The following is a 135,635-nucleotide window of genomic DNA, read 5'->3' as shown; positions in this document are numbered from 1 at the left end:
AGGTGTGGGTGTCATGTAGTGTGTGTGTGTGTAGGGGGGGAGATCAGTTCCTGGTGCTCACGTCCCATAAGCCAACCCGATGAGGCCCAGCAGGGGCAGCGCCCGTGACCCCAGGATGGGTGGTTAGGGGGGCCAAGGATCCCATTTTAGCCTAGACTCAGGGCAACAGTTAGAGGGTGCGGCCGGGGGGCAGGTCCCCAGTTCTCACCCAGGTCCCCGGCAGGGCTCAGGGTCCCACGGAGCTGTCAGCACTCACCCAGCCCACGGCCCGGCTGCTCTGGCCAGGAAGAGGAGACTGCGCGTCCTGGCTTGAGAAACCGAAGTGGGCAGAGAGGTTGGAGAGGAGCTGGGTGCTGGGAGAACCTGCTCCACTCCCAGAGTTGGGGCGAGAACCCAGGAGTCCTGGCGCCCAGCCCCCACCCCAGTGCTGTGTGGCCCTTGGCTGTGCCATGCTGGGCTGGCACCATCCCTGCTGGGGACCATGCAGCAAGAGGGGCAGGTGGGCAACGCTGGGCACAGCAGGGCCAGGTGCTGATAACACCCATAGGAGGGGCCCGAGGCCTCCGCCCAGCCCCAGCAGCTTCACTGACAGCCCCATGCCCCTGCACCAGGTGCCCTCTGCCCTTTGACTGAGGGAACCCTCCGGGTGCTGTGCCACCCCAGTGTGGAGCCCCGAGACCAGCAGTGCCCTGCGGGCCAGGGCATCTCTGGGGACACTGGCCCTGGGACTTCCTCGCTTGCTGCCAGGAGGGTGCAGTGCATGGATCTCAGCCCTCTGCACTGCCCTCCTGATGCCCCCCAGCCCTGCTCCCCTCTGCACCCCTCCCCTCTTCCTCCTCTGTGTCCCCCTCTGATTATTCCCAACTCTTGCTCCCTTCTGCACCCCCTCCCCTCCCCTCCTCCTCTGTGCCCCCTCCTATTGCCCCCTAGCCCTGCTCCCCTCGGCACCCCCCAGCCCTCTCCTGTGCCCCCCTCTTAGCACCCCCAGCCCTGCTCCCCTTTGCACCCCTCTCCTCCTCCTCTGTGCCCCCCATCACCCCCAGCTCTGCACCCCTCTGCACCACACAGCACTGCTCCCTTCTGCACCACGCAGCCCTGCTCATCTGAGCTAGCCGGAGAGCTGGCAGTTCTATCCCACCGGGGTGTCACCCACTAGCTGGCACCCAGGGGACCAGTATTTGGCCAGAAAACACCGAGGACACAAACTTGACCCATGTCCATCACCTCAGGCCAACGTTGGGCTGGAGGGGTCTCACCAGGCCCCCGCGTCCAGCTTCCCCTCACCCCTGGGAACGTTTAGATTGTGTCCCGCAAACCCTCCAATGGCAGCGGCTCACCCCAGGGCGGGAGGGGACCACAGCTGGGAGTTCCCCTGAAGAGCAAAGGCCCAGGGGTCGAGCAGGGCTAACGAACAGCATTGGGGGGAGAATGGCCCTCCCAAATCCTGGCCTACCATGCTAGGCACGCGGCCAAACGAGCTGAAGCAGCGGGAGGAAGGCGACACGGAGGCGAGTCCAAGAACCGCACACGCCCTCGGATTTACCATGTCAGCAGTCTGGGGCCAGAAGCGTCGGCTCTGGTGTTTGTACAGCCCCTAGCGCCATGGGGGGGGCTTCTCCACACCCGGCACTCCAAGGCACTAACATAATGCGCCTCCTCATGCCAAGCAGGCTGTGCCCGCCTCCGGGCCACTCTGAGGCAGCGAGCGCATCTCGCCCCCGCCCAGCCAGGCCTGCGGTACTATAAAGCAAAGCCACTTGCCTGGGGAGGTTGGTGTCCGGCTGGCTCCTAACTACGGAGAGGGGGCCTGAGTCGGCCTTGCTCCCCCCGCCCTGCTCCTTGTGGATCCCCATCACATACACACACGCCTGGGCGAGTCTCAGCAGACGTTCTCCGTGCAGTAACAAAGCCAGGCCCTTGCACCCAGCGACGCTGCCCAACGGGTGCAGATCCAGCCGGGGTGGGGCCAGGTGGTTCAGTGCTGGACATGGGGGACACTCTGGCTACAGCCTTGGGAGTGGCCCAGCCCAGGAGGATACATGCAGATTTAGGGCCACAGGCTCCAGGGCCAGCCCCTCCCATCACCTTCCCCACATGAAACCCCCCCACCCCCAACCAGCTCAACAAACAGGGTGAGGCACAGGGCAGCATGGCCTGGGTGACAGAGCTGGGGGGGGCGGGGGCAGAGGAGAGAAGATTGGTGATGTGGGACCAAGGTGTGATGGTGCAGCCACAGCCGGGGGAGCAAGAGGCCAGGCCTCTCGGTGCCACTCAAGCTGGGGGGCTAATGGCCAGGGTGTGCTGGCACCAAACAAGACGGAGGCCATGGGATACGGGGAGGGGTTGCTGAGGGACGAGGCCTACTGGTGCCGCTCAACATGGAAACAACACCCAGCTGGGAGGTTGAGTGAGGAGGTCATGCGTGGCAGTGGAAGGGGACCCAAGGGGGCAGCTGCTGCCAGTTTCCCTGGCACCCACCACCCCTGCCCGCCATGCTCCCAAACCCAGGCAGCAGCAGGCCGTGTTATATAGAATATAGATATATTTATGGATATACAAATTTCATACAGTACCAGGATGGATGGATGGATGGACAAACAGACAGACACGCAGAGAACTACGTTAAAAAAAACCCAACAATAATAATGTACAGGGACGACGACGACAGAAGCTTCTTTAAAAAAAAGAATCTCGGGTAGAAATGATTGTTCCTCACCAAAAAAAAAAAATTGTAGCAAAATGGTGAAAATAATAATAGTGAGATGCACTAGTACCTGGTGAGAAGAGCTGGGGGGAGGGTGGGACAGAAGGCAGCGCCCCAAGATTCAAGTGTCCAGTCTGGGTCCCTCCGCACATAACCATGCTGCACAGGTGGAGGGGGAAGGAGAGGAACCACTGGTGCCACCCCTCTGGCTTGCCGGACAGAGCTGACTGCTCTCGGTTTGTTCGTCTTCGACAGCCAGAGAAATCCAGAAGGCTCATGGGAGGCCAGGGTGCAGGAGGAGCCCATGGGCACCACAGTGAGGACAACTTTGAGGAGTCACAATGGAAGCTCTGGATTTTGAGGATGAAGAACAGGGGAAGAGGAGAGGACGACAGGGGAGCCGGTCCCAGAAGATGACGAAGACTGAAAAAACCACAAAGAGCAGCTTGTTCCGAGGTGGGTCCAAGAGAAGCCAGCTGCTCCAAGGCGTGGGAACCCATCCCAGTGTGGATCTAGAACCTGGAAGCTCCATGAAGCTGGGATCCATTCAGATGATGATCTAGAACCCTGGAAGCTCCATGGGGTGGGAAGCCATTATGATGTGGTTCCAGCTGCACCGTGGAGGATCCAGTTCCAGTGTGGCTCTAGAACCTGGTGGTTTCCTTGTGGGGGCGGGATCCCATATTGCCATGGATCAAGAAACTGGCTACTCCACGAGGCAGAGTTCCCATCAAGACATGGATCTAGAATCCAGTAGCTCCATGGCAAGGGAAAGCTTCTATCCCAATGTTGGTCTAGAAACTGGGCACTCCATGGGGCAGGGATCCCATTCTGATGTGTATCTAGAACCCAACAGCTTCATGGTGGCAGACAGATCCCACTCCAGTGTGGATCCAGAACCCAGTTACTCCACGGAGCAGCAATCCCAGTCTGGTACAGATCTAGAACCTGATTACTCCATCAAGCTGGGATCTGATCTGGTGTGCATCTGGGACACAAGGGTCCCATTCTGCTGTGGATCTAGAACCTGGTTGTTCCACAGGGGGAGGGATCCTGTCCTGCGGTAGATCTGGAACCCAGGCATCCTGTGTGGAGAGGACCCCGTACCAACGTGGCTCTCCAGTCGCTCTGTAGTGTGATTTCAGGGAGTCCAAAGCCTTCAACTAGTCCAACGTACCTCCTCTAACTCACCCCACCAGGCTGGCGGGAAACGTGGCCTCGGCTGGCCAACGCAGGAGTGGCCACTGCTCCGACGTAGTGAAGGTTTACAAAAGTTAAATGCACTTTATTTTTTAATATAAAAGGTTCAGCTTGTGGGGTGTTTATCCTCCTGCTGGAAGAGCGATTCAAAAAACAGTGAGACCATTAAATACAGGTGGGGCGAGGCGCCCCGGGGTGACGGTCCCAGGCACGCTGGAATCACGCAGCAGGATTTGCTCCTTCTAAAAATATATAATTTTTATATATAGATAAAAATTCTTTCACGTAAAAAATAAGAAGTCAGGTCAGCTGGTTTGTAGTGTCTAGGAGTGGAAGGGGGGAACCATGAAATTCAGGGCGAGTAATTAGGGATGACTTTGGATTTCGTTCTTCACATTCACACGCAGGCCCACTGGCGTCACTCCGGCAGCCTAAGCAGGACAAAAGTGACCCCGATACTTCCTGCCTCGTACACATGGGGAGCTGGCATAGAGGGCAGATTGGGGGTGTGGCTATTCGCTGCCCCCCAGGGCCCACAAGAAGTGTGGCTGGGAAGGACGATGGGGAACCCCAGGGCAGGACAGAGGAGCAGGGACCCAGGCCCCAGAATTTTCCTCCACCAGAAAACAAAGTCAGTGGTTCCCGCAGCGCCCAACAAGACCTGGGGTCCGATCAGCAGCTGCCCCAGAAACCCTGCTCCCTTAGCACCAAGACCCCCTCTGCACCGTGCGGCTCCCAAACCCTGCTCTGGGAAGATGCTTAGTGTTTCTAGGGAAGAGAGGGCAGTAGCAGGGGGAGATCCTGCAGCCCATTAATGCCTGCTTTTCTCCTGCCCGCTCTAAGCCACAACAGCTGACACCCCCTTCCTGGGGGCTCGGCGCTTGCCTGGCCAGAGCCACATTCCTCCCCCAAGTTTGGAATTGTAGTGTTTGGTCATGGCACCCCCCAGATGCAGCCACAGATCTGGCACTGCCCAGCTTCCCAGAGCCTTTCAGGCGCCCGCAGCGCCAGGGCCCCCTGGCAGCAGGATCCGGGGCGAGGGCTCTACACATGTCTGAGAGTTTGGATCTGAGGCACCGGGGGCAGCAAAGGCACGGAGGAGCCAAGACCACCCCCCTGGAGGCGGCACCCCGGTCCCATCTCATGCCCCACCGTTGAGCCTCTTACAAGTCAAGGGGCTCCTCCACGGGCACCGACTGAAGCTGAGTCAGCACCTTCTCGTCCGAGTCGAGGCCCTCGGGATCCAGGGGGTCGCTGGCTGAGCTGCCCAGCAGCAGCCCCTCGCCCTCGGGCAGCAAGAGGCCGCTCGGCTCCGTGCCATCCAGCACCTCCACTGCCCCCTTCTCCATCTCGAAGAGCCCCTCGGTGCCAGCCGCTTGCATCACCATGCCCGCCGAGCCAGGCCACGCTGCTGGTTGAGGCAGCGGGGACAGCACCAGGCCCTCCTGGGAGAAGTTCGAGAGGACGCCAGGCTGACGGCCGGCCACACCGTCCGCCCCGAAAGCCAAGGCCGGTTGGCCCGCCCCGGCACCCTCGGAGTTCACAGGCCCTGGGATGGGGGCGCTGGTGCCGGTTAGAGGTGCCGTTTCTTGCTTGATGGGCAGGGCCTGGCTGCTGGCGGGGGCGGAGAGCACCGGGGACATGAGCATGGTGGCCGGGAAGGTGGCAGTCAGGATGAGCTTGCCCTGCTGGAGTGTCATGCCCGTGAGGATGGTGCCGCCGCCCGGCACTGGGTTTGTCAGGAGGAAGTTCCCTGCAGAGGGGAGAAGAGGGGTGGGGGGAAAACCCACAGGCCTCAGATGGGCGGGTGTCATCATCCCCATTGTACAGCTGTGGAGACTGAGGAGAACGGAGAGGAAAGGACTAGCCCATGGTCACCCGCTGACCCCCCCCACAGCCAATCCTGAACCCGGACCCTGGGAGCGACATGAGGTCTCGGTGGGAAGACTCGGGGACTCCCTCAACCCTCTGGGACCTTGTCCCAGGGTTCTGCGCCCTCTCCTTCCCCCCGCCTCCACCTCAACACCGACAGTCCGAGGCCTCCCTCTGCTTCGTGGGTGCTCCAAAATAATCTCCCCAGGGGCCCGGGGTCCACAACCCCACCCCCCCTTCTCTAGGATACATGGAACAGTCCCCACCCCCTCTCCCCAGCCCTCAGGTCCTTCCTCTAGTCTTCTCTGCCCCACCCCCCACCCCCAGTGCATACAGCCCCTGAATCCACCCGGCCAGGGCACAGGCCCCGATCCTCCTCCAGTCATTTCGACTGTGCTCCCCCGGCCAGGGCGAATGCAGCAAGCCCCTCCCTCCCGCCCCCAGTGCAGCACCCGCGAGAGTACCTGGCGCGCCGGCGGGCAGCTGCAGCGTGGTCACGCCCATGTTGGCGTTGATGAGGTGCACGTTGCTCTGCCCCACGGTCCCGCCGGCCGCCGGCGCAGCCCCCACCTTGAGTGGGGCGGCGCTGGCCAGGATCTGGATCGGCCCCACCCCCTGCTGCAGCGTCACCACCTGCGACGTGGGCACCACTTGCGGGAGCGAGATGAGCTGAGACCCCTGGGGCACCGACACCAGCTGTGGGGCGGGGGCCCCCTGGGGCACCGAGTACACCTGGGTGGGTGAGAGCGGCACCATCTGGGGAGGTGACAGCACCGGGGTGCCTGCAGCCGGTTGGGACAGGGGCACTACTTGGGAGGGAGGAGAGACCTGGGAGATGGGGATCAGGGGCGGGGCAGGGACGTGGACTACAGTGGGCACCGGGGTGCCCTGAGCTGGCCCCGGGATGGGCGAGGTGAGGGCGGGGAAGGACAGCAGAGGAGAGCCCTGGAGGAGTGGGGTGGCAGCCGGGGGAGGCGACGTCACGGGCAGGGCCTGGCCGGGCTGAGAACTAGGCACCACTTGGGAGAGGGGGACAATCTGGGAGCCAGAGGCCACCGGCTGGGGGAGCGCTGGGGCCGGGCAGGGGGCTTCCTCGCCCGATGGCACCACCTGCGGCACTGAGCCGGCCGGCGCGGGAAGCAGCGCCCCCTTTGGGTCGGATGCGGCCGGGGGCAGGGGAAGGAGCGTGGGCACCTCGGACAGGGCCCTGACGGCCTGGCTCTCCTCCGTCTTCACCTCCACGGTGCCCGGGCCGAGCACCAGGGAGGGCAGCGCCTCCCCGGCTTCCGCCTTGATGTCAGGCCTGGCTGAGGAGGCCGTTGGCGACTCCAGGCCGGCGCCGGGTGGGGTCTTGGCCCCCCCCAGGGCGGCGCCGTTGAGGAGCACGGGCGGGGTGGACGCCACAGGGCTCAGGGTGATGGTTTGGCTGTCGCCCAGCGCCAGCCCGTTGATGAGCACCCCGCCCGGTGCCTGGAGCACGGAGCCGCCGTTCAGCAGCATGGCCTGCGGGCCGGACGTGGTGATGAAGTTGCCGTTGAGCAGGATAGACGAGGCCCCGGAGCAGGCCCCAGCGGGCGCTGGCAAGAAGAGGTTCCCAGAGGCGATGGCCCCGTCCGGCACGGCGGGCGTCCCCACGGCCAGCTCCGTCTCCTCCGGCCCCCGGCTCAACTCGTCCTCCGTGCTGGGGTTCCCGTCCGACTCGCTGCGGGGAGAGAGGGACCGTCAGGGGCGTGGGGTTCACCAGAACTGTCACACACACACCCAGCTACTGCCTCTGTCCCCACCATAAAGAGGGCTGATATCCAGTGAACAATGAGAGAGAGCATGGTCCAATGGGTATAGCAGCCAACTGGGCCTTCAGAGACCAGCTCCAGCTTGCTAGGCGAGTCCCTTCCTCGCCCCGTGCCTCAGTTTCCCCTTTGTATGGTCAGACTGCCAGCTCCTGGGGGCAGGGCCTGCCTCTCACTCAAGGGCCAGTGAGTTTAACAGCACTGAAAGCTCCTGACCCTCCCGACTGCTCAGTTACCTCGTTGCGCAAACTTTCCCGGGGTCCCCAGGCTGCACCACATGTAGGAAAGTTCCCCAGGGAACCAAGAGTTCCACATCCCCCCTGGCAGAGTCCCAGCAGGACTGATTTCAGCCAGAGGGGGGCCCTCCAAGCCCACATGGCCAGAGCCCGAGACCCCGCACGTCCGGTGGTGCTGTATAACACAGGCTATGAACCAGATCCTCAGCTGGGGTCAATCAGTGTCGCTCCATTGGAGTCTCTGAGGCTGTGCTGATCTCCCCCAGCCGAGGCTCTGGCCCCACAGACCTAGGGAAGGCAGCAGAGACCCAGTGCTAAATTCGTTGCAGGGTCTCAGAGTCACCCCCTCCTGGTCAGGCATCGGCCTCCCCGCCACGCGGCAGGGTACAAGGAGCTGCGACACAGAGATCCGGCAGTCCCAGGCCATGTCTCCAGCCCCGGGGGTTTGCACCAAGCCCCAGCCTCGTGGGACCCAGCTGCCCCAGGCCCCCGGCCGCACTTGCTGGCCCCCTGGCGGGACACCAGCACCGGCTGGAAGGTGAAATCACTGGGATGCCAGAGAGCTGGGGGTGGAGGAAGGGGGGGGTCTCACATTTCACAACAAAAGGAGAGAGTTGGGAACAGCCTCCCCTCCCCTCCCCTCATGGGGTGAGGCAGAAGGTCACCAAGACACCCCCCCCCTTCTTGTATTGAGGGTGTATCTGGGAGGGGCTGCAATCCCTGTCCCCCACCACCACTCTTCCCTCAGGAGCTGTGTGAGGTGGGCCCGGGTCCAAGCATTGTGGGGCATGGGTTGGGGCATATGATTTTGGGGTGCACCAAGCTCTCCTTGGGGTGCCCCAGCACTGTGGAGGGGTGGGTTAAGGTGCATATGATTTGGGGTACACCTTGCTCTCATGGGGGGGGTCACAGCATTGTGGAGGGATGGTTTGGGGTGCACAGGATTTTGGGGTGCATCTAGCTTTCTCTAGGGGCTCCCAGCACTGGCTTCTGACCCTGTAGGAGGATAAGTTGGGGGGGTCTATGAATATGGGGCAGGCTTCTGGCCTGTCCATGGGGAGAGATGGGAGGGGCACATGGGGTTTTGAGGTGCACCCTCCCAGCTCCTCTCCTGCCCATGGGTGAGATTTGGGGAGGGAGTGGTCTCTTGCTGAGTGGTCTCAGTCCAGTGCACCCCACAATGGGGGATCTGCTTGGGTGATTTGGAGGTGCTGTTACAGAGCGATTCCTGTGTCTATTACTGGGTGCCCTCCCACTGGAGGGGTTGTGTTATTTTGGAGGGTCGCTCCAGAATCCTGGGGCTCCCCATCCCCTCTCACCAAAAGGGATTCTTCCTTTCCCTGGGAGGACAGCTTCGGAGTTCCTATAGGTTCTTGGGGTCCCCTTTTCCCTGTAGCCAGATGAGATATTGAGGTATGCGGGGACCTGGGATGCATGCAAAGGGGTTTCCTCTTGCTGGGGTCCCCTTCACCCTATAAGGGGAAGCCTGCAAGAGGTCAGGGTCCCCCCTCCAACCTTCTGTGGGGAGTGCCTACGGGATCTAAAGGAGGGATGAATAGGATTGAAGGGGGATCCTTCCAGGGGTAGCTGGATAGGATCTTTGGGGGATGTAGCATCAAGCGGAGGTGCCTACAGAAGAGGGCTGCACAGGATGGGGTGCCTGCAGAGGAGAATCAGGAGGGGGAGGATGTGTAATTTCTAGAGGGGGATCCCTGCAGGGTAGATTGTGAACAATCTGAGGGGTGCAGATAACCTGGGCTGTAGAGGAGCGGGGGGGGGGGGGCATGCAGGGGCAGACTGTATAGAATCTGGAGACCCCCCAGAGGGGAGATGGAAAGGATCTAGGAGTTGTAGGCTGGGGGGGGGGGGGCGGGTTCTGCCATGGGGAAGAGGGTGCTGCATGGGAAGTGTTTCCTGCAAAATTTTCCAGTACTGGGCTCTCAAGGGAGGAGGTGTCACCCACCCACAGAGGGACAAGGTTCCTGTGGGGGGTCTCGGGGGAGGGGAGCTCTGTCCAGCCTCTCAGGGGATCCCTGCAAGGGGGCGGGGGTTGTCCACGCTCTTGCGGGGCAGAGGGGTCTCCACAGGGATGGTTGTCCGGGCTCTCGGGAGGAGGGTTCCCTGCAGGGGTGGCTGTCCAGCCTCGGGGGGGTGTTCCCTACAGAGGGTGGGGAGCTATCTGGGCACTTGGGGGGGTCCCCGGGGGGGCTGTCCAGGCTCTCATGGGGAGGGTTCCCTGCAGAGGATGGGGGGGGGGGGTATCTAGGCTCCCAGGGCTATCCAGGCTCTTGGGTGATTTCCGACACTGTCCTGGCTGTCATGGGGAGGGTTCCCTGCGGAGGATGGGGGCGCTGTCCAGGCTCTCGGGAGGTGGGTTCCCCACAGAGGGGCGGTCTGTCCAGTCTCGAGGGGAGGTGGGTTCCCCACAGGGCGGGGGCTGTCCAGTCTCGAGGGGAGGTGGGTTCCCCACAGGGGGGAGGGGCTGTCCGGGCTCTCAGGGGTGGGTGTGTGAGTTCCCTGGGGGGGGAGGGGCTGTCCGGGCTCTCGGGGGTGTGTGTGTGAGTTCCCTGGGGGGGGAGGGGCTGTCCAGGCTCTCGGGGGGGGGGGGGGGGGGTTCCACACAGGGGGGGAGAGGCTGTCCGGGCTCTCGGGGGGGGGGGTGGGTTCCACACAGGGGGGGAGAGGCTGTCCGGGCTCTCGGGGGGGGGGTGGGTTCCACACAGGGGGGGAGAGGCTGTCCGGGCTCTCGGGGGGGGGTTCTCCAGGGGAGAGGGGCTGTGTTCCCCATGGGGGGGAGGGGCTGTCCGGGCTCTCGGGGGGGGGGGTCCCCGTGGGGGGGAGAGGCTGTCCGGGCTCTCGGGGGGAAGGGGTTCCCTGCGGGGGGGAAGGGGCTGTCCAGGCTCGGGGGGGGGTTCCCCGCGGGGGGGAAGGGGCTGTCCAGGCTCTCGGGGGGGGGTGGGCTCCCCGCAGGGGGGGAGAGGCTGTCCAGGCTCTCGGGGGGGGGGTGGGCTCCCCGCAGGGGGGGAGAGGCTGTCCAGGCTCTCGGGGGGGGGAAGTTCCCCGCAGGGGGGAGGGGCTGTCCGGGCTCTCGGAGGGGGGGGTTCCCCGCAGGGGGGAGGGGCTGTCCGGGCTCTCGGAGGGGGGGTTCCCCACCGGGGGGATAAATCTGTCCGGTCTCGGGGGGGTCCCCGCGGGGGAGGAGAGGCTGTCCGGGCTCTCGGGGGGTGGGTTCCCCGCAGGGGGGGGATAAATCTGTCCGGTCTCGGGGGGGGGTCCCCCCTTACCTCTTGCTGGGGGTGCCGGCGCCTCCCCCGCTGCGGTCCCGCTGCCGCCGGTTCTTGAACCAGTTGCTGACCTGGGTGAGCGAGAGGCCGGTGTCGCGGGCCAGGCGCCGCTTCTGCTCGGGGCTGGGGTAGCGGCTGCGGCCGTAGGAGTCGCGCAGGGCGGCCCGCGAGCGCCGCTTGAAGCAATACACCGTCTCCTCGCCGTCCCAGATGGTGCTGGGCAGCGGGAACTTCTTGCGCAGCCGGTACTTGTCCACCGCGCCGAGCGCCCGGCCCCGGGCCGCCTCGGCCTCGCGGTAGCGGGCGCGCAGGTAGAGGTCCTGCAGGAAGGGGTGGTGCGGGGCGGCGAAGGGGCGGCTCTGCACCAGCCGGTACAGCTCCCCGAAGTCCCCGCGCTGGAAGGCCAGCAGCGCCCGCGCCTTGGCCAGGCTCTCCCCGCCCGCCGCCGCCGCCTGCTCCTGCTCCTGCTCGGCCGGCAGCGAGCCCAGGAAGCGGCCCAGCCGGCCCGGGTCGCCGGCCTGCAGCAGCGCCTCGCACACGCACGACACTTGCTCGGGGGAGAAGCGCGGCGGCGGCGGCGGCGGGGGGGAGCCCGCGGGGGCAGGGGACGGGGGGGCGGCCGCTAAAGTTGGCAGAAGTTGGCGGGACTCGGCCGGCGGCGGCTGGGGGGGCCCCCCCGGGCCGCGGCCGGGCGCGGCGGGATCCGCAGGGAAGGAAGCCATGTTCGGGGCTCGGGTGCCTCCTTCCCCGCCCTGCCCCCCGCGTCCCCTCCCCCTCTGCTCGCCGCCCCCCTCCCTGCGTCGCCTCCCCCCTATCCTCGACAGCCCCCTTTGTCCCCCCTTCTCACTTTCCCCCTCCCGCCTGCTCCCCCTTTTCCCCCTCCCGGCCCTTCCCCCCCGCACTCCCGGGGCTCCGCCCCCTGCCCCTCGGCCCCGCCCCCTCTTCCTCCACTTCCAAAGCGCCAGCCTGGCTTGTCCCGTTCACACACAAAGGGAACGTCGCCAAAAAGCAGCTTCCTTCCTCCTCCCCCCCTCCCTGCCAGCCCTGCCCCGCCCCCTTCCTCCCGGCGCCACCCCCACCCGCTCTGCCCCCTTCCTCCCGGCGCCGCCCCACTCGCCGCCACTTTGCAAAAGTTTCCAAACACGTTGCCACGTGGGGAGGGGGCGGATCCCGGGGCTCTCGCGCCGCTTGGCCAAAGTTGGCGAGTGTTTGCGAGCCGCTGCCGGGGCGGGAGCTGGTGGGATGCGGCTCCCCCCGTCCCCGGGTCTAGCGAGCCGCACCCCCCCCCGCCTCCGCCGGGCGCAGGGAGACGCGGCTGCTCTGTGGGAGGCCGAGTCCAGGCCGGCGACTGGCCGCAGCGAGCGGGGGAGGGGCAGGGCCGTTGTTGTCCGGCCCCGGGATGGGCAGCACCCTGGGCTTCCTGGGCCGGGGGGAGCTGGGAACAGAGCTCGGGGCTGGGAACAGCAGAGCTGGGGGTGGTGGAGGCTGAGAGCAGAGCTCCGGGGTGGGAGCCGGGAGCAGCAGAGGTGGGCTGGGTGCGGGGGGGCAGTTGGGGGAGGGAGCTGGGAACAGCAGAGCCGGGGCTGGGTGTGGGGTGGGAGCTGAGAGTAGTGGGGCTGGGAGCAGCAGAGCCGGGGCTGGGTGTGGGGTGGGAGCTGGGAGTAGTGGGGCTGGGAGCAGCAGAGCCTGGGGGGTCTGGGAACAGAACCGGGGGCTGGGTGCGAACCCACCCTCAGGACTGTTCTGAACCTGGTGACTGCTCAGGTCACAATGTGGGGGGCCCAGTCAGGGCTGAAACTGTCTCCCCAGCAAAAGATGGCTTTGAATTTCCCCCCTTATAATCACCCCCTTCATACGCCCTTCCCCTGCTCCCCCTGCATGTCTTGCCATTTTGGTAGGGCCATGGCAAAGCAGCTGGAGCTGCGCTGGGATAATTGCTCCCTGCGGGGCCCGAGCCGGTTGCGGGGATGTGGCTGCCGCAGGCCAGGCTGGGTTACTTCAGTCGGGGCCAGTGGAAAGAGGGGAACAGCCCAGGGCAGTGAGCGCAGCACGGTTGGTATGGACCATGGAAGAGCCATTGAATCGCTTCAGCGTAGCTGGGGGTTCCCCCCACAGCCAGCCTCCTGCCCCGCTCCCCACAGCACCCCCTGCTGGGCCAGCCTGGGGCTGGAGTAGCTGGGAGCTCATAAGAACGGCCAGACTGGATCAGACAAAAGGTCCGTCTAGCCCAGTGTCCTGTCTTCCGACAGTGGCCAATGCCAGGTGCCCCAGTGGGAGTGAACAGAACAGGGAATCATCACGTGATCCATCCCCTGTCGCTCATTCCCAGCTTCTGGCAAACTGAGGCTGGGGACACCATCCCTGCCCATCCTGGCTAATAGCCATTGATGGACCTGTCCTCCATGAATTTATCTAGTTCTTTTTTGAACCCTTTTATAGTCTTGGCCTTCACAACATCCCCTGGCAAGGAGTTCCATGGGTTAACTCTGTGTCATGTGAAGAAATACTTCCTTTTGTTTGTTTTAAACCTGCTGCCTATTCATTTCATTTAGTGGCTCCCCACGCAGCCAACGCCTCCGACCCGCTTCCTGCAGTGTGGTTGATGTGTGTGGGTTGTGGTTGTCAGAGTCTGGGTGGGCGTGTCGTCGTGTGGGTGGCTGTCCATGCCGGGGGTGTATCTGTTTGTGAGTGCGGCTGTTTCGGTGCTTGTGCGGGGTGGTCAGTGTGTTCGGGTGTCGCTGTGGGTGGTCGGTATGTGTCAGCTGTGCTTGTCACTTGTATCGGGCTGTGACTAGGGGTTTGTGTGTGTCACTGTGGTGGGTGGTTGTGGGTTTGTGTCTCTCTGCCGCCCGCATCCCCAGGCTATGACTGCCTCAGGGCTGGGTCCCCCAAGCATTGGTCACCCTTGGGTGCGGATTGGGGTCCCAGGGTGGGTTTCAGGGTGGATAGGGTTTTAAACAGCTGGGTTGGGAGAGGTCCGGGTTGGGAGCCCAGAGGAACAGAGATGGGCAGACTTGGCTGTCATGGGGAGCTCCTGGCTGCATCTCTAGGAGACAGGACCGTCTGACCCCGGCTGCTTGTGGCCAGTCCTGGGGACAGATGGGAGCAGCTGCCTGGCACACACAGGGTGGGGAGCAGCCGCCATGGCTTAATACCCGTGCCCGGGGTCAGGTTACCAGTCATGCCCCTCCCTTGGCTCGCTGGATGGTCCCAGCCCATGGGGGCAGGCTGGGACAGCTGGGGGTTCATGGCAAAGGCAACCCTTGCAAAGCCCTCAGCTCCTGGGGAGCATCTGAGCCTAGGGGCTGTCTCAGCCCACCCCAGAGCCAGGGCCATGCAGAGGGACCAGGGCTCCGAGGCTGGGGCTGCTGGGCCAGTGGTGGGGGATTCCTCCAAACTGCAGATACCAGCCTGCTTGGATTCAGGGCTGGGGGCCTGTGGGTCAGGAGTGAGGGGCAGAGCTGGGGGGGGGGAGCCCAGGGCTGGGCTAGCAGGGGGCTGCAAGTCGGGAGTGAGGAGCACCGGCAGAGCTAACCCCTGTCCTGCTCCCCCAGCCCCTTTGCTCTGCGCAGCCCAGCCGGGTTCTGGCTGGAGGGAGCCCAGCGGCTGCTGCCCTGGCCCTGGGGGTGTCAGATACACAGTCCCAGCGGTGGAGGGTGCCCAGGAGAGGAGGCAGCAGCCACAGGGTGGGGAGCTCTAATCTGCTGCCCTCTGCTGGGCAGGATCAGAATTGCCCGTCAGCATGTCAAAGACCCTCCCTGCAGCTGGGATTCTCTGGCTGGGGGTGCCGGGGAGGAGGGTCTGGGGGTGCTCTCCACACTATCGCCTACAGGGGCCAGAAGTAAATCGGGCCCAGATCCACCAAAGCTTCAGAGTCTTCACTCCCATCCCCCCAAAAAAATATTGGGAGCCCCCCCAGGGGTCATTGATCATCCCCTCCAGAAATACTCGCAGCGCCATGTGGGCCTGGGCGAGCACCAGGGCCTGGATCCAAGCGCCCAGCCTTCGTCCGGGTAAGTGAGAGACAGGCAGAAAGTGGGACTCAGCTGGGGGCTCCCCCCACAGCCAGCTCCTGCCCTGCTCCCCACAGCGCCCCCTTCTGGGAGAAGCCGGGGCTGGGGTAGCTGGGAGCTCCCCCCTCCATAGCCATCTCCTGCCCTGCTCCCCACAGCGCCTCCTGCTGGGAGAGGCCAGGACTGGAGTAACTGGGAGCTCCCCCCACAGCCGGCTCCTTCCCTGCTCCCCACAGCGCCTCCCGCTGGGAGAGGCCAGGGCTGGAGTAACTGGGAGCTCCCCCCACAGCCGGCTCCTGCCCTGCTCCCCACAGCGCCCCCTTCTGGGAGAGGCCAGGGCTGGGGTAGCTGGGAGCTCCCCCCTCCATAGCCATCTCCTGCCCTGCTCCCCACAGCGCCTCCTGCTGGGAGAGGCCAGGGCTGGAGTAACTGGGAGCTCCCCCCACAGCCGGCTCCTGCCCTGCTCCCCACAGCGCCCCCTGCTGGGAGCTCTGGAGAACACGGCACACTGAAGTGTTTTTGTCCATCCTGGCGATGTAGCCAGAGAACGTGGAATGCGGCTTTTGAATCTAATGGCGACTGGAGGATGGCCAGGCCTTTGTGGGCTTGTGACATTTCACACACTCTCAGACCACGTTATGCCCGGGATTTGGCACTGACGGCACGTATGGAAAGCCTCCAGCCGCTCCAGGTCTGCCTGGGGCAGGGACCAGGTTTCTGACCTTACAGCAGTCCAGGAAGAACATGGGACAGATCCTGACCTTGGTCTCAGCACAAGGAGGGTTTTTACATCCACAGTGAGACCTGAACTCGTGCAGGAGGTGGCGAGACCTCTCCGTGGGGGAGCATCCCATTCGCCGCGACCGGTCGAACTCTGCCAGCAGTCTAGGTAGATGAACTCATCTCCACTCCTCATGGCGCTTGGCCCCACCTGCACCCGGGGTTCTGCTGGCCCAGCTCCCAGGTCTGGATTTTGGTCTTCTGCCAGGAGACGTTCAACCCCACAGTGTGGCGGGTGAGGCTGAGTTTCTCTGCCTTCCCCACAAGCCAGGCAACACTTAGTCAGTGACCAGGTCTTGACAAACCTTGATTCTGACGGGTGGCCCAGCAAGTCCCACTAGCCAGTCAGTAGCTATTTGCCCCATAAAGCAGGCGGTTAAGTTCTCAGTGCGGCTGCATCCCACCAGGCAGACCGTGAGCAAAGCCCCTTCCAGGGACCTAGAACCAGGAGATCGGCTTGTAGCTGCCCCACTTGGTGCGAGATCCTCTGCCCGCTGTGATGCCATCTGTTTGTTCTGCTGGCGCTTTGCCTGGTGGCCACAGGCCCATGGTCGCTAGGTACCAGCAGCATGGCCAGTCCCACCTCCTCGAGCATTGGTTTGCTGGGTCCTGTGGCATCAGGTGGGCACCAGCAGGCACGTGGCTCAGTAGAAGCCACCTGGCCTTGTGATGGAGGTGTCAGATGGCTGTGCCTGGCTCTGGATGCAGGTGCAGGATGTTGTGTGCTCTGCTGCCGTTGGCACCAGGATGGGCACATCCACCCCCGGATGCTGTGCTGTCAAATGCCCTGATGCTGGGGGCTGCCCCGAGATCCCTGGGATTGAGCCGGAGCTGGGAATCTGCAATGCCAGGTGTGACGCCATCAGCCATGGGCATGAAAGGCTGCAGTAAGTGATGATGCTCTCCATAACCCACCCGTGCCAGGGATTTCCCGGGCACCTACTGGGAGCCATTTCCACTGCCGCTGGGACTCAGGGTTCACCACTTCCATCCCACCTGCTGCTGCCCTGGTCAGCCTGGTGTTGGGCACGGTGTGGGGGAGCAGCTGGTGCCTCTGAGCGGGACAGCTCAGTGCAAGGGAAGGCGAGTGCTGATGGGACAAGGGAGGGCCCAGGTTGGGCACCGAGGGAGCAGATATCCCAGGTGTGACGGGGGGGTCTGGCCTGGGGGGGGGAATCACAGGAGCAGACAAAGACTTGGGTGAGATGGTGGCAGTTGGGCTTAGAGACCTGCCCGCCTGGCACAGGCTCCCAGGCCCAGCCATTTGTAGGGTCAGTGTCTGGCCTGTGCTTGTAACCAGCAAAGGTGGGAACTTCCAAGGCTGTGAGCTTCCTCGGAGTAGTGCCGGCCCCTCAGGACAACTGAGAGCCTGGGGTCCCAGTGCAGCACTAGGCCCCAGCACCAGGATTCACACCCAGCCCCTCAGGCTGCACCAGGCCCCAGAACCAGAATTCACACCCAGCCCCTTGGGCAGCGCCTGGGCTCCACTGCCAGGATTCGCACCCAGCCCCTCGGCCTCGCCTTATGCACCTGGGCCCCAGCGCCAGGATTCGCACCCAGCCCCTCGGCCTCGCCTTATGCACCTGGGCCCCAGCGCCAGGATTCGCACCCAGCCCCTCGGCCTCGACTTATGCACCTGGGCCCCAGCGCCAGGATTCACACCCAGCCCCTCAGGCAGCGCCTGGGCCCTGGCGCCAGGATTCGCACCCAGCCCCTCGGGCAGCGCCCAGTGCCAAGCAGAGGAGCTGTGAAAGCTGCCAGGGGGTCAGGCGAGGGAAATCAGCTCCTTATCCCATCCCCTTGAGGCCCACCTTGCTTTGCCTAATCCCCTGCCCCACCCCGCACCAGGGACAAGAATGAGCTAGGTGCGCCACCTTGTGGTTGATTGTAGAACTGCAGAAATGCGAGACGCCCAAGCGAGGTATGCAGGGACGTGCACTGCCTAGTGGTTATAGCGAGGAGGGAGGGGGGTTGGGAGCCAGGACTCCTGGGTTCTATCCCCAGCTCTGTGAGGGGAGTGGGGTCCAGTGGTTAGAGCAGGGGGGCCGAGAGCCAGGACTCACCTTGCTCTTCCACAGTCTCCTTGCCTGCCTGTCCCGTTTTCATGCCTCCTTGCGGCGGGGGTGGGGTGTCGCTCACTCAGCCGGGAGGGTAGATCCTGCAGCAGGTGCAAGGCCGGAGGAGTCTTCTCTGGTGGCCAGGGCTTTAAGGGAACTGGGGAGCCTGCAATTCCCGCGAAGGGCACAGGGGGGCACTGTTGCTGCAGGGGAAGGTGGGGGGGCCGGAACTGCCTGTAGCAGGCCGCGGGGGCGGGACGTAGCCTACGGCGTGAACCTTCAGCCCCCTGGGTTCCATCCTCAGCTTTGGCAAGGGAGTGGGGTCAAGTGGTTAGAGCAGGGGGCTGGGCGCCAGGACTCCTGGGTTCCATCCCCAGCATATGTCCACAAGATAAGCATGAGATTATTTAGCTGTGCATCCTCCTCTCCCTGCCTCCAAAGCCCAGCAGTTCCCCCCCCCCCCAGGCTTCAGCATCCAGAGCTGCCTCTCAGGGACACCAGCCCTCCTGGGCCTCCCCACCTGCTCCTGGCCCTGCTTAGCTTGAGGAACCCACCTGAGCAGCAGCACCTCCCCGCCTGCTGCATTGCATGTCCCTGGAGGCTTGCTGCTCAGAGCAGCTTGGGGGGGCTACTTTTACTCTGGTCCTGCCCTTTCACAGCCCCCCTGCACCTGCCGGGATCCCATCAGGCGTGGGCATCGCTCTGCCCAGGGGGTGCAGCTGGGTATGTGCATTCTGGCCTGCCAGCCCCACCCTGGCTGCAAGGGCCAGCCCAGACTGACCTCTGCCAGCTCCACCCCCAGTCTAGCCATCCGGCCTGGATTCAGGCAGCTCCCAGCTCCCGGAGGCCTGTGTTCATCTACCACCCCACTTCCTCCGGAAGGCAGCCAGTCTTGACACGAACCCCAGGCAAAATTGTCCCATGTTCTGCAAACCAAGGAGGCAGCCCTGGCTCGAGGCCCTGGGCTGTGTGGGTCACCTCATGTCCCATGGCCCAGGGCAGGTTCAGAGCTGACCAAGGGCAAATTGGAGCATGTCTCAAAGGCAGTGATCGGCCTCTTAGCCCAGGGACAAAGAAGAGGGCACAGGAGAGGTCGTGCCTGGGGGCTTCTGCTTCCCCCGTTCCAGAGCACAAGAATGAGGGAACCGTCAGTGAAATCAAAAGATGGCCAATTCCAAAGCAATGAAAGGAAAGACGCGATTAGCCTGTGGAACTCCAGGCCCCATGAAATCGCTGAGGCCAAGTGCTTCGCAAGATTCCAAGCGGGAAGATGGATCCCGACTGTGTTGCCAGTTCTAACAACGACTGCTAACACTTTTTGGAAGGGAGGTAAAAGCCTCATGCTTCAGGCTCAGGTAAGCTCTGGCTACCCGGGTCGAAGAGGCTGTTTTGCGTCTCCATCTGGAGCTAGCCGCTGTTGGAGGCAGGTTCCCAGGGTAGAGGGAGCTGGGATCAGATCCAGTCCGGCACGGCCCATGGGTCTGTGGCTGTTTAAGGCAGAGGTGGGTAAGAGGGGAGGGCAGGAGATGGAGTAAGGTGTGGGGCAGAGAAAGGTGCTGCGATATGAGCCACAACACAAGGATGAGGGGCAAGTGGCAACGTTGAAGTGAAATGATACAAGGAAAAGACTTGGTTACCAATGGGCCTGTGGAACTCACAGCCACTGGATATCAGGGAGCCCCCCTGAGCTGATCAGGATCCAAACCAAGGAGCGGCTGTTTACGTGACATGCAGAGCGACACTCCAGTGGGTTAATAAGAGAAGGGCCCATCACTGAGCTGGGGGCGGGGTTGCAGGTAACGTCCCCTGGGCCAGTTCTCCAAGCACTGCCCACTAGAGCTGGTTTTTCACCTTCCTCTGAAGTGGCTGGTGCTGGGCACTGCCAGCGGTGACAGACCTGCCTAACTCCCCAAACCGCCTCCCTCCGGGCTTCTATCGCCACTTTTGGGAGGGGATGGAGCCTAGTGGTTAGAACAGGGGGGCTGGGAGCCAGGATTCCAGGGTTCTATTCCTAGCTCTGGGAGGGGAGTGATGTCTAGTGGTTAGAGCAGGGGGTCTGGGAGCCAGGACTCCTGGGTTCTATTCCCAGCCCTGGGAGGGGGAGGGAGGTCTAGTGGTTAGAGCAGGGGGTGGGTGGGAGCCAGGATTCCTGGGTTCTATTCCCAGCTCTGTGAGGGGAGTGATGTCTAGTGGTTAGAGCGGGGGGGGGCTGGGAGCCAGGTCTCCTGGGTTCTATTCCATAACGCAGTATCATTTCTCCTTCCCTCCACCCCATCCCTATTCAGTTGTGTACAGCCGGGGGGAGTTAACACTGCCCGACCACACAGAGGGACCCGGGCACTGCCCTCTTAATGCCACCCGCCTGCCCACTCTGCCCTCGCTCCACTGAGGGGTCACCACCATGCGGGGGTGGCAGGGGGGAATGGAGCCCTGAAGGGTTAATGGAGAGCAGGTGAAGGGTTAACCAGCTGGATAAAAGCATGAGGGTGGGGTGGGGATAGATAGATAGATAGTTGGGGTGTATGTGGATAGATAGATTAGACAGAGGTGATGGATAGATGGATAGATTAAATAGATTGGTGTATGGGGATAGAAAGAGAGAGCAGGGGGTGTATGGGATAGATAGATAGATGTATTAGGTAGGTAGATAGATGGGCTGTCTGGGGATGGATGGAATAGATGAGTGTATATGGGGATGGACAGACGGATGGGCGGTGTTTGGGGATGGATGGATGGATAGGTGTGTGCAGGTGGATAGATGGGTCTATATGAGGATGGACGGATGGATAGATAGATCGATACACGGGTGGACAGACAGATGGGTGGATAGGTGTATGGGGGCGGGGGCGGATGGACAGCTGTGTCTGGGGTGGGTGAATAGATGCGGACGGACGGACGGGAGGATGGGTGTGTAGGGAGGCGGACAGACAGCTCTGTCCAGGGTTGGATGGGGGGATGGATGGACAGATGCGGAAGGACAGACAGACAGGTGGATGGTTATGGGGGGAACGGGGAGAGGTGGACTGGAGGACGGGTGAGTAGGCAGGCAGAGAGCTGTGCCCGGGAATGGGTGGATAGATGCGGACGGACGGACGGATGGGAGGATGGGTGCATAGAGAGGCGGACAGAGCGCCGTGTCCGGGGATGGGTGGATAGATGCGGACGGACGGATGAGTGAACAGGGGGGCAGGCAGAGAGCTGTGCCGGTGGATGAGTGAATGGATAGATGCGGATGGACGGACGGGTGTATAGGCGGGCAGAGAGCTGTGGCCGGGGATGGATGGATGGCTGGATGGGTGGATGGACAGATGCGGACGGACGGACGGGTGTATAGGCGGGCGGGCGGGCAGAGAGCTGTGGCCGGGGATGGATGGATGGGTGGATGGATAGATGCGGACGGACGGACGGGTGTATAGGCGGGCGGGCAGAGAGCTGTGCCCGGGGATGGGTGGATGGATGGATAGATGCGGACGGACGGGTGTATAGGCGGGCGGGCAGAGAGCTGTGGCCGGGGATGGATGGATGGCTGGATGGGTGGATGGATAGATGCGGACGGACGGACGGGTGTATAGACGGGCGGGCAGAGAGCTGTGCCCGGGGATGGGTGGATGGATGGATAGATGCGGACGGACGGACGGGTGTATAGGCGGGCAGGCGGGCAGAGAGCTGTGGCCAGGGATGGCTGGATGGCTGGATGGATAGATGCGGACGGACGGACGGGTGTATAGGCGGGCGGGCGGGCAGAGAGCTGTGCACGGGGATGGGTGGATGGGTGGATAGATGCGGGTGGATGGACGGGAGGACGGGTGAATAGGGGGGCAGAGAGCTGTGCCCGGGGATGGGTGGATGGGTGGATAGATGCGGACGGATGGACGGACGGATGAGTGAACAGGGGGGCAGGCAGAGAGCTGTGCCGGTGGATGAGTGAATGGATAGATGCGGACGGACGGACGGGTGTATAGGCGGGCAGGCGGGCAGAGAGCTGTGGCCGGGGATGGCTGGATGGGTGGATGGATAGATGCGGACGGACGGACGGGTGTATAGGCGGGCAGGCGGGCAGAGAGCTGTGGCCAGGGATGGCTGGATGGCTGGATGGATAGATGCGGACGGACGGACGGGTGTATAGGCGGGAGGGCGGGCAGAGAGCTGTGGCCGGGCATGGCTGGACGGACACAGACGGGCTGGCTCCGTGGCGCGGGGGGACGGCTGGCTCCGCTCCGGGAGCGGGCGCGGCGGCAGGGAAGGGGTTAAGCGCCCGCCCCCCGCCCCGGGAGCTGTACATGGACAGTGGGTGCGGCCCCGCCAGCCCCCGCCCCCTGCCCCGGGCGGCTCCGTCCGCTGCGCTGCCAGCCCGGGGCAGGGCGCAGGGAGCCGCAGGCCAGGCCGGGGAGGTTCGGGGAGCCGCGCGGGGCCCGGGGCCGGCCGGGGACTGCGATGAGCCCGATCCGGGCCAGGGGGCGCTGAGCCGGGCGCCCATCCCCGTGGCTTCGGCGAGCGTGGCTGGATGTGAGGGAGGGGGAGAGGGCTCTGCCGACCCACGCGCGGGGGGACCCGCCGGGCTCGCGTCCGTGTCCCCGCCCTGCCCCCCACCCCACTAGGGCCCGCGATGTCCGCCGAGGTGCGACTGAAGCAGCTGGAGGCTCTGGCGCTGGACCGGAGCTTCCTGGGGCTGGACACGCTGCTGGACCTGCTGCTCTGCGTCTCCCACGAGCTGGGCGCCTCGCCCCTGGCCCACGAGAAATACATCGCGGAGTTCCTGCGCTGGGGTGAGCCCGCCGGACGCCGAGGTCCCTCCCCGGACGCGCCCTCCCACGCCCCGGACACCCAGGTCCCTCCCCGGCCGTGCCCCACGCCCCGGACACTTGGGTCCCTCCCCGGCAGCGCCCCACGCCCCGGACACCTGGGTCCCTCCCTGGCCGCCCCCCCTCACGCTCTGGACACCTGGGTCCCTCCCTGGTCACCCTCCTTCACGCCCCGGACACCTGGGACCCTCCCCGGCCGCCCCACCTCACTCCTCGGACACCCGGGTCCCTCCCCGGCCGCCCCCCGTCACGCCCCAGACACTCGAGTCCCTCCCTGGCCGCCCCCCTCACGCCCCGGACACCTGGGTCCCTCCCTGGCCAGGGTGGCATATCAGGGGGCATGCAGCTTGGTGGGGTGATGATGCAGGGGGGCGTGGTGCTGTGATGAGTTGGGGGTGCCTGGAAGCCCATGGGGAGCTGGGGCTGGTGGCCGGGCAGTATCATGAGTTTGGGAGGGCAGGAGGGGTCTCACGTTCTTGGCAACATTTTCCTTGGCATCTCCTCTAAGCCCCCTAACGGCCTGGGCCAGGGTGGGCCAGGAACAAAGATAAACCTGCCCTGCCCCCCAGAGCAGCCCACTTACGGAGGAGAGCCGATGAGTCACTCGTGCAGGCCCAGGGCACTGGGCAATTCACTGAGGTGGGGGGAACCGGGGCATGACCCCGCTGTCCCTGCCCCCTCACCTCCTGAGCACAGTGGGCCCCTCAGTGAAGAGCAAATTTCTCGGGTGCTGGGGAGAAGGCTTCCAGGTGTGGGGTGAGTCCCTCGGGGGCAGGGGGTCTGTATCGAGATCCCCCCCAGTGAAATCAGCGACGGGTGCCCAGTGACGAGGGGTCCAAGCTGGGGTGGGTCTGGTAGGGAGACACCTGGGTGTTGCAGATCCGAGCTCTCTTGGGAGTCTGGGTTGGGGGTGTGTGGAAGTTCTGGTTAGCCTGAAGCCTATATCGTGGGCCGGAGCCCCAAGCCCCACAGATGATTCCGCCTTATGAGTGGGATGGGGCTCAGGGCAGGGCAGGAAGCCTGTGGGATCCATGCTGCGGGGTGAGGGGGGGGTATCACCAGATTGGACAGGCGGCTGCTGGGTGTCAGGGGAGGGGTCCCCCCGGCAGTTCCAATCTGGCCTCCATTAACCAAAACCTGCCCCTTGCCGATCCCCCCCATCCCCCACACGTGAAGTGAGTTTGTTGGACTCAGCCCAGTTCAGAGTCGGCCTGTGAGCTTCCAGCCCCCGCCCGGCCCATGGAGATGGAGCCTCACGGAGTGCGGTTCCCTTGGCCGGGGGGGACAGCACCTGCTCGAGGGGAGCTTCAAATCCAGGCCTCTCTCGAGCCTGCTGCCCAGTCAGTGTCCAACGCTCCCTGGGGGTGAAGAAGGGGCTGCCAGGCCAAGACCACTGGCTGGCGCTGAGGGCTCTGGGAGGAGAGTGGGGTCTAGTGGTTAGAGGAGGGGACTGGGAGCCAGGACTCTGCTCTGCCACAGCCCATAGTCAAGTCCCTTCCCCTTTCTGTGACTTACTTTCCCTCCAGTGGCAATGAATAGAGAGGGCAAGGAAGGTTCATTACTGACCTCAGGGGAGGTCGCCACCTCGGGGAGGGGGGGCGGTGGGAGGGGTAAGGACCCCAGGGTTCTGTTCCTGGGCAGGGTGGAGTTTTGGGGGGAGGAGCTTGCCTAAGGCAGGGAGTGCCCATAATTCTCTAGACCTCCCCCTCCCTGCCCCTCCTTGGCTCTGTCTCTGGCGGGCAGGGAACAGGCTGGTTCAAAGTTGCTGCCTGCAGCAGGTACCAGGCAGGTCCCTGACCAAGTGCTCCGCCAACAGGAACATGCTGTGAGCAGAAGGGATGGCCCCGCCCACCTGGCAGCAGCTATGCTCCCCCCATCCCCCCCCCCGGGGCAGACCCAGGGGTTAGGCCAGGAGAGGAGCTGGGAGCCAGGACTCCTGGGTTCCCTGCCCAGTTCTGGGAAGGGAATGGTGCATAGTGGTTAGAGCAGGGGGAGTGGGAGCCAGGAGGGGAGCAGGGCAGCGTGCTTCCAGCTGGGAAAGTTTAGCATCCCGCTCCTGTGTCCCTGGGTAAGGGCTGGGCTCTGGCTCCGGCGCTTGCTCCAATAAGGAGAATTGTCTGATGTGTTCTCCTAGCCCCTTGCAGAGCTGGGTGGGCGGGGGGCCCTGGCTTCGAAATGCGGATGAGGAGGCCCAGAGAGGCCACGTGACAACCAGAGAACCCAGGAGTCCTGGACATGTGCCGTGCAATCCATGGGCTGGGAATCCTCACCCCCCAACCACAAGGCAGGATGTAGGCCAAGGAGCTCGGGTGGAGGGCTGGAATAGCGGGGCTGGGGTGGGGGCTGGACTGGGGGGTAACAGGGGTGTTGTCTTCTGAAGTGGAGGAGTCTTGCAGCTGTCAGGTGATGTCTTGGAAAGGAAAAGACTCATAGTCTGAGGGCCAGCCCCCTGCTGTCCCCATCCTGTGCTCCCCCCACCCCCAGCTCTGCCGGTGCCCCTCACTCCCGACCCGCAGCCCCCTGCTAGCCCAGCCCTGGGGTTCCCCCAAAACACTAGCTTGCAGATCTCCACCCAAATTGACCCCCAATGTTTTCTGAAGTTTCAAGGCCAGCTGCCCCCCCCAACTCTCTCTTGTGCCCCTTGTTTTGCTCTCTCTGCCTTGCTCCCTCCTCCCCAGCCCCTGGCCTTCCCCCACCCCCCTCCCAGCCAGGCCTGGTGCATTCCAGACCCCCATTAGCATCACACAGCTGCTATTGTTCAGCCTGGATGGAGCCTCATGGCACAGGCATGCCAGCTGTCCCAGGGAGGGGGGGAGTCTGGGCAGAGCCAAGCCCATGTCCCCGGGGATTGGCATCCTGGCCAGGCAGTGATGGAGTCCCTGGAGGCAGCTAAGAGAGCCAGGAGAAGGGGCACAGGTTGTACCCACAGGCTGCTGGCATTGCTCCGTTCTCCATTGAATCTCTCCGGCGTGGAGACTTCAAAGCACCCAAGACATTATCCCTGCTCTCAGGATTATGGGACAGGACTGGCACTCAGGCAGAAGGTGTTCAAGGAATGAAAATTGCAGCCACCTCTGGGGTGGGGCACAGCAGCTGTGTAACAGCCACTCAGCACTGCAGTGTGGAAGTGAGAGGCGGTGGAATGGGGTTACCGGGGAGCTTTCATGAGCACTTGCCACTGGTTCCCCGGAGAGGCCAATGCCGAAACAGGCCACAGGCTGAGCTTCCCTCTCCCTGCTCTAGGGGGAGCCCTTGTGGGGCTGAGGTGGGGCTTGTTGGCAGGGTGGGGACCCACCAAACCCCTCCCTCCAGCCTCATCCCCAGCTGGGAAATGGCTAGTCTTTGGGCCTCTGGCCATCTGTGCCCCAGGGCGGTGGGTTCCCTTCCGAACCCAACTGGCCAGGGGTGATTCACCCCATGTGCTGTTGATGGGGCACTGCTGTGGCGAAGCTCGCAGCGCTGGAGCCCCCCAGCTCTGTGCTGATGGGGCACTGCTATGGGGAAGCCCGCAGCACCAGGGGTCCCAGTTGGCCAGTGCCAGGGGGAAGACTGCGCGCTAGGGATCCCAGTTGGCCAGTGCTGGGGGAAGCCCGCAGCACCTGGGGCTCAGTAGGGCACTGCTGCCTGGAAGTTCACAGCACCAGAGCCGGAAGGCCCCACCTTCATTCGCTTCTGCCAGCCTCGTCCCCGAGCGGGATCCCGGAGGGAAAACACTGGGTTTGGCAGTGGCTGCCGGCCGCTCCGCCAGGCCCACTGGATCCGCTCCTTATGTGGACAAGCTGGCAGAGCCGCCCCTGCCCCTGGGCCTGGCCTGCGCCACGTGCTGTCGCAGGGGGATTTGTTGTCTGCGTGCTGGGAGTTTGTGCAATGCCATAAAAGGCCGGCTGCTCTCACCACTGCCTCCCCCACCCCCCTTGCTCTGCGCTGGGAGCTCAGTGCCAGGCTAAACACAGGTCCAGGCACTGCTGCTTATGAGGAGCCAGCAAAGCCCAGCTCAGGGGAGCGGGCTCCAGCAGCCTTAATATCAGAGCAATGCCCTGCCCCACACAGCGCCCCCTGCTGGGAGAGGCTGGGGCTGGAGTAGACAGGAGTTCCCCCCATAGCCAGCTCCTGCCCCGCTCCCCACAGCACCCCCTGCTGGGAGAGGCCGGGAGTGGAGTAGCTGGGAGCTCCCGCCACAGGGAGCTCCTGCCCTGCTCCCCACAGCACCCCCTGCTGGGAGAGGCCGGGGCTGGAGTAGCCAGGAGCTCCTCCCACAGCCAGCTCCTGCCCCGCTCCCCACAGCGCCCCCTGCTGGGAGAGGCTGGGGCTGTTTTGTCTCCACAGTGAAGGGAGGACAGGCCATGAATTTTACCAAGCTGCAGTAGGGCTCAGTGGTTAGAGCAGGGGGGGAGCTGGGATCCAGGACTCCTGGATTGTACCCCTGGTTCTGGGAAGGGTGTGGTGTCTAGTGGCTAGAGCGGGGGGCTGGGAGCCAGGACTCCTGGGTTCTGTCTCAGTGCCGGAAGGGGAGCATGATCTAACTAGCGCTCTGGTCAGGCCCTGACTAGATCTCTTGCTGTAGAATCAGTTCTCCCCCCTACTTCCCAGTTCTCCAGGCTCCGGTCACCAGGCCCAGGGCTGACTCCACTGCCTGGGGGCCAGCGTGTGGTTAGAATAGTCAGTGGCTCCATCATCTCTTGGGGGATCCTGGAGAACTTCTGGAGCAGCACAGCTGGGGACAGGGAAAGGAAGCAGGAAGTGGAGAGGGAGCTGGGGGGCGCTGTGATGCACTGGTGGGGTGCATGGGGGCTGGTGAGGCGTAGTGCACTGGTGGAGGCAGGGAGCTGGGGGGGCGCTGTGATGCACTGGTGGGGGTGGAGGGGGAGCTGGGGGGCGCTGTGGTGCACTGGTAGGGGTGGAGGGGGAGCTGGGGGGTGCTGTGGTACATTGATGGGGGCAAGGAGCAGGGGGTGGAGGGGGAGCTGGGGGGACGCTGTAGTGCACTGGTGGGGAGCTGGGGGGGCACTGTGGTGCACTGGTGGGGGTGGAGGGGGAGTTGGGGGGGCGCTGTGGTGTACTGGTGGGGGTGGAGGGGGAGATGGAAGGTGCTGTGGTGCACTGGCGGGGAGTTGGGGGGGTGCTGTGGTGCACTAGTGGGGGTGGAGGGGGAGTTGGGGGGGCGCTGTGGTGTACTGGTGGGGGTGGAGGGGGAGATGGAAGGTGCTGTGGTGCACTAGTGGGGGTGGAGGGGGAGTTGGGGGGGCGCTGTGGTGTACTGGTGGGGGTGGAGGGGGAGATGGAAGGTGCTGTGGTGCACTGGCGGGGAGTTGGGGGGGTGCTGTGGTGCACTAGTGGGGGTGGAGGGGGAGTTGGGGGGCGCTGTGGTGTACTGGTGGGGGTGGAGGGGGAGATGGAGGGCGCTGTGGTGCACTGGCGGGGAGTTGGGGGGGCACTGTGGTGCACTGGTGGGGAGCTCGGGGGGCACTGTGGTGCACTGGCGGGGAGCGGGGGGGTGCTGTGGTGCACTGGTGGGGGTGGAGGGGGAGATGGAGGGCGCTGTGGTGCACTGGCGGGGAGCTGGGGGGGTGCTGTGGTGCACTGGTGGGGGTGGAGGGGGAGATGGAGGATGCTGTGGTGCACTAGTGGGGGTGGAGGGGGAGTTGGGGGAGCACTGTGGTGTACTGGTGGGGGTGGAGGGGGAGATGGAGGGCGCTGTGGTGCACTGGCGGGGAGTTGGGGGGGCGCTGTGGTGTACTGGTGGGGGTGGAGGGGGAGATGGAGGATGCTGTGGTGCACTAGTGGGGGTGGAGGGGGAGTTGGGGGGGCGCTGTGGTGTACTGGTGGGGGTGGAGGGGGAGATGGAAGGTGCTGTGGTGCACTGGCGGGGAGTTGGGGGGGTGCTGTGGTGCACTAGTGGGGGTGGAGGGGGAGTTGGGGGGGCGCTGTGGTGTACTGGTGGGGGTGGAGGGGGAGATGGAAGGTGCTGTGGTGCACTGGCGGGGAGTTGGGGGGGTGCTGTGGTGCACTAGTGGGGGTGGAGGGGGAGTTGGGGGGCGCTGTGGTGTACTGGTGGGGGTGGAGGGGGAGATGGAGGGCGCTGTGGTGCACTGGCGGGGAGTTGGGGGGGCACTGTGGTGCACTGGTGGGGAGCTCGGGGGGCACTGTGGTGCACTGGTGGGGGTGGAGGGGGAGATGGAGGGCGCTGTGGTACACTGGCAGGGAGCGGGGGGGGTGCTGTGGTGCACTGGTGGGGAGCTGGGTGGGCGCTGTGGTGCACTGGCAGGGAGCGGGGGGGTGCTGTGGTGCACTGGCGGGGAGTTGGGGGGGCACTGTGGTGCACTCGTGGGGAGCTGGGGGGCGCTGTGGTGCACTGGTGGGGGTGGAGGGGGAGCTGGGGGGTGCTGTGGTACATTGATGGGGGCAAGGAGCAGGGGGTGGAGGGGGAGCTGGGGGGACGCTGTAGTGCACTGGTGGGGAGCTGGGGGGGCACTGTGGTGCACTGGTGGGGGTGGAGGGGGAGATGGAGGGCACTGTGGTGCACTGGCAGGGAGCTGGGGGGTCACGGTGGTGCACTGGCGGGGAGCTGGGTGGGCGCTGTGGTGTACTGGTGGGGGTGGAGGGGGAGATGGAGGATGCTGTGGTGCACTAGTGGGGGTGGAGGGGGAGTTGGGGGGGCGCTGTGGTGTACTGGTGGGGGTGGAGGGGGAGATGGAAGGTGCTGTGGTGCACTGGCGGGGAGTTGGGGGGGTGCTGTGGTGCACTAGTGGGGGTGGAGGGGGAGTTGGGGGGCGCTGTGGTGTACTGGTGGGGGTGGAGGGGGAGATGGAGGGCGCTGTGGTGCACTGGCGGGGAGTTGGGGGGGCACTGTGGTGCACTGGTGGGGAGCTCGGGGGGCACTGTGGTGCACTGGCGGGGAGCGGGGGGGTGCTGTGGTGCACTGGTGGGGGTGGAGGGGGAGATGGAGGGCGCTGTGGTGCACTGGCGGGGAGCTGGGGGGGTGCTGTGGTGCACTGGTGGGGGTGGAGGGGGAGATGGAGGATGCTGTGGTGCACTAGTGGGGGTGGAGGGGGAGTTGGGGGAGCACTGTGGTGTACTGGTGGGGGTGGAGGGGGAGATGGAGGGCGCTGTGGTGCACTGGCGGGGAGTTGGGGGGGCGCTGTGGTGCACTAGTGGGGGTGGAGGGGGAGTTGGGGGAGCACTGTGGTGTACTGGTGGGGGTGGAGGGGGAGATGGAGGATGCTGTGGTGCACTAGTGGGGGTGGAGGGGGAGCTGGGGGGGCACTGTGGTGCACTGGTGGGGTGGAGGGGGAGATGGAGGGCGCTATGGTGCACTGGCAGGGAGCGGGGGGGTGCTGTGGTGCACTGGTGGGGAGCTGGGTGGGCGCTGTGGTGCACTGGTGGGGGTGGAGGGGGAGATGGAGGGCGCTGTGGTGCACTGGCAGGGAGCGGGGGGGGTGCTGTGGTGCACTGGTAGGGAGCTGGGTGGGCGCTGTGGTGCACTGGTGGGGGTGGAGGGGGAGATGGAGGGCGCTGTGGTACACTGGCAGGGAGCGGGGGGGGGTGCTGTGGTGCACTGGTGGGGAGCTGGGTGGGCGCTGTGGTGCACTGGCAGGGAGCGGGGGGGTGCTGTGGTGCACTGGCGGGGAGTTGGGGGGGCACTGTGGTGCACTCGTGGGGAGCTGGGGGGCGCTGTGGTGCACTGGTGGGGGTGGAGGGGGAGATGGAGGGTGCTGTGGTGCACTCGTGGGGAGCTGGGGGGGGCGCTGTGGTGTACTGGTGGGGGTGGAGGGGGAGATGGAGGGCGCTGTGGTGCACTGGCGGGGAGTTGGGGGGGCACTGTGGTGCACTGGTGGGGAGCTGGGTGGGCGCTGTGGTGCACTGGCAGGGAGCTGGGGGGGCGCTGTGGTGTACTGGTGGGGGTGGAGGGGGAGATGGAGGGTGCTGTGGTGCACTCGTGGGGAGCTGGGGGGGGCGCTGTGGTGTACTGGTGGGGGTGGAGGGGGAGCTGGGGGGGTGCTGTGGTGCACTGATGGGGGTGGAGGGGGAGATGGAGGGCGCTGTGGTGCACTGGCAGGGAGCTGGGGGGGTGCTGTGGTGCACTCGTGGGAGCTGCGGGGGGCACCGTAGTGCACTGGTGGGGAGCTGGGTGGGCGCTGTGGTGTACTGATGGGGGTGGAGGGGGAGATGGAGGGCGCTGTGGTGCACTGGTGGGGAGCTGGGTGGGCGCTGTGGTGTACTGGTGGGGGTGGAGGGGGAGCTGGGGGGGGTGCTGTGGTGCACTGATGGGGGTGGAGGGGGAGATGGAGGGCGCTGTGGTGTACTGGTGGGGGTGGAGGGGGAGATGGAGGGCGCTGTGGTGCACTGGTGGGGAGCTGGGTGGGCGCTGTGGTGCACTGGTGGGGGTGAAGGGGGAGCTGGGGGGTTGCTGTGGTGCACTCGTGGGAGCTGCGGGGGGCACCGTAGTGCACTGGCAGGGGCAGGGAGCAGGGCGGGGTGTAGCCCCTCCAGGCCGTAGTTTGTGTATGGAAAGTTTCAGGCGCAGGAATTTCCGTTCCAGGCACAAGCCCCGCCACGGCCCGGCTGGAATCTGAGAATCGCGACGAGCCCAGATTCCCAACCCCGCCACAACCCGAAATAGGAGCTGGAGGAAGGGGCGGGGGGGATCCTGTCAGTGCTCCAAGGCCTCCTGCGAAGCTGCCTCCTCCCCCACAGAGGGGGCGGGGTGGGGGGGTCTGGTGTCCAAAAATAGACCCACGTCTTCACTAAAGTGTTGCTAGCCACTGCTCTCCTCCCAGCGCCAGGCCTTGGTGCGGGGCAGCACTCAGCGCGCAGGGCAGGCCTCTGCCCTTCCCGGTTCTGTGCAGCACCTGGCGCGCTGGGACCCTGATCCCCGCCAGGGCTCAGGGGTGATATTCATAATTCCTCTTCCTGCCCTCCCCGTTCATTGCCATCAGCGGGAGAGTGGGGCACAGGGAGGGGCTGTCACAGAGCAGAGAACAGAACCCAGGAGTCCTGGCTCCCAGCCCCCCTGCTCTAACCACTAGACCCCACTCCCCTCCCAGAGCTGGGGAGAGAACCCAGGAGTCCTGGCTCCCAGTCCCCTCTTCTAACCACTGGATTTGTTAGGTGTCTCTAAAGCGAGCGGGTCGGACCCAGCCCCCTCCTGGCTCTGCTCCATTTTTCCATGAGGTTTTTTTTCATCATCTCGCTAGGAAGCCGTGGCCTGTGGAGCATTTGGGGCGTGGCAGGGACAGGGGCATTTGGGGCACTGTGAGGACGGAGGGGCGTGTGGGGCATGACAGGGACACGGGTGTTCAGGGCATTGTGGGGGTGCAGGGGCCTTCAGGGTGCTGCGGTGGTGGAGGGGTGTTTGGGGCATGGCAAGGATAGGGGCCTTTGGGGTGCTGCGGGGGTGGAGGGGCGTGCGGGGCGTGGCAGGCGCGTTCTGGGCACTACCAGGGTGGAGGGGCCTGCGGGGCACGGCAGACACAGGGGCCTTTGGGGCACTGCGGTGGTGGAGGGGTGTGTGGGGCATGGCCAGGGGCGGCTCCAGGCCCCAGCACGCCAAGCGCGTGCTTGGGGCGGCAAGCCGCGGGGGGTGCTCTGCCGGTTGCCGGAAGGGCGGCAGGTGGCTCCGGTGGACCTCCCGCAGGCGTGCTTGTGGAGGGTCCGCTGGTCCCGCAGCTTTGGTCACGCCTGCGGGAGGTCCACCGGAGCTACCTGCCGCCCTCCCGGCGACCAGCAGAGCACCCCCTGTGACGTGCCGCCCTGCTTGGGGCAGCAAAATGTCTAGAGCCGCCCCTGGGCGTGGCAGAGGCATTCGGGGCACTACTGGGGTGGATGGGCATGCGGGACGTGGCAGGGACAGGGGCCTTCGGGGCGCTGTGGGGGTGGAGGGGCATGTGGGATGTGGCAGGGGCCATCGAGGTGCTGCGGGGGTGGAGGGGCGTGCGGGGTGTGGCAGGGACAGGGGCCTTTGGGGCACTGCAGGGGTGGAGGGGTGTGTGGGGCATGACAGGGGCCATCGGGATGCTGTGGGGGTGGAGGGGCGTGCAGGGTGTGGCAGGGGCTTTGGGGCGCTGTGGGGGTGGAGGGGCCTGTAGGGCGTGGCAGGGGCTTTGGGGCGCTGCGGTGGTGGAGGGGCGTTTGGGGCATGGCAGGGATAGGGGCCTTTGGGGTACTATGGGGGTGGAGGGACGTGCGGGGCATGGCAGACGCGTTCTGGGCACTACCAGGGTGGAGGGGTGTGCGGGGCATGGCAGACACAGGGGCCTTCGGGGCGATACAGGGGTGGAGGGGCATGCGGGACGTGGCAGGGACAGGGGCCCTCCGGGGCGCTGTGGGGGTGGAGGGGCGTGTGGGATGTGGCAGGGGCCATCGGGGTGCTGCGGGGCTGGAGGGGCGTGCGGGGCGTGGCAGGGCCTTTGGAGCGCTGTGGGGGTGGAGGGGCCTGTAGGGCGTGGCAGGGGCTTTGGGGCGCTGCAGTGGTGGAGAGGTGTTTGGTGCATGGCAGGGATAGGGCCTTCGGGGCGCTGTGGGGGTGGAGGGGCGTGTGGGATGTGGCAGGGGCCATCGGGGTGCTGCGGGGGTGGAGGGGCATGCGGGGTGTGGCAGGGACAGGGGCCTTCGGGGCACTGCAGGGGTGGAGGGGTGTGTGGGGCATGACAGGGGCCATCGGGGTGCTGTGGGGGTGGAGGGGCGTGCGGGGCATGGCAGGACCTTTGGAGCGCTATGAGGGTGGAGGGGCCTGTAAGGTGTGGCAGGGGCTTTGGGGCGCTGCGGTGGTGGAGGGGCATTTGGGGCATGGCAGGGATAGGGGCCTTTGGGGTACTATGGGGGTGGAGGGACGTGTGGGGCGTGGCAGACGCGTTCTGGGCACTACCAGGGTGGAGGGGTGTGCGGGGCATGGCAGACACAGGGGCCTTCAGGGCGATGCGGGGGTGGAGGGGCATGTGGGGCATGGCAGGGACCTTTGGGTCGCCGCGGTGGTGGAGGGGCGTGCGGGGCGTGGCAGGGGCCTTCGGGGCGCTGTGATGGTGGAGGGGTATGCAGGGCATGGCTGGGGCCTTCGGGGCGCTGCGGGGGTGGAGGGCGTGAGTGGTGTGGCAGGGACAGGGCCCTTCAGGGCGCTGCGGGGGTGGAGGGGCGTGTGGGGCATGGCAGGGGCCTTCGGGGTGCTGCGGGGGTGGAGGGATGTGCGGGGCGTGGCAGGGGCTTTGGGACGCTGTAGGGGTGGAGGGGTGTGTGGGGCGTGGCAGGGCCTTTGGGGTACTGTGGGGGTGGAGGGGTGTGTGGGGCGTGGCAGGGACAGGGGCATTCAGGGTGCTGCGGGGGTGGAGGGGCGTGTGGGGCATGGCAGAGGCCTTCGGGGTGCTGCGGGGGTGGAGGGGCGTGCGGGGCATGGCAGGGGCTTTGGGACGCTGTGGGGGTGGAGGGGCGTGCAGGGCGTGGCAGGGCCTTTGGGGCTCTGTGAGGGTGGAGGGGTGTGTGGGGCATGGCAGGGACAGGGGCGTTCGGGGCGCTGCGGGGTTGGAGGGCGTGCGGGATGTGGCAGGGCCTTTGGGGCGCTGTGGGGGTGGAGGGACGTGTGGGCGTGGCAGGGGCTTTGGGGCGTTGTGGGAGTGAATGGGCGTGCAGGGTGTGGCAGGGGCCTTCGGGGTGATGCAGGGGTGGAGGGGCGTGGCAGGGACCTTCGGGGCGCTTCAGGGGTGGAAGGGCATTTGGGGCATGGCAGGGAGAGGGGCCTTCGAGGCGCTGCGGGAGTGGAGGGCGTGCGGGGCGTGGCAGGGATGGGCATTCGGGGCGCTGCGGGGGTGGAGGGTGTGCGGGGCATGGCAGGGATGGGCATTCGGGGCGCTGCGGGGTTGGAGGGCATGCAGGGCTTGGCGGGGCCTTCGGGGCCCTTTGGGGGTGAAGGGGCATTTGAGGCGTGGCAGTGACAGGGGTCTTCGGGGCGCTGTGGGGGTGGAGGGTGTGCGGGGCATGGCAAGGACGGGCATTCTAGGTGCTGCAGGGGTGGAGGGTGTGCGGGGCGTGGCAGGGACAGGCATTCACGGTGCTGCGGGAGAGGAGGGCGTGCGGGGTGTGGCAGGGCCTTTGAGGCGCTGTGGGGGTGGAGGGATGTGTGGGGCGTGGCAGGGGCCTTCGGGGCGCTGCAGGGGTGGAGGACGTGCGGGACGTGGCAGGGACAGGGGCCTTCGGGGTGCTGCGGGGGTGGAGGAGCATGCGGGGCGTGGCAGGGACAGGGGCCTTCGGGGTGCTGCGGGGGTGGACGGCGTGTGGGGCATGGCAGGGCCTTTGGAGCGCTGTGGGGGTGGAGGGGCATGTAGGGTGTGGCAGGGCCTTCGGGGTGCTGCGGGGGTGGAGAGGCATTTGGGGCATGGCAGGGACAGGGGCCTTCGGGGTGCTGCGGGGGTGGACGGCGTGCAGGGCGTGGCAGGGATGGGCATTCGGGGCTCTGCGGGGGTGGAGGGTGTGCGGGGCATGGCAGGGACGGGCATTGGGGCGCTGCGGAGGTGGAGGTCGTGCGGGGCATGGCAGGGACAGGAGCCTTCGGGGTGCTGCGGGGGTGGAGGGCATGCGGGGTGTGCCAGGGAGGGGTTATTTGGGGCACCCAGGGTGTGGCTGCTGCATTGCCATCAGCCAGGAGGGGCATATGGGCTTGGGGGACGCGGAGGGGGTGGCCGGAGGAGTGGGCGCTGGCTGTCAGCCTGAGCTACGGGGTTTTTAGTGGGGCTCTGAGCTCGCTGGGTTCTGCTCCGGCCCGGATTCCTGCCCACGCAGGGCAGTGCCCCAAATGGAGACGGCTCCTGGCTCATCTGTCCCGTGGTGCCAGGCGTGGCCAGGCTGCCAGACCCTCCCCATTCCACTTCCCCAAACAACGCCCCCCCCGCCCGCCGTGGTGTTTACACTCCCTGATATTAATAGACTGCCACGACCTGCCCCCGCTTGCTGCCCAGCCAACAGGGGATGGATTTAGCTCTGGATCTCGCCCGGCTGCATCTCCCCTCCCGGTCCCTGCCCCAGGTCAGACCTCGGGCTATTTTGTCCAAAGAATGGTCTGGCGGCGAAGGCGGGTGCCGAGTGCTGGCTTGAGGGCACCTTGGCCCCCTGACCTTGCTTCCTGCGTGGCAGGAGGAGGGGACTGGGGCTCAGGATGTCTAGCGGTTAGAGCATGGGGAAGTGGGGGAGTCCGGACTCCTGGGTTCTCGTCCCAGCTGCGGACAGGGAGCACGGGCGAGTGTTAGCAGCGAGTGATTGTTACCACCCCCAAAGCTTGTTCGGAGCGCGCTGTGCCCCGCCCCGGTTGAGAGCCTCCGTAAGCATGGCACCCACCATCCCCTGCCCCGCCAAGCCCAGGCCTGAGGTGATTTGAACTAGCAGCATAGGGGCCTGCACCTTCCCAGGGGCGTATGGCCCCCAACATCCAGCCAGTCACCCCCCCAGCACCCTCTGACCCTCCCCGCACTCAGCCCAGGCTGGCCCCTTTGCTCGCACACATGATGGGAGTAAGGGGTCACGGCCCCTCCCTGCCCAGCACAGGATTGTGGGCGGAGACATGGGTGATATGCCCTGTCCATGCACGGGACCCTGCTCCTTTGCCGTGGTCTCTTCCCTCCCCCTCTCTATTTCCCCCTCCACACACCCCCCCATCATTAAGCTTCATCCATCACCTGTTGGCCCCTGATAAATCTCTCCCCCTGCTGGCTCCGGGGGGGGGGGAGGGCTCCGATGGGGGGCTGGGACACAGCTCCTGTCCTTGCCTTTCAGTGCTTGCCCTGCCCGCATCTTTCCCCATCTAGGGTTAAAGGAGCCAACATGCCCCAGGCTGCGGGCCACAGCTAAGGTCTGGGTGTGGGGGGCTCGGCCTCGAGCAATGGGTAGTTATTTGGCATAGTCCTGGCCAAGGGAGCAGGACCCAGGCTGGTTCCTGCCCCCCGATTGCTTGCAGAGAGGTGGGGTAGGGGGGAGACCCTGCTAACTCCTGTAAGACACTGGCCTGCATCGCTTGCCTGGTGACAGTTCTCCATGCAGGAGTTTGTGGTCCCATGCGGGAGCTGGGGCAACACTCCCGTACTCTTCCCCCTCCAGCAGGATCCGCAGGATGCGAGCCTGCCCACCCTCGAGCTAAAGGAGCAACCTCAGCAGCCAGCAGCAGTAGTTGGCCGTTATCGTCTTAGTAAAGCAGCCGCCCCAGGGGCTACTGGCTGCACAGGGGCGTTAGTGCCTCACCCGTGTTTCGATGCTGCAGCGACAGGCGCCCCGAGAGACTGGTGGAGACGGGGGAGCTCCCAGCAGCTCGGGAGGAAGGGGACCGGTCCCGGACACAGAGCATTTTACCGTGGCTAAACGTCTGGGAACGGGGGCCGTGCTCCCAGGATGGGGGGAACGATCGGCAGAACACGGGCGCCCAGTGCGGCCCTGGGGCCAAACAGGCTAACACACCCGCAGGGGCGTCTTGCGGAGGAGCAAAGAGGTGATTTTCCCTCTGGACTGGGCCCTGGTGCGACTGCTGTGGCACTCCTGGGTCCATCTCCGGCGCCCACAATTCAAGGATGTTGATAAATTGCCGAAGGGTCAGAGAAGAGCCACCCGAATGATCAAAGCATGAGAAAACCTGCCTCACAGTGAGAGACCCCAGGAGCTAAAGCCCATGACGATGAGCCAGGGGGTGGGAGGTCTGGTCCCAGCTCCCCCTGATGGTGGGCAAGGGACTTTGTGTGCCTGGCGGCTGCTTGGCTTTCTCTCCAGGCCTGGTGCCCTCCCCTTGTACTGACAGAGCGTAACGCACTGTCCCCTCTTCAAAGAGCAGACAGATCCGACCCCTCTGCTTACAGGCTCTTTTGAGAATAGGGGCCAAAAGCTGGTGCTTCCTAATAATCTTTTCTCACCTCGATTCCCTTCGCCCCACCACCAACAGGCAGCCACCTCTGGGGTGGGACGCAGCAGCTGTTAAAAGAGCTGCCTGTCAGTGATGCAGCACAGAAGTGGAGGAGGCAGAGCTAACAAACAGCAGAAGTTCAAGGAGACGATAGGCTTTGGCCAGGACTATCGTTATCCTGTTGGAAATGTCAAGGGCTCAGTTTTCCATCCAGAAGATGACGAGCCAAGCCACACGCTGGGCTGTTGGATCAGTGCTGCGAGGTCCCACTGCAGTTGGCATCCTCCTGGATGTCTCCTGCCCCAATCGCACCCTGCGGGGCCACAGGTGAGACACGACGGGACAACACAGAGGTCCTACGTCCTGGGCTGGCAGGGACAGGCCCCTGCGTGGACTTGGGAAGCAGAGGTCTGGAGAGCCGGGGTGGCTGGTGTAAGCCTCGGTCGGGATCTCCCGGGACCCCCTTGCAGCCCGGCTCTGGGGCAACAGGGTTGAGGCCAGCAGCAGGTGCGGGTAGACTGACTCCAGTGGCTCGGCTGGGATAAAAGCACCGGGGCTCCCCATCCTCATGCTTCAGCTGGGAGCTGCTCACCAGCAGGGTCAGGAAGGCCACTGCCCCCATCGCATAGCACCGCGCAGCCGGCAGGGGAATGCATGTGTGAGACCTTCGCTTGGCCGCTGCTGGAGATGGGATGGAGCCCTGTGTGGCCGGAGACAGGATGTTGGCCAAGACAGAACTCCGGGTTGATTTGTGTGTGTTTGGAGGCAGGATACCGGAATCGATGGAGTCCCAGGTAGATCTGATGTGGCTGGAAGAGGGATATGGGCCGAGATGGAGCCCTGGGAAGATCCGGTGTGGCTGGAGGCTGGATACTGGAGTGAATGGAGCCCCAGGCAGATCCGGTGTGGCTGGAGGCAGGATACTGGAGTCCATGGAGCCCTGGGCAGATCCGGTGTGGCCAGAGGTGGGATACTGGAGTCCATGGAGCCTCAGGCAGATCCGGTGTGGCCGGAGATGGGATACTGGAGTGAATGGAGCCTCAGGCAGATCCAGTGTGGCGGGAGGTGGGATACTGGAGTGAATGGAGCCTCAGGCAGATCCAGTGTGGCCAGAGGTGCGATACTGGAGTCCATGGAGCCCCAGGCAGATCCGGTGTGGCCGGAGGCAAGATACTGGAGTCCACGTAGCCCCAGGCAGATCCAGTGTGGCCGGAGGCAAGATACTGGAGTCCATGGAGCCCCGGGCAGATCTGGTGTGGCCGGAGGCGGGATACTGGAATGAATGGAGCCCTGGGCAGATCCGATGTGGCTGGAGGCAAGATACTGGAGTCCATGGAACCCTGGGCAGATCCGGTGTGGCCGAAGGCAGGATACTGGAGTGAATGGAGCCTCGGGCAGATCCAGTGTGGCCGGAGGTGGGATACTGGAGTGAATGGAGACCTGGGCAGATCCGGTGTGGCTGGAGGCAGGATACTGGAGTCCATGGAGCCCTGGGTAGATCCGGTGTGGCCGGAGGTGGGATATTGTCCGAGAAGGAGCCTCAGGTAAATCTGGTGTGGCTGGAGGCAGGATACTGGAGTCCATGGAACCCCGGGCAGATCCGATGTGGCTGGAGGCAGGATACTGGAGTGAATGAAGCCTTGGGCAGATCTGTTGTGGCCGGACGCAGGATACTGGAGTAAATGGAGCCTTGGGCACATCTGTTGTGGCCGGAGGCAGGATATTGGAGTCCATGGAGCCCCAGGCAGATCCGGTGTGGCCAGAGGTGGGATATCATCCGAGAAGGAGTCTCAGGTAGATCTGGTGTGGCTGGAGGCAGGACACTGGAGTGAATGGAGCCCTGGGTAGATCCAGTGTTATTACTGCTCCCAGTTCAGCGCCATGTCCAGCCCTGCTTCCACACTAGGGACAAAGGGGCTTTTTTGAACATGCGGTAAAAATCTTTGCATGGACAAGGGCAGCTTGTAATTTTCCCACATGTTAGCTGCTCCAGGCTCCCCTCCCAGGATAGGCACACACTGCCCCGTGAGTCCAGGATTCAAACTCAGGGTCCAAACTAAACCACCTTCCATCTATACACAAACGGTGCTAACCCAGGACCCGGATCCAGCCTCCCAGGACCCTCCAGGGCAGAGTGTCCAAGCCTGAGTCAAGCCAGGATCCAGGGTTCAAATCCTGTTGCACTGGACTTGTGCGCTGGGAGTCCACCAAAAATATCCTACAATCCCACAGGCAGACTGTCTCTTGGGCAGTCAAGTTTTCCTACCCTGCACCACAGAGAGCTAGAGCGGCCCCATTTTGGGAGGACGCTAGGAAGTCTGGGATATCGGTGGTGGGGCTCGGGCCCGTCTACTGCAGTGTAGATGATGCAGCCCCAGGTTGGGCCGTGGGTTCAACACTTCCTAACCAGGGGTTACCAACGGGTGTCGACGCTCAAGCCCTAGGGTAGCAAACCCGGCATCTGCTGACTCCAGTTCCGCTAGCCCAGGGCTGCCACTGCCATGTAGACAGACCCCGCCGTGTTTCCCACTGCTGGCTAATGTGTGTGAACCAAACTGCCTTGTCCGCACTAGGGTGTTAGTGAACGTGGGGCAAAACCGCCTGTTGTCTCTGGCTGCCTGGGCCCCAGGCCCCTGGTGGTGTCACTGACCCTGGTGAAAAATGACTGGGAACCCCTCCTGCAGCAGAACGGCCGGGGAATGGTGTGTGGATAGGAATTGCCGGCTAGGGCCTTGGACCAGCAGCCGATGCACTTTGGAGTCCCGCTGCCCTGGGCCTGGGGGCTGTCTGCATCGCGCCTAGATGGCACCGCGGCCCATGGTGCTACCCCTGCCCCGGCAGCCCGGATTTCACCCCCAAGTGCGCACGCAGAGCCCTAGTGGCGTGTCCAGCTCGTGCTGGGATAGACCCGTGCTGTGGCTTTTCCCTGGAGGCAGCCAGCAGAGGCCGTACTGGATGGAAGGGACAGGGCTGCTTTCCAGGTAAAAACTACCTTTGCTTTGCCTCCCCTAGGATTTCACGTGGCGCTAGCTAGTCGGGCTAAGAAACCCACTTTTTTTTTTGTTGCTGAGACTTGACACATTCTCAGGGTTGTGCCGGCTTCTCCGTCACGCCTTGTGCTAAACTGCTGCACAGCGTCGCAGTGTGAGCGTTTAACACAGCTGCTGCGCCCCGCCCCAGAGGTGGCTGCATGGCGGTTGAATTTGTCCGGAGCGCGTGGGGCTCTGGCAGGGCAGGAGACCCCGGAGAAAGGAAAGCACTCAATGCAGGCGGGTATTGAGAAGGCTGGGGCTGGCGCTGAGAGAGGAGCATGCGAAAGACTTTACCCCACAGCACCCAAGCCCGGCCTGCGTTCAGTACCAAGCAATCAGCCGCCGGAGACTGAGGGGCCTGAGAGGGGAACCTCGGGGGGGACCAGCCCCAGAAGGGGTGCGCATGGGTGGGGGATTCCTGGGACTGCCAGGGCCCCATTCTACCCTCCCCCACTGGGCTGGCAGTGGGGGGGGGGATGAGGGCTGTGTGGGGAATGGGGAGGTGCAGAACCGATGGCTGTGGGGGGTGGGTGAGGGGGAAGCACAGGGCTGGGGGTGGGGGGATGGGGAGGTGCAGGACCGTGGGTTGTTGGGGGCGGGTGAGGGGGAACAGGGCTGTGGGTGGGGGTGTGCAGGACTGATGGCTGTGGGGGGCGGGTGAGGGGGATGCACAGGCTTGGCTGTGGGGGGGGTGGGGAGGTGCAGGCCCAAAGGCCGTGGGGGGGCAGGTGAGGGGGCTGCACGGGGTTGGCTGTGGGGGGGATGAGGGTGTGGAGAACCGAGGGCTGTGGGGGGCGGGTGACGGGAGTGCACGGGGCTGGCTGTGGGGGGGATGGCGGTGTGGAGAAACAATGACTGTGGGGGGCGAGTGAGGGGGTGCACAGGGCTGGCAGTGGGGGGGATTGGGTGTGGAGAAACGATGTCTGTGGGGGGCGGGTGAGGGGGTGCACAGGGCTGGCAGTGGGGGAGATGGGAGTGTAGAGAAACGATGTCTGTGGGGGGCGGGTGAGGGGGTGCACAGGGCTGGCAGTGGGGGAGATGGGAGTGTAGAGAAACGATGTCTGTGGGGGGCGGGTGAGGGGGTGCAAAGGGCTGGCAGTGGGGGAGATGGGAGTGTGGAGAAACGATGTCTGTGGGGGGGCGGATGAGGGGGTGCACAGGGCTGGCAGTGGGGGAGATTGGGTGTGGAGAAACGATTTCTGTGGGGGGCGAGTGAGGGAGTGCACAGGGCTGGCAGTGGGGGGGATTGGGTGTGGAGAAACGATGTTTGTGGGGGGCAGGTGAGGGGGTGCACAGGGCTGGCAGTGGGGGGGATTGGGTGTGGAGAAACGATGTCTGTGGGGGGCGGGTGAGAGGGTGCACAGGGCTGGCAGTGGGGGGGATTGGGTGTGGAGAAATGATGCATGTGGGGGGCGGGTGAGGGGGTGCACAGGGCTGGCAGTGGGGGGGATTGGGTGTGGAGAAACGATGTCTGTGGGGGGCGGGTGAGGGGGTGCACAGGGCTGGCAGTGGGGGAGATGGGAGTGTGGAGAAACGATGTCTGTAGGGGGCGGGTGAGGGGGTGCACAGGGCTGGCTGTGGGGGGGATGAGGGTGTGGAGAACTGATGCCTGTGGGGGGTGGGTGAGGGAGTGCATGGGGCTGGCTGTGGGGGGATGGGGGTGTGGAGAACCGAGGGCTGTGGGAGGCGGGTGAGGGGGGGTGCAGGGGGGCCAATGGCTTCCTGGCGGTGTGACCCCCGAGCCGCAGTAGTGGAGGGGCGGGTTGACCTGGGAGTGTCATTTGGTTTTACTGGCACTGTCTGCATGGGGGATGTGAGAGCAGGGGGTGACTTTGGGTGAGGGATGGTACCAGAGCCTGTCACCTGAGCCGGGGGGCGGGGGGGGGGCGAGGTGACGCCTTTGCTGGGGAAACTGGACAAAGGGAGGGGGGAGAGAAGGGGGGTGAGCCTGCTGGAGGGGGTTTGGTTTCAGTTTTGGGCTGGCTGGGCAGAGGCAGGAACCCCAAGTCTGGGTGTGAGATCTTTGCCCCCCGAGGGACCTGGCTGGGGTGTCCTGCTGGGGACTGTGTTCCTGTCATCTAATAAACTGTGTTTTACTGGCTGGCTGAGAGTCCCGGTGAATCCCAGGAAGTGGGGGGTGCAGGGCCCGACTCCCCCACACTCCTTGACACCCCCCCGATAGCTTTATTGACCCGCGTCCCTCCTGTCCCCCTCCAGCCGAACCAGTGACCGCCCGGCTCAAGGAGCTGCAGCTGCAGCGAGACGACTTTGAGATCCTGAAGGTGATCGGGCGCGGCGCATTCAGCGAGGTGAGAAGGGGCCATGTGCCGGGAAGCCAGGCCAGCAGCTGGGGCGGCCGCAGGGCAGCCGGCATGCCAGGCAGCCGGGTCCCCCCGGGATCCCAGCGCTGACCATGTGCATGGGGCGAGGAGTCACAGCTGCCATGTGTCCAGCTGCGTCAACACAGCCCCTGCCCCGAGCCCCCCGCTGCGAGCCCCCGCTGGGGTGCAGAGGGCTGCCCCAGGCAGCTGCAGGAGAGCTGCCGTTGGCCATTCGCTGGCCAGCCCCAAGGAGCCAGAAAAAATGGTTTCGTATCAATCCAAAAATGCAATTTTTGGTGACTTGCAAAGTTAAAAAAAAAATATCATCCTGGGCCGAAGAAAATGTTTTGGTTTTTTCAGAGCTTTTTTGAAGTTTAAAAACTGAAATGAAAGAAAAGGAGAAGGGGGCACATAAAGTCGCTTCTGAGGGAAACGCTTGGTCTTGGAAATGATGGAAGGAAACCTTTTGATTCCCTTTTTTTCCTGGAATTTTTGGTTTTGTGTATCCTCCCGCCCCTGCTCCGCCCCACCCCGCCCCGCCCCCTGAAACTCTTCGGTGACACAAATGCACAGTGTGTCCTGGGGTTGTCCAATCTGCATTATTTCATAGAAAAAATGATTCGGGGTGGAAAAGTTTGTCCAGCTCTAACTGTCAGTAATACGCAAAAGGAAAGAGTAATTCACTCACCGTACAGTCAACCTGTGGAACTCACTGCTGGGGGATATTGTGAAAGTCAAAAGTACTAGTGGGTTCAGAGGAATGCGAGACGTTCCTGGAGGATAGGCCTATCAATTAGCCAAAATGGGCAGGGACGTCGCCCCATGCTTCAGGTGTCCCTAAGCCACTGACTGCCAGGTGCTGGGACTGGATGATGGGATGGATCATTCGGTAATTGCCCTGTTCTGGTCATTCCCCGGCATGTGGCAGTGGCCACTTTCAGGGTCAGGATACTGGGCTAGCTGGCCCATTGGCCTGCCCAATCCAGGGAGGAAGGTCTGGCCACGACATCAGGGCGGGTCCTTCCCGCTAAGGATGCGGGTTCAATCCCCGGGTGTGCTGGGTTGGAGAGGGACCCAGTACTGCAGAACCCAGCGGTGTCAGGTCTCTGCCCTACAGCTTGGGCAGCGTGGGGTGGTCAGTGCCTCTCTGGCCGATTGGAAAGGGGGAGTCCCGTCTCCCACCAGTGATCCACTTCACAACCTTCCCCCCAGAGCTGGCAGGTTCTGACCTGCTCACTCCCTGCCCCCAGGGAGGTGGCACTGCAGCCCCCAACCCCTGCTCCCCACCCCCCACTGCACCCCCACCCTACCCTGGATTCTTAGAGGGGCATTATTCCGGCTCTGTGACCAGCCCATCTGAGGCTGTGGATGCTGGCGCTGGAGTAGGGTGGGCTCTGTTCCTGCTGGGAGCTGCACTGAGACAGCCAGCCTGCCCCCTCCCGCTGGGGTGTCTCTGTGCCAGCCACGGGCCATGTCCCCCCCTGACAGGTGGCGGTGGTGAAGATGAAGAGGACGTCGCAGGTGTACGCCATGAAGATCATGAACAAGTGGGACATGCTGAAGCGGGGCGAGGTGAGTCGGAGGTGCGAGGTGCTGGGGGGCGCTGGGTGCCAGGGGCTGATCCCAAACAGGCCTTGGGCTTCCCTGAAGGTCCGGATGCCCCCTTTACAGTGCCTCTCCCTGGTTCCCACTGGGTTGGAATGTTACCACTGCCCCTACCTGCCCCACAAGGCATGGCTCAGACACCCACACCCACCCATGGCAAGTCCCATTCCTGCCCCCACCATGGCACGGCCCAGCTGCCACCCCCACCCCTGGTATGCCCTGTCTGTGCCCACCCCTGCCACAGCTCAGCTGCCACACACCACCCATGGTGTGCCCCATCTCTGCCCCCCACCACAGCATGGCCCAGTTGTCATCTCCCACCCATGGCAGCCCCATCCCTGCCCCACAGCATGACCCAGCTGTCATTCCCCACCCATGGCAGCCCCATCCCTGCCCCACAGCATGACCCAGCTGTCATTCCCCACCCATGGCATGTCCTATTGCTAATTCCTTCTGGACAGTGTCTTCATCTGTCTGCCCCCCCCAGCAATAACTCCCACCCTCACTGTGTCCAGGATCCTCTGCCCTCCCCCGCCCCGGGGCCTGCCCTGTGTCTGGGCCTGCAGGGTAAGAGCCTCTGAACTGCCCCATCTGCTCTGCTCTGCCCCCTCTGGCATTGCCCCTGTATCCCATCGCCACGACCAGGGCAATCTCCAGTAGGAGCAGTGTTTGGCCCTGGTACAATCGCTGCGGGATCCTGCCCTGTCAGAGCCCTGTATCTCCACCCGCTGTAGAAGTGCCCGATCTGCCCACCCCCTTGGCACTGCCCCCTCTCCCACCTCCTTCCTGCCATGGCATGGCCCCTTCTAGCCACCCTCGTCCTCCAAGGCATCGCCCCAACTAGCAACACATACACCCCCTGTGATGCTGGCCCGAGCCTCTCGCTGCCCACCTCTTCCCATGGCATTGCCCCATCTCTTCAACCCACCCACCTCCTGCCCATGGCAGGACTCGGTGCCCATCTCCCCAGCTCCGTTATCCCCGCCCCACTGCCCCTTGCCACGCTGTGGGGTCCCAAGGAATTGGGGGCCCTGTTGTGAGGCCCAGACCCTCCCCCAGCCTGGCTGACCTCTCTCACCCCCTGTCCCCTGGTGGCCCCCTCCCCACCCAGCCGGGCTCAGCATCTCTCCCGTGGGGGCAGGTGTCCTGTTTCCGCGAGGAGCGGGACGTGCTGGTGAACGGAGACAAGCGCTGGATCACCCAGCTGCACTTCGCCTTCCAGGACGAGAACTACCTGGTGAGCACCCGGCGCCGGGCACTGCGGGTGGGGGGCAGGGGGCACAGGGGTGGCAGGGGGCACATCGCCAGCACTTCCCGCCCTGCCCCCTTCACAGACCATCTGCCTAGGGATGGGCCACTACAAGCCCTATAGATCTGAGAGCTTGGGATCTCCATAGGGGCCACGCTGGGGAACAGCCACTCCAGACCGTATAGGGACCTGGCCTGTGATCTCTATGGACCCTACAGCCTGAGATTTCAATACAGGGACACACACTAGGGGACAGCCACTCTGGGCCCTATAGACCGTATAGCCTGACATGTCTATAGGGGACAGAATGGAGACCGTGGGATGTTATGAAGGAGACATCTTCCGGACCTCTCACCACCAACTGTGAGATTACAGCTGGGCCGGGGCAGGGGGGGTGGGAGCCAGGACTCCTGGTTTCTCTCCCCAGCTCAGGGAGGGCTGTGGAGTCCAATGGTTAGAACAGGGGTGCTGGGAGCCAGGACTCCTGGGTTCTCTCCGCAACTCTAGGAGGGGAGGGCGGTCTAGTGTAGCTAACACAGCAGGTGCTGGTCATCCCAAGGGCAGGAGCCTCCCATGCTGCCAGCACAGTCTCTCCCCTGCTGCTCTGGCCCACGTGGGGGTTGCCCTGGAAGGTGGCCTGTCGGGGGCGCTGTCACGCCATGTCTCCGCTCCCGCAGTACCTGGTGATGGAGTATTACGTGGGGGGCGACCTCCTGACGCTGCTGAGCAAATTCGGGGACCGCATCCCCCTGGACATGGCCCGTTTCTACCTGGCCGAGATGGTGATGGCCATCGACTCCATCCACCGCCTGGGCTATGTGCACAGGTAGGGCGCCCCCCGGGGCAGGGCGGGGCACTGCGAGCAGAGGGGGCAGCCGGCACTGGGGGGGAGGGCAGCAGAGTGCAGCCACTTGATCTCAGCTGGGACTGACCTGTGGTGAGATCCAGGGGTCTGGCCAGGGGCCGGGCACCTAGAGCATCAGGCAGACAGAGCCCCAGCCCCCTTCTCCAGCCAGACACCCCCTGCCACCCTGCTTCTCCAGCCACCCCCCCTGCTTCCCTCCAGCCCCCTGGCCCCAGCAAGACACGCCCTGTTGCCCCCCAGCTCCCTTCTCCAGCTAGACACCCCTGCTTCCTTCCAACCCCCCGGCCCCAGCCAGATACCCCCATCTCCCCCAGCCCCTTTCTCCAGCCAGACACCCCCTGCCACCCCCCTTCTCCAGCCAGACACCCCCTGCTTCCCTCCGGTCCCCTGGCCCCAACAAGACACCCCTGTTGCCCCCCAGCTCCCTTCTCCAGCTAGACACCCCTGCTTCCTTCCAACCCCCTGGCCCCAGCCAGACACCCCCGTCTCCCCCAGCCCCTTTCTCCAGCCAGACACCCCCCTGCCGGCCCCCTTCTCCAGCCAGACACCCCCTGCTTCCCCCGGCCCCCTTCTCCAGCCAGACACCCCCTGCCTCCCCCGACCCCCTTCTCCAGCCAGACAACCCCTGCCTCCCCCTGGCCCCTTTCTCCAGCCAGACAACTCCTGCCTCCCCCGACCCCCTTCTCCAGCCAGACAACCCCTGCCTCCCCCTGGCTCCCTTCTCCAGCCAGAAACCCCCTGCCTCCCCCGGCCTCTTTCTCCAGCCAGACAACCCCTGCCTCCCCCTAGCCCCCTTCTCCAGCCAGACATCCCCTGCCTCCCCTGGCCCCCTTCTCCAGCCAGACAACTCCTGCCTCCCCCGACCCTCTTCTCCAGCCAGAGAACTCCTGCCTCCCTCTGGCCCCCTTCTCCAGCGAGAAACCCCCTGCCTCCCCTGGCCCCCTTCTCCAGCCAGACAACTCCTGCCTCCCCCTGGCCCCCTTCTCCAGCGAGACAACTCCTGCATCCCCCTAGCTCCCTTCTCCAGCCAGACACCCCCTGCCTCCCCCGGCCTCTTTCTCCAGCAAGACACCCCCTACCCCTTACCCTGGGGGGCTGCTAATTGTCAGAACAGAGCATCAGTTCAGCCCTTTGTTCCCCAACCTGCAGCCCCAAGGCCGGAGCACGTGGGAGCTCAGAGCTCCTAGACACCCTCTCGTTCCCAGGGTCCCGGCCAGCCAGGCAGTGTACCAGGCTACCAAACGAGGTCGGATTTCTTGGCTTTCACAACCACCCGTCCCCTGCCCACCCCCCTAGCTCGTGATGCTGTGTCTGCCCCTGGACGCGCCTGCCTGAGCCAGAACAGCCATAAACGCTGTCCTAGATTCAGAATCGTCTCGGCCGGGCATGGCTCCAAATCACATGAGCCGCCAAAGCCTGGGAAGGTTCAGGGCCAGGCACGAGGGCCGAGGAAGGCCCAGAGGAGGGGGGGAGAGTGAGGGGATGGAGCAATGGATGGGCAGACAGACGGGGTGGACGGACAGACAGACAGGCGGATCCAAGGCCAGCTGGAGCCTGGAGATGCCTGGGGAGGACCCTGCGTTAGCGCTGGTTGAAGGGGAGTGTCCAGGCCCCTGGCTTCCTGCGGGAACCTTGGTACATGAGCCTGGCCTGGGATAGGAAACCTCCAGGCAGAACCCGCGGGGAGGAGGGCGGAGTGAGGTGGCGCTCTCATCAGCCTGGCACTAGGGGATGCTGTGCTGCCGGGAGTGGGGTGAAGGCACAGCAGGGGGCGCTCTCCCCTCAGTCGGTGGTGCCCCAGCCTGGCACTAGGGGGCGCTGTGCTGCCGGGAGTGGGGTGAAGGCACAGGAGGGGGCGCTCTCCCCTCGGTCGGTGGTGCCCCAGCCTGGCACTAGGGGGCGCTGTGCTGCAGGGAGTGGGGTGAAGGCACAGGAGGGGGCGCTCTCCCCTCAGTCGGTGGTGCCCCAGCCTGGCACTAGGGGGCGCTGTGCTGCCGAGAGTGGGGTGAAGGCACAGGAGGGGGTGCTCTCCCCTCAGTCGGTGGTGCCCCAGCCTGGCACTAGGGGGCGCTGTGCTGCCGGGAGTGGGGTGAAGGCACAGGAGGGGGCGCTCTCCCCTCGGTCAGTGGTGCCCCAGCCTGGCACTAGGGGGCGCTGTGCTGCAGGGAGTGGGGTGAAGGCATAGGAGGGGGCACTCTGCCTTCGGTCGGTGGTGCCCCAGCCTGGCATTAGGGGGCGCTGTGCTGCAGGGAGTGGGGTGAAGGCATAGGAGGGGGCGCTCTCCCCTCGGTCGGTGGTGCCCCAGCCTGGCATTAGGGGGCGCTGTGCTGCAGGGAGTGGGGTGAAGGCACAGGAGGGGGCGCTCTCCCCTCGGTCAGTGGTGCCCCAGCCTGGCACTAGGGGGCGCTGTGCTGCAGGGAGTGGGGTGAAGGCATAGGAGGGGGCACTCTGCCTTCGGTCGGTGGTGCCCCAGCCTGGCATTAGGGGGCGCTGTGCTGCAGGGAGTGGGGTGAAGGCATAGGAGGGGGCGCTCTCCCCTCGGTCGGTGGTGCCCCAGCCTGGCATTAGGGGGCGCTGTGCTGCAGGGAGTGGGGTGAAGGCATAGGAGGGGGCGCTCTGCCTTTGGTCGGTGGTGCCCCACCCTGGCACTAGGGGGCGCCGTGCTGCTGAACGTGCCATTGGCGGAATTCCCGCGCCCGGGACACTGTTGGCAGGAGCTGGAATGTTCTCCCGGTCTCCCGGCTACGTGGCAGCCTGGATCCCCGATGGCTTCTTGGGGCGGGGGGGGCAGGATGGTCCTCCACTTCCTGTCTCAAAGCTGCCAGGGGGGAGCCAGGGCTGGGGGAAGCGAACGTCACCTGGGAGTGAGGGGGCGACTCCCTAACGCCCCTCCCCAACAGTTTCTTTCCGTCCACCCCCCTCAACCTCCCCTCCAGAGACATCAAACCCGACAACATCCTGCTCGACCGCTGCGGGCACATCCGCCTGGGGGACTTCGGCTCCTGCCTCAAGCTCCGGGAGGATGGCACGGTGAGTGCAGTGTCCCCTTCCTTCCCCATGCTGGCTGCCTCAGGCAACAGCGCCGAGGCAAACGACGCAGCTTCCCGACGGAGATCTGCCGACTGGCAAACCCCTCTCTGCCATGGCTGGGGTGGGGGGGCTCCCTGTCCACGCTCCCTGCTTCTAGTTCGCTCTGCCTCACCCTGCCACACTCCTGGACTGAGCAGCTAGGACACGGCTGGTCCGGGAGTTCGGCTGAGTCAGCAGAAGCAGCTCTGCATCTCTATGCAGGGAGCAGACGGTGTGGGGAGGGCAAAGGGACCCTGCCACGCCATGGTCCTTGTGGCACCAAAGACAAGGGGGGGGTCTGAAATGGTGCCCCCCACATGCTGAATCCTCTCTTCCCCCCTCCCTGGCAGATCTGCTCGTCGGTGGCAGTAGGGACCCCCGATTACCTGTCCCCCGAGATCCTGCAGGCCGTGGAAGATGGGAGCCACTCGTACGGCACCGAGTGCGACTGGTGGTCCCTGGGCGTCTTTGCCTACGAGATGTTCTTTGGGCACACGCCGTTCTTCGCCGACTCCATTGTTGAGACCTATGGGAAGATCATCCACTTCAAGGTTGGGGCGGGGGCAGTGGGGCAGGAAGGTGGCACCGGCACCTGGGACCTTAGGAGGAGTGAACAGTCTCCTCTAGTCCCTGCCCACTGCCAGGCATCCCCTTGCCTCCCCACAGAACCCTGCCCCCCATCTCTGCCCCAGTGCTCTGCCCCCCATCTCCACCCCAGCCCTGCCCCCATCTCTGCCCCAGCTCCCTGCCTCCCATCTCCTCCCCCAGTGCTCTGCCCCTCATCACTGCCCCAATGTCCTGCCCCCCGTCTCCACTCCCAGTCCCCTGGCCCCCGTCTCTGTCCAGCCCTGCCCCCATCTCCACCCAAGCCCTGCCCCCCATCACTGCCCCAGTGTCCTGTTCCCCATCTCCACTCACAGTACCCTACCCCCCATCTCTGCCCCAGCCCTGCCCCCATCTCTGTCCCAGCCCTGTCCCCATCTCCACCCCAGCCCTGGCCCATCTCTGTCCCAACACCCCGCCCCCATTCTCCACCTCCAGTGCTCTGCCCCTCATCACTGCCCCAGTGCCTTGCACCCCCATTTCTCCCCCCTGTCCACCCACCGGCCCTGCCCCCGCGTCTCCCCCACCAGCTCCCCTGACCCCCTGCCTCCCGCCTTTCAGGAGCACTTCTGCTTCCCGCTTTCCACGCCGGAGGTGCCGGACGACGCCCGGGCCCTGATCGAAGGGCTGCTCTGCCCCCGGGAGACGCGGCTGGGCCGGAACGGGGTGCGGGATTTCCGGGAGCACCCCTTCTTCGCCGGCGTGGACTGGGAGGGGCTGCAGGCGTTCACCCCGCCTTTTGCCCCCGAGTTTGCCAACGCCACCGACACCTCCAACTTCGACGTGGTGGATGACTGCCTGACGGACATGGTGAGCGGGGGCGGGGTAGGTGACCTTTCCTTTCTCAGATCCCCCCGTCAGCACCCTGCATGGCTGCCCCCTCCACCCGCTGCGTCCCCTCTCACCTTGGGCTGCCCCCAGGGTCACTCGGGGGCCGGCTCCGCGTGCCCCCTGGCTGGGCCACCTGCTGACGTGCCCATGGTCTGGCATCACCACGTCTCTGGCCAGCTCAGACCCCCTGGCACTGCAGAATGGCCCTAAAGTGGGGGGAAGGGCCCCCCGAGTATCCCCTCACTGGCTGGCATGGAGCTGGCGTACGGGTTCTGCTCCCAGCCCCTGGGGTGTGGCGAGAGTGCCCTGTGCTGTGGCTATTCGCTGCCCCCCAGGGCCCATGGGGGGGCACAGAGAGGGCACAGCACGAGTTAGAGCAGCCCTGAGGCTGCACTAACTGAGGCCAGGAACTGGGGGCAGCTGCAGAGACCCTGGGTGCCCCCTAGGAGCGGGGGTTCCTTGCCCTGCTGCAGGCTGAGATCTGCCCTTGCCTCCTGCCCCGGGTGGGGGAATAACATGAACTCTCAGCGCCCCCCCCAGTCTCTTTCCCAACTGCCAACATAAAGCTTCCCTGTCTGCCTGCCAGCCCCCCTGCCCCCACCTACCGCCCCCATCCACTCCTGCTCCCAGCCCTCACCTATCGCCCGCCAGCCCCACCTACCGCTCCCCATCCACCCCCTGTCCCCACCTACTGCCCTCATCTGCTCATGCCCTCAGCCCCCACCTACCACCTGCCAGCCCCCCAGCCCCCACCTACTGCCACCCATCCACCCCTGTCCCCCAACCCCGACCTTCCACCCCATCCACTCCTGCCCCCAGCCCCCACCTACCGCTCCCCATCCACCCCGTCCCCACCTACTGCCTCCATCCACTCCTGCCCCCATCTACCGTCCGCCAGCCGCCCGCCCCCACCTACTGCCCGCCCCCATCCGCTCCTGCCCTCAGCCCCCACCTACCACCTGCCAGCCCCCCAACCCCCACCTACTGCCCCCCATCCACCCCTGTCCCCCAACCCCGACCTTCCACCCTATCCACTCCTGCCCCCAGCCCCCACTTACCACCCCCCATCCACCCCCTCTCAACGAGCCCCCACCTACAGCCCCATCCATCCCTGTCCCCCCCAGCCCCCACCTACCACCCCCCATCCACTCCTGCCCCCAGCCCCCACCTACTGCCCCCCATCCACCCCTGTTCCCCAGCCCCCACCTACTGGCCCCTATCCACTCCTGCCCCCAGCCCCCACCTACCGCCCTCATCCACCCCTGTCCCCCAGCTCCCACCTACTGCCTCCATCCACTCCTGCCCCCAGCCCCCACCTACTGCCCCCATCCACCCCTGTCCCCCAGCTCCCACCTACTGCCTCCATCCACTCCTGCCCCCCCAGCCCACACATAATACCCCCATCCACCACCCCTCCCACCTCCCACTCTCCCCTCCCATCTACCTCCTGCCATCCCCCCAACCATCCCCTGCCCGCCCCTCAAACCAACCCACGCCCACCTCTCACATGTCTACATGGAGCCTGGAATCACCTGCACACGTGGCTGCCTTTTGCTTGCATGGCTAACGCAACCGGCCCATCGTGGGCGGGGGCGGTGGGGAGGAGGGCCGTGTCAGGGCTGTGTTGACCAGCACAGTTTGGAGCTGTGTGGGGCACATGGGGCAGGCCCTGCCGGGGGTGGGTGCAGAGCTGTGTCCCCCCCAGTTCAGGGCCCCCCTCGGTGTCGCCCCCAGGAGACGCTGTCGGATGTGCTGGAGAGCTCCCCGCTGGGCGTGCACCTGCCCTTCGTGGGCTTCTCCTACGCCAGCACCAGCCTCAAGTAAGGGGGTGCTCGGGGTACAGAGGAGGGGGACATGGGGCCTGTCCCCTCTGGGGTATGCAGGGGGGCATGGGGCCTCCCCCGGCCCAGCTCGCAGGCTCCGTGCACGGGTAGCCTGGTCAGGGGCTGGGCATGGTCTGGGGAGAAATGGGGGGTTCCCCTTCCTTGGGCAAGGGGCAAAGGGAGCCCTTCTGAGGACTGGTTGGGGGTAACCTAGGCAGGACTGGGGGCAGTTGGCAGGCATGGAGGAGGGACTGGGGCTGGCCCTGGCAGGGCTGGGGGTACTGGGGTGCCAGTTGTGGGGGGCATTGGGTTTGAGGTCTGGGGCTGGCTCTAATAGGGCTGGGGGGTGCTGGGGGGCCAGCTGTGGGGGGGGGGATGCAGTGTGGTTGGGGCCTGGGGCCAGCTGTGTGGAGGGCAAAGTGAGATTAGGGGCTGAGGCCAGCCCTGGGGGGGTGCAGTGTGGTTGGGGCCTGGGGCCAGCTGTGGGGGGGTGCAGTGGGGTTGTGGGCTGGGTCTGGCCCTGGGGCTCCAGGCGGGGCCATGAGATTCTCCCTCCTCTCAGACAGAATGAGCCGGGGGACAGGGGACAGGAAATCGCCATGGAGCTGGAGTGTGACCGGGGCCCCACTCCGCAGGACCAGACCCCCAACCTGCCCCCTGGAGACCTGGTAAGTGGCTGCATTGGGGGGCCCAATTGACTTCCTGCAGTGGGGTCCCAACCCACAGCCCCCACCTAGCTCTGCTAGTGCCCCACAGTGGTGGATTTAGAGGTTTAGGGTTAGGGTGCAGGATCAGGCCGGGGGTTGGGATGCAGGGTCTGGGAGGGAGTTAGGGTGCAGGAGGGGCTCAGGGCTTGGGATGCAGGGTCTGGGAGGGAGTTAGGGTGCAGGATCAGGCTGGGGGTTGGGGGGCAGGGTCTGGCCAGGAGTTAGGGTGCTGGAGGGGGCTCAGGGCTGGGGGTGCAGGGTCTGGCCAGGAGTTAGGGTGCAGGAGGGGGCTCAGGGCTGGGGGTGCAGGGTCTGGCCAGGAGTTAGGGTGCGAGGGGCAGCTCAGGGCTGGGGGTGCAGGGTCTGGCCAGGAGTTAGGGTGCAGGAGGGGGCTCAAGGCTGGCGGTGCAGGGTCTGGGAGGGTGCAGGAGTCAGGGCAGGGGGCTGGGGGTGTGGGCTGGGGTCGTGGGGGTGCTCCCCTCCCCCTGCCCTGAGAGCAGGCCAGGCTGGGGTCCCTTTGGAGCCTGGGCCCTGTGCATTGGCACCAGTGGAAACCCGGTCCTGGTTCCTGGGAAGGCACAGAAAAGAGCAGGGGGCTGCAGTAGAGCGGGCACAGGCTTTCTCTGCTGGAAGAGTGAACCCTGAGAGATTGTGGGTGGGGTTATGCAGATTAGGAGTGTACAGGGAAACCAACAAGAGGAAGGCGTGTGCAAGACTTCTCTGTCTTCAAACAGAATTGTATGTTCAGGGGTCTTGCTTTGAATCCTTCCACTGGAGTCATGTCGGGGAAGTGAGCCTCCCTTCGACGTACCTAGTTGTGGTGTTTGTTACGTGGCTGGGACCTGGTCACAGTGAGGTTGAGAGTTGCAGATGCTCAATATGGTTTCTCGGTTCTACGAGCTAAAATCAAGCTTAGATGCTCTGCCCGGCTCAGGAGAGAGCTCATAGTGTCCGACACCATCCGGTGGTCCAGACACATTCATACAGAACACTCACAGGACACCGACAATACCACACTGAGTAATTGAGACCACTGACCAGGGAGATAACCCACTTCCTTCCTGACCAACCAAGGGTTGCACCCCACCCATGTACACATTCACTACACCAGACTCCTTCTACATCCCGTGGGTGACGTCCCCGAGCCCACTTATCTACTGATGCTTTAAAAACTTTTGTCCCCCAATCTGGGTCTATGCCGGCCATGTGATATTTATGTATTTCCTCACCCTTGCAACTGATGCCTCTCATCCCTCAGAACTCAAGCCTGCCCCCAGTTGGACGGTATCTTCCCTCTTAACGTGTGTCTATTTAATTTTAAACATTAACTTTAATCAATTTTTAAAATCTGTTCTTGTCAGTTTAATCGCTGACGTGTCCTTTCTGTGAGGACTGTGTCATGAATTGATTTTGGAAACAGGGGGATGGGTTGCTCCATCCGCCTCATGCATAGAGCTGGTATTGCAGCGCCGCCGGGAATGGTGCGTCTCCTTCTGGGGAGGATCTTCTGGTCAGAAAAATAGAAAGAGTTTTACCGAGATGATGCTTCTTTAAAGTGGATTTTATTCAAGTAGTTGAAAAATGGGACGTCTGGAGCACTTTGGTTTATTGATTGTTACAGTTTCTTGGGGGTGTTTTGTGAGTCTAGAGACGTGGGGTTCTTTGTCTTGCTAGAGCAGTGGTTCTCAAACTTTTGTACCCAGCAATTCTCCCAGCAAGTCTCTGCATGCGACCCGCCCCCCCTTATCAATTAAACCTACCTTTTTATATATTTAACACCATTATAAAAGCTGGAGGCAAAGCAGGGTTGGGGTTGACAGATCATGATCCCCCCATGTAATAACCTCATGACCCCTTGAGGGGTCCCGGCCCCCAGTTTGAGAACCCCTGTGCTAGAGGATTGTTTAAGAAGCTGGGATCCTTCTTTCTGCTGGGAGTCTTTTCAACAGTATGAGGGTCGAATGCTTTCCAGACTGTGGGGCTGTTGGGGAGATGGTTTGTTTTTTTGTTGTTTTTTTTTGGGGGGGGTGGTGGTAATATTTGAGGTCACACGTGTATCAACTCCTGCATGAGTTACATAGAATTCTCCCCACCCAGCCGACGTTCCATGTGTCTGGGTTTGTAAGATCAAGACAAGGCACTAGGTGTCGTGCTGCACCCGGCACACAGGGGTCCCGATCCTGATTGTTTCCCCTCAAACCTCTCGTAATGTAAATGCTAAATAATCATCCTTAACTTCTCAGCGATGCCACCCTCCCCCTAACCCCCCGAAATCACAAGCTTGGCTTTAAAATCATGAGGATGCTTTTTTAAAAAAATGTTATGAGCAGTATGTGTGGTGGGGGCGGGGGGCAAGGACGCTGGGGGGGGGGAACCGGGGGCCTGGACAGTGTGGGGGGGGACCCATGGGGAGAGCCGGGGGCATGAGCCCAGCCCTGAGCTTCCCTCAGCCTTGCCCGTGCCCCTCACTCCTGACCTGCAGGCCCCTGCTAGCCCAGGCCTGGGCAGGAGGTGGGGGCCAGCGGGGGGGCGTTATGGCCCCTGATGGAGCTGAACCCGGGAGCGACCAAACACATCTAGCCCCTGGGCCAGTCCTGCCCGGCTGGGTGCCCTGGTCCCATGGTGCCCGGCCAGGCTCGCCCCCCTCACGGCCGCCCTCTCCCGGCCAGGTCTGCAAGGTGCCCGACGGGCAGAAGCTGGATCTCGCCGCCTTCCTGGAGCTGCAGGCAGCCTTCGAGTCGGAGCTGCACACGCGGGAGGGGCTGCGCCAGGAGCTGAGCATGGTCAAGGTGGCCAACCAGACCTTCGCCAGGTGAGGGGCAGGGAGTCTGGGGGAGCTGGGGGCATGGGCAGGGGGGTCAGAGGCCTGGAGCTGCTGGGTTTTTTCCCCAATGCTGCCCCCCTGAGGTGTGTGGCAGCGCCCGCTGCCAGCCAGTGGTGCCCATGTGACGAGGGTGGGGGGGGGTCAGATTTGCTGGGTCTGGGGCTCGGCTCCCCTGATGCCCCCCCCTCACCCCCAGCCGCCTGCAGGAGGCCGAGAGCCGCAACCTGGAACTGGAAGCTCAGATCAAGCGATTGGAGGCGCAAATCGAGGGGATGAAACGGCCCGGGGAGGAAGGCAAGTGCCCCCCTGCCCCCTCCAGCCCTGCCCCCTCCCCCGCCTGCCCCCGGCCCCGCCCTCCTACTCTCCCCTGCCCCCTCCGGGCCCTGCCCTGGGCCTCCTACTCCCCTTACCCCCCTGGCCCCCTCATGCCCTGGCCCCTATTACCCCTGCCCCACCCCCTACTTCCTCTGCCCCCTCCAGCCCTGCCCCCTACCCCGCCTGCCCCTAGCCCCGCCCTCCTTCTCTCCCCTGTCCCCTCCAGGCCCTGCCCTGGGCCTCCTACTCCCCTTACCCCCCTGGCCTCCTCATGCCCTGGCCCCTATTACCCCGGCCCCACCCCCTACCTCCTCTGCCCCCTCCAGGCCCTGCCCAGGCCCCCTACCCCCTTGCCCCCACTGACCCACTCCCTACCCCCCCTGCTCTGCCCCCCTCCGGGCCCTGCCTGGGGCCTGTCCCCCTGGGACCCTTCTCCCTCCTCCCCTCAGGGCCTCTCCCTGTCCACCCCCGTGTCACTCCCCCCTCTGCACCCTCCTCTTTCTCCTCCCCTGCCCCCCCCTTTCCCCTCGGTTCCCCTGCTCCTGCCCCAGCCCCGTACCAGGGGAAATTGGCCTGTGGCAGGCCCCCTGTGCCCGCCCTTGTGTGGCTGTTAAACGGCTGCCATGTCCCTCCGCAGAGGTGGCCGCATCTCTGATCCGACTGGGGGATCCCCCTGGAATGGGGGGCTGGGGGTTTCAGGCTGACGGAAGGGACCGGGCATGGGCAGGACCGTAATTAATTGGGTGGGAAGGGGGGCAGGGACCATTCCGGGCTGGTGACGTCCGTCTGTCGCGGCGCTAGCCTGGGCTTTGCCCCCTGCAGCCGCAGTGTGAGCCAGGAATTGGCCCCAGAGCCCTGGCACGGCCCGGGAAGCCAAGTTCCCGCGTGGGGCAGGTTACATCCACACTCCCGACCGATGCCCTTACCCAGCCCCCGTGCCTGGCCAGACCGACCCGTTCCTGAGCCGGGGAGCTGAGGTGCCGCCCCTGGTGCCCGCGCAGGTGGGGGCCTCAGTTCACCTAGGGCTGAGCCTGCCTGCGGGACAGGGGTCTGTGCATGGCTGGGGCAGGGGCTCTGGTGCCCACAAAGCTCGGCAGGGGCCATGGCTCTGCATGGCAGGCACCGGGGCTGAGCAGTGAGCACAGCTGGGTGGTGGGGGCCCGTCTGCCCTGGGGGAGGAGGGGTGACCCCTGCATGGCTGGGTGGTGGGGGCCGTCTGCCCTGGGGGGGTGATCCCTGCATGGCTGGCCTCCTCGGGCCATGCACGGTCCCACCTCTCTCTTTTCCTTGCAGCTGCTGTGGGGCAGCCCCCCGGCTGCGCTGCCCCCTGGCCGTGCCGCACGGAGCACCCCACTGATGTAAGCCTGGCCTGGGGGCACTGTCTGGAGGGGGGAGCTGGGGCTTAGCACCGGGGCTGGGCACCAGGCTACAACCCAACGGTGCCACTCAGGGCCCCATGCCCAGGGGGTGTATGTGGTTCACATCTGTGGGTAGCTTGGGGAGCTCTGCCTGCTTGTGCCAGGGCTGGGGTGGAGAGCAGGGCCCAGTCCCCTTCCCCCTGCCGGGCAGGTCTGGGAGGAGGTTTGGCCTGGGTCCAGCCCCAGTGCCCGCCCCCTCCCCTGCTGGCTCCGCTGATCGGGCATCTCTGCTTTCTCCATCCAGCAAGGCGGCACCATGGCACTGCGACGCTGTGAATACCCGCTTGTGGTACCTCTGTACCGCCACTTGCTGCTCTTTTCTAGGGTACGTCGGCCCCTGCTGCTTGCCCACCTGGCGCCTCACCCGACCTGCCCCCGCCTGGCACCTCACCCGCCCTGCCCCCGCCTGGCACCTCACCCGACCTGCCCCTGCCTGGCACCTCAACCAGCTCCTCACCTGCCTGGCACCTCACCCGACCTGCCCCTGCCTGGTGCCTCACCCAACCTGCCCCCGCCTGGCACCTCGACCGGCTCCTCACCCGCCTGGCGCCTCACCCGACCTGCCCCTGCCTGGCTCCTCACCCACCCTTCCCCCACCCAGCTCCTCGCCCGCCCTGCCCCCGCCTGGCGCCTCACCCACCCTTCCCCCACTCGTCTCCTCACCCGACCTGCCCCTGCCTGGCTCCTCACCCACCCTTCCCCCACTCGTCTCCTCGCCCGCCCTGCCCCCGCCTGGCGCCTCACCCACCCTTCCCCCACTCGTCTCCTCACCCGACCTGCCCCTGCCTGGCGCCTCACCCACCCTTCCCCCACTCGTCTCCTCGCCCGCCCTGCCCCTGCCTGGCGCCTCACCCACCTTGCCCCCGCCCGGCTTCTCACCCGCCATGCCCCCACCTTGCACCTCAACCGGCTCCTCACCCGCCTGGCGCCTCACCCACCGTGCCCCCACCTGGCACCTCACCCACCCTTCCCCCACTCGTCTCCTCGCCCGCCCTGCCCCCGCCTGGCGCCTCACCTACCCTTCCCCCACTCGTCTCCTCGCCCGCCCTGCCCCCGCCTGGCGCCTCACCCACCCTTCCCTCACCTGGCTCCTCACCCACCTTGCCCCCGCCCGGCTTCTCACCCGCCATGCCCCCACCTTGCACCTCAACCGGCTCCTCACCCGCCTGGCGCCTCACCCGCCGTGCCCCCACCTGGCACCTCACCCACCCTTCCCCCACTCGTCTCCTCGCCCGCCCTGCCCCCGCCTGGCGCCTCACCCACCCTTCCCTCACCTGGCTCCTCGCCCGCCCTGCCCCCGCCCGGCACCTCGCCCGCCATGCCCCCACCTTGCACCTCAACCGGCTCCTCGCCCGCCTGGCGCCTCACCCACCGTGCCCCCGCCCGGCTCGTCATCCGCCCTGCCCCCGCCTGACACCTCACCCACCCTTCCCCCACCTGGCTCCTCGCCCGCCCTGCCCCCGCCCGGCACCTCACCCACCCGGCCCCTGCCCGGCTGCTTGCCCGCCCAGCTCCTCACCCTCCCTGCCCCCAGCCCGGCTCTTCACCTGCCCTTCCCCTGCCTGGCTCCTCACCCACCCGGCTCTGTGCCCAACTCTGTGCCCCCTGCCCTGCTTTGTGCCTGGCTCTGTGCCTGCCCTGCCCAGCTCCGCCTTTGGGGCTCAGGCTGGGGTTTGGTTTAAAGCCAACTTGTGCTGGTGGCAGCTGCAATCTGACCCCCGCTTGCCCCCCGAATCCCCACCTGCTTAACTTTTGGCTTAAGGTGCTTTCCTGCCCCCGGACCCGCCTCCTCTGACTAACCCCATGTGTCACCCCTTGCTGCTCCCACATGAGCTCCAGCCCCCTCCAGTGTGACCCCCCCTCCATCTGGGCCCCCCAGGGCTCCCCCCAGCAAGCCCCAGGAGGCATCCGCCGACAGCCCTGCTTGGCCTCCGTGGGGCAGGTGTTTATAGCGAACATGCCACATTGTGGGGAGCGGGCGAGGGCCGTCTAGGGGCACCAGCTTCCATCTAGCCCCATGGTGCGGACCGACTGGCTTGGATTGGGCTTTTCCCCTCTAGGGGCGCTGGCTCTGATCTGGCCCCATGGCGGGAAGCAGTTGGCTCAGAGGGGTGGGGAATGGGAATAATGAGCCGGGGGGGGCGGGAGCCGCTGAGCAGCCCCCAGCCCGAGCCCCCTCTGTCCGCTGGGGGGGGCCCCTTGCTGATGGTGCATTTCCCTCGCAGGTACCTAGGCCCTGCATCACCAAGGCGGGATACCTGCTCCTTTGTACCGGCGGCTTTGGGCTGGCAGCGCCCAGCCAGGACCTGGGGGAGCCATCCTGAGCGAGGCCAGGCGGTCACCCCGCTGCCCCTGCCCACCATCCCCGTCACCGCCCGGCCAGCACCGCGGGGGTGCCCGGCAGCCCTCCTCTCCGGGAGGTTTCACACCAGAGCTGGGGACGCCTGGGTGCCAGCACCCCAGGCCCATGGGCCCCTTCCCACCCGGAGCCAGGCTGTGTGGCTTGAGCCCCTCCTGCCGTCAGGGGACCATCTCTCCAATCCCCTCCTGGGCCTGCCCTGGCCCTGGGTGCGTCTGCTCCTGCCTGCCAGCCCTCTGGCCTCCCCACTGCGGACCCTGGCCAGTCCCCTCTGCGTGAGACAGGCTGCCCCTGCCCTGCCTAGCCCCAGCGCCACTCCCTCCCACAGAGCCACCCCACGGCCTTGTTCGTCAGCTGAGGAAACTGAGGCAGAGCGAGAGGAAGAGAGGCACCTAAGGACGCACAGTGAATCGGGGCAGAACTGACAAACGAACCCAGGAGTCCTGGCTCCCAGCCACCCCTCCCCCTGCTCTAACCACTACACCCCACTCCCCTCCCAGAGCTGGGGATAGAACCTAGGAGTCCTGGCTCCCAGCCCCCATTTGCTGTAACCACTACACCCCATACCCCTCCCAGAGCTGGGGATAGAACCCAGGAGTCCTGGCTCCCAGCCCCCACTTGCTGTAACCACTATACCCCATACCCCACCCAGAGCTGGGGATAGAACCCAGGAGTCCTGGCTCCCAGCCCCCTGCTGTAACCACTACACCCCACTCCCCTCCCGGAGCTGGGGCTACAACCCAGGAGTCCTGGCTCCCAGCACTCCTACCCCAACCACTAGCCCCCAGATTATTCTAAGAGGCATGTCACTTTGGAAGGGACCCCAGTCCCTTGGGGGGTGAAGTGATGGTCATGCCAGGGGGTGGTGCCAGGCTGGGCAGCCCGCTACCCCCCAACCCCCGCAGGAACCTGGTGTTTCCTAGCCCCCCTCCCCCACCCCAGCACCCTGGCTCTCAGAAGGCCCCTCGGCACCGCTCCCAGCTCCCTTTTTCCCAGTGATCCTGGGTCCTTGGCACCGGCCGTGTCCCCCTCCAGCTCCATGGGGAAGGGGAGGGGCCCAGCGGAGGGGCCGGCTGGGACCTGCAGAGACACAGCCGAGGGAGCCCATGGGTGCCCGTCCCTGCCCGAACAGAGCCGCAAGGTGGCAACAGCCGGTGGGGACCTGCTGCCCAGGGTGCCCTGCTCCCCTCCACAGCGCTAGACCCTGGTGCCGTTCAGCAGAGCTCCGGCCCATCGGGGGGGCGCTGGGACTGAGGGGCCCCGCTCAGCACCAGGGACCCCCAGCAGGTGCCAGCCCCGGGCGCCGTTCAGCAGAGCTCCGGCCAGTTGGGGAGGTGCTGGGATTGAGAGGCCACACTCAGCACTAGGGACCCCCAGCGGGTGCCAGCCCCGGATGCCGTTCAGCAGAGCTCCAGCCCATCGGGGGGAAGTGGGTGCTGCGACTGGGCCCTGCTCAGCACCAGGGACCCCCCGCGGGTGCTAGCCCTGGGCACAGGGGTGGCACCGCCATTAAAGGCTGAATTTATGCTGCTAAATCACTTATCACCTGCTGGTCCATGTTCCGCCATGGAGGGGGGCAGTGACTCCCCCCATACCCCCAGCTAGTAATTTATTTCTAGTGTTGGCATCGCCCCTCCCCCATCAACCCACCCCAGCCCACTGGTTCCCTGCCCCCCAGCCACCCTTCTCCATTGCACACCTGGGGAGGGGGCTCTTGGGGGGGATCCCGGCGGAGCCGCCAAGGGCAGTTTTGCACTTTGACCCTGTTAATTTATAGCCACCTGCTGCCCCCCCCCCATGTATTTATTGGCCCTTGGCGCCAGCCAGGCCCGGGGGTCAAAGATGGTAAGAGGGCCCCGGCCAGGCGGCTTTGTCTGAACTGTGGAGAGGAAATAAAGAAACCGAATTGGTCCCGGGGGCGCCAGTCTTGTGTGTGAGCGTGCAGGGGCCGGGAGCAGCGCCGCCTACCCCAGCACCAACGGGGGGAGCCGAGCCTGGGACGCCCTCACCTGGCTGAAGGGATATGCCATGGTGGATGGGACGAGGGGATCTGGGCCCCACATGGCCTCTGCTGGCCAGCCACTCGGGGGGGGCTCGGCGACTGTGCCACCGGGCCCCTCTGGCTGGCCCAGGAGCGCCCCCTCCTGGCTGAGCGCGATGCTGCTGCTCTGGCCCCTGGGGCCCCAACCCCACTGGGGCCGAGCTCTGTCCCCTGCAGGCCCACCAAGCAAGTGCCCCCCAGTGGGGATGCTGGGGCTTTACCCACAGGCCAAATGCAGCCTGGTGGAGGTTGGGCCAGGGTGTGGGGAACAGGCCAGCAAGGGGCACTCGCCCCCCTCCCGTGAGGCAGAGGGATGGGGGGGTGGGGGTGGGGTGGGGCAGGCAACAGGCCTCAGGGCCAGGCCCTTGGGCAGCGGGCACCAGCCAGGAGCTGAGTGACACAGGAATGGCCCAGGTGCACACACTGAGCCCTGCCCCACACCCGGCCATCTCAATACCCCCACCCCTGGCTCCACTCCCAATGCCCACCCCATGCCCCTGCAATAGCCACCCTCCCACCAGGCACCCACTCACTGCCCCCCCCACCCCCACGCACCCATCCCCCCCACATGCACCCACCCACCCCCTTGCCCTACGCACACCCACCATCCCTCCCATACACCCACCCACCAACCCCCTTGCCCCACGCACACCCACCATCCCCCCATACACCAACCCACCATCCTCCCAGCACACACCCACCCACCCATCCCCCTTGCCCCACGCACACCCGCTCACCCCCCCACGCACACCCACCATCCCCCCTGTACACCCACTCACCATCCCCCTTGCCCCCCCGCTCTTCCCCCCCATGCCTCCACCCCCACGCACAGACTGGTCACATCACCCCTCGCCCTGCCTGGCCCAGGCTACTAAGCCCACGGTCAGACTCCAGGGTGGGGGCAGGGGTGAGCCCAGGGGCACCCTGCAGGCTGCCCCACCGAGCCCCAGCAAACAGCCACTGCCGGGCCTCGCCGCAGCTATCGCCGTGCAGCCCAGCTGGGACGGACCCCACTGCCAGCCCCATGCAGGGACAACTGGGCTAGCAGGCTGCGGATCGGGAGTGAGGGGCACCAGCAGGGTTGGGGGAGAGCCCAGGGCTGGGCTAGCAGGGGCTGTGGTCAGGGCTGAGGGGCACCGGCAGAGCTGTGGGGAGCCCAGGGCTGGGCTGGCAGGGGGCTGTAGGTTAGGAGTGAGGGGCACTGGCAGGAGGGAGCCCAGGGCTGGGCTAGCCAGGGGCTGCGGGTTGGGAATGAGGGGCACCAGCAGGGCTGGGCTGGCAGAGGGCACCAGGTTGGGAGGGGCACTGGCAGGGGGCAGGGGCCAGGACACACACTGCCCCTGTACCAAGCCGTTTCACCCAGAGTCCTGGCCGAACTCCAACTCCGCTCATGGCCTCCATGGCTTCAAACGTGCCCAGACATCTTCACTGCCCAGCCTGGCCCGGCAGTCATGTTGCTCTGTGACTGTTACAGCAGCTGCTGTCTTCCACCCCAGAGGTGGCTGCGTCTCAGTGGCCAGGGCAGAGATCCCTACGCATTGTCCTACCACTGAGAAAACCCCCCTAGATTCATTTTGCGATTCCAAAGCCCAGCAGAGACCCTGGCCTGGGACTTAGAGGCAGGTTCGATTCCTACCCCCAGCCCGCACGGCAAGTCCCTGCTCAGCTCCCCCAGTGGCCCTGGCCAGGTTGCAGCCAGCAGGGGGTTGAAAGCCAGTTAAGTTCAGCTGGTGCCAAGCCCGCTGTGCCCCCCACGACTACTTCACACCTGGGCACAAGGGCTGTTCATGCCAGTGCTGGTTGCCCTGCTGGAAATGGCACCAAGTTTGTTCCCACCCTGAACCCGCTCACTCTGCAGCAACTGCAGCTAACCTAGTGCAAGGGGCTGGCCAATCCCTGCCACCTGTTCAGCCAGAGCTCAGGGGTGGGGATGCGAACAGGGCCCCAATCTTGGTTGCTGCGTGTCCCAGCAGCGCCCAGCCCGCTGGTGCCCTGATCTCGGTCACTGTGTGTCTGGGCAGCGCCTGGTGCGACAGGGTCCTGATCTCGGTCACTGTGTGTCTGGGCAGCGCCTGGCGTGACGGGGCCCTGATCTCGGTCACTGTGTGTCTGGGCAGCGCCTGGCGTGATGGGGCCCTGATCTCGGTCACTGTGTGTCTGGCGCGACGGGGCTCTGATCTCGGTCACTGTGTGTCTGGGCAGCGCCTGGCACGACAGGGTCCTGATCTCGGTCACTGTGTGTCTGGGCAGCGCCTGGCGTGACGGGGCCCTGATCTCGGTCACTGTGTGTCTGGGCAGCGCCTGGCGTGACGGGGCCCTGATCTCGGTCACTGTGTGTCTGGGCAGTGCCTGGCGTGACGGGGCCCTGATCTCGGTCACTGTGTGCCTGGCGCGACGGGGCTCTGATCTCGGTCACTGTGTGTCTGGGCAGCGCCTGGCACGACAGGGTCCTGATCTCGGTCACTGTGTGTCTGGGCAGCGCCTGGCGTGACAGGGCCCTGATCTCGGTCACTGTGTGTCTGGGCAGCGCCTGGCGTGACGGGGCCCTGATCTCGGTCACTGTGTGTCTGTCGCGACGGGGCTCTGATCTCGGTCACTGTGCGTCTGGGCAGCGCCTGGCGCGACAGGGTCCTGATCTCGGTCACTGTGTGTCTGGGCAGCGCCTGGCGTGACGGGGCCCTGATCTCGGTCACTGTGTGTCTGGGCAGCGCCTGGCGTGACGGGGCCCTGATCTCGGTCACTGTGTGTCTGGCGCGACGGGGCCCTGATCTCGGTCACTGTGTGTCTGGGCAGCGCCTGGTGCGACAGGGTCCTGATCTCGGTCACTGTGTGTCTGGGCAGCGCCTGGCGTGACGGGGCCCTGATCTCGGTCAGTGTGTGTCTGGGCAGCGCCTGGCGTGATGGGGCCCTGATCTCGGTCACTGTGTGTCTGGGCAGTGCCTGGGGGCACGGGGCCCTGATCTCGGTCACTGTGTGTCTGGGCAGCGCCTGGCGTGACGGGGCCCTGATCTCGGTCACTGTGTGTCTGGGCAGTGCCTGGGGGCACGGGGCCCTGATCTCGGTCAGTGTGTGTCTGGGCAGGGCCTGGCGTGACAGGGCCCAGAGCTTCTCACTGTGTCTGTTTAGTACCCAGCCCAAGGGGCCCTGATCCTGGTTGAAGACACAAAGCGAATTATTTTCAATAGCCAGGGGGTTGGATGGGCCCAGCCTGCCCCACCATGTTACCAGGAAAGGAGCGAGGCTGCACCTGCACCTGCTACGGCTGCCAGGCTGGCCCTGTCCTCGCCCCACGGGCAGCGCAGAGCGCAGCTGGAGGCGCACACAGAGCAGAGGCAGGGGGCAGTGGTGTGAAAATCGTTTCTTTAGTATAAATAAGAACTTGCAGAACCGCAGCTCCATAACTTAGACATTCAGCCACAAGGGGAACAGACGTCAGAGGGGTCCCCACTCCCTGCGGGCCCTGCCCCCCACCTGGGGGAGTCCAGTGGGCAGGTGCCCCCAAGGCCAGCAGTAATAGGGCCCCAGGGTGCCTGCAGAGTCCCAGAGGGCTGCCTGTGGGGGAGGGGGCTAGAGGGCACGGGTGAGTGGCCATGGGGGGGACACCAAGGCTAATACTGTTCTTTGTGCTGATCGGGCTCTCCCAGGGCCCACGCTGAGTGTACGACAAGGAGGGGCAAGGCCAAGCCAAGCCGCGCCACAGGGATTCACGGGGTGTTTGGGTCAGCTCCCCGGGGGGGGTGGGGGGGCACGGCACCTGCTCCAGCGGTGGGGAGTTCCCCAGGCCCAGCCCAGCGAAAGGTGTACCTCCTGCCAGCCTTCCCACAGCTGTGGAGGCCGTGGCTGTCGCTCAGGCAGCTGGGGCCAAGTCCCTCCCCCCCACGTGAGCCCAGGGGGGCCATTCCCAGGGAGAGGGTCTCCGCACAGCACACAGGCACCCGCAGCCGGAGCTCGCAGCCAAGGCTTTAGAGGTGGGAGGGGTCGGCGCTGTGGCCAGCTGCAGGAAGAAGGGGCCAGCAGCCAGGCAGCGCCGTGAGCGCCCACAGCTCCAGGGAGCCCAGCGAGAGCCAAGGTGTGTGGCAGCGCCCTTCTCCATGGGGAGGCCGGGTACTGCCGAGGCTGGCTCCTCTCTCTGCCCAGGCACAGGGCAGATGCCCAGTGCAGATAAATGCAGGGTGTTGGCACAGCAGCCTGGGAGTTTCTCCAGCTCTTTGGGGGTTGTTCACACGCAGGAGAGGAGGAGAGATTTGCCAACTTGCTGCCCTCTGGGCACCTTTCCACTCAGCCCTGCTGCCTCTGGGCCCAGGGATCAGTAGTGGGCGCAGAGGCCCTGCAGGGTGAGGACAGAGACAGACAGACAGACAGGCAGGCGCCACCAGAGCGAGCGCTAGCTCAGGACAAAGCCCAGTCTGCCCGCAAGGGATCTGGGACAGCAGCAGGTGGTGCCGGGGACGCCAGCGGTAGCTTGTGCCCACGTGGGGGCAGGGTGCCAGGTCTCCAGGACTCCGTATGCTCCAGGGTGGGCGTCCCTTGGCAGAGGAAGTGCAGGTAGTGCCGGCCTGTAGAGGCCCTTCTGGCCACTCCAGAGTGTTTTGAGGAAACTGAGGCAGCAGAAAACCTCCCCCTTGCCCGGGCCGCTGGCAGCTCCTGCACTCCAGGCTGTTATGCAAAGTGAGGGCTCTGGGGAGACCGGCTCTGCTTCCATCACTCCAGGGCTGAAGTTCCACAATGCTTTAAACAGGGGGCCATTAATACATTAACGGAGGGGGTGACCCGGGCCGGCGGAGGGGCCTGTGCTCTGTAGATGGGGATCTATATATTAAACCTCTGTTAGCGGCTCACCACCACGGAAGCGTCTGGCCACGCAGCATCAATTAGCGTTAAGTAACGAGGGCCTGGAGTCTGGGCAGTGCCAGGTGGCCAAGCTGGCACCGAGTGGGGGGCGGGCGCTCCCGGGGTTATACCACAGTGCCGCTGGGCGAGCTGCCGTTCTGAGAGGTGAGGTTCTGAAAGGGAAGGGGGAGATGGTTAGAACTGGGGGGCGGGACAGACACCCCACACTAACAGTCAGGGACGAGAGGCTGCAAAGGGGCAAACTCAGCCCCACAAGCCAGGACTTCGCACCTCCCCAGTCCCAGGACTCCAGGCCAATGCCCTGTCGCCAGGGACTGAAACACGGACACCGACCAGGGCCTGGCCTGGCAAAGGGATCAAGGTACCAAACGCCCCCCAGACCAACAGCAACTAGGCACCACACCACCCTGGAGGATCTGGGCCCAACCTCATTGATTCCCTTTGCAGTGGCCAGAGCCAGAGGGGGCCGGTCCCTGCGCCTGAGTCCTGGCCCTGGCCCAGAACAGCAGATCTCTGCTAGCCCAGCCCATCCCAGACCTGCTCCCCTTCCCCCCACCCTGGGGGTGGTGGCCAGGGGCAGAGCTTTGCCTGGGTACTATGGTTGTTCCAGCTGTGAGCTCTTTGGGGTGGGGACTGTCTCTCCCTGCAGCCAACACAACCCCCCTGCACACACACACCTCAATCTCTGTCAGGGGCTGTGCAGCACCCGGACAATGCCCCTCCGATCCCTATAAGTGTCTGCACAGTACCTGGCACTACATCCCCGACCCCCATCAGGGTCTGTGCAGCACCTAGCACAATGCCTCCCCACAGCAGGGGCTGTGCAGAACACCCCTCTCCCCTGCAATCTCTGTCAGGTGTGTGCAGCACTTGACAACAACAATCCACCTCAAAGTGCTTTACAAAGGAAGACAGCATCATTAGCCCCACTGCACAGATGGGGAAACTGAGGCACAGGGTGGGGACGTATCTTGCACAAGGGCACCCAGGAGCAAAGCCCACAGCGCCCACCCAGTGGTATGAAGGCGATGGGGGCCATGCGGGTGGCCCTGACGCAGGGGGCAGAACTTTTGTTGCTGGAGACGACAGGTAAGACCGAGCGCGCCTCGCTCCTCTCGCTGAGCCCCGGAGCAGCTGTCAGGGCTGGCGACGGGCATCAGATCCCATTGCTTGCCTTTGTTTGCGAGCCCATCTGGAGTTCCAGCATAGCCAGGGACCAGCCGGCCGGCTGCGGGGGGGAGCGCTACAAGGTGCAGGGCTGGATGGAAACTTCCTTCCAGAGGCAAAGCTCTTCTGCTGAACAAGCCCCCACTCCGGTCCCAGACACCCTAAAGCCACTGGAAGCGCCTCTACCAGGGAGGCAGAGGACGCGCCAGCAGCTGAGGCATCTGGGTGAAATCAGGGCTGAGTTGGCAGCTGTGAAGCCCTTGTTGTATTCTCAGGGCAGGGCTCACCAGCCCCTCCCCCCACATCCTGCTAACGGGGCTCGGTCCCCCAGGCCGCCCTGAGCACCCAAAGCTTTCTAGCCGCAGGCTCCCGTTGGCACAAGATGTGGGGAGAAGCCAACAACCCCACAGCACAGAGGGGCCAGGCGGCTCCAGAGAGAAGCAGCTGCAGCCCATGGGATTCTGAGCACTACCAAGAGTTCACACAACCCCCCCGCCTGCCTGATTCAGAGCCGGTGACCATCTCCTGGACACAGGGTGCCCAGCTCCGAGGGGGGGTTCTAAGGCTCGGGCTGGGGGGTGACAAGGAGCTGGTTAAGAACTTCAAGAAGGGCAGCTGAGGGGCCGGGCGCCCCTGGGATCTCACAGCCCCGATGTTCTCACTGACAGCGGCCAGAGCCGGGACACACAGGTGGACCCTGCTGACTTTTAAGCGCATCACTCACCAGTCCTGTTTCCCGGCAAAGTCCCAGTGTGAACCCTTTGCTCGCAGGCTACAACCACCATGAAGATGGGTGGAAAGGGGGAGCCCCTCCCACACCAGCGGCAGGACCAGAGGGGATCACACTACGCCAGGCTGACTCCCACACAACTGGGGCGAGCGGGTTCCTGCCCAGCACTGCGGCTCCAGCTCTGATTTGGGCTGGATAGGAGGTCGGGAGGGTCTGAGTCTCTGCCAGAGCCACCTCCACACGGCCCGAGTGTCAGCCCAGGCTGGGAGGCTTGCTGCCAGCTGCAGTTCAGACGTACCCAAAGGGCAGTTGTGTGTTCCTGCCACAGAACCCAGAGGGCCGCTGTGTCAGTCGTGGGGGTGGGGGGCGGCTGTAGGCATCCCCGATTTCACACCTCAGTGCTCCAAGGCAGCAGTTAAAGGATGGGGGGAAGGGCGGAGACATGCCCCTCCAACTGGGGAGACAGGGAAGGGCAAAGTTAACCCCAGTGCTTGGAAATCAGGAACCTGCCTCCTCAAAATCACAAGATTCGCTTCAAACTCCTAAGATTTTTTTTAAATAATCAGGGGGGAGGGGTCATTAGCCTCCTGGTGTCTGAGCCTTTCGGGGGTCCCCTGCTTTCACGTTTGCAGCTTTTTCTTCCCAACCACAAGGGCGAGAAACTTACTTTTGTGTTTTAAACGTGATTCTCAGGTCACCAGGAGACGCCGGCAGCCGGGGCTTTAAGAGCGGTTTTAAATCAGGACTAAGAGACCTGCTCTGGCTCCCGCAGGAGCTAATGCTCCTACGGCCTGTGCTACACAGGAGGTCAGGCTAGATGACGGCGCTGGTCCCTTGTGGCCTCAGAATCTATGAAAAGAGGAGATATGGCGAGAATTGGCACCACGGAGGGGGCACTGCCTGACGCACAGAAAGGCCTGAGGAGACAGCGGAAGAGGGGAGTTCATATTACACCTGGGAATGGGGGGTAGGACCTTCCCCAGAAGCCTCAGGAAGGCAGAGGGCCTCACTTGTTGGCATGCAGAAACAGGAAGTGAAACTGACTAGACCTGGAGGGAAACTGACTAGGGGAGCTGCAAAAAGCCAGCTGGCATAGGTGGGGCAGGAAAGTCGACTGGTGACAGGGCTCGAGCGACATGCGGCAGATCTCAGAAACCTGCACCCTATAAGTCATGAAGCTCTTCACCCTTCGCCCCTGCTCCCTCCCCGAAAGATCCCTACCCCTGCCAAGCAAGAGTGAAATCACAGCCCTGCCGGGGTTCGATTTGCAGAGAGCAGTGTCTGCCGACGCCCTCCAGCCCCCAAGACACACGCAGCGGGGGCATCACTGCTCTGATAGAACAGGGCATGGAAGAAAGCAGCAGGGAGCAGGAGGGCTGACAGTGGGAGAAGTGGAACCCCAAAGTCTCTCCCAGCGCCCCACGGCTGGAGCACCTTTCGACAGAGGATCTCAAAGCGGGTGGCACCCAGCAATTGCTGGACACCTCCCCCAATGCTTCTGCTGCGCTGCCACTCCAACACAGAGTCAATCCGGAGGCAGACAAAGTGATTTGCCCCCAGGGTTGAAAACCAAACCAGCGAGTCAGCGGCAGAGACTGGAGTCACCCGGGGCAGCAGCATCCCTAGAGCGGAGCCTGAGACTCACTAACAGCTGATTGTGCTAAGAGTTCTAAAATCCACTTGCTCACTCGGCCTATCTGGAAGATGACTGGGCCCCGTGAAGGGGACATGCCCCACAGAATCCCCTGGAGGAAGGCCAGGGGAGGTCTGGGTGGTCTGGGCAGCGGGCATCCAGGGTGGTCTGGGCAGCGGAGGTGAGTCCAGCCCCGGCGTAGCTGGTGGCCATAAGCCAGCCCTAAATATGACTATTCCCCTTGCGAGGACACGCTCAGCTTCCTGCTGCCCCACATGCTGTGTCCCCACCTCACTGGGTACCGTTGGGAAGGGCAGAGCGGAGGGGGGACCTCTCGCAGCGAGCAGAGTTCGAGCTGGTCGGTTGACAGAGGTTTATGTCTAGGCACTCGACCTTCTGCAGCAGCCAGCCAGGGTAGGGAATAGCTAGAGCCAGAGGCTCAGTCCCTGGTCCGACAGCGGGTCCCCACTCCCCTCCCAGAGCCGGGAACAGACCCCAGAGGCCCCAACACCTACTTTACACTGGACCCCACTCCCCAATTTCTTAGCTGCTGTGCCAAATGCCCTCCTGAGCAGAACAGCCTTTCCCACGTCCCTCTCCTCTGCCCCAGCTCTGCTCAGAGTGCTGCCCCTGTGTGGCCCCCCAGGCAGGAGCCATTCCCCATGGGCTGCAGGACTCCAGGAGCGCCAGTGGCTTTGGAGGAGCCTGCTAGAGGGGAAGCAGACGCCTCGGCCGCTCTGGGATCAGTATGTGCAGGCCTCCCACTTCCCAGAGCAGCCCTGCAGTCCCCGGCAGCTGTACTTACGGCTTTCCCAGGCCTGGCCCAGGTGCAGATGAGCCCCTCCTGGCAGGCAGTGATGATGCAGTCCTCCAGGAAGAGCAGCACTGTCAGCCGCTCATGGGCGATCTTCTTGCAGACCAGGGGCTCCAGCAGGGGCACCTCATTGATGCGGGGGCAGAGGGCCGTGCCCAGGACCTTGGCCGTGTCCAGCTTGCTCCGGGGCGCCCCGTTGATCTTGTCGTTGCTCTTGCTGATGTTGCCCAGGCTGTGGTAGCGCTTGTGCTCCTTCTCGGCGCTCTTGTCCCGGCGCTCCTGCAGGGTGAGCGTGGCGAACTTGCCGATGCTGAAGGGCACGGCGCTGTCCGTCGCGTGGCTCTTGGCGGCGCCGGTGACGGCCGGGTGGGGCAGGCTGTTGGAGCGCGAGAGCGAGCGGGGCAGGATCGAGCCGCCGCTGCTGCCCCCCGGCTCCCCAGCCAGGTTGCTCCCGCCGCTCACCGAGGAGGGGATGCCAGTGCTGAAGGTGTTGGTGAGAGTCCGGGCCCGGGAGAGCGGGTGGTGGGGGTACAGTACATCCTCCGTCAGGTCCCACAGGCAGAACTGAGTGTCCTGCCCGGCCGAGCCAAAGCGGTAGGTCACCGAGGGGGAGCTCTTGGTGCTGTGCTTGGAGAGGCGGGACAGGGTGCTGCTAGTCCGCACCCGGCCAAAGTGGGCCGGCTCCTGGGGCTCCTCGTCGCTGCCGCTCAGCTCCGGCGGCTCCTCCTCCTCCACGCTGCTGGTGTAGGGGTCGAAGGCCACCGCGTTGACCCAGGACTTGTGCCCGTGCCCCCTGGCGATGACCCGGCCCTCGGCGAAGGACCAGACGGTCACCAGGTCGTCCTCGCCGCCGGTGACAATGTAGCGCCCGTCGGGGCTCCAGCAGACGCACAGCAGCCCCCCGAAGTAGCTCTTCATCATGCCCTGCAGCAGCATGGAGTCGAAGTGGAAGACGCGGAGGCAGCCGTCCTGGCTGACGCAGGCCAGGTAGCGGCCGTCGGGCGAGAAGGCGAACTCGTTGAGGGCCCCCTCGCCCACCGCCCACTTCACCAGCGGGTTGCGGGCGCTTTTGCTCTTGCAGGCGTAGACGGCAAAGCCCTCGCCCTGCTTGAGGAGAGTGTACTGGGGCAAGGCAGAGCCACACGGTTGCTCCACATTGTACAGGTACAGGTGCCCACTGGCATGGGAGGCCAGGAAGAGGCTCTCCGTCTCCGGGATCCACTTCAGGTAGGTCACCTTCGTCTTGTCGATGAGCCGCTGGGGCAATGGGAAACAGACAGCAGAGATCAGATTGAGGAGATCTTCCCCAGGGGGAGCCCCACAGGGTGGGGAGGGGAATTCAGGTCTGGGGCCTGTCCAGGCCTTGGCCGCTCCACTGGGACTGGTTGGGACAGTGGCCTGCTGGGCCCTAGACTGAGAACTCCCCAACTCGTTGCATACAGACCAAGGGACAGATGGCAACTGCATCCCAAACTGGGCTGGATCTGAACCAGAAACATGTAGGTGGAAGGGCCTGTAGCCTGCTCCCAGCCCTCTGCCTCAGCATTAACCCTTCCCAGTGCAAACCACAGCCTCGTTTGAAAACCCCTGCAGCTAAAAAAGAAACATGCAGGAAGATTTTAGCAGCCCCAGACAGCAGCAGGGGAGTGTTTTGCCAGCTGAGAGTCAGGCCCAAACCCCCACAGAAATGTACATCACCCAAGCAAACAAGAGCAGCTGCGAAGTCCCGCTCCGGTTGCTGCCGCTACCAGGGTTATTTTGGGTAATGGACAGAACTTTAATGACCCCAGAAGATGGTTTATAATGACAGGCTCCCCATGAGCACCCAGTGACCCCCAGAAACACACAGGGCTCAGTAACCAATCAGAGGGAAGAGAACTGCCTCACAGAACCTCCCCCAAACTCTGACCCAGCCTGACCCTGCTTAACTTGTGAAATGTGACATGGTGCCAGGAGCACGGGAAACCTTGCACTGCCGACTAGCGCCTCCTAGTGGCCAGTCTGAGGATTAGCACAGACGGGCTCTGAGGATGGTGGTGAGTCACAAGACCCATCGGCTCCAGGGGGGCTGGGTGAAATCCTGCCTGGGCTAAGGAGGGAGCAAAAGGCTCGTTAGCGGCGGGGATCTCACCTCCTCATTGAACAACTTGCTGGTGTCCTTCTTGATGAGATCCAGGTACTGGACCTGGCCGGCGGAGAAGCCCACCAGCAGCGAAATGCTGTCAGCGGCGGCCGTGAACTGGTTGAAGTCATGGCAGGTGGGCTGCGTGCCTTTGTAGATGCGCTTGTCGATGGGCTTGTTCAGATCCAGGGACTGGAATTCAACAACACCAGGAGGGGTGAGAAGCTGCTGGCTTTGAAAGAGGAAATGTCAGTTACATCCCCCCACGTAACCCTACACGCTTTGCAGGAGTGGATCTAGAGCAACGACTCTCAAGCAGGGGCTCGGGGCCACCAGGGAGGCCGCTAGCAGATTTTAGGGGATCCACCAAGCAGGGTTGGCATTAGACTCACTGGGGCCGAGGACAGAAAGAGGAAGTCCCGGGCTCTGAGCCCCACCACCTGAAGCCTCAGCAACTTAGCTTTGCTACCGGCAGCCCGGCCTTTTATATGCAGAAAAAGTTGTTGTGGCATAGGTGGGCTGTGGAGTTTTTATAGCATGTTGGTGGGGGCGGGGGGGGGGCAGAAACAGGGCCTCAGAAAGAAAAAAGTTGAGAACTCGTGATCTAGAGAGCAACTGGGACCCTGAACTGAAGAGGATCCAGCACGCTGCATGGAGAACACACTGCGAGAGCTGGCAGGAACAGAGGACATCACTGCTGCTCCTGTTCGGGGTAGGATCCCCAAGGGAAGCAACTGAAATCAATAACCATTCAGGACAGCTAATCCCCTCCCTCCTGCAGTGCCCTACTGCCAAGGGCCTCAGAGTGTGCACAGACACAGGTTACTGAGGCCCAGCCACTAGCTCCCGGATCAGTACCATACTGCTGATTGTACAGATGGGGAAAATCAGGCAAAGAAGGGAAGTGATTTTTCTCAGTGTCAAGAAGTGACAGAGCCAGTAACAGAACCCAGAAATCCCAACTCTCAGCCCCTTCCTGCTCTAACCACTAGGCCGCTTTCCCCTCCTAGAGCTGGAGGGTGGAATACAGGAATCCTGAGTCTCGGCTTCTTCCTGCTCTAAGCATTAGACCCCACTTTCCCGCCCAATCACGACAACTTCCGACGTGCCTGTGACAGGGATTACAACCAGCTTTGCCTAACACACGTCCCCTTCCCAGTCAGCCGTTCAGTCTGCCTTAAGCGGACAATTGCTCTCATGCTATTTCCATCTGCGTCTCCAGTGATGTTATCACATTGCAGTAAAGACTGGAACTGTTTCCTAACTGCTTACACAACCCCTAGAGAGGACCCCAATTACATCTAACCCCCAGGAGGCCTCTCCACAACACTTCCCACCACCCTCTTCAGCCCACACAAGATCCCAAACAAGCCTTTTAAAGAAGGCTAAACCTTTCCCCTTTCAAGCGGCTCTGCTTTCCCTGCCCCTCCCCTGGGAGAATCGAGAGAGAACTGGCACAGTGAGGGCTCTGATGTGGAAGAGCGTCAGCCGTGTGCCAGTCTCCACATAGCCTCCCTTAGTGGTCCCAGTGATAGATCAAGAACCTTAGTGCTCTCAATTTCAGCTAAGATGCTAAATTCAGGTGTACAGTCATCTTATCTGTCTGAAGCACCACGCTCAGCCACCATCCTGTGTGAGCAGCTGGAGTCCGCCATTAACACAAGCTGCAAACACCCACAAGGATGCTGCATCACTGAATGTACTTTGATTGGTCAGGCTCAGTAACTGATACCACAGTCTGGCCCCAACTGCCAAGATCTCTCTGCGTATGGGCCCAGTCCCCTCACATCTCCAACACCCTTAACAGTCAACTAAAAGCTCAGAGGTCTAAAGTCAGCATGCACACACACACCCCACCTACAGTTTGCATCCCAGTTGCTGCTGCACAAAGATCTGCACTGGAGTGTATGTCAGAGAAGCGCAGTAGAAAGATTCACTGCAGCAACATCCCTGCTGCTAAATCTTGTGGAAACGGGGGGGATTGCAGAGCAGTGAAGTGGGACACAGCGTGGTTCGGCTGCCTGGCACCCAGCACCAACACAGAATTCGTCAGGGGTTGATTGCGTCGCTTGTTTGTGCAGCTGTTTGAAAGCAACAGCATGGGGCAGATGCCCAAAGTGAACAGGACAGATGCCTGTCACTGCCATGTTTGGCCTTCACTGGAGCTAAACAGCTCACTCTGCCCTAAACTCTTTCTGCCTGCACCCCTCCCGGTGCAGGAGCACTGAGGCTGCCAAGCACCCCCCGCAGCGCAGGTGCTTCCCTGTCTGGAATCCGGCCCCACATGCTCCCATGCTCTTCTGTGGGAGTTTATCCCCCTCTCCTTCCCCGGGGAAGGAGCCCCACACACCCAACCCTCCTCAGGATTCCTGGTTCTGTCCCTCTCCTCTTTGCCAGGGGTTTCCCTCCCCTCCAGCCTCATGGTCCCCCTTCCTCTACCCCCATCCAGATTCCCTCTGCACTTTGGGGGTCCCTGCTGCTCTCGTTTCCAGAGGGAACCATCTCCCTTCCCTGGGGATCTGCTGATTCCAGCCCCCCAGCCCTAGTTACCAACCCCTCCTACTCCCCCCATTACCAGCTTGCTCACACCTCAGGCCCCCCAACTTGCCTGCACCCCGTGACCTAAATGCTCCCCCAATCCTTGTACCAGTTACCCCCCCTCCCCCTGACATCCGCTTACTCCCCTGCTCCTCCCAGTCACCTCCCCCTCCCCGACCCCTTCTTCCGCCCGTCAAGAGATCGCTCCCCAGCCCCCGATGCTCTGGGCCCCCCCCAGCCGGGTTCTCCCTTCCCCCCCCCGTACCCTGCCCATGGGGGCTCCCGCCCCGCCCCCCTCACCCGCCTGCTGGCGCGGCCGCCGGGGCCCGGCCCGCAGCCCGAGTAGAAGTAGAGCTCCCGGCCCAGGTTGCAGCAGAGGCGGCTGCGCTCGGCGGGCTCGCCCGGCTCGGCGGGCTCGGGCCCCTCGGGCAGCAGCAGCCGCACCAGCGAGAGCCGCACCGGGGGCAGCGCGGCGGGGCCGGGCGGGGAGGGGCCGGCGGGGGGCGGCGCGGCGGGGCCCCCCCGGCTGCGGGGCTCGGGCCCCGGCGGCGCCAGGAGCCGGTAGGAGCCTTCGCGGGTCCGGAACTGGCTCTTCAGCTCGGGCAGCAGCGGGGGGGGCCCGTCCGGAGCCGCGACCACCGCCGCCATCTTCCCGCCGGAAGCCACCTCTGACCCCGCACCCGGAAGCGGGGCCGTAGCAACGCGGGCGGGGCCCGTAGCAACCACACACGGCCCCCGCCAGGCCCCGCCCCCTTATTGATCCCCTAGGCCCCGCCCCTCCCGCTCTCACACTAGGCCCCGCCCCTTAGAGACCCCGCCCCCCGGCTCCACCCCCTCAATGACCCTCCATAAGGTCTGATCCTTTGCAACCTCCCCCCAGACTCCCCCAGCCCCCACCCACTGCCCCTCCCCCATCTACCCTCCCTGAGCCCCCCCACCGGCCCCACCCAACCCCTCCTTCAGCCCACCCACTGCCCCTCCCCCATCTACCCCCCTCAGCCCCCCCACAGGCCACACCCAACCCCTCCCTCAGCCCCCACTGCCTCCCCGCTCCCCCCAGCCCCCCCCCCGCTCCCTTTCTCCCCTGGGGGAGGCTGCTCCGGGAGATGGACCCGGCGGCGGGAAGGACGCGCCCCATGCAGACAAGGAGGCAGAAGGACCCAGGAACAGCGACTCTTTATTTGGCCCAGAGCCAGGCCGTTAGCTATGCAGTTTCTGCTCCTCCCCATCCTCCCCCCAGAGTATCTTTGCCCTCCACGGGGCGGCACTGCCCCATCAGCTCTCTGCTTTCTGCTCCTGCTCCTTGCCAGGCTCTGGCAGCTCCTCCGGCTGGCTGATGGGCTGGGGCCCGCCAGGTACCGGCTCCTCCAGTGTGAGGCTCTCGGGCTTGCTCTCTGCTTCCCCCTCAGTGGTGCTGCTGGCTCCCGCCTCCTTGCTCTTCGCTTCCTGGTGTGGGGCAGGGAAAGGGGGCAGACAAGATGCCTCATGAATGGAGACACCCCAGCCCCACAGCCAGACAGACCAAGGGACCCATTGTTGAGCTGGCTTCTAGCTTTAACTGCCACCCCGACCCCCACGAGGGGTCATGTCATCCCCACCTGGGATCTCTTCAACTGTCCCTCACTCATCCTGGAGCAATCCTGCCCCCCAAGATCTCTACATCAGCCTCAGTTTCCCAGCCTCAGGCAGGAAGGAGAGGGGCCAAAGGCACTGGGCAGGCCCTTGGCTCCATCCTTTGACCAATGAGACCAGTGGCTGCACAGGGGCTCAGTGGGGGAGCCACATTGACCACCATGGGGCAGGGCCCCTGGTGCTGCAGTGTTTGGGGAGGGTCCCCAGTACGCAGCAGCACTCCCTGTACACCCCTCTGTGCTAGGGGACACTGGGGGCCAAGAAGTAGGAAGCTTTGAGGCCAGCGGGGGGTTAATGGGACCCTGGCTGGGTGCAGTCCTGACTCCATGCACGAGCTCTGCCAAGCCTCCGCCTGCCCCCAGAACGTACCTTTGCAGATAGGGGCCCCTCCACGCTGGAGTCCAACAGGGACCCATCTCCGCCTGAACCCTCCTCTTCCTCCTGCATGCTGATGAAGATGGTGGGCGTTTCCACCTCAGGCCCCTCCTCCCGGAAGTCCATGGGCTCTTCGGGGGGCAGCGGTGCCAGGGCGTGGGCAGGGCGTGGTTGGCTGGAAGGCTGCTTCAGTTTCTGCTCCTCCTCCAGCTGGCGTTTGAGCGCCTTCTCCTGGGCCAGCCGCAGAGCGATCATGTCCTGGGACATGCGTGGGAGGAGGGGCACGGGTTCCAGCTCCTCCTGCCCGGGGACAAAGCACCGTCAGCCAAGGAAGGGACCCCTCCCCATCCCTTCGAGTCGGGGTAGCAAAGGACTCCCCTCAGAGAGGCTGGGCTGGGGACCCCGCTCCCTGCCAGCCTGCAGGGGGAATAGACGAGGCCCGGCCCACAGACCCTGGGCCTCTGTAGCAGAGCATTAACCACGGGGCTGGTCTGAGAGTCCCCCCACAGCACCTCCCTGAGCGCACGGCTCTGTTCTGTGCCTTCAGGCACTGACTCCCTCCCTCCCCGGCCCGGTTCCCAGCCTCCCAGCCCAGGCGTCTCCGCTCACCTCCTCCAGCGGTTGGGAGTCTTTCACCTCCACCTCTTGCTTGCTGCTGGCTTCCAGGATGGCCATGGTGGAGTTGGGGACATGCGCTTGCTGTGAAGGGTGGGGAGGGGAAAGAGGGGCTGGGTGAGCGAAGCATGCGGGAGCATGGGTCCACGCACCCAGTGCCTGCTGCCTGGGGCCGGGGCTCCAGCCTCTCCCCTGCCCTGGGAACAGCCAGCTCCCAACTGGAGCGAGAGGCCAGCCCGTAAGGACCTACCCTGGGATGGGGGAAGAGCTGTCCTGGGGAGCAGTCCCTAGTCGCAGCAGGTGAGTTTAAGGCTGAGCACAGGCTGACAGCCGCCCCTGGGGGGCTTGGGAGCTGTGTCCCCTAGGGGAGAGAGGGGAGCCCCACTGCTGGGGGGGGGACACAACCAAACAGGGAAAGAGCCCAGCACACTAGGGGGCAAACTTGCACCAGGCTCCAAGAGATGCTGGGACTAGGGCCACCCTCCTCCTGCTGAGGGCTGGTGACTCGCAGCCTGACTCCCCATCTGCCCCAATGCAGGGGGGTGGGCAGGAGGGTGATGGTGGGGGTGCTGGAGCCCTGAGGGAACTGCCTGAGAACAAACCCTAAAGAAAGCTCCATTCCCTACACCCCCACCTTGGTTAGACTGAAGGGAAGCACTGCACGCTCGGGCCTGCAGTCTGTCCCTAATTATTAAAGGGGAGGGCAGCTGCATACCCACCCTCATCACTTGTGTGCCCTCCCCCGCCCCCCAGGATTACACTCAGCCCCCAGTCTCCTGCATGACCCCCCTCTGCCCTCCAGGGGGCAGGCCAGTACCTGGTGTGGGGTGAAGGAGCGGACGTGGGCCAGCAGGGGCTCACGCAGCTCGGGGCACTTCTCGAAGACGGCGCTGAGCTGCTGCGGAGGGAGCTGCAGGATGACCTGGAAGGACTGGGGCTTGGTGCGCTGGCAGCATTTGATGAAGCCCTCCCACACTTTGGGGTACTTCCACACCTGGGAAGGCGAAGGGAGGAGTTAAGAGAGGGGCCTTTCCACTGTGCGCTCCCCCGCACACCCACGTGGGCCCAAGGGGCAGCCAATTCAGCCAGCCCTCCACGTCAGCGGGTCACCCTCGCTCTGGCCAGGGCTTTGCTGGGGTATGAGCCAGGCGTCCCTCTGTTGGGTAGCAACCAGCCACCTGTATCCCCATCGCAGCCCTTTCAGAGCTGGGGAGATGCCCACCCAGAGGCAGTGCTGAGAGCCAGGCAGGCTGGCGGAGCAGCGAGGGGGCAAGGCGCATCTGGAGCAGGGCAGAGGCCTGGCGTTGTCACAGGCACCTCCGGAGCCCACGCCCGAGGGGGAGCAGGGCTGAGAAATGGAGAGACGTGGGCTGTCTGGGGGACAGGCGAAGAGCTGCCCCTCCCCTAGCTACTTCGGATAAATCGCTTTCCTTGGCCCTAGGATGTGGCCACCTCTGGGGAGGAACTCACCAGCTGGTCAACAGCTAGATGCCACCAGCGCATGGTAGTTTAGGACAAGAAATGCAGACTAAGTGCAAGGAGTGGGGCTGAGGGAGGCCGAAGAAAGGAGAGGAGGAACGGGCCAGGACAGTGGACACAACAGAAGCCAGCGATGGGATCTTGGGGTGATGGCTCAGCCGGAAGATGACAATGCCAGCTCCAGAGCCCCTAGTTCCAGGGCACTGGCTTAACAGGGCCCAGCAAGACAAGCGCCCTCTAGTGGATCATTCCCCCCCTCCCCCCCCCCACTCAGACTCAGACTTGAAGGTCAGAAGGGATGATTACAATCTTCTAGTCCGGTCTCCTGCTCAATGCAGGCCACAAAATCTCACCCACTCCTCTTGTCACAAACCCCTGACCCATGTCTGAGCTATTGAAGTCCTCAACTTGTGGTTTAAAGAATTCAAGGGGCAGAGAATCCTCCAGCAAGTGACCTGTGCTCCACGCTGCAGAGGAAGGTGAAAACCCCCAGGGCCTCTGCCAATCTGCCTTGGAGGAAAATTCCTTCCCAACCCCACATATGGCCATCAGCAAAACCCTGAGCATGTGGGCAAGACTCACCAGCCAGGCACCCAGGAAAGAATTCTCTGTAGTAACTCAGATCCCACCCTATCTAGTGTCCCATCACAGGCTATTGGGCATATTTACTGTTAAAACTCAAAGATCAATTAATTGCCAAAATTAGGCTATTGCATCATACCATCCCTCCATAAACTCCTTAGAAGCCCTGGGATTTCCGGGGGCTAACCCAACCCAGCTTAGCTTGTGCCGGGGTCCCAGCGCTAGGCTGCCTGGCCAGGCTGCAGGAGGCGCCGCAGGGCCAGGTTCCCACCTGCTTCATGATGAGGCGGGACAGGACGTTCATGACGAAGCCGCCCAGGCGTGGGTACATGGTCAGCGACTGGATGACCGTCCTCATGAGCAGTATGGGCAGGGGGCTCTGCTCCATCAGCTGCTGCATCACCACGGCCAGCACCTCCGACGTGTAGACGTTCCTCTCCCCGAAACACAGGTTGGTGGCTGTGGGAGGAAGAGATGACCTCAGCCGAGGCCGCCGGGCATTTCGGGGTGTGGCTGAGACACACGAAGAGGCAGAGAAGGGAGCGGGTCGCCAGTGGGCGAGAGACGAGAAGCCCGGAGTCCCGGCTCCCACCCGTGGGCCAGCCTGCTGCCAGTCAAGGGGAAGGAGGAAGAGGCAAGACAGTGAAGGCAGGGCAGGGGCGCAGACAGCCAAAGGGCTGGCTCACCAGACGCAGCCATCCCCGCTGTCCGACTCCACCCAGGCCTCCGGCACCCCCTTACCTTTGATGATGGATTTCATGTCACACTTGGCGGAGTCGATGTTGTGCAGGGCGATGAGCAGCTCCCCGGGGTTCAGGGGGGACACGGCCGAATTCCCTTCGCCTGCATAGGGCAAAGAGAGGGAGGAGGAGCTGGGAGGCCGGGCTGTCTGTGCAGACCCACTGTGCCCTAGTGGGAGGCTTGTGCTGGGCGGCATAGGGCCCTGCTGCCCAGATCGGTTTCTCCCCCAGGCTCCCCACAAGAGATGGGGCTCCTGAAACTTCCCAGGCTCAGGCTTCTCCCTGGCTGGGCCGTGAAGCTCCTACCCCCACCTGGAATGGATATGGCAGGACTGACCCCCAACTGTCCTCCCACTCAGTGTCATGGCACCATTGTCTGCCCCCACCCCAGGGTCCGTCGGCGCCAGTCCATCTCCCAGCATCATGCTGGCAGCTGGCCCTGCAGAACAGAGAAATCACGGCCCCTCGGCTTGGCACCTACCATGCTGAGTCCCCAAGAGGCGGTTGAACACCTCCTTCACCACAATAGGGTTCAGCTTGATGAGCTTGGGCAGAGCCTGGATCACCTCTTTCTGAAGCAGGGAGAAGAGAGAGGGAGAGCTCGGCAGATATCGGTTATGCCACATGACCCTCTGGCCTATTTAACACAGGGGAGACTGAGGCACAGCAAGGGGACATGATGGACTCGGGGTCACACTGAGCCAGTGACAAAGCCAGGAACGGAACCCAGGAGTCCTGGCTCCCAGCCCCCGCCCCCCCTGCACTCTATCCACTAGATGCCACTCCACCCCCTCCCCCCGAGAATGGAACCCAGCAGTCATTGCTCCCAGCCCCCTACCCCTCTCTCACCACTTAGACCCCATTCCAAATGGAACCCAGGAGTCCAGGCTCCCAGCCCCCAACCTCCCCTGCTCTAATCACTAGAGCCTACTGCCTCCCATAAGAACAGTCTCCCCTAGACAGTGACTGTCCAGCCACTCCCCTACTCTGGCTGTGGCAGCAGTTGGGCCAGGCAAGACGCCAGGAGCCCTGTCTGGCTTAGCAGCTCCCGCCAGGCCCCACGGGGTCCTACCTTCTCCAGGCCGTTGAGGACAGGGATGAGGAACCGGACATCTGGGAGCCGCTTGTGGTAGAGATCACGAACTCGCTTCACCAGCTCAGGAGACGGGGGCACTGCGAGAGCAAGGGGAGGTCAGCGCCGGGGGAAGGGCTGGAGAGCAGGCAGGAGAGCCCGGCGGTGAAGAACGCTTGGGGAAGCAACAGTCCCATTTGAGGGAAAACTGAGGCACGGGGCAGGGCAGCCAGCCAGGGAGAAAAGCCAGCAGCCCTGCTCTAGCCCTCCGAATGCCCACTCATCTGGATAACAGTGTCAGCGCGGGGCAGGGCACCGATACCTTTATCCGTCAGGCTGTGCAGGCATCGGGTCACCAGGGTCTCGGCCCCTTTGGGGCAGTTCTCCACAAGCAGCAGCAGCTCCGGGGAGTTCATCCCCATCCCACGGATCTGGCCAAGGAGGGGGAGAGACAGACAAGGCAGTCTCAGAGGATAATCACCACAGATAGTGGGGGGAAGGAATCAACTGTGCGAAGTCAGCACACGCAACATGGCCGTGGCTCCACCCCCCAGCCAATCCCCAAGGGAACCCAGCCAGTGGAACGCAGCTGAGTACCCCAAACCCCCACGCCCCTGGGACCCTCCCCACCCTGCTGCAAGGTGGCCCAGCAGCTGGCTAACCCGATCCGTGCAGCACGGCCAGGTAATGCTCTTTGTTTGTACCTTCCCCGCCAGAGGCTGGAGTCTGCATGGGACGCTCCTGCTTTAGGCTCTGTTCAGAAAAGGCAAAGGGGGATGGACAGAGGCTGTAAGCAGAGCACAGACCCCAGGCTGGCTGCTCACCAGAGATGGCTCTGAGCCATGGTCAGGAGCAGTCTGGGGGATAACAGGGTTATACGGAATGGCCAGCATGGATTTGTCAAGAACAAATAATCCCAAACCAACCTCATTTCCTCCTCCAACAGAGTTACTGATCTCAGAGGTAGGGGAAAGCAGACAGGATGCAGCTTGATTTTAGTCAGGTTGCACAGTCCCACCTGACAGTCCCAGAAGCGAACTAGGGAAATGCGCTCTACATGGAATTACGATAAGGTGGGGGCACAAAGCGCCGTTATCAATGGTTCGATGCCCAAGTGAGAGGATGTATCTATCGGGTCCCACACGAGTCGGTCTTGGGTCCGCTTCAGTATTTTCATTGCTGACCCAGAGAATGGGGTGGAGAGTGTGATTATAAAACCTGCAGCTGACCCTGAGCTGGGAGGGGTGCAAGCACTCTGGAGGAGAGGGTTAGAATTCAGCAAAAAGAAATTCCATCAAGGTGAGTGCAAAGTACTGCACTTAGGAAGGAAAAAATCAAACTCACAGCTACAAAATGGGGAATAATCAGAGGGTCGTACTGCTGAAAAGGAGCTGGGTGTTAGGGCGGATCGCATATTGAATGTGAGCCAAGAATCTGATGCAGCCGTGAAAAAGGCGAACATTGTTCTGGGTGTATTAATCGAAGTGTCGCAGGAAAGACATGGGGTATAACTGCCCTGCTGTACTTGGCCCCAGGGTAGGCCCCAGCTGGAGAACAGGGTCCAGTTCTGGGTGCCACATTTCAGGAAAGATGTGGACAAACTGGAGAGAGTCCAGAGAAGAGTAAGAGAAACGATCCAAGGTTTCGAAAACCTGGCCTAGGAAGAAAGGTTAAAAAAAAAACTGGGCACGTTTAGCCTTGAGAAAAGAAGCCTGAGCAGGGAACGGAGAACAGTTGTCAAATTCGTTAAGGGCTGGTAGACAGAGGACAGGGATCAATTGTCCTCCCTTCAGTGGACATGGAAAACAGGCAGCAATGGGCTTAATCTGCAGCAAGGGAGACTGAGGTGAGATATTCGGACAAAAACTTTCCAGCTCTCAGGGAGTTTGGCTCCGAAACAGCCTTCTCAGGGAGGCTGAGGGATCCCCATCATTGGAGGATTTAAGATCAGGCTGGACAAACCCGTCAGGGCTGGGGCTAGGTTTGCTTGGCCCGGCCACAGCGCATGGGGGCCCCTTCCAGCTGGGGTTTCTGGACTCCAGAACAGCTGATCAACCCAGCTTTAAGACAGCTGTCAATCATCCATTAATCTTTTTATTTCTAACCTGAACCTTAATAGAAAGTGTGACCCATCTGCCTGAATCATTATTAGATGTATTACAGTAGCGCCTAAGAACCACAGTCACAGCCAGGACCCCACTGTGCTAGGCACTGTACTTTTGCTTTGCTATTAGATGTATTATGGGAGCATCTAGGCATTCCGGTCATGGAGCAGCCCCCCACGGTGCTAGGAGCTATACAGACAACATGAAGATGGCCCCTGCCTCAAGAGCCTAGCTTGGAATTCAGTCTCCAGCCCTGGGCTCAGACAGTTCCAAGTCAACAGGCCCCGATGCCCCTTTGCTTTGGGGTCGGCCTTGCAGTGGCTACAGTTCGCTGTCCCACCTGCACAGAGAGCCCTGTACCGCTGCAGGGGGTCCCTGCAGAGCCTTTCCCGGCGTGCTCACCGGCTGCTCGATGACCCTCAGCACAGTGCGCTTGATGTCAGCGATGGCCTCCGTGTAGACCGATGCCAGCTCGTGGATCAGCTTGTGGTTCTGCGGCAGCAGGGCCAGGTAGAGGTACAGACACTGCTTGACGGTCTCCTCAGTCCAGGGAGCAGCCACCTCTGCACGACAAGGGAGGGAGATCGGTCGTGGGGCTCCCAGCGAACAACCGCAGCTGGAGAACCAGGGGAAAGAGTAGCAGCTGCCCCGACCTCTGGCGACAGCCCAGCAGGGAACTGAGGGACGGGCTCAGACTGCAGAAAGGGGCCAGCGGCTGGCCCCATTAACTCTAAGGAGAGGCTCTCGGATCCTCGGCTATGGAAGCAGCAGATGGCTACTGGCACAGCGGGGTAGGAGCGCTAACCACGGTAATGCCGGCTCGTGGGCAGAACCCAGCCATGGGCCTGAGATGCCCTGGGATTCCCCGTGGCTACGAGCACAGGCCTCCTTCCTCTAATGACCGAGTGGGGAGCAGCCACCAGTACCAGGCTGGGGGACCCCCACATGGCTGGTGCTGCAGCCCAGCGCAGTAGGGGAGATCTGACCCACCAGCTAGCGACACTGAGAAGTGTCCCCTCAGGACAGCAGCCCAGGTTCACTGGTCGTCCCCACCCCATGCATGGCCCCGCCTTGTTACCTGTGTCCTTGTCGGCGCCGAAGAGCACAGACGGGGGGTTGGGGTGCACCAGGAGCTGTAGGTAGTTCAGCGCAAACTTCTCCACGTACTCCCGCAGCTGGTCCTTCTCGTACATGCGTTTGATGAAGAGGATTGCCTGCTGGCGGACCTGCGGGGCAGACACGGCGTGTGAGGGGAGCGCTCACCCAGCACTGAGGGGCAGCCACCTCTGCGGCAGGGGGCAGCTGAAGACAGCTGCACAGCAATGCCCCACGAGCGCTCCAGTCGTACCCCTGATTAGCTGCTGGGGGACAGAGGGCTGGGATCTGGCTAGGACACCATTGGGAACTCTCCATCTCGCTCAGGCCGCTGGGGGAGCAGTGAGGAGTTGAGTTACAGGTCTCATCGGCAGGATTCCTGAGACTTCGCAGCCAGGGCAGCGGGAGGCTAGCCTGAGGCAGTATCTCAGGGGACGAGCCTGGCTGAATGAAAGCACAGAGGAGCTGGACAATACAAGACACCGGCTCCCGGTTGCCTGACTCACCTTGTCCTTCTCGTGGGAGCTGAGGTCCAGCAGCACATGCAGATACTGGAACTGCCTGGACGGGCGCTTGAAGATCAGGTCCCGGAGGGTGGACATCCCCAGGTAGGTGCGGCTCTGCGAGAGACCACGTCAGTGAGCAGATGGTCCCCCAGGGGCTCGGCTTGGAACCCCCCACCCCCCCGCACAGGCTTGGGAATCAGCTCTATGCATTCAGCCGGAGGAGCTCGATATAATGTGGACAGGCAAGTGCCAGGCGAGGGACGCAGGCGGTGGGGCGGGAATCACAGGAGCCTGCCCACAGATACTGGGTGCACACACCATGTGACAGGGAGATGCCAGCCCCGCCCTGCCCCCCTGCAAGAGGGATCATGGGTTTGGTTAGGATCTTCTTAGGCAAGGACGGTGCCTCTTTAATAGCCGCTCTCCCCTCTCTGCTCCTCGAACCCACCTCATCCTCGCAGTACTTGCGGATCACCTCCAGGGCACTCTCTGTGATGAGTGGGGCTTCCAGTACCATCTTGGTGAAGATCCTGCAGGAGGCGCACACACAGACCATCATCACTGGGCTGCGGCCCCCAGGTTCCCTTTGAAAAGGGGCCCTTCGCCTGCCCCGGAGATGCAGCCACTTCTGGGGTGGGCCAGGGCCGGAAAAGGGAGAGAACACCTGTCCCACTGCATTATCCAGGATGTTTAGGACAGGAAGTGCAGGCAGATGTCTCCAGCTGAGAGTGCTGGCTCCAGAGCCCTTGCACCCCCATGCTGGGATGGACTGAGGATGCTCACTGCTGTGTGATGGGGACACCTGCCCCCTGGAAACCCTTCCTAGCACGGCAGGTAGGGCCAGGCTGGCAGTCCCATGACACGGCAGGGAGCTGGTCCCAGCAGGAGTGTTAGTTATGCTGCGCTGGTCACGCTGATGGAGCCCTAGCTGCTGCAGGCAGGACACTGCTGGGAGGAAGCTCGCAGTCCTGGAGCCCGAGTTAGGCACTGCTGGGAGGAAGCTCGCAGCACTGACATCCCAGCAGGGTCACAGCTCATGGTATAGGCTAAGTTCACACCAGGAGATGGCAGGGAGCATGTCCCCAACCCAGGCTAATCTGGGTCCAGACCAATGACTCAGGCTGGCAAGGCTCCGCCTCTCAACTCCTCCCCCCTGAAGCTCTGCCCCCACAGCGAGGCCACTCACCCATCCTTCTGGTCTGGCTTCTCCTGCAGGCCGGAGAGCAGGCCGATGAGGCACTCGTCGTAGCTCTCCAAGGAGCCGGACGGGTACGTGCTAAGGTAGGCGTTGTACTCCTGGTACAGCCAGGCGAAGGCCAGGTCCAGCCGGTTGCGGATGTCGTCCAGGATGAACGCCAAGACCTCACTTTTCAGGGGCACGTCAAACTGGGTCACCAGGGACGAGAGGATCTTGACACGGGCCTGGGGAGGAGAGAAGGGGAGGGTCAGGCATGGATGGTACCCAGATCCTGCCCCGCTGCGGCTGAGCTGGTGCCTACCTGGGCTGCCCCACTGCAGACGACAGCTCTCTCTGAGCACAGGATCCGCTTCACGGCTCCCAGCTTCAGCTTCTCCATCTGCACGTCCGTCAGCGGCTTGATTGCGTCGCTCAGGCGGAAAACCTTCTTGCGCCCGCCGGCGCCTGCCAGCCTAGAGCGGGGAGTTAGAGTGCGGCTCAGTGCCGGAGGGGGGCACGGTTTGTAACTCTCTCACAAACCACCCACGCCTCAGATTATCCGTTCGGCTTGGCAGCACTACCCGCCAAGCACAGCGGCAAGGCCCCAGGCATCTGGGCAATGGGAACATGCCATCAAGAGCTGGCTTGGCTCAACACGTCATGGGGGATTGAGAGAAATCAGCGCCTGACCATTAACCGTAGCAGGGGGCTCAGGCAGGACCAGGAACTCAACAGGGCTTGGCAGCTGGAGGACAACAGACTGGAGGGGGCAGAGAGGTGTGTAAACAATGAGGACACAGAGAGACCCCGTGAGGGACCCCATAGGAGCCTGCACGGCTCCCGCCAGGACAAAGTGCCATAACCTCTGCGCCTCTTCTCTGCCCTAAAGCCCTCCCAGTGGTATTGGTGGTTCACAGTCAAACTGAAAGGGCTCATGGAGTGGTGTCCCGCAGGGATCGGTTTTGTTCCATATCTTCGTCGGTGATTTAGATAACAGCATAGAGAGTACACTTATAAAGTCTGCGGATGTTACACAGCTGGGAGGGGTTGCAAGGGCTTTGGAGGAGACGATTAAAATTCAAAATGATCTGGACAAACTGGAGAAATGGTCTGATGGAAATAGGATGAAATTCAATAAGGACAAATGCAAAGTACTCCACTTGGGATGGAACAATCAGTTGCACACGTACAAATGGGGAATGACTGCCTAGGTAGGAGCACTGCGGAAAGGGATCTGGGAGTCAGGGCAGATCACAAGCTAAATATGAGTCAACAGTGTAACATTGTTGCAAAAAAAAAAAAAAAAAAAAGCACACATTCTGGGCTGTATTAGCAGGAGTGTTGTAAGAGAAGTCATTCTTCCGTTCTAGTCTGCACCGATTAGGCCTCAACTGGATGATTGTGTCCAGTTCTAGGTACCATGTTTCAGGAAAGATGTGAACAAACTGGAGAGTCCAGAGAAGAGCAACAAACCCAATGAAAGGGCTAGAAAACATGAGCTATGAGGGACGACTGGATGAATTGGGTTTAAGTCTGGAGAAGAGAAGACTGAGCAGGGACATGATAACAGTTTCAAGTACATAACAGGTGGTTACAAGGAGGAGGGTGAAAATTGTTCTCATTAACCTCTGAGGACAGGACAAGAAGCAATGGGCTTAAAATTGCAGCTAGGGTGGTTTAGGTCAGACATTAGGAACAGGTTCCTGTCCGGGTAGCTAAGCCCAGGGAGGGTCGGAATCTCAGTCCCTGCAGGTTTTTAAGAGCAGGCTGGACGAACAGCTGGCAGGGGTAAGTGAGTTATTACGTGGTCCTAGTTTCCCTCTCGAGGTCCCTCCCGGGCCTACGTTTCTATGCTCTGGTGCAGGGACTCAGAGCTGGCTCTTCCGCAGCACCCCCTGCCGCCCACCGGGAGCTCTGCCCAGTCTGATGGGCAGACTCCTGCTCGGAGAGGTTTCACCCCATCAGGGATCAGTGCCTGTTAGTATCTGCAGCGCTGCCAGGCAGCCCTGGAAAGGGCACGACCTCTTGGGGTACCTCCCGGGGGCCTATAACCCCTGGGCTCAGCACAGACCCTGAGCGCCCCCCCCGAAAGGCCTCACCTGGGCTGGGTGGCCGGGATGATGGGCTCCGGCCGCCGCTTGGCTTGGGGGGCCTCTTGCTCCAGGAGGATAGTGACGCAGCCCTGTGCCCCCAGCACGGAGATGGCTTGCCCCTGGGACAGCGAGGACAGGCGCCGTTTGATCAGCACGCTCTCAGGCTTTGCCAGCTTCTCCTCCTTCGGCTCCTCCTTCAGCAGCTTGGTGTGCTCCACGCCTGGGGGACGGGGAGAGGAGCCTGTGCCAAGGAGCCGTCTCACTCATGGTGCCCTCGCGAGGCCAGGCAGAGCCATTTGGCCCCCGGGCACCAGCCCCAGGCAAAGGAGAGTGGAGGCAGGAAACGAGCTGCAGCTACCCCCAGCTCAGCTGATGCCCCTCTATCCCAATCCACAGCCCCCTGCCAGCCTAGCCCCACCCCAGCTATGCCTGTGCCCCTCACTCCTGACCCGCAGCCCCCTGCTAGCCCAGCCCTGGGCTCCCCCCAGCTCTGCCTGCACCCCTCACTCCTGACCCGCAGCCCCCTGCTAGCCCAGCCCTGGGCTCCCCCCAGCTCTGCCTGCACCCCTCACTCCTGACCCGCAGCCCCCTGCTAGCCCAGCCCTGGGCTCCCCCCAGCTCTGCCTGCACCCCTCGCTCCCGACCCGCAGCCCCCTGCTAGCCCAGCCCTGGGCTCCCCCCACAGCTCAGCCAGTGCCCCTCACTCCTGACCCGCAGCCCCCTGCTAGCCCAGCCCTGGGTTCCCCCCAGCTCTGCCTGCACCCCTCACTCCCGACCCGCAGCCCCCTGCTAGCCCAGCCCTGGGCTCCCCCCAGCTCTGCCTGCACCCCTCGCTCCCAACCTGCACCCCTCGCCCCCAGCTGGCAGCAAGGAATCTTGTGGACGGGGAGGGCTCCTGAAGGCTGAGGAGGCAGGGAGCCGATAAGCAGGGGAGGTGGCACGAGTCTGAGGTCTCCCCGTCGTTAGCTCCCCTTCCCCCCAAGCTCTACCTGTGCTACAAGGGAGCCCCCCACTCCCCCCAGCAGACATACCTGGCCCAAGCCCTGCAGCTGTCATCTGGGTGGCCATCAGGCGGGCGAGATGCTTGATCTGGGCGTCTGTGCCAGCCGACTCCACAGGGGTGTAGGTGGCTTGGAAGGAGGCAGGCATGGTGTCGGGCAGGTACACCATGCTGATCAGCACCTGGGGCAGGAGAGGCAGGACATGGCTGTGACGCAGCCCGCGGGGGGGGCACCCTGCAGAAGGCGCTGCTCTTATGGGCCCCAGGCCATGTGCTCTAGGCCTAGCCCCCCACCAGCTTGCTGAGGCCAAGAGCCATTTCCAGCAGCGAAGCCCCCCCGGCTTCCCACCAGGCCAACAGAGAGTGCCCCCGCTGAGCTCCCGCCCTGCTCCTCGCAGCCCAGAGCCCCCATCCCGCTCCCTGCAGCCCAGCGCCCCCTGCTGAGCCCCCCCCGCCTGCAGCGCCCCCACCCCACAGCCCAGTGCCTCCTGCTGAGCCCCCACCCAGCTCCTTGCGGCCCAGTGCCCCCCGCCGAGCCCCCGCCCCAGCTCCCTGCGGCCCAGCGCCCCCCGCCGAGCCCCCGCCCCAGCTCCCTGCGGCCCAGCGCCCCCCGCCGAGCCCCCGCCCCAGCTCCCTGCGGCCCAGCGCCCCCCGCCGAGCCCCCGCCCCAGCTCCCTGCGGCCCAGCGCCCCCCGCCGAGCCCCCGCCCCAGCTCCCTGCGGCCCAGCGCCCCCCGCCGAGCCCCCGCCCCAGCTCCCTGCGGCCCAGCGCCCCCCGCCGAGCCCCCGCCCCAGCTCCCTGCGGCCCAGCGCCCCCCGCCGAGCCCCCGCCCCAGCTCCCTGCGGCCCAGCGCCCCCCGCCGAGCCCCCGCCCCAGCTCCCTGCGGCCCAGCGCCCCCCGCCGAGCCCCCGCCCCAGCTCCCTGCGGCCCAGCGCCCCCCGCCGAGCCCCCGCCCCAGCTCCCTGCGGCCCAGCGCCCCCCGCCGAGCCCCCGCCCCAGCTCCCTGCGGCCCAGCGCCCCCCGCCGAGCCCCCGCCCCAGCTCCCTGCGGCCCAGCGCCCCCCGCCGAGCCCCCGCCCCAGCTCCCTGCGGCCCAGCGCCCTCCGCCGAGCCCCCGCCCCAGCTCCCTGCGGCCCAGCGCCCCCCGCCGAGCCCCTGCCCCAGCTCCCCCCTGCCGAGCCCCCGCCCCAGCTCCCTGTGGCCCAGCGCCCCCCCTGCCGAGCCCCTGCCCCAGCTCCCTGCGGCCCAGCGCCCCCCGCCGAGCCCCCGCCCCAGCTCCCTGCGGCCCAGCGCCCCCCGCCGAGCCCCCGCCCAACCGCACCACGGCACAGCGCCCCCCTGGCGGCACACTGGAGTCAGCATTGATTACAAGGTGAGACTGCCCCAAGCTGAGCCCCCTGTCCCACTCCCCGCAGCACAGCGACCCCATGCACCATGGCATTGAGGTCAGCACTGACTGCAAGAGGAGAGCGCCTCCTGCTGAGCTGTCCCATGCCCTGAACCTCCTGGATTTCCCCACAGGTCTCCCGTCCAGCAGGCCTGACACTCTTTGGCTTGTGAGCCAGAACAGGAGCCGCTGCTCAAGGCCCGGCAGCTGCAGCCCAACACACCCGTCCCCCGGCAGGGTGTCGGGAGGGCTGTCCATTTCAGGGGCCAGCACCGAGCCAGGGCCCAACCTCACCCACCAGATTGGCCACGTTGTCTGGTGTCAGCAGGGGCTGCAGGAACTCGGCTGTGATGTCCGTGTCCGAATGGGTGCTGGTCTGGGCAGAGGGCTTGGGTGGCGGCGCGGCTGCTTGCTCCAGGTCCTTATCCTCGTCGTCCTCCCCGAGAGGTGGCTCTGTGCCGGAAAGCCTGGGGTTAGAGTCGAGGGCACTACCAGCCCCAGACAGCCAGGGCCAGTGCCATCCCCATTCTGGGCCTGACAGCAGAGGGCAGGCTCCTGGCAGGTGCCGCAGAGCAGATGCCGTGTGCACACAGAGCTACACCTTCCCGGCAGCCCCTGGGACCAGCACCTTAGGGTCCACAGCTGGTATGGCCCCAGCAGAGGTGAGGCAGCTTCCGCCCCAGACACTGCCCCTTGCCAACCTTAGCCAGCCCTGCAGAGGGATTTCATTGCCTTAGAAACTCCACCTCTAAGGACAAGTTGGCTGCTCCGCACCTCTGGATCCGCGACTTTGATGCGCAGGCTGCACCCAGGAGCCCAACTGAGATGATGTCTGGGATGCCAGTGCTCCCAGGCCCCCACAGCACCCCCTGCTGGGAGAGGCTGAGACTGGAGTAACTGAGCTGTTCCCTTGATCACTTCCCTCTGGGAACTGGGACAAACTCGCTGCTCAGGGGGCCCCCCGGACATCTCATCTGCCTGCACCCGCTCTCCCAAGGCATCCCACCCCCAGGAACGGCTGCTGCTAAATGGGGCCTCCCAGCAGAGCGAGGCCCGCCCCGCCCCCTTACCCATCTTCATCTTCTTCAGGGCCGGGTCGCTGTCATCCCGCGGGCGCTTGCGCGGCTCCCTCAGGCTGGGCATGCTGCGGGTGATCTCGGCCTGCTGGGTGCCCAGGTCCACCAGCAGGGTGGTGATCTGCGCCTGGAACTCGAAGGACGAGGGGTGCTTCAGCACGCTCAGCAGGTGCAGTTTCAGGTTCTTGCGGACGCTGCTCACCTGGGACTTAGCCAGCGTCGGCGGCAGGTTGGCTGGCGGGAGGGCGACATGGAAGGGGCGTCAGGTACGCGGGAGGGGGGCTACCCTAGAAGGGCCCCACTGTAGGACGGAGGCTTGAGCTAATCCTGGGGTCTGGCTCTGAGTAGGGAGTGGGGTGCAGGGCGAGGGAGGAGCTGAGGGTCAGGACTCCTGGGTAGGGAGTGGGTGCAAAGCGGGGGAGGGGCAGGACTCCTGGGTTCTATTCCTGACCAGGGAGTGGGGGGGGCGCGGCTGGGAGTCAGGTCAAGCGTTGGGATTTCGATCATTAACGCACACAAAGCCCAGGGGAAGCCCCAGGCCGAGTGCTGGGCCCAGCAGCTCAGGCCAGGGAGGGGCAGCACTTACCATGCAGGGTCTCGTAGGCCTGGATCACCTCGGCCATGAACATGGGCCGCTGGCGGGCGATGGAGGCCAGGGAGCCCAGCGCCGCCGTGAGGTTGATGCTGGAGATGGCCGGGTGCACCATGAACTTTAGCAGCTGCTCCAGGGCCGCCTTGCCCTCCTCCCACAGCACATCTGAAAGGCAGGAGCGGGCAGGGTCATGGCACAGGCCACAAGCCATGGGCCGCGCAGCAGAAGGCAGGTTAGGGGTGGGCGAGTGCTGTTAGGGGGCCGTGCGCCAAGGCAGCCAGCGGGACCCCAGTGGGTCACCCAACCCAGCTCCGAGAGCCCCGCTGGGCCCCCACTCACTGTGTTTGATGTAGGGGTGGTCCTTGGGGATGCGGTCAAGGCTGATGTCATTCTCATGGCGCTTGGGCACGTCCGAGTCCGGCATGCGGGGCGAAAGCGTGATGATCAGCCCCTCCACGAACTTGATGGCGTGGGTGCGGATGCCATCGTTGTCCGAGTCCAGCAGCAGGATGATGTCGCTGGCCATGGCCGACACCATCTCCCAGCAGGCCTCCTGCAGGTCGTTGATGACCTTGGACTTCACCATCCACTGCCGGGAGCCAGAAGGGAGGGGTGAGCACTGAGGCCAGCCACTGAGCACCAACAAGGCCGGCTGCTGAGCACAGCGCTCCCTGTGGGGACAGGCTGTGCCTGGAGTAGCCGGGCGCTCTCCCTACAGCACCTCCTGCTGGAGCAGCTGGGGCTGGAGTAGCCAGGAGCTCCTCCCCCACCCAGCGCCCTGAAGCGCCCCCTGCTGGGAGAGGCCAGGGCTGCAGTAGCCAGGAGCTCCTCCCCCAGCCAGCGCCCCCTGCTGGGAGAGGCGTGGGCTGCGCAGGCTGGCCGAGGGGCGCTCACCTGCAGCGCCACCTTGTAGAGCTGGGTCATGGCGAGGATGGCCTTCTTCACCACATTGACGTTCTCATCCTTCAGCAGCATGTTCAGGTTGGCGATGAGCTTCAGCAGCAGCTCGATGTCCCGTTTGCTGGGGGCAGGGGAGAGACAGCAAACTCAGGGGGGAAGACACAGCGCTGGCTGGAGGTGGGGCAAGCAGCTACTGCAGCAACCATACCCTCATCTAGGACCAGAGCAATTGGCTTCTGTGGAAACCTCACCCCTTGTACAGGTGGGGAAACTGAGGCAGGGGGAGAGACTCGCCAAGGTCACACAGGGAGTCAATGGCAGATCAAGACATAGAACCCAGGAGTCCTGGCTCCCAGCCCCAACCACTTGACTCCAATCCCCTCCCACAGCTGGGAATAGAACCAATAAGTGCTGCCTCTTCACAGCCCCTGTTGTAATCTACCAGGTTCTGCTCACAAGAGGGATCTTAGCTGGAGACAAGGGATAAGCACCTGCCCTGCCCTGGAAGCCACCCCCCAGGCAAAAGCCCAGTCCCTTCGGTCCATAGGTGGCTGACTTCTCTTCTGCAGGCTGCTGCTGGGACACTCCTGTGCTGGCTAAAGGGAGCTCTGACTCAGCCCCTCCCAGCAGGGGACGCCATAGGTAGCGGGATGAAAGAGTCCCAGCGGCGGCTGCCGCCTGTGGGGTGTGGGGAAGGAGCTGGCTGGGGGCCCCATCTAGGAGCTGTACAGATCTGTAGCACCCTGAGGGCTCGGAAGCTGTGGGGGAAGGAGAATTATACCCAGTGGCTCCAGGAGGCAGCAGCAAATCCGTTCTTACCAGGCCTCTTCTATGAAGCCGATGACAAACTTCCGCACCTCGATGGATTTGTCCGCCTGGAAGGCGATGATCTCCTGCAGCCGAAGAGGCAGGCGGTCAGGGCTGGCCCCAGCTGCCCAGCAGGCAGCAGAGCTGGCCGAGACGCGGAAGGGGGCCAGAGCAGGGCAGAGTTAGGCTGCCCCCGAACCAGGACAGGGAGGTGGCTGCAGAAAGCTTTAGGTTAGGCCCAGGTGAGAATATTTGACACTGAGCAGCCTAAGCTGCCAGCCTTGGCACTGCCCAGGACACGGCAAGCCTGAGGGGCGTCGGGCTCCAGCTGGAAACCGAGCAGCCTTTGGGCAGCCGCTCACACCTCAACCCTCCCCCGCACCATGGGCCCGCTGAGTAGGCAGTTGATGCTCTGTGTCGATCCAAGGAGTTCTCCACCTCACTCAGCCATCAGAGGGTTGGGGGGCTGCTGAGTGAACGGCCTGCAGTGCCAGCGGTACTGCACCAGCCATTGCTACGGGCACAAGGAAAGTCAGGAAAGGCTGTTTTCAGAGGAGTCCCCGGCACCCCAACTTTGCACCCAGGGCTACTCACATCCAGGAAGTTATCCAGCAGCGTGGGGTCCTTGTTTATAATTAGCTCCTGGACCTGTGGGGAAAGCAGAACAGCAGCGGGTGAGACCTGGGCAGATGGAGGGGTTTGCAGCATCAGCTATCGCCCATTTGCCTCCCCCCAAAGCAGCACCCTGCCCCATGGACCCAGCCGCTGTCCAGCGTTTCTGAAACACCAAGGAGCTCCTCACAGAACCAGGTGAGCCCAGCAGCAGGTCCTGTCCCTCAAAGGAGCCAGAGTCAGAGAATCCTGGGGAAGCCAGAGGGGGGCCAATGGCTAGAGAGATGGGGAAGGTGTGGGTCCTCAGGAGAAGGCCAGGCAGGAATCTGGGGGGCATGAAAGAAAAGCTGGTGCTATTTGACCCTGGCCCTGCTGGCTGCACCTTGGACAGGCAGGCATGGGGCCTCGTGCCCCTGTACAGCTCTTCCCAGCTCCCTGCATCCCAGCCCACTGTCATCCCATTGCTGCAGGGAGGAGCAGCGTTCTCGCTCACCTGTTTGAGGAGGTTGATTTTAGAGTCGTTGCTGATCAGGGCAGCTTGGTTTAACAGATCCACCACCTGCAGAGAGAGGAGGCACAATGGAATTCAAGGCTGGCCCGGCTCCGAGGAATCTCTCGCAAGATGGAGCAAACTGAAGAAGGAGGCAACACTCAAGGGCCAAGCTAGGCTGGGAGTTCAGGACAGGCCTAAGTTAACCGCTAATACGGCACAAAGCAGCACCACAAGCAGAGACAGAAACCAAGTTAGAAGTGCTGCCCGGTACAGAGGGGCTACACACAGGTAGCTTGGGAAGGGTACGCAACAAATGGCGATGGCTGCCCTGGTGACGGACTCCTGTCCCATTAGCATTATGGTAGTGCCTAGGGCCTGAGATCAGGTCCTCATTGTGCTAGGCTAGCCACACCAGTCTAGTTTCCCTCCAGCATGGATGCCGCTGTACCATTGTAAAGGTGCTTATATTGGTGAGGGGAAGGGGAATTCTAGGATAAGGCACTTTGATGCCAGAGTAGCTGAGTCCACACCAGGGTTGCACCAGTGCAATATACCAGGAAAAGTAACACATCCCGATCCTGCGTTAGTGACCCTGGGATAAAAGCCGTGCAGACAAGACAGGCCCAGGGAGAGGTCACTCAGTGGGGCAGCGGCAGAGCTGGGATAGATGCCAGCTCTGCCAGGTCCCAGACTGGTGCCCTGCCCCCAGACTACGTTGCCTCGCAAGAACCTGACAGAGCCAGTGAACACATTGTACAGAAGGATCACTGAGGGGCATGTCACCTGGCCCCAACATTCACGATACGCTTTGAAACTGGACTGTAATTGGCAAGAGAGGTGAACAGACTGTAACCTGTTCCACTCCCCCTGCCCTGGGGCTGGAATAGAGCCAGCACCCTCTACAGGGAAAGGCCCTTATCCCAGTCCCAACACCCAGGATCCAGCCGCTCCCCCTGCCCTGGGAGTGGTGACCCCTAGAGGGGAAAGGCCCTGTATCCCACTCCCCCAACCCCTGGGCAGCTAGTGTGTAAGACCTAGGGCCAGATCAGAGCCACCTCTCTTGTCCCTGGTCTAGGGCTAACTGGCTAAAAGGGACGAGGGCCTGAGTCCCAGGCCACTTGAACGTTCAGCCTTCGCTGCCTGTTCCCCACACCACGCACCCTCTCCGAGGTTGTCATGCTGTCTGTGCCGCTGGCCTCCTCCTGGGTGAAGAACTGGGAGGCGATGCTCATGCGGGCATTGCTGCCCTCCCCTGCGCGGCTGGCCATGGCGACACGGGCACCCGGTGCGTGAGCCGTTCCCAGCCGAGAGCGGGAGGGCGCCCCTGCCAAGGTGTCTGTGCCTGGGCTAGACGGGTGAGAGGGCAGCTCCGTCTCCCCAGCCCAGGAGGTCCTGGGGCTCTCTGCTCCGGCTGCTAATGAGGAGACTCATTAGCACCCTGCCCCACACAATCCCTGGCCCCCCCATGAAAGCCCAGGCCACCCCATTGCCCCAGCCTAACACCCTCCCACCCAGATACCCCCAGCCCTCCTTGGCACCACCCAGGCCTGGATGCCCTGTCACCCCACAGGAACCCCAGCCTGCCCCACTGCCCCCATGGGATACCTATCTGCCCCCTGCTCCCCCCAACCCAGCCCCCATCAGCACCGCCCCAGTGATCACATCACCCCAGGGCAGCCCCCTTTAGCCCCCCCGCCAGTCCCCTCCCCCCCAGCCACCCTGCCTCCCTTGCAACCCCCTCCCTCGTAACCCCCCCACTGTAAACCCCCCGTCGGCTCCTCCTCCCTCGCAACCCCCCCATTGTAACCCCCCTCCCGCCAGTCCCCTCCCCCCCAGCCACCCTGCCTCCCTCGCAACCCCCTCCCTCGTAACCCCCCCATTGTAAACCCCCCTTCGGCCCTCTCCCCCCTTTGCCCCTCTTCCCTCGCAACCCCCCCTCCGGCCCCCACAGGCAGCCCCCTCCCCACTCTGCCCCCCTCGTAACCCCCCAGCCCCCCTCCTTCCCGCGCTCACTCACTCTCCCGCCCGCCCCAAGCCGCGACCCCTCAAGCTCCGCGCGGCCCCCTCCCGGCCGCCATCTTCCCCTGCCCGGGCGGTACGCACTGCGCAGGCGCGCACCGCAAGGCCGCCTGGGGCATGTAGTTCTGTTGGGTGAAGGGGGCTGGGAGGGGCCGCCGCGGGGGGTGCTGGGTAACCGAGTCCCCTGCCGGAGAGGGGCGAGGGGGAGATGGTACAGCTGCCTCCTGCCCTTTGACCAATGAACCCAGCCACAGCGACCTCTCCTCGGTGCCCTTTGACCCTTGACCCCACTGCCATGATCACAGCAGCTTCCCTTTGATGCCCTTTGACCCTCTGACTCCAATCTCAGCAGCCTCCCCAATAGGGTGACCAGGTCACGTGGGGGGGGGGGCAGGCTCACAGCCCCCACCGGAGCCATGGGGGAGGGGCGCACACAGTCCTAGGAAGCTGCGAGGGGGGAGGAGTCTGGGGCAGGCACCGCCCCCACAGCTCTCATTGGCCCAGTTCCTAGCCAATGGGAGCTGCGGAGCCGGCGCTCATGACGGGGGCAGTGTGTGGAGTCCCCTGGCCACCCCTGTGCTTTGGAGCTAGAGGGAGATGAGGCCTCTTCCGGGGAGCTGCGTGGAGCCGGGTAGGGAGCCAACCAGCTCCGCACCAACTGGATGCCTGGCGACCCTACACTGTCGGGACTAATGGGGTCCCAATTGAACATCGGTTGGGACGCAGGAGAACGAGTTAATATCGGGACGTTCCTGATTTTATCAGGACATCTGGTCACCCAACTCCCCAATGCCCTTTGACCCCTGACCCCACAGCCCCAATCCCAGTGATCTCCCCCCACCCCCACCCCCTCCTCAGTGGACATAGATCCTGCATCTCACCTCACCCATGGCCTTGACCTTTTTCCTCCACCTTTGCACCTAATCCCCAGGCCAGGGCTGTGGCCCCTTCCTAACGCTTTTCACTTCCTAGCGCGGGCGGCCTCATCAGGCCCATCCTGTAGAGGGGTGGGAGCAGTGATGAGCTGCCAAAATCTTAACAACTGGTTCCCTACCAGGTCTTCGGCGGCACTTCAGCGGTGGGTCCTTCAGTGCCACCGAAGACCTGGAGCGAGTGAATGACCTGCTGCCGAAGGCTTGGAGCACTACCAGGTGGGTACAAGCCCCATGTGTTTTTTTAAGTGTTTTTTTTTAAGTCATCCCTGCCAGGGCCCCGTTGAAATCTGGCCCTGCACTTCCTAAAGCTGGCCCTGCACATCGGGGTTGCAAAATTATATCAGGGGCCGGGTAGGGAAGGCTGTGCCTCCCAAAACAGCCTGTCCACCCCATCCGACCGCTCCCCACGTCCTGCCCCCGACTGCTCCCCTCAGAACCCGCAACTCATCAACCCCCCCTGCTCCTTGCCTCCTGACCACCCCCTCCTGAGACCCACCCACCCTAACTGTCCCCCAGGACCCCACCCCCTACCCAGCTTGCCCCGCTCCCTGGCTGATGTGATTAGGTCCTATGATGATGTCACTTGAATAGATATGTGGACAGAGTTGGCATCAGCCACGCCATCAGGGGCTCATTCTCCTGCACACTACCAATGTGACATATACCATCATGTGCCAGCAATGCCCCTCTGCCATGTACATTGGCCAGACTGGACAGTCTCTACGCAAAAGAATAAATGGACACAAATCTGATATCAGGAATCATAACATTCAAAAACCAGTAGGAGAGCACTTTAACCTTTCTGCTCACTCAATAACAGACCTGAGAGTGGCAATTTTGCAACAGAAAAGCTTCAAAAACAGACTCCAACGAGAAACTGCTGAACTCGACTTGATATGCAAATTAGATGCAATCAGCTTAGGCTTGAATAGAGACTGGGAATGGCTGAGCCATTACAAACATTGACTCTATCTTCCCATGTAAGTATTCTCACACTTCTTATCAAATTGTCTGTACTGGGCTATCCTGATTATCACTTCGAAAGTTTTTTCTCTTACTTAATCGACCTCTCAGAGTTGGTAAGACAACTCCCACCTTTTCATGCTCTCTGTACGTGTATATATGTCTCCTCACTATATGTTACATTCTATGCATCCAGTGAAGTGAGCTGTAGCCCACAAAAGCTTATGCTCAAATAAATTTGTTAGTCTCTAAGGTGGCACACGTACTCCTGTTCTTTTTGTGGATACAGACTAACATGGCTGCTACTCTGAAACCTAACAGTTTGTAAAGGTGACATAGTAGTGATATAGATCTGACATTCTTCGGCACCGCTGCATCCTTCCCCGGCTTCAGGAAAGCCACAACCTATGTTTGTTGCCAGATCTTGGGTAATTTGTATGTGACTGAGCATGTGTTAAACAACTTAAGTAACTAGGTTTTTATTGCTGTCCCAACACGTTTTATTTGTTCAGTACAAATGTCGTTTAGAGTGGCGTCTTTGCCATTCTTGAGGGTGTTAATTCTGGAAGTTAATTCAGTTATTGTATACTGTGCCCCCAAAGTTATAAAGCTGTTTGGTGAAAGGAACAGAGTAAAGGGGTTTTGTCACAAAGAGGCAGAGTTAAGGCTGATGTGTGCACTGTTCGTATTTTCCAATAAAATAGGAAGTAGAGGCAGAGTTAAGGCTATTTGATGAGATGGGAAGGGAGGTGGATTTAAGGCTGGTTGACTCAATACAGCACAAAGCTAAGGTTGATCTGGTGCAGTTCCCTGTGTATATCTGCTACTTGCCATTGTTTTGGTGAAAGTATCATGGGAGGGGATGAAGTTAAGATTGCTTGACTCTGGGGGTGGAGTTAAGGTTAATCTGGTGACCTCAACTGTACATTTTTTTTTATCATTTTCTAATTTTATTATTTTTTAACCAGAAACTTCCACTTTAATTTTCCCTGAATTTCCTGTTGTCCAGACGTTGGTGATTACAGAGTACAGTAAACTTTCCCCTCTGGATGATTTGGGATTTTTTTTTTCGTTGAATCACAGATGTGATAGATATTCCCCTCCCGAGTTTAAAGCATTTTGTAGCCTGAGAATCTTGTCCACATGTTATATCAGCTTTGCAGCCAGTCTCTGCCCCATGCATGTCTGACGCTTCCCAGGGATACCCAGTGTTGTGGGACACCTCACTACCACCTGCCCTTGGCGAGAGGAAACCTCGGGGCCGGCGCTTCCATTTAGGTGACCTAGGCAGTCGCCTAGAGCACAAGGATTTGGGGGGTGGCATTTTGCGGCCCTCGGCAGCAATTCGGTGGCCAGGAGTCCTTCCGCGCTCCATGTCTTCAGTGGCAATTCGGCGGCAGGGGGGTCCTTCCACGCTCCAGGACCCACCGCTGAAGTGCCCCGAAGACTGGGAGCATGGAAGGACCCCCCTCCGCCACCGAATTGCCGCCGACCAGGAGCGTGGAAGGACCCCCGCCTAGGGCACCAAAAACCCTGGCGCCGCTCCTGGGAAACCTTATTTGTGCCTGCCAGGGGTCAGTTCCCTGATTCCACCAGCTCAAAAGCTTGTACCTTCCACCGACGGAAGTCGGTCCAATAAAAGATATTACCTCACTCACCTTGTGTCTAGCACTTAGGTACATCTTAGCGAAAATAGGTGGACATTTCTTTAATGCAGAATAGAGATTTGAGAAGCAAGTAGAATTAATGGAAACAAATGGGTCCGTATAAAATCAAATCATAACCCCCATTCTAGAGTCTGCATGTAACAAGCCGCTCTTCTGTCTCTCCTAGCATTAAACCACCGGACCAGCTGTGATCCTCCATCCAGAAGACAAGCCACGGCTAGGATAGTGGGGTGTACCTCTGCACCCCCAGATTTAGTTCCGACAATTCGTTGTCTTCGCTTGTAAACCGGACAGCTTGTTTTTTTCCATTGCAGACTTTGCCATCACTCGATTAGCACTTTGCTCAGCCCGTACGCCGGCGCTCACGGCGAGGCACTCCACGCTCAAGCTACACGCAGCCAGGCAGACGGATAAGCGTCTCCTGCCTGAAAGAAGTTTGTTCATCAGCTTCTGGGGACCAGCCCCAACACATGGCCCTTGCGAGCATGATTTTCAGTGCAGACGTGTAACTCCCTGCACATTAACCGTACGCAGGTTTTGAGGTGATTATGGCACCTGGCGTGAGGCAGGCTTTGAGAAGAAATCTCATACGACACCCTCTGAGGATCTATGTAGAGACCGGCCCAGGCAACCCTGTGATCTGCGGCCAGCCGGCACCATCAGCTCCCTGGGTCCCAGCATGTTGGACGACTCAGAGGTTCTCAAGCCAGAAGGGATCAGTCTGATTGTCCCACCTGAGGCCTTCCTGGCCGGGGTCAGGGAATCCAGCCAGCCAGGCCTGCAGCCAGCCCGGATCTGGTGGTTGAGCTAGAGAGGTGCTTTTACAGAGAGACGAACAGTTGTGATTTAAAGAACTTTTTGCAGTTTTGCTGTTGCTTTCGCTGCCCTGGTTGGATTGGGTGTTTGCTCCAACCTTCCCACTCCCCAGCGTCTCTTCACCTCAGCCCCCGCCCCCCTTCCCTTCTCTTTGCAGTTAGCTTATCACTTCTGAACTAAACCCACTCCCCAAATTAAGATGCTGTTTGCTGCCATCCCATTGTTCAGGATTCCTGGGTTCTATCCCCAGCTCTGGGAGGGGAGTGGTGTCTATTGGTTAAAGCAGGGGGGCTGGGAGCCAGGACTCCTGGGTTCTCCCCCAGCTCTGGGAGGAGAGTGGGGTCTAGTGGGTTAGCGCAGGAGGGCTGGGAGCCAGGACTCCTGGGTTCTCCCCCAGCTCTAGGAGAAGAGTGGGGTCTAGTTGTTAGAGCAGGGGGGCTGGGAGCCAGGACTCCTGGGTTCTCCCCCAGCTCTGGGAGGAGAGCGGGGTCTAGTGGGTTAGTGCAGGAGGGCTGGGAGCCAGGACTCCTGCGTTCTCCCCCAGCTCTGGGAGAAGAGTGGGGTCTAGTTGTTAGAGCAGGGGGGCTGGGAGCCAGGACTCCTGGGTTCTCCCCCAGCTCTGGGAGGAGAGCGGGGTCTAGTGGGTTAGTGCAGGAGGGCTGGGAGCCAGGACTCCTGCGTTCTCCCCCAGCTCTGGGAGAAGAGTGGGGTCTAGTTGTTAGAGCAGGGGGGCTGGGAGCCAGGACTCCTGGGTTCTGTCTAATGGTTAATTCCCCTCCCTTTGAAAAATGTGCAATTTATTTCTGGCCTGATTTTCTCTCCTTTAAGTTCCCAGCCATCCAATCTTTCTCTGCCTTTGTCTGCTGGATTAGGGAGCCCTTTGCTCTCAGCAAATCTCTCCCTGCGGAGGGGCCGAGAGGCTGGGGGCGGCTGTGTCTGCGTCAGTCGGTCTCCCAGGAGCCCCGTTGTATAATGGGAAGGGGGGGCGATTGGGTTCCGGGCGCCCCAGCACTCCTCGCCAGGGATTAGAGCTCGAGCAGGTAATTAGTTAATTGTGGCCCCTCGGCTCACAGACTCTTTTGTGCTTCTGGTGCCTTAATCCCAAAACCACCAGCTGGATCAAACGTTCTCCTGACAACGGCCGGGGCACTGGGGAACCAGCAGGGTAACAGGAGCCTTTGGGGAGAGATGAAGCCAAAGGCAGGTAACCAGTCAGGGGAGGGCAGGTGGGAGCTGGAGGGGGGAGACACACTGGCTCTGGGGCAGGGGGGCCTGTGCCGGGAACCTGAGCTCTGGGGTTCAGGTTGGAGCAGGGGCAGAGGGACAATGAGTTTACAGTTCTCAACCCATTCTCACGGGGGAAAGCTTGTCACATTACCGACCCTCACCCTCCCACCCCACATGCCAGCTGATGAACCGAGGGCTGGGCTGGCAGGGGGCTGCAGATCGGGAGTGAGGGGCACCAGCAGAGCTAGGGAGGAGCCCACGGCTGGGCCAGCAAGGGGCTGTGGGTTGGGAGTGAGGGGCACCGGCAGAGCTGTGTGTGGGGATCCCAGGGCTAGAAACACACAGGGGGTTGTGAGCTGGGATATGGGATCCTCCTTCGCTTTTGACTCCAGCCAGCAGTGTGGTGGTGCTGCATCTTTTAAACAGCTGCTGCGCGTCACCCCAGAGGTGGCTGCATTTGAGCGCTAGACGAGGGATCCCTGAAACCCATCCATAATTCACTGCAGGGCTCGACTCTCATTTGTGCTGAGATGACAGCAGCCCCCTTCCCCATGGGCTGTCACAGACCCCCTCACTGGGGGAGTGTCCAGCTGTGAGGTTTGGGGGGGGGAACCACTTTCCCCGTGGGCTCAGGCCCAGTGCTCCCAGGACCCCCACGCTGGGAACCCAGTGTCCCTGGCCCCTCCTCTCCCCTCGCTGCTGTCAGGTGATCCTATCGCCCTGATTGGTCCCAGGTAAATCCTGCTAAAGCTCCTCTCCCCAGCACTCTGCCCTTAAATAGGGGTCGGGGCTTCAGCCAGTGCTGCTAGAGCGCCCTCCCCCCGCTAGCCCCCCATCTTCCAGAGCTCTGCTCTCCACCCCCCCCGCCTAACCTCCCTGCCCCCCCAGGGCTCTGGTCCCCCTGCCCCCCACTTCCTTGGCTGGCCCCTGCCCCCCAGGGCTCTGCTCCCCCTGCCCCCCCGCTCCCTTGGCTGGCCCTCCTGCCCCCAGGGCACACTCTTGTGGCCCCCCAGGTCTCTACTGCCCCCTCTTCCTTCTCCCAGGCTCTGCTGTCCCCTAGTCCTACTCGCAGGGGCCATGAGTAGCTTCAGCAGCCTGGAGGGCTGTGCCCAGCTCGGGGTGCTCACCTCCTGGCCCCTCCTCCTCAGACAGGGGGTCCCTGGCTTTGCCCCCCCAGCAGGACGCCTGGATCCAGCCCTAGGCTTCCCCCCAGCGCGGCCAGCCCAGCCCCCACGGCGGGTGGCCGACTTCTCCATCTGCTCCCTCCTGGCCCTGGGTGACTCGGAGGGGCCAGGGGAAGGGGGGCTCCAGGAGGAGCTGGGCGAGGGGGCTGCAGCGTGGGGATCGACCCCACCGGGTTACGCCTGGATCCACTGCTCCCGCTTCAAGCCGCCTCGTCTGGCAAGTAAGATCCCCCCTTCCCACGCCCTTGGGGTGAGCCCCACTGTAGCCCTGCAGCCACCCGTGAATGGCAGCTCCGCGAGGCACTGGGTGTGACCGGGACAGTGGGGGCTCCCCCCCGGCTCCCCCAGCAGCTTGAGTGAGCAGGATCTCAGCCCCTCCTGCAACAGGCTGGGGCCAGCCCTGACTGAGAGGAGAGAGCACCCCCTGCTGAGCCCCTCACTGCTCCCTGCAGCACAGCGCCCCCCTAGCACCCCATTGGGGCCTGCCCTGCCTGCCAGGAGAGAGCGCCCCCTGCTGAGCCCCCCACTGCTCTCTGCAGCACAGCACCCCCTAGCACCCCACTGGGGCCTGCCCTGCCTTCCAGGGGAGAGCGCCCCCTGCTGAGCCTCCCACTGCTCTCTGCAGCACAGCACCCCCTAGCGCCCCACTGGGGCCTGCCCTGCCTGCCAGGGGAGAGCGCCCCCTGCTGAGCCCCCCACTGCTCTCTGCAGCACAGCACCCCCTAGCGCCCCACTGGGGCCTGCCCTGCCTGCCAGGGGAGAGCGCCCCCTGCTGAGCCCCCCACTGCTCTCTGCAGCACAGCGCCCCCTAGCGCCCCATTGGGACCTGCCCTGCCTGCCTGCCAGGGGGGAACAGCCCCTGCTGAGACCCCCACTGCTCCCTGCAGCACAGCGCCCCCTAGCACCCCATTGGGGCCTGCCCTGCCTGCCAGGGGAGAGCGCCCCCTGCTGAGCCGCCCGCCGCTCCCTGCAGAACAGCCCCCCCCTAGCGCCGCACTGGGTTGTGGCTACCAGAAGGAAATGTGTGCGGCTGGTATTAACAGCGAGAGTGGCTGGCAGCCCTGGTCCTTCCTCTCCGGTAACTGTGCCCCCCCCCGCCTGCTTCAACTCTTCCCTCCCTGCAGAGGCGAAGCAGGGAGGCAGCCCTGGCCGGGCCTCCCGCAGCCCCCGCGTCCCGTTCTCCGCGGCCCAGATCGGCATCCTGGAGGGCAGCTACCGGCAGACACGCTATCTGAGCAGCGGGCAGGTGGGGGAGATGGCGGCACTGCTGGGGCTCAGCGAGACCCAGGTAGGAGGCTCTGGCCTCGGGCAGGGCTTGGGGGAGCTGGGCAGGAATTAAGCCCAGATGGATCCTCTCAGTTATCAGCACCTGTTAGAGCAAGGGGCAGTGCCCATTGGCGAGGGGGATCCCCCAGCAGCGGGCGCCCTGGGACAGCCAGCCTGTCGGTGAGGGGGAACCCCCAGGGGGTGTCCTAGGGGTAGCTGGCCCATTGGCGAGGGGGATCCCCTGGCAGGGGACACCAGAGGTGCAGCTGGCCCGTCGGCGAGGGAGATTCCCCAGCAACGGGCACCCTGGGGCAACTGACTGTCAGAGAGGGGGATCGTCCGGCCCATCGGTGATGGGGATCACCTAACGGGGGGCACTTTAGAGGCAGCTGACCTGTTGGCGATGTGGATCCCCTGGTGGGGGTCACCCTGGGACAGCTGGCCTGTCGGGGAAGGGGATCCCCTGGCAGGGGACACCAAAGGGTCAGCTGGCCCGTCGGCGAGGGGGAATCCCCTGGCAGTGGGCACCCTGGGGCAGCTGGCCCTTTGGCAAGGGGGATCCCCTGGCAGGGGACACCAGAGGGGCAGCCGGCCCCTTGGCGAGGAGGATTCCCCAGCACTGGGTGCCCTGGGGCAGCCGGCCCGTCAGCGGCAAGGGACACCAGAGGGGCAGCTGGCCTATCGGTAACGGGGATCCCCTGGCAGTGGGCGCCCTGGGGCAGCCGGCCCCTCGACGAGGGGGTCCCTGGCAAGGGATACCAAAGGGGCAGCTGGCCTGTCAGTGATGGGGATCCCCCAGCAGGGGCACCCAGGGGCAGCCAGCCTGTCCATGATCCCTACCAGAGTATCCTGGTGACTCGCAGGCCCCAGCTTTCCTGCTCCCGCGGCACCCCCTGCTGGAGGGTCTGCAACAGCCCGAGTGAGCCTCCAGGGATCAGGGCTCCTGGGCTGAATTCCCAGCTGTGCCCCTGGCTCGCTGTGCGGCCCTAGCTCTGTGCCTCAGTTTCCCTCTCTGTGCGCTGGGGCTGATGGCACCCAGGGAGGTGTCCGGTCCGTTTGGGGGCCACATTCGCGGTGACTGTTGCTATTGTTTGTTCCAAGGTGAAAATCTGGTTCCAGAACCGGCGGGCACGGGAAAGGCGGGATTTCTTGAAGGAGCAGCCAACCAGCAGCAATGCCCTGGAGGGGGCCGAGCCTGCCCATGCTGCCCCCCTCGGACAGGCGCCAATGCCAGGGCTGGGCAGCGCCAAGATGCTGCCCCCTTGAGCTACCGCAGCCTTGGGCATCTGATCACAACGGGGCCATTTGAGTTGCCATTTGGGGGGGGGCCCAGAATGGGGGTGATGGTCCCCCTATGGGCTGTGCACCTCCTCCACCTTGTTGTTACAGGGCACCCATCAAACTCCAGCCCCACCCCCAACTGCAAACTGGTCCCCTTCCCACCCCAAATCTTCAGCCAGAATTTGACTCCCTGGCCGGGATGTGTACCCCAAACTCTGACTGAGCTCGGGGGTTGGGGGCAGGACTGACACCCGCAGACACAGGAGTCATCCGGCCCGGCTGCTTGGTGCCTCCTGTGTGCAATGAATTGGGGGGCGGTCTCAGCCTGGCCTCTTCACCCAACTCTCTTTCAAAACCAGCTGCACAATTAGCACTCCAGGCCAGGGCTTCCCGTTGGCCCACCCTAGGGCACCTCATCCCTGGAGCGCCCCCTGCTGGGCCCCGTCCCCAGCACTGACCCGAACCTCCATTCAAGTGCAAAAGATGACTGTGCAGAACATCTGCGGGGGGGGGGGGGGGGGGGCAGAATGTTCCCCCCACCCCACCCCGATCTCTGCCTTGTCAATATCACGGCTCTGCGTCCGAAATTGACAAGAAAACCGTTCACTGCTCGCGCTGTGACCCCGCAGCAGGTGGGGGGCTCCAGCTAGAGTCCGGCTGCCCCCTGGTTCCCAGCTCCCAGCCAGGCTGTGCCTGCCCAGCTCCCCACTCCCCCACCAGGGGCCTGGGTGCTGCCCAGGCTCTCAGCTCCCCACTGGAAGCCCAGCAGGTGCCCAGCACAGAGCTTATTACAGCAGTCGGTAACCCACCAACCCCTGTTTGTGTCCTGTGACTGCTGGGGCGTTAACGGGCCATTCTGCCTTGAACAGGCCCTTGAGATCTGTGTTAACGCCTTACAGTAAACCGTCTGGTCTACCGTGTATGTAGCTGGGACGCTCTGAGCCGCTCTCCCAGCCCTGGAGAAGAGCTCGGTGTGGCTTCAAAGCTGGACTCTCTCACCAACAGAGATTGGGCCAATAAAAGATATTACTGTACCTCCCACATCGTGTCTGTCTGATCCCGTGGTTCTCAGCCTTTTCAGACGGCCGTACCCCGTTCAGGGGGCTGATTTGTCTGGCCTACCCCCAAGCTTCACCTCACTTAAAAAAGACTTGCTTACAACATAAGACCGAAAAATACAAACGTGTCACAGCCACGCTGTTACTGGCCAGTCGCCAACGATCTCATTTTCCCCATCTAATTATAAAATAAATCGATTGGAATATAAATATTGTACTTATATTACATAGAGTGGTACAAGCTAGTCATTGGCTGTGTGAAATTGTAGTTGGTACTGACTGCGCTAGTGCTGTTCATGTAGCCTGTGGTAAAGCTAGGCAAATATCTAGATGAGTTGCTGTACCCCCAGAAGACCTCTGAATACCCCCAGAGGCATGCGTACCCCTGGTTGAGAACCACTGATATCCTGGGACTGACATGGCTACAACAACACTGCATACATACACACAGACACACACACAGCAGGGCTCATCCCCGCCCCCTCCTGCCCCCGAGCAGTGGATATCTGGGATGGGCGCATGCATGCGCGCACGCACGCACGCACACACACACACACAGAGAGCAGGGCATCCCCCCGAGCAGGGAACATCTGGGATGGGGACACACACACAGAGCAGGGCTCCCCCCCACCCCAAGCAGGGAACATCTGGGACAGACAGACAGACACACACACAGAGAAGAGGGCTCATGCCCCCAAGCAGGGAACATCAGGGAACATCTGGGATGTGGACACACACACACACACACACACACACACATACACACACACACACACAGAGCAGGGCTCACCTCCCCACCCACAAGCCAGGGAGCATCTGGGACGGACACACACACTCACACTCAGAGCAGGGCTCATCCCCCCAGCAGAGGGCAGCAGGGACACACATGCAGAGTGAGTCTCTCACACACACATACAACGTGTGCACACAGTCACACACACACACCCCTACCCCCCCCTACAGAGCAGGGGTCGTTTCCCCCCCACACCCCATCAGGGGGCAGAGGGACACACATAGACAGACTCAGTCACACACACATGCACAAAGCATGTATGTACACACACACACACACACACGCAGATCAGGGCTTCTCCCCTCCAGCAGGGGGCAGCAGGGACACGTGTGTGTGAACACAGTGTCAGTCTCACATACACACAGTCTCACATACAGAGCGTGCTCACAATCACACATGCACACACACACACCCCACCCCGTGCCCTGGGCAGTCCCCACCCCCCACATCCATCTCTTTCCCAATGGCTCAGCTCCTGGCGCTGACCCCTGCACATGTCCCCTGGCCGAAGGCAAACACGGAGCCCACGTCCCCTGGGCTGGGGGGCCAAAGTCCATCCCCGGCCTCCTAATCAGTCACTCACCTCTGGGGAGTAGGGGAAAGGTGCCTCCTGCCAGATAAGATCCCTCCCTTGGGATGGTGAGTGGGGGGGGGGACCCAAGGGCTGAACTAACTCCTATTTTAGCTTCTTCAAGCAATCTTCTAAAGTGACAGCCGTGGGCTGGGGGAGCATTGTCCAGTGGTCAGAGCAGGGCAGGCTGGAGGCAGGACTCCTGGGTTCTGTCCCCGCTCTGGGAGGGGAGTGGGGTCTAGAGGGCAGAACGGGGATGGGGATGGGCTGTGTTTTACTCCCAGCTCTAGGAGGGGAGTGGGGTGCTGTGGTTAGGGATGGGTTGGAGTCAGAACTCCTGGGTTCTGTCCTCGGCTCTGCCACAGATTCCCTGCGGGACTGTGAACGAGTCACTTCCTTGCCCCATGCCTCAGTTTCCCCTCCTCACCTCCCAGAGCTGCTGCTCCACACTGTGTGGCAGCTCCTGGTGGGCAGGCAGTTCATTGGATCCTCTCCCCCCAACCCCATGATGGCCCAGAATGGCAGGGCTGGCTCGGGCTCTTGGCATGTGTGTGGCACGGGAGCCTGTGGACGGGTGCATGATGTGTGTGAAGGGGTGGGTGGAACTGTGCAGAACGTGTGTGAAGGTGGCACGGGGCACACGGGCAGCACGTGTGCAGGGTTCTCCAATAACAAACCAACATCAACAGCCCCGAGCTACCCTACAATAACAAACCAACACCAACAGCCCTGAGCTACCCTACAATAACAAACCAACGTCACCGGCCCCTGAGCTACCCTACAATAACAAACCAACAGCAACAGCCCCTGAGCTACCCTACAATAACAAACGAACGTCACCGGCCCCTGAGCTACCCTACAGTAACAAACCAACAGCAACAGCCCCTGAGCTACCCTACAATAACAAACCAATGTCACCGGCCCCTGAGCTACCCTACAGTAACAAACCAACGTCACCGGCCCCTGAGCTACCCTACAATAACAAACCAACGTCACTGGCCCCTGAGCTACCCTACAATAACAAACCAACAGCAACAGCCCCTGAGCTACCCTACAATAACAAACCAACGTCACCGGCCCCTGAGCTACCCTACAGTAACAAACCAACGTCACCGGCCCCTGAGCTACCCTACAGTAACAAACCAACTTCACCGGCCCCTGAGCTACCCTACAGTAACAAACCAACGTCACCAGCCCCTGAGCTACCCTACAATAACAAACCAATGTCACCAGCCCCTGAGCTACCCTACAATAACAAACCAACGTCACCGGGCCCCTGAGCTACCCTACAGTAACAAACGAACGTCACCGGCCCCTGAGCTACCCTACAATAACAAACCAACGTCACCGGGCCCCTGAGCTACCCTACAGTAACAAACCAACGTCACCGGCCCCTGAGCTACCCTACAATAACAAACCAACGTCACCGGCCCCTGAGCTACCCTACAATAACAAACCAATGTCACTGGCCCCTGAGCTACCCTACAATAACAAACCAACAGCAACAGCCCCTGAGCTACCCTACAATAACAAACCAACATCACCGGCCCCTGAGCTACCCTACAGTAACAAACCAACGTCACCGGCCCCTGAGCTACCCTACAGTAACAAACCAACGTCACCAGCCCCTGAGCTACCCTACAATAACAAACCAACGTCACCGGGCCCCTGAGCTACCCTACAGTGACAAACCAACGTCACCGGCCCCTGAGCTACCCTACAGTAACAAACCAACTTCACCAGCCCCTGAGCTACCCTACAGTAACAAACCAACGTCACTGGCCCCTGAGCTACCCTACAATAACAAACCAACGTCACCGGGCCCCTGAGCTACCCTACAGTAACAAACCAACGTCACCGGCCCCTGAGCTACCCTACAGTAACAAACCAACTTCACCAGCCCCTGAGCTACCCTACAGTAACAAACCAACGTCACTGGCCCCTGAGCTACCCTACAATAACAAACCAATGTCACCAGCCCCTGAGCTACCCTACAATAACAAAACAATGTCACCAGCCCCTAAGCTACCCTACAATAACAAACCAACGTCAACAGAGCAACCTCCATAATCCTCAGCAAGCCTAGAGTAACAAACTAGTGTGTCCAGCCCCCTCCCCCCCCATCAGTGTTCAGAGCCCCTCTGCTGCCCTACAATGACAACCAGCAGTCCCAGCCCCGACGCAGCCATAGGTGGCAAGTTATATGGGCCTGTGGTGCCCGTGCCCCACCAATATTCAGGAACATGGGGGGCTAGCGGGGAGCCTGGCACTTGCAGCAGCTAGTGACCTGGCCCCAGCCTGCCCCACGCCACCCTGCCCTTTCCCCCAAGCCCTGCCCTGCCTCTTCCCGCCCCTGCTCCGCCCCCATTCCACCCCTTCCCCCAAGCCCCCACCCCCGCCCTGCCTCTTTCCAGCTTCCTTCCCCTCCAGCCAGGGACACTGGAGGCGGGCAGGGCAGAGCGCAGCGGGGCAGACTGGGGCCAGGCCCCCCTGCTAACTCCCCAGTTACGGTTGCCCCAGTCCGTCCTATGGATGGGACGGCTCCGCTTGGACCCATTCTGGGCACCATCAAAAATTATACAAACCCGGTGCCCATGATCGCAGCCCTATCATAACAATCCAGCAGGCGCAGACCCCAGACCCCTGAGCACCTCCATGGCTCTGGTGAGACCCTAAAATAACAAACCACCTGCCCTGCATCGTGACCGGACACCGAAAAGCCGATATACACCGACCAGCTCCAGCACCCCCTGAACCCATCCGTTTGGCTTAGCCTAATCAAGGGAAGGGGGGTCCTGATCGGTGTCTGGCTGGCCCCATGGCCCCCACAGGCCAGCACGACCCCAGGGCTGCAGAGCCCCTGAGCTGCTCTGGCTGAAGGGGGAAGGGGAGGGATCTACCAAGCCAGGACAGCCAGGGACCGGGCAGAGACTGAGCTGTCCTTTGACCTCCGCTGGGGGTGACCTTCGCGGGCAACTGACACGTGTGAGGTCAAAGGTCAGTTAGGACCCCCCACACACTAAAGGCACGAACACCCCCGTGGGGATCAGTGCCTCTGATCTTTTCCACAATTGATGCCTGGAAATGGACTTGGCAGCCAATCGGTCACTCCCCGCGAGGGGTGGGGGGCTGGGAAAGGCTGTTCCGCATGGGGAAACTGACCTGAACTGCCCTAGCTCTAGCGAGGCCAGCGTAACCCCTCACATAGACCAGCCCTAAGACATTGCTCGGCTCAGCCACACAGTGTTCAGAGCATTGTGCCCAGGCCAGGAGCATTAGCCTCCATTGGGCAGAGGGGAAACTGAGGCACATAGGAGTTAAAAAAATCAGTGGCGGAGCTGAGAGTAGAACCCAAGAGTCCTAGCTCCCCTGCTATTGCCTGAACCCGTTTGTCACACAGTCAGGGCACGGAAGGCTCAGAGGAATTAATATTGCTGCCCTGCTCTGGCACTGCCATGTGCCGGGCATGCAGGGCACTCGGCCTTCTTTGCTGAGCCCAAGTGTCCTTGCTGGCCAAAGTCACTCTGCACTGTGAGTCACCATCCCACTGCCATCTGGTGCACTGCCTTGTGGGAGATTTACGCAGGGCATTGAGGGATACCAGCCCCTCGCCAGGGAACGGAGAGAGCTTCGGGGGCAATTCCTCGGCTCCATCCCCTGATCTGCCCCGTTCGGGCTGTTTTTAGAATCCCTATGCCACCAGCACTCCCAGCTATCTCCGCGACACCACTGATTTCCTGAGGAAACTACAATGCATTGGTGACCTCCCAGAAAACACCATCCTAGCCACCATGGATGTAGAGGCTCTCTACACAAACATCCCACACACAGATGGAATACAAGCTGTCAGGAACACTATCCCTGATGATGCCACAGCACAACTGGCTGCTGAACTCTGTGCCTTTATACTTACACACAACTATTTCAAATTTGATGACAATATATATCTCCAGATCAGTGGCACTGCTATGGGCACCCGCATGGCCCCACAATATGCCAATATCTTCATGGCCGACCTGGAACAACGCTTCCTCAGCTCTCGTCCACTCACACCCCTTCTCTATCTACGCTACATTGATGACATCTTCATCATCTGGACCCATGGGAAGGAGACTCTGGAAAAATTCCACCATGATTTCAACAGCTTCCACCCCACCATCAACCTCAGCCTGGACCAATCTACACGGGAGGTCCACTTTCTTGACACCACGGTGCAAATAAGTGATGGTCACATTAACACCACCCTATATCGAAAACCCACCGACCGCTATGCCTACCTTCATGCCTCCAGCTTCCATCCCGGGCACATCACACGATCCATTGTCTACAGCCAAGCACTGAGGTACAACCGCATCTGCTCTGACCCCTCAGACAGAGACCAACACCTACAAAATCTCCACCAAGCATTCTCAAAACTACAATACCCGCAAGAGGAAATAAGGAAACAGATCAACAGAGCCAGACGTGTACCCAGAAGCCTCCTACTGCAAGACAAACCCAAGAGAGAAACCAACAGGACTCCACTGGCCATCACATACAGCCCCCAGCTAAAACCCCTCCAACGCATCATCAAGGATCTACAACTCATCCTGGACAATGATCCCACACTTTCACAGGCCTTGGGTGGCAGGCCAATCCTTGCCCACAGACAACCTGCCAACCTGAAACATATTCTCACCAGTGACTGCACACCACACCATAATAACTCTAGCTCAGGAACCAATCCATGCAACAAACCTTGATGCCAACTCTGCCCACATATCTACACCAGCGACACCATCACAGGACCTAACCAGATCAGCCACACCATCACTGGTTCATTCACCTGCACATCCACCAATGTAATATACGCCATCATATGCCAGCAATGCCCCTCTGCTATGTACATCGGCCAAACTGGACAGTCTCTACGGAAAAGGATAAATGGACACAAATCAGACATTAGGAATGGCAATATACAAAAACCTGTAGGAGAGCACTTCAACCTCCCTGGCCACACTATAGCAGACCTTAAGGTGGCCATCCTGCAGCAAAAAAACTTCAGGACCAGACTTCAAAGAGAAACTGCTGAGCTTCAGTTCATCTGCAAATTTGACACCATCAGCTCAGGATTGAACAAAGACTGTGAATGGTTTGCCAATTACAGAACCAGTTTCTCCTCTCTTGGTTTTCACACCTCAACTGCTAGAACAGGGCCTCATCCTCCCTGATTGAACTGACCTCGTTATCTCTAGCTTGCTTGCTAGCACACATATATATACCTGCCCCTGGATATTTCCATTACATGCATCTGAGGAAGTGGGTATTCACCCACGAAAGCTCATGCTCCAAAACGTCTGTTAGTCTATAAGGTGCCACAGGATTCTTTGCTGCTTTTAGAATCCCTGAGTTCCCTCCCCCACCCACCCTGGCTCTCCAGCAGACGCTTGGCTGCTCGACGGGCCAGCAGAGTTCATGTGGCTGGGCTAGAGAGAGGTGAGTCCCCAGTCTCCCTTGGGTGCACAGCCGTGAATCTGAGACAACTGAGGTGCATCCTAAAATCCTCAGGAGAGTAACAACAAAATCAGCTGCCCAAGTTGATCCAAGTCGTCTGAGCTTTTGGGGGCCTCCCATTTCCTCTGCAGCCCCCAAGGCTAGAATCTTCTCTTATGAGATGACTGCTTCCTTGTTATGGGCTGGATTAAACCCCCATTGAGGCGGGTGTGTGTGTGTGTAGAAAGCTGAAGAGAGCAATGTTGGGTCTGGTGTTGGCTAAAGAGGCCTGTGTACATTCTTGGTCAGAAAACAAGGCTGCATCAAAGAAAATCCCAGACTCCATCAATCTCTACTTCCAGCGGGAAGGTCCCCAGGGCCCCAGACTTTGACAAGCTGCTCAACTTCCTTCTTTAAAAACGGGGCGACTCAGGCCCTCCCAGGAATCCGGGAGCTGGGGTTTTTCAACACCCCCGCCCAATAACAGCACCAGGAGACCCATAAGAATTGGTGACATGGCCGCCGGCAGGATGGTTGGCTGAGTCTCTGGTCGCTGGGCACAGGGCTGTGTGCTGGGGGGCTCAGATCTTTGCTGGGACAACCAGCCTTGGGGGGCGGGGGGCAGGAAATGCAGCCCGGCACAGATGGCGCGAATGGAACTTTCTGGCACATCTGGTTTAAATGGGACCTAAACAGCATCAGGCTCTTGTGCTGGCTTTTGTTATGGTGTGGTGAGGCGAGTTTTACCCCGGTGAGCTGAGCGCACTGGGATCTGGGCTGGCCTCTCCCCAGTAGGGAATGAGCATGGGGATGCAGTTCCCTCCTGACTCCACCAGGGGGCGATAGCCCATTGCCGGGCAGGAGCCTTTGGTGACGGCTGCTGAGCCGGTGCATGTGGGTAAGTGGGGGCCACCCGCTAACCCGCTTCATGCATTTAACAGCCCAGCCTGGCGCTAGTGCCCATCTGAGTAGAGCTGGATCCCCCCTGAGTGCTAAGCCCCGATCCAGCCAGGCGCCCATTTCTCCCCACTCTCAGCCCTTTCAGCGCAGGGAAGTGAAGAGTTAATCTGGGCAGCGACTTCTTATCGCAGGGGCGGGGCCCCAAAGCGATCCCACCGCTGCCACCGTCTGTTCCCTTATCTCTCCATGTCCTTGGCCCGCACCTGTCAGTGCGGTGCCGCTGGCGTTAACCATTAACCAGGACTTCCTGTTTGCCGCCAAACGCAGCAGGACCGAACAGGGGAACGAGAAAGAGAAAAAGGAGAAGAAAGGCCAACGCAAAACTGATGGGGGGCGCTTCTCAGGGTGGCACCCGCTGGCCTCACTGGCTTAGGGATTTGCTTCCATAACACCCTGTAATAGGGCTTGGAGACATGGGCATAATGCTGCCAGCTGGAGACTGGTAGCAAGCAAATAGAAAGGTGTCAGAGGCAGAGATACAGGGAACGGGCAGCGCGTCCTTGTGGTTAGAGCCCTGGCTGGGACTCAGGAGTCCAGGGGTCAGTTCCCTGCTCACCCCAGACTCCTCCCCACCTGTGGCAGACTCATCCGCCCTTCCTACGGCTCTGTTTAGACTGGATGCTCTTTGGGCCTGGGCCTGTCTCTTGCTGGGTGTCTGTGCAGTGCCTGGCATGGAAGGGCCCCGGTCTCGGTCAGGGAGCTCCTCAAGCCATGGTGCTTGTGCCATACTGACTGAATTAGCAGGTTGTTATTATTACTCATATTATGGTTAAAGATCTCACTCGACATCAGGGCTCCGTCGCACCGGGCGCTGCACAGACACACAGTGACTGAGATCAGGGCCCCGTCGTGCCGGGCGCTGCCCAGACACACGGTGACCGAGATCAGGGCCCCGTCGTGCCAGGCGCTGCCCAGACACACGGTGACTGAGATCAGGGCCCTGTTGTGCCAGACGCTGCCCAGACACACAATGACCGCGATCGGGGCCCTGTCGTGTCAGGTGCTGCCCAGACACACAGTGACTGAGATCAGGGGCCCGTCGCGCTGGGCGCTGCACAGACACACAGTGACCGAGATCAGGGCCCCGTCGTGCCGGGCGCTGCCCAGACACACAGTGACTGAGATCAGGGCCCCATTGGGCCTGGCACTGCCCAGACACACAGTGACCGAGATCAGGTCCCCATTGGGCAGGGCACTGCCCAGACACACAGTGACCGAGATAGGGGCCCCATTGGGCAGGGCGCTGCCCAGACACACAGCGACCGAGATTGGGGCCCTGTCGGGCCGAGCTCTGCCCAGACATCACAAGAGATGGTCCCTGCCCTGTAGAACTCACCATCTGACTAGTCTGAGGGTGGCAGGAGAGACAGGAGGGGGATATAATATACCCAGGCTCACACAAGTCAGCAGCCCTGCATGTGACTGCCTCCGGCCTGGCCCCAGGAGCTCACACCCGGCCCCCTGCGTGTGAGAGCACAAGTGGCCAAGTGGCCCAGTGTGGGCGGTGGAGTCCCAGCCTTGCTGGTCAGCAGGTCCGTGAGACACTGGGCTGCTGCGTCCATGCAAATCCCCCCCCCCCCCGTGATAAGAGGGGCGGAGCAGGCAATGCGCCGCACAAAAGCAGAACTGCCCATGGCTGGCGTCCAAGGATCGCCCGAGCTGGCGGGGCAGGGGAGCGCCGGAGCTCATGGAGCTCCACTCAGGGGCTAGGGGGCTGAATCCAACCAGGAGCAAGTCTGCATTTCTACAGCCCTGTCTCTGGCCAAAGCTCTCTGAGGCCGCTCGCTCACCCTTCCCACCACTGCCAAGTGTGTGTGTGGGGGGGTGGGGGGGTGAGATTGTGGGTCAGGGCGATCCACTCTGCTTCAGAAAGGGGAAACTGAGGAATGGAAAGCAGAGGTGACCTGCTTTAGGGCGACCAGCCAATGAGCCACAGAACTGCACATGGAACCCAGGCGTCCTGACTCCTAATCCCTTCTGCTCTAACCACTAGACATCACTGTCCTTCCAGAGCCAGGAACAGAACCCAGGAATCCTGATGCCCAGCCACTCCCCCCCACAAACCACAGGCTTCCACAGCCGGCTACAGAGCCTGGCTCCGAAGCCCCTCCAACCACTAGACCCCACTCCTGTCCCAGAGCTGGGGGTAGAACCCTGGAGTCCGGGCTGCCAGCCTGTTATGGGAAGAGGAGACCTGACCGCACAGCGCTCCACCCAGCCCTGCTGTGACTAAGCACTCACCCAGGGCCCTGGGCAGGGCGTGCTGGGGCATGTCGCATGGCACAGAGCCATTTAACCCATTCGGAGAGCGGAGTCCTGGGTCCAGGCCTCCTGGCTAAATGGGAAGGAGACCTGGGGCGCCCCGGCTGAGAATCTCAGCGGCTGGTGCCCAGAGCCAGTCCACGCCATGGCTTGCGTGTGGAACGAGTTTGCTGGGTCTCAGCCCAGCTCCAGATAATCCCCATCAGCAGCGGGGGGAATCTGTGCCAGCCTCCGGCACTGAGTCCCCTGCCAGCCCTCAGGCAGGGCTGGGGTCCAACAGAAAGGCAGTGGGGGCTGGTTTCCCCATCTCTCCAGCTACAACCCTCAGCCCCCCTTGGCTGTGAAAGAGCCCTCCCTGGGAGGGGTGAGGCTGCCAGGAAAACCCTGGACGGGCTCTCAAGAGATTCTCTGTTTAGGCCCAGCTCCCCACTCACTGAAGTCAATGGGAGTTAGGCGCTTAAGCACCTTTGGAGATCTGGGTGTCAGTTTCCCCATCTGTCCCATAGGGATCATGGTCCTCGCTCGTCTGTTCCGGGGCAGGAGCTGTCTCACTCCAGGTGCGTGTTCAGTGTTGAGTGCTTAGCGGCCAGGCTCCCATGGGAGTTAGGCACCTCTCTGAGGATCTGTGATTCACACACCAACAGGTACAGGCACCTACCAAGGGAGCAGTGATGCTACGAAAGGCCCCAGTGCCCTTTGTCACCGGATGTATTTTTCCCTCTAGTTATTTTTTCTGCTTGCGTTTGCCATTCGCTCCTCAGAGCTTGTCTGCTTTGAGCTGTAAATAAACCTTATACAAGAGCTAGGTATTAATTACCATTACGATTACCCTGCCTCCCCCACAAGACTGTCTGGACAACTGGAGAACTGGCATGAGAGATGCCACGCCGCCGAACTGCGGACCATTTTGACGAGAAGGACTCTATTCATTTGTAGTCAGTCTGCTTGAAAACTCTGTTCTTTAACTCACAATGCCAGAGAAACGCTTTGGAGAAAAACGTTCTTTGCGAAAGATTCAACCAATCTCCCGCTGCTCATTCCTCAGCCCTCCCTGACTAGAAAAGCAGGGAAGGAACAGACTTGACAGTCCTGATATTTCCTAGCAAATATCCACCACACGTCAGCAAGAAGTAGAAAAAAAATTTAAGGAGTCAAAAGGCTATAACTCTGATTTTCTTTCTCGTTGCAAGTCAATAGCATGGAATTATATGAACATCCACCTCCAACCCTTTCTCTGGCTTGGCTAGTTAAACCATAAATTCTTCACAGCAGAGACTATTTCTAACCGATAGACCCCACTCCTCTCCCAATGCTGGGAAGAGAACCCGGGAGTCCTGACATTCAGGCTTCACTGTGCAAACCACTAGACTCCACTTCTCTCTAGGTAGGAGGAGTGTTTTCCAGGCCCCTGGGTGGTCTTTGTAACAAAAAGACGCAGCCAATCTTCTCCTGAGGGTGTGGTACTTTCCTGATTCCCTCGTGTTCCCCAGCACCCGCATGCCCAAGCTGGGGTTGTGTTGCGTCCTCACTGCTCAGTGCGAGAGACCGAGTGCACGGGGGCTTCCAACATCCTTGGGCTAAATCTTTCGCCAGCGCCCTGAGCAGAGAGATCCGACTCCTCAGGGCAGGGGGAAATAAACACCCAACAAGCCCAGGCTCCAGGGCCGGTGCAACTATTTAGGTGACCTAGGCGGTGGCCTAGGGCGCTGGGATTTGGAGGGTGCCATTTTCTTTGGCAGCGACAGTGGCGGCCGGATCTTCGGCTGTCCCGGTCGCCGCTGGCATTTAGGCAGAGGGAGCTGGGGCAGGAGAGTGCGGGGAGGGCCGCCTGCAGCAAGTGGGGGGGCGGCATGCAGGGGAACTCCCCGCCCCAGCTCACCCCTGCCCCGCCTCCTCCCCGAGCACGCCCATGGCTGCTTCACTTTTCCTGCCTACTTGGCTTGCGGCGCCTAAGCTGATTGGCGCCGCAAGCCTGGGAGGTGGGAGAAGTGGAGCGGCGATGGCGTGCTCGGAGTGGAGAAGGAGCAGGGGTGAGCTGGGGTGTGGGGGGTGCCTCAGGGCAGAGGGTGGGGGGTGTGGAGCTGCCGCAAGGGGGGTGCCTCAGGGTGGGGGCACGGGGCGGGGGGGGGCCGTAAGGTGAAAGTTTCTCCTAGGGCGCAAAACATCCTTGCACCAGCCCTGCCAGGCTCACACCTGGCCATGATCAGCCGGGAACCTGTGTCCCCCATGACCTGTTCCTGGAAACAAAACAGAGATCGTACCCTGGGTTGTTGAGTTTTTTAATCTTTAAGGTGGCTCACAAAGCCCCGAGGGGCCCCCCTCTGTGCTTCTTCTGCCCTATTCATTAGTCAGGCCTCATCTGACTCGATTTTCCTGGAAGTCTCCCCGGAGGACTGGAGAACTGAGCTGGACTGTGGCGTTCTGGATCCGGAAGGGGTCTCACACTGGCTGATTGCAACTGTTTGCGTTATATAAATGTGTCCAGTTCCAGGGAGGTCCAGGCCCTGGGTCTCAGGGGCTGGTGTGTTAAAACCAGTGAGTTAAGTAACCAGAGAACGGGAAGGCCTAGGAGTTCTGCTGCAGGAGGCAGTTTGGCTTGGGGGTCCGCAGGAGCCTAGAAGGGGAAGCAAGTGGGGTGGGGGCTCAGAGACAGACAGGCATCAGAGCCAAGGCCACCCAGAGGATTCAGGGGGCCTGGGGTCTTCGGCGGCAGGGGTTCTTCTGCTCCAGGTCTTCAGGGAACTTCAGCGGCGGGTCCTGGAGTGAGTGAAGGACCCGCCGCCGAAGACCCAGAGTGGAAAAAGCTCCGGGTCTTTGGCAGTGGGTCCTTCGCTCACTCCGGGTGTGTTTGGCGGCACTGAAGGACCTGCCGCTGAAGACCCGCCAAAAACTCTTGTGGGGGCCCCTGCAGGGCCTGGGGCCTGAGGCAAATTGCCCCACTTGCCCCCCCCCCCGGGGTTGCCCTGGTCAGAGCTCCAAACCCAGCTGGGTGCTGTGCATGCCACTCGCTGTCCAGAGAACCAGAGCCCTGTGGCTATTCCTGGAACTAAACAGCTCGCCCCCCGGCTTCCCCCCCTGCCATGTCAGCTCCCCACTCAGCCTAAGGGGAGCAACAGCCCTATGGCTAAAGAGTTGGCTCCTGCCCCCAACTCACGCTAGTTCCCTAGCAGTAACAGTACCAGTCCCTAGGGCTTTCCATCCATAGATGGTCCTGTTGTACAGATGGGGAAACCGAGGCAAAGGGGAAGATGGCTCACTCAGCTTCACTCAAGGGGGTGGGGGAGGTGCTGGGAATAGAATTCAGGATGAGATGTGTGTGATGCTGCAGCCCCTGAAAGGAGGCCAGATTGCCAGCCTGGGTGGGCTAGGGTGCTGAGTGCCCACAGCTCCCACTGGCATTCAGGGTGCTCAGAAGCACAGAGCAGCAGCTCCCCCTCCCCCCATGGGGGAGCCCCCAGAATAAAGTGACACCCAAACACAAGGGGAAGGACAGTTTTGGCCTTAAAAAACAAACAAACCGTTCTGTGCCTCAGTTTCCCCATCTGTGATGGAGGGATAATGGGGCCTACCCACACAGTGCAGGGATAAGCAGAGCCCTCTCAATGCTCAGTGCCATTGTGGTGATGCCTTCATTGGTTGGTCTGGCCGGAGGAAGGGCAGGGCCTCTCCCGCTCGTTAACCTTTGCTCCAGGTGTGCTGGCTCTGGGCGGGGTGGAGGCTGCGGCCAAGGCACAGAGCGGTCCCAGCCAGCTCTCACAAAGGAAAGCAGCTTCCGTGTCTCTGCCTGGAAACAGCAGCCTGACCAGGTGGGAAGCACATGATGGACGGAGGGGCAGGTGCGCTCAAAGCAGTGGGGGCAGGGTATGCGGGAGAGGAGGGGGTTCCTGCCAATCCAACCACATGGGGGAGTAGCTGGGGAAATAACCTTTCCAACATGGAGAGCTCATCAACGAGCAGCAGGAGAGAGGGCAGCACCCCTGTCTAGTGGTTAGAGCAGGAGGGGGTGGGAATCAGGATGCCTGGGTTCTATCCCCAGCTTTGGGAGCTGTGTGGTGTGGCTAGTGGTTAGAGCAGTGGGGGCTGGGAAGCAGGACTCCTGGGTTCTACTCCCAGGTCTGGGAGGGGAGTGGGATCTAGTGGTTAGAGCTGGGAGTCAGGACACTTGGGTTCTAATGCCAGCCCCACCTTGCTGTGACTGGGAAGGTCACTCCCCCAAACTGGGCCTCATCCCCTCTCTCTGTGAAATAGTCACAAGGATTGCAGGGGAGCAGGAAGGGCATGTTAACATCTCTCTGAAAATGGAAAGCATCCCATTAAAGTAAACTATTTATTATTATTATTTACAGAAAGCCTCCGAGTGCCTCTTGAAATGACAAACTATACATTTACAGGGAATGCTCTCTCCTGCAATGAGATGCGGCTGCCTCTGGGGTGGGGCATGGGAGCTGTTTATACAAGGATCCCTCACCTGGCTCTGAGATGCAGCTGCCTTTGGGGTGGGGTCCAGGGGCTATTTAGCTGCCAGATGCCTGACATACTTGGGCACTAGTGCCAGAATTCACACTTGCAGCCCCTCTGCCATGCCCACGGCGTGTAGCAGCTTGGCTGGCTGTGGGCAGTGCTCCGGTGGGGAAGGGCTGGTGCCTGAGGGCAGGTAGTGATGGGCAGCTCCTGTCTGCAGCTCCCTGGCCCTTTACAGCATAATGACGGCCTATAAAATCTCTGGGCAAACAGCTTGTAAATGTCGGAGCTCTTTATGGAGAGGCTGGGCTTGTGGGGGTGCAGGGAGAGATGGGACAGGAACAGCAGGATGCAGCCTCCTTGGGGGAAGGAAGGGCTCCTATGCAGCCCCCTGCAAAGCTCTCCGGGTGCCGGGCTCCCCACAGATCTCCAGCAGGGGCCAGGGGAGATGGGTCATAAGGTGCAGCCCCAGCCCGGGGCCCCCAGATCATTGTTCGGCTGCTGGGCACCGGGACCCTGCAGCCTACACCCATCGGCGGGCACTGACCCGGCTGGTTTTGCTGTGGCGATGGCCGGATCCTGCTCCCGGGAGCTAATTGAAGCCGGGGATCCGCCCCCTGAGCAAACAGCAGCTGCTGATATAAAAGGCTTGATAGCAGGCGGGGAGCTCCCTGCGGCATAGGGGCCATCCCACGGCAGGGCTGGAGGCGCGGGGCTGGCTCTGCTCCTGGGGGAAGGTGCAGCCCCTATTGTGGCCTTGGTGAATTTAGGGCTTGACCAAGGTCCCTTTTCATGGCCCCTTGCAGCCCAGGATCCCGTATGGGAGGCACTGCCAGGGTCACCCCCACGTGCCCACCACTTTCTACGAACGTGCCTCAGGCCTGTCCTAGCGGCCCCCAAATCAGGCCCTGCCCCCGTCATCACACAGCAGCGTCGGTAACGAAACGATCACCCATGTATCCTAGCAGTGCATCAGGGGAAGGACAAGATGGCTGCCGCACAAGCCGAGGGCTCATGGGAAATGTCTGAGGTTTGAAAACAAAACGGCCACTTCACAAGCCAAGAAGTACAGGCGCTGACTGGGTGCCTTAACGCACAATGGCTGCCTCTCAAGCCAAGGAGTCAGGGGAGGTGACTGGGTTTCTGAAAGGAAAATGGCTGTTTTCTGAGCCAAGAGATATGGGTGCTGACTGGGTTTATTCAGATCAACTGGCCACTGCTCAAGCCAAAGAATCATGGGAGCTGGCTGGGTTTGTTTAGATAAATGGCCACCTCGTACGCAAAAAAAGTTGGCTAACTGGGTTTCCCAAAACAAAATGGCTGCTTCACGAGCCAAGGAATCATGGAGGTTGACTGGGTTTCCCCCCCAAAAAAATATGGCCAACCCAGCAGCCAAGGAATCATGGGAGTTGATTGGGTTGCCCAAAACAAAATGGCTGCCCCATGAGGCAAGGAATCATGGGAGTTGACGGGTGTCCTAAAACAAAATGGCCGCTTCAGGACCCAAGGAATCATGGGAGTTAATTGGCTTTCCCAAAACACAATGGCCACCCCATGAGCCAAGAATGAATGGAGTTTAATTGACTGCGTTTCCTGAAACAAAATTCCAGCCCCATGAGCCAATGAACCCTGGGCGCTGGCTGGGTTTCTACCCAACACTCCTGAGCCAAGGCCCTGGCCTGACCCTGATTGGAAGGTGGAACCAGCTCCACAAGTGTGGGGGGCTTTGGGGGGCTCCTCGGGGACTCCCATCCTGGGGCATGTTTGCCAATGGGGCTGTTTCCCAACCCAGTTAGCTCCCGTGCCCAGCTCCCAGGGACTGGCCATCCTCCTTCCCTATCCTCAGTTTGTGTGCCCAAGCGATGGCCCCGTGGGGCGATGGGGCGGGGCGGCGCTCGCTGGAGGCAAACAGCTGCTCCTCTCCCATCACCCTCCGCAGGGCGAGGCTGCTCCAGCCCGGCTCATGCTCCCGGCTGCCGGTTAACCATTAACCCAGTTGTGGTTAGCTCTGGCTGGAGGCGTTGCCAGCACCCACAGGCAGGCCGGGGTTGCTGAACTGCTGGGAGGCGCCCACCACCTCCCTCCAGGGCCTCGTTTCTTCCTCCCCTGTTTACCCCCTAGGCTGGGGAGTTCAAGCCTGTCTCCAGATGGATCATTAGCAAAAGATCTAGGATGGAGATTGCGGGGCAGTTTCTCCCACCCCGCCCAGATCCACTCTGGCAGGGCCTGCGTCCCTCTCCCCAGCCCCTTTTTGTGATCACAGGCATGGCCCAGCACCGCCCTCTCCACACCCGCGCTCGGTGCTGTACAAAAACAGAACAGGCTCCCTGCCTCTAAGAGCTACGAGCCGCAGGAGGACAGGCGGGTAGGCGAAGGGTCAGGCTGAGAACTGGTCGAGATATTTAGCCTTCCTCCCCGACTCTTCCTGCCCCCAATCAGCCAGCTCAGGGGCTGGCTGTGCCATGGGGCTGGGTGGCGGACTGTCCCCGAACCCTACCCAGGCACAGCTGGGGGTGCCAGGGCCCTTTGGGGCCACCTCCCCCTGACCGAGCGAAAGGAGCTAATTCCATCACGCGTGAAAGGTCCATTGAATAAAAACACGGCAAATGTAACTCCCTTCCCTGCCCCCAGGCTTGGAAACCCACCTCCCTGGAATCAACTGCTGCCTTCTTTTCCCCCCCCTTTCCTCCCCCGGCCTCTGCCTGTCTCAGTGTCCCGCTGTCTCACACCTTGGAAGGAAACTGGCAGCTCTGACAGGAGCATCTTTATACTCGCTGCCGTGCCCGCACCCGGCCCACCTTGCCGGACACAAAGGCCCGTGTGTTCGGAGCCGGCCTGCCTGCCTCACCCAGCTCTGGCTGCCTGGAAAACACACGGGGCCCGTGTTGATTTAAGAATGTATGGATATATATAAAACTGCTCCCAGGAGCCGGGCCGGGGGACGGATGTTTTCAGGGAAGCCGTGTGAGGATGTGAGGAAGGCAGGATCGGCAGCTTCCCAGCGCTTCCCCCGGCAGAAGGGCGACTCAGGTGCTTTTTTCACACCCGCCCGTGGCCCCGTCTGCCGGAGTCGAGCCGCCCCGGGGGCCCGTGGCATGCTCAGGGGCGGCCCAACGCCTGGCCTCACATGGGCTGAGTGTGACAGCCACTTCCTGGGAAGGATGGAGCCGACGAGACTGGAAAGCTTTAGTCGTTTAGTTTGTGTAGCAGGGCCTGATACGTGGAGCAGCTCCCCAGCTGGCTGCCAGGGGGCACTGTGCTCCATCACTCATCCACGCCCCATTTCTCAGTGCCCATGGCTGGGGCTAGGGGGCGCTGTGCTCTGTCACCCATCCATGCCCCATTTCTCAGTGCCCATGGCTGGGGCTAGGGGGCGCTGTGCTCTGTCACCCATCCATGCCCCATTTCTCAGTGCCCATGGCAGGGACTAGGGGGCGCAGTGCTCCGTCACCTGCCCACGCCCCATTTCTCAGTGCCCATGGCAGGGACTAGGGGGCGCAGTGCTCCGTCACCCACCAACGCCCCATTTCTCAGTGCCCATGGCAGGGGCTAGGGGGCGCTGTGCTCCATCACCCACCCACACCCCATTTCTCAGTGCCCATGGCAGGGACTAGGGGGCGCTGTGCTCCGTCACCCACCCACACCCCATTTCTCAGTGCCCATGGCAGGGACTAGGGGGTTCTGTGCTCCGTCACCCACCCACGCCCCATTTCTCAGTGCCCATGGCAGGGACTAGGGGGCGCTGTGCTCCGTCACCCGCCCATGCCCCATTTCTCAGTGCCCACGGCAGGGGCTGGGGGCGCTGTGCTCCGTCACCCGCCCATGCCCCATTTCTCAGTGCCCACGGCAGGGGCTAGGGGGCGCTGTGCTCTGTCACCCACCCACGCCCCATTTCTCAGTGCCCATGGCAGGGACTAGGGGGTTCTGTGCTCCATCACCCACCCATTCCCCATTTCTCAGTGTCCATGGCAGGGGCTAGGGGGCGCTGTGCTCCGTCACCCGCCCATGCCCCATTTCTCAGTGCCCACGGCAGGGGCTAGGGGGCGCTGTGCTCTGTCACCCACCCACGCCCCATTTCTCAGTGCCCATGGCAGGGACTAGGGGGTTCTGTGCTCCATCACCCACCCATTCCCCATTTCTCAGTGTCCATGGCAGGGGCTAGGGAGCGCTGTGCTCTGTCACCCACCCACGCCCCATTTCTCAGTGCCCATGGCAGGGACTAGGGGGTTCTGTGCTCCATCACCCACCCATTCCCCGTTTCTCAGTGCCCATGGCAGGGGCGCTGTGCTCCGTCACCCACCCACGCCCCATTTCTCAGTGCCCATGGCAGGGACTAGGGGGCGCTGTGCTCCATCACCCACCCACACCCCATTTCTCAGTGCCCACGGCAGGGACTAGGGGGCGCTGTGCTCCGTCACCCACCCACGCCCCATTTCTCAGTGCCCATGGCAGGGACTAGGGGGCGCTGTGCTCCGTCACCCACCCACGTCCCATTTCTCAGTGCCCATGGCAGGGACTAGGGGGCGCTGTGCTCCGTCACCCGCCCATGCCCCATTTCTCAGTGCCCATGGCAGGGGCTAGGGGGCGATGTGCTCCGTCACCCGCCCATGCCCCATTTCTCAGTGCCCATGGCAGGGGCTAGGGGGCGCTGTGCTCCGTCACCCACCCACGCCCCATTTCTCAGTGCCCATGGCAGGGACTAGGGGGTTCTGTGCTCTGTCACCCACCCATTCCCCATTTCTCAGTGCCCATGGCAGGGGCTAGGGAGCGCTGTGCTCTTGTCACCCATCCATGCCCCATTTCTCAGTGCCCATGGTAGGGGCGCCGTGCTCCGTCACCCACCCATGCCCCATTTCTCAGTGCCCATGGCAGGGGCTAGGGGGCGCTGTGCTCCGTCACCCACCCATGCCCCATTTCTCAGTGCCCATGGCAGGGGCTAGGGGGCGCTGTGCTCCGTCACCCGCCCATGCCCCATTTCTCAGTGCCCATGGCAGGGGCTAGGGGGCGCTGTGCTCCGTCACCCACCCACGCCCCATTTCTCAGTGCCCATGGCAGGGACTAGGGGGCGCTGTGCTCCGTCACCCGCCCATGCCCCATTTCTCAGTGCCCACGGCAGGGGCTGGGGGCGCTGTGCTCCGTCACCCGCCCATGCCCCATTTCTCAGTGCCCACGGCAGGGGCTAGGGGGCGCTGTGCTCTGTCACCCACCCACGCCCCATTTCTCAGTGCCCATGGCAGGGACTAGGGGGTTCTGTGCTCTGTCACCCACCCATTCCCCATTTCTCAGTGCCCATGGCAGGGACTAGGGGGCGCTGTGCTCCGTCACCCACCCACGCCCCATTTCTCAGTGCCCATGGCAGGGACTAGGGGGCGCTGTGCTCCGTCACCCGCCCATGCCCCATTTCTCAGTGCCCATGGCAGGGGCTAGGGGGCGCTGTGCTCCGTCACCCACCCACGCCCCATTTCTCAGTGCCCATGGCAGGGGCTAGGGGGCGCTGTGCTCTGTCACCCACCCACGCCCCATTTCTCAGTGCCCATGGCAGGGACTAGGGGGTTCTGTGCTCTGTCACCCACCCATTCCCCATTTCTCAGTGCCCATGGCAGGGGCTAGGGGGCGCTGTGCTCCGTCACCCGCCCATGCCCCATTTCTCAGTGCCCATGGCAGGGGCTAGGGGGCGCTGTGCTCCGTCACCCACCCACGCCCCATTTCTCAGTGCCCATGGCAGGGACTAGGGGGCGCTGTGCTCCGTCACCCGCCCATGCCCCATTTCTCAGTGCCCACGGCAGGGGCTGGGGGCGCTGTGCTCCGTCACCCGCCCATGCCCCATTTCTCAGTGCCCATGGCAGGGGCTAGGGGGCGCTGTGCTCCATCACCCGCCCACGCCCCATTTCTCAGTGCTCACGGCAGGGGCTAGGGGGCGCTATGCTCTGTCACCCAGCCACACCCCATTTTTCTGTGCCCATGGGAGGGGATAGGGGACACTGTGCTCTGTTATCCACCCACACCCTGTTTCTCAGTGCCCATGGCCGAGGACAGGGGGCGCTGTGCTCCGTCACCCACCCACACCCCATTTCTCTGTGCCCATGGAAGGGGCTAAGGGGTGCTGTGCTTCTTCTCCCACCCATGCCCCATTTCTCAGTGCCATGATACTTCCCCATCTCCTCCAGCCCCCCAGGCTGAGGGTCATGGCCCTGGCTTGTAGCCCCAGGCAGTTGGGAGGCACCTCGCAAGAACTCAGACCAGTCTGTTCCACTAGCGTCCACAGATATTGGGGACCCAACTCGGGGAGGGGCATACTCTCAGCGGTGCTGGGCACCCATTGGCTTCAGCTGGACTTGTGGGTGTTTGGCGCCTCTGATGGGTGAGGTGTCCAGCTGCACTGGCCGCGGTTCACAAGTAATGCCTATTGGAGACACACGAGGAGCAGAGAGAGGCCCAGTCAGTGTGGCACAGCATTGGGCTGGGGCATAGGAAACCGGGGTTCAGTTTCTTGGTATGTCATTGACACCCTGTGGAATCTTGGGCAAATGAGCTCAGCTTTCCAGCTGTAAAATGGGTGGAATAATCTGTCTTGTCTGCTCAGACTGTGAGCCCTTCGGGGCAGGGCTGTCTCTAGCTGTGTGTCCGGGCAACACCTGGCATGATGGGGCTTGGATCTCAGTCACTGGGTGTCTGGGCAAGGCCCGGCATGACGGGGCCGTAATCTTGGTCACTGTGTGTCTGTGCAGCGCCCGGCGTGACGGGGCCCTGATCTCGGTCACTGGGTGTCTGGGCAGCACTTGGCCTGACGGGGCCCTGATCTTAGTCACTTGGTGTCTGGGCAGCGCCTGGCCCGATGGAGCCCTGATCTTGGTCACTGTGTGTCTGGGCAGCGCCCGGTGCGACGGGATCCTGATCTTGGTCACTGTGTGTCTGGGCAGTGCCCGGCGCGAGGGGATCCTGATCTCAGTCAATTTGTGTCTGGGCAGCACCCGGTGTGACAGGGCCCTGATATCAGTTACCCTATGCCTGTGTCAGGTGCTGCACAAAGTAACCCCTTTGTGTGGGGGCCTGGTCTCACCTGGGAACTGTAGCTGTCGTGGAATAGAGAGAAGGTAACTAGCATGGATAGTGGATCTACTTTACGGAGTCCGGCTATGTCTAGCAGTCGACCTGTCCAGCCTTCTCCTCTGAGCAAGGTGAGACTCACTGACAGAAAGGGGGCACAGGCAGGAGGGGAGACGCTTGTTGTGATGTTTCGGGGGCACTGAGGGTTGGCTCTGGCCCAGTTCGAGGGGAAGGCTGGGGTGGCTGGGCTGGTGTTTGGAGGCTGAAGGGGAGACCGGAGATAGAGAGATGAGAGGAAGAGGAGAATGCATGGGGGGAGCCCTTTCTGGCCAGCCCCGGCGGCCTTTGAACCAGGCTGCGTTTGGAGGAGGTGTTGGCCAGGCAGTGACGGGCTGGGGTGGCCGTGACGGAGGTACTGGGCTGGGAGCCTCAAAGGGGCCATTGTAGTCTCAGCGGAGCCGGCTGCTGTGCTGTCCTGTTGGTTATTTATAACCGCCGGCAGGTATTCCACGTCGCCGCTGCCCGTGGCCGGGCTGCCCCCCCGCCCGCCACCGCCGAAGGGAAACTCACTTGCTCCAGGACGGCTGCACAGATAGTCGGGGGGCTGGGCTGCCCCCTGCTACTGCTGCTGTCACACCCCTCCAAGCACAGCTGGCCCCTGGGGGCACAATCTGCTAGGGTTTGGGGGTAACCCCCTGAGCATCGCCCTGGGGCTGCGGGACAGCTAAGCAGCGTCACTCTAGGGACCGCATTGTGTGTGTGGGTGTGTACGCACATGTCTGTGTATCCATGTCTGCACGTGTGTGTCTCTGTCTGCACGTGTGTGCATCTGCGACCCTGCATGTGTGTCTGGGTGTATCTGCATGTTTTGTACGTATCTCTGTCTGCGTCTCTGTACATTTGCGTGTCTGCCTGTGCAGTTGTTCCTGATCTGCAAATCCTCCGGCGAAGCCCAGCTGGGCGTGGCGCTGGGGTGGGCTCCCTGTGCTCCGGGGCATCAAACCCGGGGGTGAAAGGTCAGAGCCTGGCTGGGATCCTGGCCCCGCCCTGCAGCGCTGGCCTGGGGTGGGTCCGGTTTCACACTGCCGGGGCTGCATGGGCTGGGCTGACGCAGGTGTGTCCGGGTAGCCGGGCGTTCCCCAGGATCCGTTGTTTGCACTTGCGCAGGCATGGGAGGAAATCTTCGCAGCAAACAAACAAGGATGACGGGAAAGCCCTGCAGGGCTGGGCCTGGGGCCCCAGGGATCGGCCTCCACGGCCCAGTGAACCCCAGGGCATGGAGCCGGATGTGGGGCATCCTGGTGGCTGAGGAGAGGGAGACGTGGCTGGGAAGGGGCATGTTCATGCTGGTGGTTCCTCATTGGAGGCTGGTGTTGGGTTCACAGCCCCAGCTCTCCCCACTCAGCTTCTCTCTGGGGAGATGTGGAGAGTGGGGTCCCTTCTCCGTTCTCATGCTGGGCAAGGGGGTGTGGGGCTGGGAGAATCCCACTGCTGGGCACTGGTCTCAGGCCTGGCAGGGGTATCTCTGACTGCTGACATGGGCAGGATTTGAACCTGGGGTCTAAGATGTTGAATGCCCTGTTCCTGACCCCCACCTCAGTCACCCTGTTCCCTTCCCCTCCTGCCCCCCCAGTCATCCTGTTCCCTCCCCCTTCCTACCTCCCATAGGCCTCCTGCCCCCTCCCTGTTCCCCAGGGGAATAGGTGATAGCTTCTTTATGGTGAGATAAGCTGCAGGCTGTGTGAGTGTCTGCGTGTGTGTGCCTGCGTTTGTATGTGTGTGTGAGTACGTATGTGTGTCTGCGTGTGTGTACCTATATGTGTGCACATTTGTGGACATATTTGTGGGTTTGCATGCACGCACATACGTATGCATATGTATGCCTGCGTGTGTGCGTGCACACGTGTGCGCGTGTGTGTGTGCACTTGTGTGTGCATGTTTGTGTGCATGGACCTGTGTGTGCACGTGTGTGGACTGCGGGGCACTTAGGAGAGTTGTGCTACCAACCGAAAGGGTCTGGGCTGAGAGGAGCATCACCGGGGGGACCTGTGGGTAGGGCTGTGCGTGCGGGGCATGTGCCAGCGTCTCGGCGTGTCTCCCTGCGCCTCTCGAGCCAGGCCCACGGAGCCCCTGTACTTTTCCATTCCCGGCTGTTGCTTGTTTTCCTTTCCACCCTCTCTCCAGCCGGGCGTCCCCCCTTCTCCCTGCCCTGCCCTGCTCCCCGCCCCAGCAGGGCTGCCAGGACAGCTGCCTCTGTCTCCAGGGGGCAGCGCGGCCCAGGCCTGAAGCCGACTGGGGTTTATTTGCGGGCCCGGCGCAGGGCTGTGGTGAGCCCCGGCGGGCTGGGAATAAACGCCGCTTTGCTGAGCGGGGCTAATCAGACGGACCAGGAGCGTTTCTTGGTTTGGATGGAAATGGGGGGTGAAGTCAGGTCGTTCCTCCGGCCGATAAATTTAGAATCACTTGGCCTGGCTGAGCTGTTTTGAACTGTCCCCAGAAAAGGGATCCGAATGGCAACTTTATTCCTTCGTACAGACCCTCCCATAGCAGAGGGGGTGGGGGAATCCCAGATCCCTCATGGCTGTCGCAGGTCAGATTCCCCTGTGTGCATCACAAAGGGGCTATAAACTGGACTCACATTACTATAGTGGGAGCCTGCAGGTCCTCGGTGAGATCAGGGCCCCGTCACGCTGGGCGCTGCACAGATACCCAGTGACTGAGATCAGGGCCCCTTCGCGCCTGGCGCTCCATAGACACACAGTGACCGAGATCAGGGCCGCATCGTGCCGGGCGCTGCATAGACAGAGTGAGAGACGGTCCCTTCCCTAAAGAGCTTGCAGTCTAAATAGCCAAAGGGCAGGAGAAGAAACTGAGGCATAGAGAAGGGCAGGGACTCATGCAGGTGTCCTGAATCCTTGTCCAATGCTCTCCCCACTAGGCTTCACTATCCCCACTTGGCATGGAGCTGGCATAGCCAGCCCCCGCACCCACCCGTACACACACACACATACACACAGGGTCATTCTAAGGTAGGGGCAGCTCATCTCAGGGTGGGGGGTGGCCAGCGTGCACTGTGCTCCAGCAATCCCCAGCTGGCTGATGGCCCCTTAGGGGCCACATGGAGCACCCTCTGTGTCCTGCTCGAAGCTACACTGGGATCTGAAATGAGGGTGCTGTGTCTGGTTCCTTTGCACACCCAGAGGGGGCCCCATGGATAAGGGCCTGGCACAGGACCAAGCCCTGGGGCCCAGGCCAAGCTAGGGGGCGAACTCTTAATGGCATCAATGGAGGTGCAGTTTCACTGCGGGGGCCTGACCTCCCGCAGCCCGTGAAATACGACCCACGTGGAAGGGCCCCATTTGCTGCGATGGGCCCCCCATGATGCTTTGCAAGGCTGCAGACTGGCCAGAGGCCAGCCACGCCCCCTCTGCCCAACACCCCCCAGGCCAGGGGATTCCCCGGAATGGTGCCCCGGCAGTGCAGCCCCACTGCCCCGGCTGGCCTCCAGGGACTGCAGGAGGGCTTTGGTAGAGCAAAATCATTGCAGAAAGGGAAGGGGCGCTGGCCTGGGGCCAATTCTCCCTGCCCCACCTGAGGTCTCCTGCTGCCTGGGGAGCACCTACTGCTCTCCAGCCTGCTCACGCCCCAGCCATAAAGCGGGTGAGGTCCTTTTGTCACCAGCCTTCCAGGATGCCGGTTCCTGCTTGGGGATTTGCTGCAGAGCTACAGAGCTATCGTGACTGTCACCTCCCCACCCCCCTAGCCTGGGGCTGGGACATGGTGCTGGCAGGCTTGGAGTCAGAGACGCTCCCGGAGCCTGCAACCCCAGAGAGAGTTGGGCACATGCAGTCTGTTGAGAGCTGTGTTATGGTAACAGCTCGAGGACCCAATGGAGATGTGGACCGCCATTGTGCCAGGCGCTGCGCAGACCCCGGCTGAGATCAGGGCCCCATCGTGCCAGGCACTGCACAGAAACCCGGCCAAGATTAGGGCCCCGTCACCCCGGGTGCTGCGCAGACCCCGGCCGAGATCAGAGCCCCATCGCGCCGGGCACTGTGCAGACCCCAGCTGAGATCAGGGCGCTGGCTCGCCAGACACTGCACATACCCAGGCTGAGATCAGGGCCCCCTGCACAGACCCCGACCAAGATCAGGGCCCCATCACGCCAGGTGCTGTGCAGACCCCGGCTGAGATCAGGGTCCTGACGCGCCAGGTGCTGCACAGACTCCGACCGAGATCAGGGCCCCATCGCGCCAGGCACTGCACAGTCCCCGGCCAAGATCAGGGCCCCGTTGCGCCGGATGCTGCACAGACCCAGCAAGAGACAATTTGCTCCCCAATGACCTCACAGTCTAAACAGACAAAGCTCAGGAAGGGAAACCGAGGCCGAGGGAGGAGAAGTGACTAGCTGAGGTCACCCAGGGAGTCTGTCACAGAGCTGGGTACTAAACCCCAGTCTCCTAGGGCCTAGGCCAATGCTGTCACCCCCTCGCCTCTATGCCGTGTTGTCTGGAAGCCCTTGCCAGTGTCGGATTTTGGGGCTATGGGAGCCAGTTTCTGCCTCCATCAGGAAAGATCTTTTCCTGGGCTGCGGGGTTTCCTAGACATCTCACTTGAACTGGTCTAAGGTATGATCAGGCTGGAACAACCCCCTCCCAGTGCCAGCTGGGATGGGCCCTGGGCACCGAACTCCCCTGCTCAGGGTATGGCTGTGTCACATGGCGGGGGGTACTCACAGGGCTGAACCTGCTTGGGGGACACACGCAGGGTCCCTTCGTCTCCGGAGGCCTCAGTCCAG

The 135,635-nt window shown here is 62.7% G+C and overlaps 5 protein-coding genes and 1 pseudogene across 13 annotated transcripts; 3 read left to right on the top strand and 3 right to left on the bottom strand.

Moving 5' to 3' along the window:
* Nucleotides 1-2,524: 2,524 nt before the first annotated feature.
* On the bottom strand, nucleotides 2,525-12,107 carry SIX5 (SIX homeobox 5). Its single transcript, XM_050928065.1, has 3 exons — nucleotides 11,087-12,107; nucleotides 6,241-7,478; nucleotides 2,525-5,657 (listed from the first exon to the last, which is right to left on the bottom strand). The coding sequence occupies exons 1-3, from the start codon at nucleotides 11,806-11,808 to the stop codon at nucleotides 5,068-5,070; spliced, it is 2,550 nt and encodes an 849-aa protein (XP_050784022.1). The 5' UTR covers nucleotides 11,809-12,107; the 3' UTR covers nucleotides 2,525-5,067.
* Nucleotides 12,108-22,381: 10,274 nt separating this feature from the next.
* Nucleotides 22,382-60,586, top strand: DMPK (DM1 protein kinase). 5 transcript variants are annotated; one of them, XM_050928080.1, is made up of 13 exons: nucleotides 22,383-22,702; nucleotides 42,851-42,942; nucleotides 44,443-44,526; nucleotides 45,701-45,796; nucleotides 46,486-46,634; nucleotides 49,610-49,703; nucleotides 50,093-50,293; nucleotides 50,907-51,170; nucleotides 52,911-52,996; nucleotides 53,562-53,667; nucleotides 56,376-56,518; nucleotides 56,737-56,824; nucleotides 60,489-60,586. In XM_050928080.1, exons 1-12 carry the CDS (start codon nucleotides 22,543-22,545, stop codon nucleotides 56,804-56,806), a joined length of 1,545 nt encoding a protein of 514 aa, XP_050784037.1. In that variant the 5' UTR covers nucleotides 22,383-22,542; the 3' UTR covers nucleotides 56,807-56,824; nucleotides 60,489-60,586. The 5 variants fall into 5 exon arrangements, with proteins under 5 accessions (XP_050784039.1, XP_050784037.1, XP_050784038.1 ...); XM_050928079.1 differs by having other exon boundaries at nucleotides 22,384-22,702; nucleotides 50,907-51,155; nucleotides 56,727-56,824; nucleotides 60,489-60,581; XM_050928078.1 differs by having other exon boundaries at nucleotides 22,385-22,702; nucleotides 56,727-56,824; nucleotides 60,489-60,581.
* On the top strand, nucleotides 55,018-55,198 carry LOC127037205 (uncharacterized; annotated as a pseudogene).
* A 5,423-nt stretch (nucleotides 60,587-66,009) lies between the features above and the next one.
* On the bottom strand, nucleotides 66,010-77,174 carry DMWD (DM1 locus, WD repeat containing). Of its 3 annotated transcripts, none has more exons than XR_007770244.1 (5): nucleotides 76,819-77,174; nucleotides 73,990-74,172; nucleotides 71,850-73,115; nucleotides 70,079-70,260; nucleotides 66,010-67,666 (listed from the first exon to the last, which is right to left on the bottom strand). XR_007770244.1 is itself a non-coding variant. In XM_050928069.1 (5 exons), the coding sequence occupies exons 1-5, from the start codon at nucleotides 77,164-77,166 to the stop codon at nucleotides 67,619-67,621; spliced, it is 1,602 nt and encodes a 533-aa protein (XP_050784026.1). In that variant the 5' UTR covers nucleotides 77,167-77,174; the 3' UTR covers nucleotides 66,010-67,618. The 3 variants fall into 3 exon arrangements, 2 of the variants coding, with proteins under 2 accessions (XP_050784026.1, XP_050784025.1); XM_050928069.1 differs by lacking the exon at nucleotides 70,079-70,260 and having other exon boundaries at nucleotides 76,823-76,841; nucleotides 77,081-77,174; XM_050928068.1 differs by lacking the exon at nucleotides 70,079-70,260.
* Nucleotides 77,175-77,675: 501 nt separating this feature from the next.
* SYMPK (symplekin scaffold protein) lies at nucleotides 77,676-98,946 on the bottom strand. 3 transcript variants are annotated; one of them, XM_050928061.1, is made up of 27 exons: nucleotides 98,873-98,946; nucleotides 98,016-98,269; nucleotides 96,856-96,921; nucleotides 96,345-96,398; nucleotides 95,763-95,836; nucleotides 94,938-95,064; nucleotides 94,383-94,632; nucleotides 94,038-94,208; nucleotides 93,446-93,685; nucleotides 92,674-92,828; nucleotides 91,021-91,171; nucleotides 89,996-90,230; nucleotides 88,219-88,369; nucleotides 87,906-88,141; nucleotides 87,168-87,249; nucleotides 86,720-86,833; nucleotides 86,197-86,344; nucleotides 85,521-85,681; nucleotides 83,336-83,444; nucleotides 83,014-83,114; nucleotides 82,423-82,513; nucleotides 81,943-82,044; nucleotides 81,473-81,660; nucleotides 79,958-80,134; nucleotides 79,135-79,224; nucleotides 78,520-78,825; nucleotides 77,676-77,964 (listed from the first exon to the last, which is right to left on the bottom strand). In XM_050928061.1, exons 2-27 carry the CDS (start codon nucleotides 98,121-98,123, stop codon nucleotides 77,794-77,796), a joined length of 3,858 nt encoding a protein of 1,285 aa, XP_050784018.1. In that variant the 5' UTR covers nucleotides 98,124-98,269; nucleotides 98,873-98,946; the 3' UTR covers nucleotides 77,676-77,793. The 3 variants fall into 3 exon arrangements, with proteins under 3 accessions (XP_050784018.1, XP_050784020.1, XP_050784019.1); XM_050928063.1 differs by having other exon boundaries at nucleotides 89,996-90,209; XM_050928062.1 differs by having other exon boundaries at nucleotides 98,016-98,266.
* Nucleotides 98,947-104,293: 5,347 nt separating this feature from the next.
* LOC127036839 (homeobox protein H17-like) lies at nucleotides 104,294-109,117 on the top strand. Its single transcript, XM_050928089.1, has 3 exons — nucleotides 104,294-104,459; nucleotides 106,791-106,954; nucleotides 108,034-109,117. The coding sequence occupies exons 1-3, from the start codon at nucleotides 104,444-104,446 to the stop codon at nucleotides 108,196-108,198; spliced, it is 345 nt and encodes a 114-aa protein (XP_050784046.1). The 5' UTR covers nucleotides 104,294-104,443; the 3' UTR covers nucleotides 108,199-109,117.
* Nucleotides 109,118-135,635: the final 26,518 nt, after the last annotated feature.

The sequence above is a fragment of the Gopherus flavomarginatus genome, chromosome 18, assembly GCF_025201925.1.
Source record: "Gopherus flavomarginatus isolate rGopFla2 chromosome 18, rGopFla2.mat.asm, whole genome shotgun sequence".
NCBI lineage: Eukaryota > Metazoa > Chordata > Testudines > Testudinidae > Gopherus > Gopherus flavomarginatus.
Note: the sequence above shows the minus strand (reverse complement) of the source record. Positions and strands in the feature narration are given on the sequence as shown.

Excerpts from the sequence above, each read along its gene's own strand:
- DMPK (XM_050928078.1), top strand. The coding sequence starts at position 22,543 with ATGTCCGCCGAGGTGCGACTGAAGCAGCTGGAGGCTCTGGCGCTGGAC. Across the intron at positions 49,704-50,092 it reads AGCTCCGGGAGGATGGCACG|ATCTGCTCGTCGGTGGCAGT; the intron begins GTGAGTGCAGTG and ends CCTCCCTGGCAG. Across the intron at positions 56,519-56,726 it reads GCCAACCAGACCTTCGCCAG|CCGCCTGCAGGAGGCCGAGA; the intron begins GTGAGGGGCAGG and ends CCTCACCCCCAG.
- LOC127036839 (XM_050928089.1), top strand. Across the intron at positions 106,955-108,033 it reads TGGGGCTCAGCGAGACCCAG|GTGAAAATCTGGTTCCAGAA; the intron begins GTAGGAGGCTCT and ends GTTTGTTCCAAG.
- SYMPK (XM_050928061.1), bottom strand. The coding sequence starts at position 98,123 with ATGGCCAGCCGCGCAGGGGAGGGCAGCAATGCCCGCATGAGCATCGCC. Across the intron at positions 88,370-89,995 it reads ATCCCGGCCACCCAGCCCAG|GCTGGCAGGCGCCGGCGGGC; the intron begins GTGAGGCCTTTC and ends TCCCCGCTCTAG. Across the intron at positions 78,826-79,134 it reads ACTCCCAACCGCTGGAGGAG|GAGGAGCTGGAACCCGTGCC; the intron begins GTGAGCGGAGAC and ends GTCCCCGGGCAG.
- SIX5 (XM_050928065.1), bottom strand. The coding sequence starts at position 11,808 with ATGGCTTCCTTCCCTGCGGATCCCGCCGCGCCCGGCCGCGGCCCGGGG. Across the intron at positions 7,479-11,086 it reads GCCGGCACCCCCAGCAAGAG|CGAGTCGGACGGGAACCCCA; the intron begins GTAAGGGGGGAC and ends CTCTCCCCGCAG. Across the intron at positions 5,658-6,240 it reads GCTGCCCGCCGGCGCGCCAG|GGAACTTCCTCCTGACAAAC; the intron begins GTACTCTCGCGG and ends TCCCCTCTGCAG.
- DMWD (XM_050928068.1), bottom strand. The coding sequence starts at position 77,166 with ATGGCGGCGGTGGTCGCGGCTCCGGACGGGCCCCCCCCGCTGCTGCCC. Across the intron at positions 73,116-73,989 it reads GCAAGTTGTTCAATGAGGAG|CGGCTCATCGACAAGACGAA; the intron begins GTGAGATCCCCG and ends CCATTGCCCCAG. Across the intron at positions 67,667-71,849 it reads GGGCCAGGCCTGGGAAAGCC|AACCTCACCTCTCAGAACGG; the intron begins GTAAGTACAGCT and ends CTTCCCTTTCAG.